This window comes from Ptychodera flava, chromosome 16, assembly GCF_041260155.1.
Source record: "Ptychodera flava strain L36383 chromosome 16, AS_Pfla_20210202, whole genome shotgun sequence".
In the NCBI taxonomy this organism is placed as follows: domain Eukaryota; kingdom Metazoa; phylum Hemichordata; class Enteropneusta; family Ptychoderidae; genus Ptychodera; species Ptychodera flava.
This window is the reverse complement of record NC_091943.1, coordinates 29,837,052-29,967,344: the sequence shown is the minus strand read 5'-3', so window position 1 is coordinate 29,967,344 and position 130,293 is coordinate 29,837,052. Positions and strand designations below refer to the sequence as shown.

Below are 130,293 nucleotides of genomic sequence, written 5' to 3'. Positions count from 1 at the left end.
TTGCACCTGGCCCATGAAACGCCCTGGGCTGGTCATTTGGGAGTAAGGAAAACTTATCATAAAATTCTCAGTCACTTTTATTGGCCTAATCTCAGGCAGGATGTAACACATTTCTGTAAAACTTGTCACACATGTCAAATGGTAGGAAAGTCAAATCAGACCATTCCAAAGGCCCCTTTACAGCCAATTCCTGCATTTCAAGAACCATTTAGTAGGATCCTAATAGACTGTGTTGGGCCCCTACCAAAAACAAGATCAGGAAATGAGTACATGTTGACAATTATATGTACATCAACTCGGTTCCCAGAAGCCATACCACTGAGAAACATAAAGACAAAGACTATAGTGAGAGCTTTAGTCAAATTTTTCACTTTATTCGGCCTCCCTAAATGTGTCCAGTCCGATCAAGGCTCCAACTTTATGTCTGGTATTTTTCAACAAGTAATGGATCAGCTAGGCATTAAACAGTATAGGTCCTCCGCCTATCATCCAGAAAGTCAGGGTGCTCTTGAGCGATTTCATCAAACTTTGAAAACATGATTAGGACCTACTGTTTTGACACAGAGAAGCAGTGGGATGAAGGAATTCATTTTCTGCTCTTTGCTGTTAGAGAGTCAATTCAGGAGTCTCTTGGTTTTAGCCCATTTGAGCTTGTATTTGGACATACAGTCCGTGGCCCACTTAAGCTCGTTAAAGAGAAATTCCTATCAGACGATGATGATTGTCTGAATATTTTGCAATATGTGTCAGATTTTCGTACGAAACTCTCTAAAGCATGTGAATTAGCCAGAGAAAATCTTGAGTCATCTCAGCAGTCAATGAAAACCAAATATGATAAAAGCACCTCAAAACGGAAGTTTGAACCAGGTCAAAAAGTTCTTGTTCTACTTCCAATTCCTGGCAACCACTCCATGCTCGTTACTTTGGGCCATACCTAATTGATAAGAAATTGAGTGATTTAAATTACATCATAACAACACCTGACAGCGAAAACAAAAACAGCTATGTCACATAATATGCTTAAGCCATATTTTGATAGGGATAATCCTACTATAACTCAGCCTGTCAGTACCGTCAGTTCTGGCCATTATGAAGATAGTGATACTGAAACTGACTTGAGTGAAAATACTCTAAACTCAAAGCTGGGCTCGGTCAAGCTTCAGAACTCAGAAATCCTGGAGAAGCTGGAGTCTACAAAGTTGGCACACCTCCAGCCAGAACAACAACAACAGGTGAAAGAACTGCTCCACGAATATAAACACCTGTTTCAAGATATTCCAACGAGGACAAACATCACCTATCACAACGAAGATGTCTGCGACAGTAATCCAGTGGAACAACATCCAGACGGACTCAATCATGCAAAAGCGGAATATCTCCAAGAGGAAGCCAAGTATTTGCCGAACAATGACTTTATTGAACTCAATAAAAATAACTGGACTTTGCCATGCATACTTTATGCCAAGTTCAGTGCCATTTCAAGTTTTCCAATACCAAATTGCAAGAGGATAGTCATGGTGTAGATCATCCTGTTTGCTATTTTTCACACAAATTTAACAAATCCCAGAGAAACTACTCTACAATTGAAAAAGAGTGTTTATCTTTGATATTAGCTTTACAGCATTTTGAAGTTTATGTTACTTCTTCAAATCAGCCAATAGTGGTTTATATTGATCACAACCCTCTTGTTTTTCTGCAGAAATTTAAAGGCAAAAATCAGAGATTGCTAAGATGGAGTTTAATGTTACAGGAGTTTAATCTTGATATTAGACATATCAAAGGCAGAGACAATTTAATTGCAGACTGTCTCTCTCGTATTTAGAGTTTATTGTTGTTCACTTTCAAGAAGTTTTACTTTAAAAAAAAAAAATTTGAGTACTTAAATCTTTTTCAAGATTACATTTGCAAAAGAAAGATTTTTCTTTGAAAAATTTTCTTTTTTTTTTGAAGAGGGGGTGTGTCATGTAGGTCATTTCCCCCACACTCATCATGACCTGAGTTCAATTAGTCTAGAACATTCTCAAGGTCACTGCCCTTGATGACCTAACAACCTTGAATTCAATTAGTCATGTTTGGAATGTTCTGGAAAGTTGATTAGTTGTGTAAGGGAGATAATTTTAGAACAGTAATTAGCATGTCAATAAAAGTTCTAGATTGTTCTTATATGCCTTTATAAAAGGGACGTGCACAGCTTCCAGTCAGACTTTTGGGATCGTGTCTCTTGTGTGTTACTATAAACTCCAGCAGTAGTCATTCTCAGACTTTTCAAGACCTTCTCTGCCAACGCTGGATTTATACTGTGGACTTTGTGCAACTTCAAGCCTGCAAGCCAAAGGACTGTTCATTCATCCAACTGACTGTTACAACTCTGAGACTGGAGCTTTGCCGTCCCAGCTGAGATAAGTAGTCTGTACACTTTTAAAGCTTGTACTCTATCCCTGACTTAGCAATTAGTTTTATTTTCGTAATAAATTTGTTTAAACGTTAACTGCTGAGTTCACCCTTTTGTTCGTTTTCTCTGCACGTAACAGTAGACAGTGAGCTAGAAGTAGTTTTCCCCATCGGACCTAAGTACGGTTCGGGAGGAGATCCTGCTACATGCGATGAAATGTGTGTCAGTTGGCAACCGAGTCTTCAAAAGTTTACCGATTTAATAATATTCCGTACCCTAGGTGAAAGTTTCGATGCATCTACTGCTAAAAGTTATGCTGCAAGCCTGGCCGCTCACTCCAAGAATACTATCGGAACCGTCACCGAAGGGAATCCTATCGGAACGACCTGCAGATTTTACAATCCATCTAAAGTGTATCAGAAGCGAGGGAGCGAGGCACAGCCAGTGGCGTATTTTAAATTTCGGTTTAAAAGAGGGAGAAATCACGATTTCGCTACATGTATTGATATGGTTCAAGAAATTGACTGTGCTTTTAAAACAGTGAGCCCATTGCCAGCCAGAGAAAATCCTGCTATTGTACCTCGTAATATCCGGAAAGGTAGTAAGATAGAATTCTTAGCATTTAAACCGCGCTTAAGTAAGCGTGCTCTTTCTTTCACTGTTGAGAGGTTATTTTGTGCTGCGCCTAATAAACCAGAAATTCAAGATGCGGAAGAACTAGTCGACTTAGAAAGATTAGGTGAGATATATAAACAAATAAATGCTGACAAAAATATTATAGTGGATTTTTGATGACCTATCATAGAATAATTATTTTTTCATTTTAAAAATTTTTAGGATAGTATATATCATAAAGATGGCCCGTCGATTACATACAGCATTCAAGGGAGCATTTTTTACGAAAAGAATTTCCTGAAGTCAAGCGAGTCAAGGATATCGGGGAGCTGGTGGATATTGAAGGTATGGCCAAAGGGGGAAAGATGTACTCTGTTTATACTGAAATGGAAGTCAAATTATCGGATCCGAAAACTGGTAATACACAAAATCGTACATTGCATGTTAAATTAAAAGATACATACACAAAAGATGTAAGAGGGGCGGATGTGGGGCAACAATTAATAGATCGCTACGACCTTATGCTTGAAACAATTGAAAATGTTGAGGGTTCTGGCCTCGTTCTCGAGGAGATACTTAATTTTGAAGTAATTCTAGTAGAAGTTTTACTCGGGGCTGGCGCAGTCAAACTTCCCGGATGGTTAAAAAATAAGCATTGTGTTAGCGATCTTATTCTACCGCCGGGGGTCGAGAATTGTTTTCAGTATGCCGTCGTAGCAAGTATAAAGTTGAGCGATCCCGAGTTTCGTGAAAAGAGGGGTGGTCAGGTAAGGAGAAAATGGAATACGTACGCCCCATTTATGGCTGACTACTGTTGGGAAGGTATTCCCTTTCCTACGCCCGCCGATCTGACTGTATTCAGGCGCTTCGAGCAGCAAAATCCGGGAGTCCAACTTCAAGTGTTTCAGATCTATGAGTCCGATCCCGACCCATCAGACATAACTGTGTTATATAGCGGAGCCGAGGGGGGAGCGGATCGGGTAGCAAATATATTACTGATAGTTGGTGGGGAGGGAAGAACCCGGGGTCACTTCGTGCCAATTACTTCGTTAAATCGTCTTCTTAATTCTCATACTAATCGTAAGAATAAGCACAGAAGGAAGTGTATTTGCCTGGTTTGTAAAAGAGGTTTTAAGTCAACAGAAGAATTAGAAGAACATCAGGTATACTGTGGAACAGACGACGCCCAGCCAGGTTTTCCTAAGGAAGTATGTCAATTCGAAGGACATCGGAAGAAGGTCCCCGCCCCCTACGTCGTCTATGCAGATACTGAGGCAATTATTGAGAAGGGGACCGGTCGACATATTCCAATTTGTCTTTCGTATGTTATGGTGGAACGGTGGGGCGCCTTCGGAACGAGGCCAAAAGTTTATGGTAAAAGAACATTCACAGGTCTCTCCTGTGTTACAGAATTTCTAAAGGATATGAAAGAACGGGCCGAGTATTATTCGAAATCGTATTATTGGAAAATAATACCGATGAAAGATAGATCTAATTACAATGATCCAGTCTGTATTGCATGTGGAGAGCCCGCCGGATATCGAGTAGTGAAGGATGAGGCGACTTTTTATTGCGAGGGATGCCGGCCGTCGAGAACCATTCCTATCTACTTTCACAACCTCAAGGGATACGATGGTTCTTTTATTTTGAAAGAATTACATGAAATAGATGATGGGGGTACCGGACCAGAGCCTAAAATCATAGCTAAGACGAGCAATGGAGGAATTATGGGTCTCTCGAAAACATTTATTTTTAGTGCCTCAATTGTTGTTGATGGGAAGAGGGAGATAAAGAAACGTTTCTTTTCTATAAAGTTTATGGACAGTGCTCAGTTGATGATGGGGTCATTGGCGAAGTTGGCAACGACTGTGCCGGAGGATGGGTGGACGGTACCACTTTCGTACCCGAACATTCAAAGGGCGAAAGGTTTCTTCCCCTACGAATATTTAGACTCTGTTGACAGACTGGGAGAGGAGGAGCTCCCGGAGAGGGGGGAATTTTATAGCGAATTGACGGAAGAGGGGATTTCAGAGGTCGATTACGAACATGCTTTGCGAGTATGGGATGAAGTTGGATGTAAGACGATTCGTGATTATATGGAATTCTATTGTGAGACTGACGTTCTACTTCTTGCAAATATATTCGAAAATTTCCGCGACACATGTTTAAGGGCATATAAGTTAGATCCGGCCCATTACATGTCAGCGCCCGGCTTGACATGGGATGCTATGTTACTTTACACAGGTAATAAATTTGGGCTCATTCAAGATGCTGAGCAGATGACTTTCATTCAAAGGGGAATTAGAGGCGGTATCAGCCAGTGTAATATTCATTATTTACAGACAAATCATCCAGCTTATGCAACAGATGAGCCTGATGGGGCCGCTGGTGGGAACTGGGATCCAGAGAAGCCGGTGACCGAAATAAAATATCTCGATGCTAATAATCTTTACGGATGGGCAATGAGTCAGGCAATGCCTACGGGCGGACTTCATTGGATGACGAGGGAAGAGTGGGACGAATGGGAAGAAGGGGGCGGAGCCGGCGGAGCCGGCGGAGCGTGGGGACCTGGCGCCACCTTTCCACCAAGTTTTCTAGAAGTAGACTTAGAATATCCCCCCGAATTACATAATGAACACAGCGATTTGCCATTAGCACCGCATCACTATGAATTTCCTGATAGGCAGGGCACTCGACTGATTACAAGTGTGTTGGACAGAGAGAGATACATCTTACACTACAAGTTGCTTGAATTCTATCTTCGGATGGGAATGAGATTAAAAAAGATTTATCGGGTGCTTGCTTTCGATGAAGCTCCATGTCTCAAACAATATATTGACTTTAACACTGAAATGAGGACAAAGGGGACGACAGATTTTGAAAAGAATTTCTATAAGCTGATGAATAACGCGATGTTCGGTAAGACGATAGAGGATGTTCGAAAGTACAGAGACTTTAAATTTGTTTCGGACCGGAACGGTACGGATAGTGGTCGTAAAAAGATTGAGAAGTATAATCCAAAGACGAAACATACAACTTTCATAACTTCCAAAAAGGATGGAGATTCCTGCGACAGTGTCCTACTGGAACTGAAAACGGATGAGCATAGATATGTAAAACCAGTTTTCATCGGCGCCGCAGTACTGGAACTTTCTAAGCTGCTTATGTATGAGACGCATTACAATTACTTTCGAAAGCGGTTCCCTGGAATACGATTAGCCTACATGGATACTGACAGTTTTGTTTACAGTGTGCCCCTCCCGGACCCGGACATAACTTTCAATGATATAGTTCGGGAAGATGTGGAAAAGAATGGTAAGGAGTCGATCTACGATACTAGTGGGATGAGTGGGCCCAACTTTCCGAAGATTAATAAAAAAGTGATAGGTAAATTTAAAGATGAGTTGAATGGTGTACCTATTCTTGATTTTGTCGGCATACGTTCGAAAGTGTATGCTTTTCGAACTCCAACTTCCGAGACGAAAAAAATAAAGGGATAAAAGATGTTTGTGTTAGAAAACATTGAACTTTGAAGATTATAAAGATCTGTTTGAAACTGGGAAGAAGCCGGAGCCGGCACAATTTGTACAGTTTGTACGGAAAAGGCTGGAGAAATCCGTAGTGAAAAGCGTAGTAAAATCATGATGGCGCCAAATGATATCAAGCGTGTGCAGTTATGCGATCTGGACACGGGCGAATGGTTGGCAGAAACAGATCCGATAGGAATGACCTACGTTACGGTTTAATATTGTAAAGACTTTAATCTACTATTTTCAACAGATACCTGGGCATCACTGATAACATAAACGTGGGCAAATATATTATCATTGTGAGCGTCATCGCCACCCCACGAGGCATCTTTCTTCAGGATCTCAAGCTGTATTCCGTCCTTTGTGTTCATTACTCTAAGACCATTTCCATGAAATTCAATATCTTTAAAACTACGCAGATCGATAAACAGACAGAATTTATTCTTCAAATAATCGACCTCATCTATATCAATTTCACACCAATCTTTATCTTCAGCAAAATACCGTCGTGTTTCTTTCCAAAATTGTCTTGGTATCATCTTCTGAGCGTACACTTTATTTGCAATGCCTTCGATTGATACAGACACAGATTCATGGAGGGGTTAAAGAAAAGTTCACTGTTCAGTTCTGTCTGATTCTGATTTTTAGTGAAGAGTAATAAGATACCTCTAATGCTACGTCGTGGCACATTTATATTTTCATTGATAACCGTGTCCGATTCTTTGAATGGTATTATTCTAGAATAATGTATATGCTCGTAGAGAAAACTTTTCCCACTGTTGTAATAACCAGCAGTTGACCTAGCGAGTTCGGGGTCCGAAATTGTTTCGTATTCCATTTGAATGTTTTTTAATTTATAATTGGCTGTAACAACCTGATTACTAACAAGTAATTGGGAGGCGGGTGCCAACGTAATTTCCCATTCAATATGACTCCCTAACGCTTTTGGATATGCAACTCCATGACCTGTTATTAGGGGGTGAGTGAGACGAATAGCATATTTTGTTTTATATGTGTCGAAAAGTAACTTATCGTTCACGGCGGCGGCATCTGCATCGGTCGCACCGCTTCTTAATTTTCTTAGATTTTCGTTCTGAATTCCGTACAGTGTCATGTTCGTTCTCTCCTTTTATGTTTGAAGAGATCGCGATAACATTCAATGAGGTTATATTTGTTCAAATTGAAAAGTGGCTGACGCTCAAATTTGAGAACCATACGCGCCACCAAATTTTTTGCAACATTTTGAACTACTCGGTTATATTCATCTCCCATTACTTCGAGATCAAAAACCAGGTCGAAAGTATCTGGAACTAGTACTACTCCGCTTTCTAACTTTGGACATCGTATGTTAAGTGTCTGGCCTGGATCTGCCACAGTTGGATTATGAGCAATCACATGATGAGTTCTTTCTGACTTCGTTCCCTTCGGTATTCGGTTGCTGAAAGTCGGTAATAATGATCTATCGTACCCCATTTTCGTGTAATGTATATAGTAGAAGAAAAAAAGAAAATTAAGTTTCACTTCGTGTATATAATGACTTAGAAGAAAAAATCACATCTTTACGTAAATATTTCCGTCTGCCTGAAAGATAAATCGATTGCCTGTGTCGCGAATCAATCGAAGAACCCAATATTCTTGGAGATGTTGGACTTCCATTTCATCATTGTCAATCTCCTGAAAGACGTTTATGAATTCTAGTCGCTTAAAGAAGTTAGTCTTTTGACATTCCTTCACGAAAGCTAAAATGTTATGATATAGATTATCATCTTTGAGTCGGACACCTGGATTTGCTCGAAGGATATGGCGATTTACCCGCCGAAGTTTGCACCATTCCAATTCGACAGAGAAACCAAACAGGTCTTTATTTTTAGAAAGAAACTTTGCAATATTCTTTTCACCAAACATGTCGATTCCGTAGGGGGGCCATATATTAATACATAATTTTATTTATAATGACTAATGTTAATCCAGTTAAAAATATCCATAGCTGTTCTCCAACAAATCCAACCACCGATCCTGCTGTTTTTAATAGAAAACTGACAAGGGAGCCGATTAAACCTGGTATTGCAGCAGCACTTTTTGCAGCCAATGTTTTTAACCATTCGCCAAATTGCTTTACAATTTCTTTCGCTTTTGTATATACTTTGGGCGGACCTGAACCCCCTGTGTTTGCGCCAGTTCCTGCTCCCGCTCCTCCTCCTCCTCCTACTTTAGTCACAGCCAGGGCAATTGTTGGTATTGCCATTCAAGGGCAGTCAGTATTGCAGCTATTGTAATACCATTTTGTTTAAATAACTCTGTCAGCTTCAGCCTGAGTGACAATTCTGGATCGGAAATTACATCACGAAGAGACCTAGTAGTAGCCAGACTTTCACGTGCCCCGCTAATCTTACCATTTTCGTATTCAATTCGATTGTCAATTTTAGCTTCTCTTGTTATGAGTTCAGCTAGTAGTTTCTCGGCTTTTTCTTTTGCTTGGGTGTGTTCTACAGGAATTTCCTTTAATTGTTTTTCAACTTCTCTTTTCTCTAGCCTTATTTTAACTTTTTCATTGTTAAGGTCGCTAATACGCATATTCGCAATCTTTAATTCATCATTAATAGCTCTATATTCTGGGTTTAGATTGTTCCATTGTTCGATTTTATTTTCAAAAGCTTGTATTTTGTCTGCATTACCAGACGCATCTTGTCGTAAGAATGTCAGTTCATCTTTGTATACACCCATGTCTTCTGGCGTCATCTTCTCAGCCGGTATTTTATCATTTTTCACATCTTCAGAATACAATGTACGACTCACATATTCGGGCTCTGCGCTAGAGTGATATTCGACTCCACTCAAACTGTATACTTTATTTACAAATTCAGAACCTCCTTTTAACTTTTTTAATGTGGATTTCTCTAAAAATCTACTTCCTTTATCTGTTGTAACTCTGATTTCTTTATAATACAGATCATTACCAATAATCTTAGCATTTATAATCAATTCGTTTCGTGCATACGGATTAGTAATATTATATTTGTCTAAGAGTCGTTCAGCCATTTGCTTTGTAATTTCTACTCTCTGTTTAGTCGCACGATCTACATACGGACTATCTCGTGAGCTAGCCTGGAAAGGATCAGCTTCTGCAAGGGCATTATCATCTTCTATAAAGAATGTTCCAGCAGTAGCGTCATCATCATCATTTAAATTTGCATCATCGAAATCCTGGAGTGGTATATCTTCTCCTCCTTCTGCCATATTGTATTTCTATATTACTACAATTATTTTTTATCATCCCTTACATATACAGTAAAAATGCACATCTCAGTTGTTGAAAGCGTTGAACAATTGGCCGACTATATCGAAAGAACTAGCGCCGCATATCGACGAAGTTATAAATTAATGGGTCGAATTGATATGGCTCTTAATATTACTAAAGGAATTCTTGTAAGTTCTGCTGTAATAGCAGCAATTCCGACAGTTCCAGTTCTTTTAGCTCTAACTCCTATACCAGGTGTTATTATTGATGTGGTACAAGGAAAAACGGGTGTAGCAAAGAGACGAGAGAAGTATAAACATTATTACGTTCAATATAAACAGCTGCTTACACAAATACAAGAAAAAGGTGCAACAACAGAAAACGGGTCAGAACTTATTCAGGACATATTTCATCAGGCGCTAGAAATTCAAAAACAAGAAGGATTTAGTCCACCTCTGGAAAGATACCTAAGACATTATGGATTGAATGGATATGAAAGTTAGATTCAGAAAAAATTCTGTAGAAAATGTTTCTGAAAACTGTAGACTTTCAGACCTCTGAAACCACGTGACAAGTTGCTAAGCAACTGGAAGGGTATTGCGAAAGTTCCCTACCGGAAAGTCCCTGCTGAAAACGTCCCGATAGGGGTATTGCGCAACAGTGTTCAAGATCGGAACGGTTACTGTATGGGAGGGGAGTAAAATCTCGCTCCGATAGGCGTAGGAAACACATAGTAAATTCACACAACTAGAAAACGAGTATATACTTACATCCAGAAGACAAAAATCAGCACTGGAACGGGCACTGGAATCCTTAAGGAGCTGTACAGAGCTGCAGCACAGTCGGAATCTATCTAACAAATGATCCGACAGATGTACTGATAGTGAGTCATAGCTACTGTATTGCGCAAGTCCAGGACCTGACTCAGCAGGGAATTTCCCCGCTTAGTTCAGGACAATGCACTGCTGCGCGTGAGTTCGTATATAGGTCAGGGTCATACTTTAGTTACATGGATGGTTAATTTTTCCTTCGCTCCCTTTAGATAAATGAATAAAATGGTGTAAAAAATTCTTATTCGTCACAGAAGGGAATAATATTTTACTTTTTGTGTGAACGATCATTTTTTTGCATAGAATAGGCAATCTTGTATTACCCCTAATTGTAACAATCAACCCTATTTGTAACAAAAGTTAACCCCATATAGGGTTAGTATGACTTCTGTCAGAAAACAAGATTTTTTGACATTTTTGACCGAAATTGGTGAAAATTGACACGAAACAAACTTTTGGCAGGTATCTGCAGGACTTGATCTTATATCTTATCAGTAGGCCTCTTATCCCTATATGAACTGCACAACAAAATTTAATCTGACAAGCAGTTTCAGAAAAAATGAATTTCGACAAGGAAAAAAAAGAAATCGTTTCCAAACACACAAATATGCATATTTCATCAAGATTTCAACAAATACGGCCAAATTTTTTTTGAAAATTAGATTTTGTTACAAATAGGGTTGATTGTTACAAGTAGGGTTGAATTGTCAACCGTATTTGTAACAATCAACCCAATTTGTAACAAAAGCAGTTGCAAAAAAAAATGAGTTTCGACAAGGAAAAAAAAAAGAAAATTGCCCCAAACATACAAATATGCATATTTCATGAAGATTTCAACAAATACTGCAAATTTTTTTTGAAAATTAGGTTTTGTTACAAATAGGGTTGATTGTTACAAATAGGGGTAATACAAGTCTTAGCACTTAGATAGAGAACTTTTAAGAGGCAGTCAATCCAAAATTTACAGCACGGTGAAAAGGAGGTCTGTGCACTACTTGCAGACATAGTTAATTTTGAGGTTGAAGCATAACCATTCACAAATCACATCTTCCTCGCCAACGATCTGCACCAAGCAGACAACGATATCGCCGATCTAAATCCAACTCTTTTCTTCTCTGCATACACTTGGTCACCGAAGAGAAATTGCAACTTTTAGAATAGAAGCTGAATTGGGTCGTAAGTATTAAAGGGCAATACTGAAGCTGTTCATTCTTTCAAGAACAAAGAACAGAGTACTGGATATCGAAGCAACAATTGGTGCGACGAAGAGATCAGATTACTTATTGCAGTATGGTCGGTCAAAAGTGACCAACAAATGCTGAACGGAACCTGTATTGACAATCATGTGTACAAAATATTGCTGAAAGGTGTATCATACTAATGAGCTAAGGGAGTGTTCAGTTATTATGGCCGGGGGTGGGCCGGCAAAATCTAGGGGGGGGGGGGTTCACCTCAAATTTGAAAACTGCAAAGGGGGGTGTCATGTATTTTTCAAACAGCTCAGAGGGGGGGGGGGTCACTTAATTTTCATAAGTATACGTCCCGACAAAAAGCAGTTTCAGTATTCAGAAATATTCTGGGAGATAAAAATGATTCGTTGCATGATTTCATTCTCTGAAGTTATTCACCTGTATATCTGAACAAATGTATAATTATCTGTCACATGAACATCTTGACTTGACAACTCTGAGGCTTGTTTTATTGTAAATCAAGCTTACTGCACCGAGGGCAATGACCAATTCCTATTACTTACATATTAGAGATATAGTAAGTTTTGTCAAGGAAATTATTTAGCAGTTACCTGTACTGAGACTAGTAGTACCATGAAAAGTTAAATAATACTTTTAGGTGAAATTCCAATATCATAATTGTTGTCCACATCTGAACTTTTAATACCCTATTTGAATCAAGTACATTTGTATCAATTATCAAACACCTATAAAAGCACAAATTAATTTAGTTTAGCATTGTAAATCAATTATTCTTAGTTTTCTCATAGACTCCAATGTATAGTGAATCAACATTTCGGTGAAATTCCAAAATCCAATTTCTTGCGTACATATCAACCTATAACCATCCTAGGCTAACTAAGTACTTTAAAATGAATTATCAAATGTCTATAAATACACAGATTTTGATAGTTTTGTATTGGAAAAAAATTATCCATTTTCCTCATAGACTCCCATGTACAGTGAATCTATAATTTGGTATAATTCCAAAATCCAATTTCTGGCGAACACATCCATTTGTTACCACCCTAATCTAATCAAGTACATTGATATCAATAATCGAGAGTTCATAAATACATTGGTTTACCTATTTTTGTATCGAAAAAAATTATTCATACTTTCCTCATAGACTCCCATGTATAGTGGATGAACATTTTCAGTGAAGTTCCATAATCAGATTTCTTGTATACATAATATGCACCTTTAACCATCATATTCTAATCAAGTAAAATTATGTTAATTATTGAACATCTGTATATGCACAAGTATACCAAGTTTTTCATTGGAAAAAAAATATTCACAATTTTATCATTGACTCCCATGTATAGTGGATGAACATTTTTGGTGAAATTCGTAGGTCAACTTTTTGTCCACATGCCAGTTGTAACAACCCTATTTCATTTAAGTACATTTATGTAAATTATCAAATATCTATAAATGCACAGATATAGTTTTGCATTGAAAATGTATCGCATAGATTTCTCATACATGTATGAGATAATATATGTATACCATGTATGGTGAATCAACACTATTAACAGCTGATTTTTAATTAAATCCAAATATCAAAATTTTGTACACGCACGCTTGCGCAAAAATATTGCGATCCACCTGTAATTTCTCTCCAAACCCTTTGAGGGGTAATTTCAAAATTATAGAAAGTCAGAAGGGAAAATCTGAGCATTAACACCTTTTGAGTTTGTAAGGAAGGTCATTTGAAAATATCTAAGCTCTTTTTGGGGGGATTCTATTGCTCCATACCCCCAAGGTGTTTGTGTGTGCAGCTTTACTCAAGTGGGGGGGGGGGTCCATGAAATTTTTGTCATCTTGAAAGGGGGGTCATAAATGTTTTGGTACAATGGGTAGGGGAGGTTCACTTATTTTGACTGATGCGCAGGAAGAATTTGCCGGCCCACCCCCGGCCATAATAACTGAACACTCCCTAAATCGCTAAACGATTGCATTCGGTCTGCACTCATGTTGTAAAGGCGATGACGACTAAGTCTTCACATTGAACGCATATGCAGCGGGCAAAAAATTGAAGACTGGCCACATTCACGTCTATCATCTTGTTACAATGGTATGCCTTGCCATATCCACCTTTTTAACTCAAGAGGGCACAGTAAGCCGACTTAAACACCAAAACAATGACTTAACTTTGTGTGTATGGACACAAGTGGACTCAAACTAGTAATCCTCCGTGTTTGCAAATCCCAAATAGTGTCGCTGAAACATTTCCAAATTTACCCAATGTGAATACAGTAATAGTCCGACGTATTAAAAAAAATAAACAATAGCAACAAAAATCCTGTGCTGAGACCAAGATACCCCACCCCAGCCCCCAGCACTGGAGACGGATTTGTACACTATCCCCTATGGTGATGGTAAGTCAGTCCATTTGTACTTTTGTCAACTTGAAAAAACAACCCTTTTCGGAATTTTACATTTTTGTTAGATATTTATTACTGTAAGAAGTTCAGATTATTGACTATTAAAGGTTGAGTTTGAAGGATGATAGTATCTACTGGTCTAAATATATGTGCCTACAAAAGAACGAGGTTTAAATCGTAAAGGTAGTTTTCACTGAACATACACAACGTCCACAAGTTTAGGCGGTGCTTTCCACATCACAAGGTCAGCACAAAACATGAGTAAACATCTTTTATAAACAGTTAACCAAAGTCAGAGAAGTAATATCACAAATATAGATACCAAGGCTCGATCAGTTACATTTCATAATTATTCGAATCAGTGTCTTCTATAGTTTTGAAAAGTTGATTTAAAATACGATAGATAATGAAAACAAAAAGTGATAAGTATATAAACTTCCATAATCATTTGCAGCCCTAGCTGAGAAAGTTTGTCATTTTATGATAATAGTTTAATAGGATTTTGAGTCATTCAGTGTCCCCATAGCACAGTCCTTAAAGCCACATTCCTCAATGTCAGGGTTTGGTTGACATTGACAATTGACACGGCATTAGTCGTTTAATTGTAATTGCAAGCTTTATAAAGTCAATTGATTTGTATTTGAGATAAAGTGATAAACAACTTAAAGACACACGTATGTAATAATGAAACGCTAATAATACTGGTAATGCTCCTGGATGAAACTGATCATGCCATGAAGCTGCCAGACTGAACTTTCGTGTAATTGAAGGGTACCTTTTCAGGAACTTCCCAAAAAGTTGTCTAAAAATGCATTCTGAATATGTTTGTAGAAAGCATGGTCGACTTGGTAGCTGTCTGATTCTTTATTGACTTCGGTTTCATCAAGCTCCTGTAGAAGTGACAGTAGCTCTATTAAGCTGACAGCATTAAGGTCTTCTGAGTCGTCAGACAGCTCTTCGTCATCAATGGATGTAATTAAGGCTGTATTAGCAAGAAACCTAGCTGCAAGTTCACTGCCAATGCCATCAGAAGCTCCATCGGTTTTGTCCGCGGTTGCAGCAGTGTCTGAAGGGGAATCACTTTTGTCAGTTGATGATGACGAGTCATTGTCATCATCCTGCAAGAGAGTCCTAGCATCGGGATCTACAGCATCATCTGGAGGATGATTCATACAGCTTTCATGTGATTGCTGAGTATCAGGGGTTGTACTGCCCTCTTCCTGTGTGCTAGTTTGAGAAGTAGCTTCCATAGCTACCGTATTTCCACCGTCATTCCTTCCACGTTCAGCAGGGTTACTGGTAGATTGTGATCCGTCTGTTGAGTCTGCATTTTGAAGCGATGAAGGTGATGTACTGCTTCTTGTGTCCAAGTCGCAGTAAACCCTACTCATTTCACAAATCTGTAAAGTCAGATCATCTTCATAGTTTTCATCTTTCCCTTGTTCTTGACTGCCGTTTATCTTAACAGGTAAAGCATGTTCTGGAGCAAGGGCTTGAATATTGAGAACCTGTTCATTACGGTGTAATGTCACATTCACCTTACTGTTTTGGACTGCTCCTTGGGGAGAAACCTTTGAACCTTGGCTTGAATCAGTGCTTTCATCCAAAGTGTCTCCAGACTTAGGGAGAATTTCGGCACTGGCATAGTAGTCCATGTCGTCAACTTTATATTCAGATTGGATGATATGATCTACATTCCCTTCGTCATCACTATGTTCCTGTGGATACTGGTTACCAAAGTTGGATAAGGTGACATCTCCTCGATTACTCAGTTTAGGAATGTGTACGTCAAATGTGCTAATCAAATGCTTCTCATGCTCCTTTTCCATTTCCATTGCCCTGAGATCATTGAAGACATGGAATATAATCGTCAGTGAACGACATGCTGCGACAAGAACTGCGAGGAAACTTGTTCTGTTCTTTGCAAGAGCTACTAGTTTATCCATTGGTGACAAGTTATCCATCAGAAAGGCTTGATAGTCCTCAACGTCATTTGGAAAGACATACTGAAGAATGCATTTCTTCACTGAAATCAAATAAAAGAGAATCTATAACACATATTACCAACCAATGCAAGATATTCAGAGGTACAATTATTAAATGCATTGATTTTCCTAAAGGAACGATTAGGCGTCCCTGATGCCAATAGGCTAAGGAAATGAGAAAGAAGTAGAGTCTGGTTCATCCATTCGAGCAACAGCCCCGGGCCATAGCAATCTAACTTCTTATTTCTTAAAACACCTCTGTAGGTAGATGGCAACTGTTGAAGTATATCATGACTGAATTGAGTGATGTCGTATGCCTTCCATAACACTTTCATCCTCCCTTACTCTCATTCTTTAAATCTCTAAACTTGTTTACCAGGTTACAAGATAAGGGCACCTTTGCCTTTTTGCATACAATTGATGTCAAATATCAACTTCTGTCTTTCACTCTTTATTACCTACCTAGAGCAATTGTGTGTCTCCTGAGATCTGATGCATCATCTCCAAGGTTTTCCTCGATAAAATCAGATACAAATTTCCCAAACCGAACTAATGCCACTTCGGGTGTATATCTGATTCGCCCAGCTTCATCACTGGTGCTGGACGCGGCATAGACTTTCCATCTTGCCTGCCAGGAAGTAACACGCAACTTTGTGGTCGTATGCAGGCGAGTACTCCAAGCCTCGAGGTTCACTATTTCAGGGTTTTGGTACCACATCTTAGGTTTCATAATGACTCGTACCAACTGTTGCTGGGTGAAGAGTATTTCTCCATTACTCAGTCCCTGGAATAAGTTGTTTTCAGGTATGAAGTAATGAGGACAGTATTTTAGAGTCAGGCACCAATTGAGTCTCTGCAGTAAATCGGTCACACGCTGAGGTAAAAGACAGTTTGTCCATTCACTGCATGGAATCTCTTCAAGCATCCAGAGAAATATGTTTTTCAGATGGTAGGACTGTACTCCTTTCTCAGATGGATGCTTCAGGTACTTTTTGTAGATGAGTTTAACCATGATGTAGATGGACTTTTGCATTATTGTGACATCTTTGGCCAATCTTCGCTCAGCCAGACTAAATGATAGGCGCCACTCAAGAGAGGTTTTGCTATTTTCTGGCGATTTGGGTACAACGGCACACCCAATTTTGACTACTTCATTCACAAGTTGAACTGATGGCCACCCACTCATACGAAACCGAGATAACCATGGAGTAGCAAGTGATGGCCACTTCTGACATGGAAATGCAATCGCCATGTCGTAGATGAAGTGATTACCGTTATCTGCCAGAGCTGTCAAATGTACAGCAGGACCTTCAGAACCAACTTGGAAGAGATAATTACCCTCTGGATCTTTTTCATACATCTGGGCACCGACATAAAGCACCCAATTCTGAAGGGTGATTTTATGTTCAATCATTCTGTACAGATCTCCAACGACCAGTTTTGGACTGAGGTATACCAAGGTTGTATCTTGAAAAGCACCTAACATGATCACACTGACGCCTAGGAGTTTTTGAAGTGAGGCCTGTTGGCTGACTGTTAGTAAGACGTATCCCGGATGATCCTTGCAAAATTGCAGCTCAACAACACATTCCTCATCACCACCCTTATCTGATACACACATGTCATCCTTCATTTCAAGCACTGACAGCTGGTGGTACATCAAGTTAATGTCATACTCCTCTCCCTCTGAGCTGCCTGAAGACTCTGTAAGTGAAAACCCTTCAGTGTTACTACCGACTGGCTCAATTCTCATCTCGGACAATTTGAAGGTGAAGTTGATTGGAAGCATTTCGGAGTCGACCCATGGGTCATTTATCAGGAAGTTCTCAAACGTTTGTCGAATATCATCAATTTCATCATCAATCTCGTCATCCAGAGCTTCAAGGTGCTTTTTGTGTTTGTGTTCTTTGAACCCCAAGAATGCATTGTACCGTCTTGGTAACTGACTGCAGCAGCTCATAGGTATCATGTTGAATCTTGATGACGTAAATTTGCCTATAAATTGATGAAAAGTAGATTCAAATGATGAAAAGTAGATTCAAAACATGCATTGGTGAGGCATCGTGAAATACAATATCCTAGTGCATTCCCCTTGAACTTGAACACTATTCACGTTTATCATTTACAGCATTGAAACTGTGTACCTCACTATGAAGTCACCATTAAATTGATATCTTTGAACTCCAGAATATTGCTCGCAGGTTCTGAACAAGGGCATTGTATTATGGAATTTAATGTTATGAAGCGCGATTATCCTTTTTCCAAGCACTGTGTCGATACATAGAGGATCATATAGTTTCGTACTATTGGCTGTGATGCATATCCCTTCTATAGGAGATAATTTAGAGGATCATAAAGCAAAATTTCTTGCACAGAACACTGGTCTACAGCTTAAGCAAATATAGGCATACCTGATAAATAATAACTGAATCCTTTTAAGCCTATTATGATGTCATATCTGCCTATTGTTTATGAAAATTCAGTTTTGCACAGGGAATGATCATCATCTAAATTATGTCAAAGATACAGCCATGGAATACCTCTTCGTTATCTGTTTTCCTGTAGTATATCGCGCGACAGACAAAGGGCAAAAAGGCTGGTAAATCCCCGGCCCCTATCGGCATTAAAGGATAAGTGTTTAGGGCTTACGAATTCATCCCCGTGTTTAAACAATTCTAAGTGGCCTATCGATTCAGGTATTTTATCTAAAATTTGAAAAAACCTCAACAATTATACCTGTACCAAAGAGTATCTCCACCATAAAGCGTCTGTTTATCACTCAATATGATCAATTATAAACACAATCCTGACAGTTGTCTTTCTCACGTTGTAGCACACACGTTTTGACAATGTTCGCTCTAAAAGTCCATGTTAGAAACTTTATTTTCTACCATAAAATAACTGAAGTGATTCATGATACATTTTCTCGATATCATTTTTAAAGGGACATTAGCTGTAACTGTTGACTAATTTTTCACTACTCTGTTTCAATGTATCAACTACAGAATTTTACTATAATCCGATCATCATGACCAATGCCCGGTGTCTTGCTTGCCAACACAGCCTGTATATGTGAAATGACCGATGTTATTGTTGATAAATGTATAGTCCGGACCTGAATACAAAATTCAAACAATAAAAATGCAGATTATACTCATATAGGGTATATTTATGAGCTAAATATTAGGAATTTCTTCATGGTTCAGGGATTCACACCAGAAACTGCAGGTGATACACAAAAACAAACAAAATAAAAAAATGACCAAAGTTACAGCTAAAGGATCTTTAAGTGGTTTAAAACTCTCAGAAAATAGTGAAACTTTGGAATGAAGTTAACTATAGTGCACTCTGCCTTAAAATCAAGTCTGAAAACAACTTCAGTAGCTGTTCTGGTGATTTTTAACAAAGCGTAATGTATTTGATTAAAATCCAGAAAAATCACCCAAAGACAGATAGAGGTTTCGTCGTCATTCGACCTTCTCCAAATAAAGCAATCTCTTGGAACCTACACATAGTTGAACAGCTTTGATGCCCTTCTGAGAAAGCACAATGGTTTTAAGGTCCGAAATTCAATGATGAGATTGTTTGCTTTTTTATCTACAATGTATAGTATGGATTGACGCTCTTTCTGCTTCAGCAGTCTCACAGGTGCAATAATAATATCAACTTGAGAATGGTAGAGATTTCTTAATACACTTCGAAATGGTGTGAAACAAAACAAATATAACAACTCCGAAAGTAATCACGCTTATGAAAGAAAACGGCGTTTATTTAAAAAATAAGAATATTGACTCTATATTTATGTATGCAAATTTCGTCATTATTTCCAACATAATAACTTTACCAGCCATCTACTAAAAAGAATTCCGACAAAGTAACACTTTGGTCAAAAATTAAAAAATAACATTTTACAGAGACCAAAAATGAAGAAGTTAAATATGAACAATCTAATTAAACAAACATAAGCTGGAAATTATATTATAATTGTGATTTCACAACTTCCATCGCGTCCAGGACAGACATTAACTATATAATCGCAAATTTCTGAAATCAGTAAAATATGCAAATAATAATATAAATAACGCCAACTTTGCCGATTAATGTAGTATGCACTTCGAAATCAAAAGACTTAAGCTTCTGCTAAAACTTTCCCTTGCGAAACTGTCAACCATTCTCTTTCAAAATCCACGAAGAATATTGGAGATCACCTTGCCGCTTTTTGTAATATGGAAACGAAGAACCTAATACATTAAAGGTAACGATTTTTAAAGTTGAAAATGGCCGCCACCCTTGTGTTGACACTACGGGGAAAATTTAAGTTCGATTTTCACAAACATAAGTCGATGAAAACTATATATACTGTATATAAACAAAAAACAGGATGGTTGGACGGTCTCACATACATTACGTTTACTTTTTTTGTATATGGCACACAAGTTTTGTAGATAACATTGTAGATAAAAAGAACCAACTCATTTGAGTGTCTGGATAGAACACAAAAGGAAATTGCTAAATTACTTACCAAGTTGACCATAGAGACATAAGTTAATTAGGACAGCACTCTGGCTAAACAAACCATAATGCAATGTATACCTATTGATACCAATCTGTTTTTATAGACACACAAGGATAAACAGTGGAGTGGAGAGTTATATGATTAGTATTTCACTCAAATGAGTTGGTTCTTTTTATCTACAATGTTATCTACAAACTTGTGTGGGACGTACAAAAAAGTAATTTTATTAATATTATATATTTTATTAATATTATATAATAACTGTGCAAACAGAAATCTTGCGGACAGCTTTTGAGACATACAGTGAGCAGTGCCCAGAGCACGGCTGTGGCCGCTCGGCAGTCTTGTACACATTATACCCATGGCTGTGGCCGTCAAAGTTGCCAAATTTTTTACCCCATTTTGAGTGCGTAGGAGTCGGACTGCTATCGCAGTAAGCGGACGTCGTATTTGGAATGTGATTATAGGGGCTGAATTAGTGAATATTGATATTTTGAAACTTCAAACACTCGATTTTCAATTTCGATGTGTTTAGAAAACTGTATGTAAATATTTGGTGATAAATTAGTTAAGTTTAATCCATGGACGACGCAACTATATTTCGACGTGTATAGCGCTTACATATTGGACATGGGCTGTCTCTCTGTGTTGCGTTCGACACCTTGTGTGGTACGATGTGTTAACTTCGCCAAGTTTGTAGCGCCCGAAATAGCTTCTACCGAAAAAAACTATCCAAAACGGGACAGCAGCGTCACCTGACTTAATATGCTGTCACATGACTTGTAAAACGCTATCAATAAAGAGCGAAGTGAGTACAACGAACAGCGTGTCATGGTCCGAAAACTGAGGTCGTCCCATCGTCGTAAACCAAACACCCTCTTTACGGCAACAGTTTAGCGCTACCCGAAGCGAAGCTACTTCGAGCAGAAGGTCTATGGTGTCCAATCCATGCCAAAATTACTACTTTGATTTTACAACTTGACATGCAACTCCGTTTTCTATTTCACTACTCAACATGCTATTCCACTACTCCGTATCCTATTCCACAACTGTGTATGCTATTCCATTTTCTATTTCACAATTCAACATGCTCTTTCGAATTTCATTTCACAACACAACATGCCATTGCAAATCCTATTTCACAAGTCAACATGCTCTTTCGAATTTCATTTCACAACACAACATGCCATTGCAAATCCTATTTCACTACTCAACATGCTATTCCACTACTCCGTATCCTATTCCACAACTGTGTATGCTATTCCATTTTCTATTTCACAATTCAACATGCTCTTTCGAATTTCATTTCACAACACAACATGCCATTGCAAATCCTATTTCACAACTCAACATGCCATTGCAAATTCTATTTCACTACTCAACATGCTATTCCACTACTCCGTATCCTATTCCACAACTGTGTATGCTATTCCATTTTCTATTTCACAATTCAACATGCTCTTTCGAATGTCATTTCACAACACAACATGCCATTGCAAATCCTATTTCACAACTCAACATGCTCTTTCGAATTTCATTTGACAACACATCATGCCGTTCCAAATCCTATTTCACAATCCCATTCTAAACCTAGCTCTGCGGAGCAGGGCATTGTTACTGGCTATCGAACAAGATTCAAAATGGCGGACGCGAAATGGTCCCCTCGCACAGAGAGAGAAATGCGAACTTTGCACAAGTTTAAAAACGCAGCTTAGCACATTGTGTATCTAAACAAGATGAGCGTGCTCGAAAACTAGGATCGATCACGATTTTAAATTAAAAATTGGCTGTTTTTGGAAAAGAAACTGCGCGCTGCAATCAGCAGTTTTGTCTATGATGCACCGTGCGTGGGAGGCTGATCGTGAAAGACCGAGATTTAGGGGAGAACAATTTGATTTCTGGGGGGGGGGGGTGGTATGGAGGAAGTGGGTATGGGAGCAAATTTTTTTTTCCTGTCAGAGTGACAGCAATTTCTTTTTTCTACTGTCAGACCTGCATCAATTTTTTTTTCAAATGGAGTAGCAGTGCAATTTTATTTTTATTGGTCATCAAGTTTGTGATGCGTTGTATATAAGGGAGCTGTCATTATTTACGGCCTGAAACTCCGAAATTTCGAGTGACCCCCCCTCGCCAACCATGATGAATTTGAGTAACCTCCCTCTCTAACTCTGAAATTTTGACTGATCCCCCACTTAGAAAAGTTAAATACGAATACACGAAATTGTAAAATTTACAAATACAGCAACAATAAAGTCTTTTTTTTAAGACCTTTCAAATCCTGATGTACCCTGCTAGACTATCATCAGTTATCTCATGATGGTTCAAAAAGGTGAACACATCAAAATGAAATTCAAAGTCACAATAAAATAAAGATATAAAAGATCACGCAGTATCTAATCATATAGTATATTGTTTAATTTGGATGGATATTATGACAGGGTTTCACTAGGATATCTGACCGGGCAGAATTTGAAAGTACCGTACACGGGGAGAACATGAAAGAGGCTTAGGGGGCCCGGGGAAAGTGTCACAGGGGCTTTCCCCTATCTTGCATGGAAATTTTTAAGATATTGATGTGTGCAATGGTGCAGTCTGGTGCAATCTGAGAGGTGTTTTTTTAATTTTTTACTAAGTGAAACTGTTAGAATACCCCAAGGGGCAGAGCACGAGAGGGGGTTTCCCCTCTCGTATTGGAAATTTGAGAAATTGATGTGTTTAATAGTGCAATCTGAGAGGAGTTTCAGTTTATTTTGCACTCGTTTATTTTGCACTCAGTAAAACTGTTTGAAAATGACATTGAACACTGCAATATTTTTTTACATTTTATGCATGATCAGTTTTTGAGTCACAATATTCAACAACCAAGCAATGACAATACAATTTGTGAAAAACAGTTCTGTTTGCCAGAGACTGAAGACAAATGAATATACAGGAACAGAAAATCTGTGATCTCCTTTTGTCATTTCTCCAGCTGCCAGCTTCTAATGAAAACCTGAATATGGTATGTTTGCGATCCGGTGTTTGTGGTCAGAAAAACAAGGCTCACACATTGTATTTCATTATATTTTGTTGTTCCTCAATTTTTTATTGTCAAGGTACATCTTTCTGACAAATTTATATTGAGAAAATAATATATTGGTTTTAACACTTAGTTTATTGACTCCTGTCTTTTGTTTTAAATTTTCACATTTACGGAAGTCAAATAGTCCCCTTATAGTGCCTATGCCATTGAGATATTGCAACAGAAATCCTGAAATATGATTTCTTGGGTTAGAAAAGGGAAGGAAAACATTGAGTGTACTGAGGTGTAAAGTAGACCTATGTAGTGCATGCTTATATCATAAGTGCTGGGAAAAGGAAACATAAGAATTGCTTGTGGTAAAACATTTGCGCCGCCTATGGCGGCGCGCCGGCAAAGAATACATGAGAATAAGGTTTCCAAATTTTGCTTATTTCTGGTGCATTGTGACAATTTTTTTTCTCTTCTGTCTGTTATGACAATTTTTTTTTCTCAGGCCATGACAGGATCAATTTTTTTCTTCTCTCTCACCTGGTGACAATTTTTTTTTTTCTCAAAATCCTCCATATCCCCCTAGAAATCAAATGGTTCTCCCCTTACTATATGGCGTCTGATACGGATATGGTCCCATCGCATAGAGAGATGAAAGTGGGCTTTGTGTAAGTTCAAAAGCACTGCTTAGCTCATCGTGCATCTAGACAAGTTGAGCGTGCTCAAAATAGGAGATCGATCACGATTTTGGGTGAAAAAAAAACCGATTGTTTTCGGTGGAGAAACTGCGCGTTGCAACCAGTGGTTGGTTTTGCCTATGGCGGTCAGCAGGGCTGTGGTGGGAAACTGATTGTTTGTCATATGGTTGGTGAATATTTCCCATTTTATGTACCGATGCAAGCTGCCTAAATTGATGAATTCTTGTGAATTAATCATAGTGTAAAGACCCACAATACAGTTGTTAACAATCGATATCACAGATATGATTTTTATATTATCTTATATCTCGAATTACTTTACGATGCCAAACTTCAGTGAAAGAAAAAATATGATAAACAGAACAAAAAGTTATAAAATAAAAAAGTTACTTCATTTACTGGCCACGATTATACCCTTCAGATCTCCCCTCCCCCCCCTCTTGGCCAAAGAATCATAGTATATCTGATGCAGACTAAAATAAAAATGTGTTTCAGAAAGTAACTTTTGACGGATTTTTTTTCCTTTTACCTGAGTGCGTCATCTGTTTTTCTCAAGTTTCTCTGGCTTATTTTTTTTATTGAAATTTGTGGGGAATTTTTTTTTCGAAAATTGTCCACTCCCCAATGGTCCACCCCTTGCCGGCTAAAGGCCTCCCACCACAGCCCTGCTGACCGCATAGGCAAAACCAACCACTGGTTGCAACGCGCAGTTTCTCCACCGAAAACAATCGGTTTTTTTCAACCAAAATCGTGATCGATCTCCTATTTTGAGCACGCTCAACTTGTCTAGATGCACGATGAGCTAGGCTGTGCTTTTGAACTTACACAAAGCCCACTTTCATCTCTACGATGGGACCATATCCGTATCAGACGCCATATAGTAAATCTCGGTCTTTCACGATAAGCCTCCCACGCACGCGCACGGTGCACCATAGACAAAACTGCTGATTGCAGCGCGCAGTTTCTTTTCCAAAAACAGCCAATTTTTAATTTAAAATCGTGATCGAGCCTAGTTTTCGAGCACGCTCATCTTGTTTACATACACAATTTGTTAAGCTGCGTTTTTAGACTTGTGCAAAGTTCGCATTTCTCTCTCTGTGCGAGGGGACCATTTCGCGTCCGCCATTTTGAATCTTGTTCGATAGCCAGTAACAATGCCCTGCTCCGCAGAGCTAGGTTTAGAATGGGATTGTGAAATAGGATTTGGAACGGCATGATGTGTTGTCAAATGAAATTCGAAAGAGCATGTTGAGTTGTGAAATAGGATTTGCAATGGCATGTTGTGTTGTGAAATGAAATTCGAAAGAGCATGTTGAATTGTGAAATAGAAAATGGACTAGCATACACAGTTGTGGAATAGGATACGGAGTAGTGGAATAGCATGTTGAGTAGTGAAATAGGATTTGCAATGGCATGTTGTGTTGTGTTGTGAAATGAAATTCGAAAGAGCATGTTGAATTGTGAAATAGAAAATGGAATAGCATACACAGTTGTGGAATAGGATACGGAGTAGTGGAATAGCATGTTGAGTAGTGAAATAGGATTTGCAATGGCATGTTGTGTTGTGAAATGAAATTCGAAAGAGCATGTTGACTTGTGAAATAGGATTTGCAATGGCATGTTGTGTTGTGAAATGAAATTCGAAAGAGCATGTTGAATTGTGAAATAGAAAATGGAATAGCATACACAGTTGTGGAATAGGATACGGAGTAGTGGAATAGCATGTTGAGTAGTGAAATAGAAAACGGAGTTGCATGTCAAGTTGTAAAATCAAAGTAGTAATTTTGGCATGGATTGAACACCATAGAGGCGAAGGTCAGCGGAGCGGAAACTATTGCTCTGGCTCGCGAGAATGAGATCGTCCGAAAACTGTCACACTGAGTGTAACAATTCACTTGAATCTGGTCAGTGGACCATGAGAAAATTTTTCAAAAGAGGGACAGACAAAAACAAACAGCCAGCCAGCCAGCCAGCCAGACAAACAAACAGACAGACAGACAGACAGACAGACAGATAGACAGATAGATAGATAGATAGATAGATAGATAGATAGATAGACAGATAGATAGATAGATAGATAGATAGATAGATAGATAGATAGATAGATAGATAGATAACAGTACAATATCAATATACATACAGAAGCAAAAATGAAAGAGATTGCAACGTAACTTCCTCGAACGAACTAGTCTGGCACAGTAGCTGCCATTGGTTGACCTACTTGACCCTTGTGAGAAATTAAGTAGGCGTTACTTGACCCAAACACTGTTGTGTATGCATGTATTGTTTTCTATGACCCCACAGGGCGTTGTCTACATGTCCGTCCCCAGGGGTGGGTAGGTGTTTCGTTGTATCGCTAATAAAGATATATTCTACCAACCTTTGGTGTTTTGGTCTTAAACTTAGCACTGCCCTTGACAATCTTGCGTTAACGTTTTATATAACGTTTATTTATTGAGTGCCTAATTGGCCAAAGTAAGCAAGTGTAAATTACTAAGCTGTGGACGCTGTCACCAGATTATCACCGGATTAAATTTGACAAAGTCAACAACGAACGCGCCAGTAAGGTATACCTTACTGGCACTCAAACTCATCAGATAATAGATACAGCATGTTGATAAAACGTTAACGCAAGATTGTCAAGGGCAGTGCTAAGTTTAAGACCAAAACACCAAAGGTTGGTAGAAACAACGAAACACCTACCCAACCCTGGGGACGGACATGTAGACAACGCCCTGTGATGACCCCTGATAGAACGTTATGACCGCAACACACTTTCTCACTGCACCTGATTCAGGCTGAAGTTAAGTATTAGTTTCAAGCAGGAACGGTAAAGTCGCCTGGGTAATACTACAAATAGGCAATATGCAGGCTGTCTAGATTAAATTTCAACCCCAGTGGTGGAGTTCACAGGTAGCACCTTGCGTAATCCTGGTTAACACATTCGTTACCTATCTACCTACAGCGTTGTAATGTGGTGGTGAAATTTCAAAATTTTATTTCTTAACTTCTAAGTGCTGCATTTGCCAGCTTTCTTGCACCTCGCACATTTTCTCCCACCCTGCAAATGAGCAGTTTCTGTTCCTTGTTACCAGTACTCTAAGCCTTTGTGTTTCTTTTTCGCTGGCATATTTTGTGTGTAATTTATTGCTTGTTTACTTTCCAATCGAAGCTAAGGGACTGGTCAGTTTCTTCGGCATGGGGGGGGGGGCGGTGGATTATTTTTTGCTGGCGTCAAAAAGTGGCTGACCCCCCTATTCCAAATTGTGAAAACAGGGTGACCCCCCACTATTCCAAATTTCGAAAACAGGGTGACCCCCCCCGGGCGCGACATAGGTAAAACAAAAGGTGGACATAAATTATATATATATATATATATATATATATATATATATATATATATATATATATATTATATATATATATACACGTATGTATATTATATTTTACATTTTACATATATTTATATTTTAAATAGTCATTCTATGTTTTGATGAAATTGTTGACATGTCAGTTGTAAGATAGGAATTTCAAAGTGTCAATCTTAAAGTTTGAATACAGTACATTTTGAATGAGCTGTATTTTGAATGAGCTGTGAATGGATTTCACACTTTCTATGCTCTTTAACCAGATGTCCTGAACTGTTGTACAGAAATGGATGTCAATCATTAATATCAAAGAGGAAAAAGCAGTGAATCAAAAACTTTGATGGGTGTTAAGACTTGCCAACCATCAAATTAAATCTCCTGAGGAGCCATAGAGAGCTTTTTTAGCCAAATCTGATGTGTACAGTGTCTGAGAGGACCTTTTCTTGTAACATTGAAACCATAAAAGCACAGCTAATAATGACAAAAACTGCCTTTTTAACTGTTATTTTGTTCACAAAAAAGCATCTTTCTACAGAAAACCTGGGACACAAAGGAAATTAATTGCATCAATGAGAAGGAATGATATCTTGTCATTTTTCTATCTCTAAAATAGCTCATTACTTTAATATATCAGACATTTTTCAGCACGCCCTTCAGGTGCATGACTTTAATATATAAAGCATATACATCAGAGATATCAGGATGTTTCATATTTTTCAGCGCGCCCTTCGGGCGCCATACTTTAATAAATCAGAGATATATGCCAGAGATATCATGATGTTTGCTAAGTGAAAGTGTACCATTATGAAATCTGCATTTCATATGAAAAGCATGACAAATTCGTGATACTTTTCTGTTCTCTCTATGAGAATTCAGTATGAGAAAGCAACATGCACTATTATTTCACAATATATATTGATACATTAAAGTAATGAGCTTGAAGAGCACACTGAAAAATATTGAACATACAGATTTCTCTGATATATGTATGCTTGATATGTTAAAGTTGGGCGTGCTGAAAAATATGACTGATTATTAAAGTTACGCGCCCGAAGGGCGCGCCGAAAAATACAACTGAATGATGAAATTTGTGGCTGACACTAGCATTTTAGGCAATGATGAGCCTGTGTCAAAATTCAAAAACACACTGACCCCCCCTATTGGGCATTTCAAAAACATGGTGACCCCCCCCCCCCTATCACCAAAGTCAAAAACAGGGTGAACCCCCCCCCCATGAATCCACCGCCCCCCCCCAAGGCTGAAAAAACTGACTAGTCCCTAAGGTGCCTGTACTTTAGAACCAATATTGCACCCGGTCACATTCTTTCACTTGTACTGTTTCATGTTTTTATATTTCATGTGTATTTGCTTCCTGACTTCACCAACTATTGTATTTCTTTTTCTTACGCTGTTTTCACCCATTAGGCCGCATTTATTTCCATATTGGGGACTTAGTGTAGTTTGAGTACATGTTGTCTTCAGTGTAGTTATCTTTATACTTGTAGTGTCAGTGACCTCCCTAGGCAGTCACAACTCCGTAATTTCACCGATTGCTTGCATTAATGGGGTTGGACTTAGCATTCTTCAGAATATAGATGTTTGGCTAGTAATAAATCAGCCCTTATTGATCAAACCGTAGTGTATGCAGTGCATGTGATGTTTTCTACTACCGGAGATTGCACCTTATGACCGCAACACACATTCTTGCCTGTTTAGTATTGAAAAGAACTCACTTTGGTAAGGTTCACCGGGATAACTCGACAGGATCCACTTTCGCCGACCTCTTATCCAATGTAGAAAGTTATGACAAAAGGCTATATCGTGATGTCGTATCGTTTTGGCCCTTTTGACAACGAAGAAGTCGGTGGTTAGAACTGTTCGGCTGCAGCGCCACGTCTAAACCTCGTGATCAAATATGGCGCTTGTACGATGTACTGAAATGAGACCACAGTTTGCTGGCAAGTTTCCAAGCCCGAGTCTATTGACACCAAGCTAGGACTGTTCTTTGCTACTGGCACTGTGGTGTCGATAGCCACCAGCCCATGTATTTGGCTATTGAAACTTCTTCCGTTTTTTTTTCGTTTGCTTTAAGATTCACCCACATTTAGTTCAGATATTCATAACAACGTATCTTCTTGTTTTTTAGAAATCAGCTTTTATTGAACTCTGCAGGCTATATATTGCTGCAGCACCATGACTGTACTCACGACAAAAACGTGAGTTCTAAGCTTACAGTAAAGAAAATAGAAATCGATTTGCTTGGACACATCGGGACGGTCGTGTCATAGTCGTATAAGGCGGCTCTTGGTTATTGACACCCGGATGTCGATAGGTAATCCGCCCCTCCCGACCAAGTACCCTCAACGTACACAATACAATTATGGTTAAATTACTACTACAGTGTGATATTGCTGTTTACTTTGCAGACTGCAAAACAACTCCTACAATAGTAGTACAACCACAGGGAAATGCACGAAATTCATATATCATGATCATATATTATATGTGATATTTCCAATAAAGTACTTTATTTTAAACAAACGGTCACGTGTACCTAGCTTCAACACTTTAAAGGGCTAGGTATGATCAGCTTTATTTCTGAGCAAACTGTGCAAAAATTTCAAAGGAGATCAAAGGACCAAAATCAAATAGTCAATGTCAACAACCATTAATCCGCGTTCAAAAAAGTGGTGAGGGGGGGGGGGCTGGAGGAATTCAGGGGGGATTTGAAAATTTTTGGGGTAGTTGAGGGGGGACTTGAAAGTTTTGCTCTGCCTATAGGGGGGGGGGGACCTGAAAATATTTTGACTCCCAACATTTTGATGTCGTCCAATGGTTCTAATGTTAGTAATAATTAAACAAAATCTAGAACCGTTTTGTCAAATTTTATGTCTTTAATCTCGAAAAAGTCTACAAATGTATTAATGCCATTAAATTTTCGTAGAACAAGTTGGCCTTGTAATGGGGCAGGAGCTACAACTGTTGATAATTTTTCAATATTTCTATGCTATATATCAAACACAGTTTCTTGGTGTCTCTCTACAGCATGCTGCTGAAAAACACAATATTCAGTTTGTCAACAAAGCCAGTTTGTTTAAATATTGGTGATAATTAAATGATGCAAATGCACGGTACACGTAGGCTGTGTTGGCAAGCTGAGTACTGGATAGCTCAACATTCTGTAGGGAGTAGAACAAGAACACAATTGTATAAACTGAACAAAAATATTGTCAAAATAAAAAGTTAATACAACTACTGCCCTGCTACTACATACTGGCAGTGACAGTGATACATGTAGCTCTGACTCTGATGTAGTTTAAGAAGAGTTTTGGTCATAGGACACTCAATTGACAGTGACACACACATCTACTTGTACACATAGAAGACTAGGGGACTAACAGTTACCATGGATTTTTGAATTCTGGCATATGAGAACAATCAAATATTAGAGAAAAAAGATGGGGTCACCATATTTGATCTTATACAAATGTACAATGAAAAGTCAGTTTTTCTAAAATCACTTAAAATCAATATATAATACCATTCATTTCAAGTTCATGCAGTGAATGAAATTTTCACATCTCATTGTACCAATAACACAAAAGTAAAACTTTGAACAGTAAAGACTCTAATTTAAATGGAAAAATGTGTGACTAAATGGAATCTTTTATTTTTTATCAAATTTGCCATTATTACACCCAAAATTTCTGAGATTAAAACATTAATTTCATGGAATATTTTAACCTTCCAGTATTGTCAATTTTGTAAAACTTTTTATAAGTGGCATCTAAGTTGTATATGTCTTGTACTTTTGAAAAAAAAAATTTTGGTAGGCCACTGTGCTCATTTTTTCACAATTTGGTTAAACGTAGCTAGGAATACACAATTTTCATACTCTCTCATGATTGTCATTTTGTGTGCTTTTCAGCTGGTGCCATTGAACTGGCCAGAGTTGGATAAACTCAAGTCTGCTTAGACTGAGAAATCCAAAAAGTTCACTGATGCATTTAAAAATAAATCAATTTAAGAACTTGCCCTAGGTATATGGCTCTACAACCTGCTGATTAGAGATAGTGTTGAACATTTGCGTGCAGAACGACACATTACATGTTTTTTTTTACTCTGTGTGCATTCCTAATAAATATGTGGCTATATGGTAATTTTTTTGGGGGGGGACTTGAAAATTTTTGAGGGTATTGAGGGGGGGACTTGAAAATTTTTGAGGGTATTGAGGGGGGGATCTGAAAAAAAATAAGATTTCAATCGCGATTCCTCCAGCCCCCCCCCCCTAACCATTTTTTTTGAACGCAACCATTAATATGTGTTACATTAACAGCAACCTTTGATATATTTTCCATCATCCATTTTATGTTGTAAAACATATTTGTCTATTCCACTCAAGATTTGTATCACATGCCTTGAGTTCAATTTTGCAAGATAGCCTTAATAAATCACAGAGGTCATTCACTTTGACGTCGATTCTGTCCAAAGGTCAATAATCAGGTTCAGACTTGTTAATTATGTGCGATGGCGATACGTACTGTGAGAAATCTACCAATGGCAACCTCGTCATAAGTGTCTCACCCTGATGACGTATTTGACCTTTATGCAGAATTGACGTCAAGGTGAATGACCTCTGTAGCAGTATGAAATGTCCAATGTTATCGTTATGAAGTGAATTATTCTTGTCCACCAATAAAACACACATTGTACACAGTGGCTAATACTCTGTATTTCAACTCATTTCTGGGAGAAGAATACGAACATGTTTATGCAATTTGTAGGAAGAACATTATCAGCTATTGTCCTCTGCATGTGACAATGTCCGTGAGTAACGTATTCCGTATACTATGTCGTTTTTCTGGCAAAAGTTTTGCATTATTTGATACTTATGTAATGATAATCAGATGTGCATGAATAATCTGAATATCATCCATCTCATAATTCTTAGATTATGTCTTTAAGATAAAAATGCAGTGAAGTATGCACCTTGACATGAGCGCAGCGTTTCGCCCTCCCCTTGTGGTAATCAAGCGTACTTTGTTGTATTTTCATGAGAACTTCACATGACTTCATGACAGATGATCATAACTGTAGAGTAAGGTCGTTGAATATGCATGATTTATCTAGTTCGATGTACAAAGTGCCAACCATTGTTACCAAGAATTGTTTTAGAGTCAAAGTACATGCAATTATACAACAAAGTGTTCGATGAATTGTTCTCAGTACAGGCAAATATTAAAGGGACGGGATCGTCGGAAATGCGCCTGTGGGTTTTTCTTGTTTACAAACAATGTATTTCATGCGCGATATCAAGATGCATCGCGTCAACATAGCTGCAACATTTAACTTTCATAATGTTCATTATAACATGTTATAACATTCATCAATCGCCATCATACCCTGGATACGGACTTTACATTGGTCGGATGGGTTCCATACGACCCTTCCCTTTAAGGCAATACACGCTTCGAAAATGAAAGGCTTGAACTTTGCTCAAAATTAACCCAGGAAAACATTGTACTATTCTGTTTTAAAACCCAGTCTTAAAGAGAGGCAGCAGCCACTGTGTATAGAGAAACAAATTACCTAGACTTCAGAAGAATTTGAAATATAATGGCAGCCATCCGTGTATTAGTTGTATGGAGAGATTAAAATTTTTCCATTTTCAAACAAAAACGATTATGAAAAACGCACTTAGTCCACATTCATCAGAATGAGTTCACACGAGCAGTAGGCTAGCAAAAATTGTAGACATTTATGAGACCGAAAATCTGTCTCCAAGGCACAATCTTCCTCAGGCTACAGCACAGACATTCTCCTTGTCTGTGACTACAGAGACTGTTAGAATGTTCTATAATAAGAATTAATATTATGCAGCTATTAGTTATTAGCAATCTTATACCATTAGCCAGAAATTAGTCTCAAACTGCTTATAGTGGTTTCTAGCTATCAACTGTACGTTCAAGGATAATTTCATTCATATATAATATTGGCATTCACTCTTCTCCATATACGCTGATATAATCTGCATCCGATTCCTTCAAGAAGTCTACTGGCCATCACCACTTTTTAAAACTGGCAGCCGTGGTAATATCATTGCAAACGTGTTCTACATACTTGTAAAAGGCATAGTCGAATTGATATGAATCTGATTCTGAATCATCCATCTCTCCCATCAAGAGCAAAAGTGACGATACATCACTCAGACTATCATCATCCTCCGATTCACCCGAGTCGCCAGGAACAGCGGACTGATCGTGAAGAGCTTTCCTGGAGAGAAATCGTAGTGCAAGGTCACTGAAAATCGCCTCGTTTGTTCTATCACTAGAGGAGGCACAGGCTGCAGTGTTATCTTCACTGTTTACTGTTTGAGTTTTATCTTCCTCACGAGATGCTATATCTTCGGGAGATGAGCCAAGTACACGAGTGCCTTCACGTTGCGACTGAGTTGTGTGACCCGTTCCGTGTTCCTGTAGAGACGTTTCAAAAAGCGATAACAGTTTACTTACTACAGCATCTGTTGCAGCCGTGTCATTGTCATGTGGAGTGACGTCTTCACTAGAGGGGAAAGCAAAATGGCCAGGCGGAGGTGTAGATGTGTCCTTCGTGATAGGAGGGGTGGTGGGGGAGACATCGTCCAGGTAATTTGCGCCGCTGCCAGCTGGAAACTTTCCATTTTTCCAGGCAGCAGCTTCAAAGGAGGATTTGTCATCCTTCAGGGTTGTAGAAGTGGCGAGGACCTGTGCAACTTGAGGGACCAGGCCGTCGTCGGTGGTGGCAGGACTCGCAGCATCTCCTGAAGAAGCCATAGCTGCAGGGCTAGTGGAGAGTGATTCATCTTGCAAGGCAGCTGCGATTTCTTCATCAGTCATTTCAAGTGCAGCAGCATATGCAGACTCAGCAAATGTACGATCCGAACCATCAGCCCTTCTGGATGACGGGGAAACATTGGGTATGACGCCATCTTCATATGCTTCAGCAATGGCGGAGGCAATCATGAAAAGTTCATTTTCATAATTTTCATCTGTTAAAAACAGACCTTCGAAAAGCCTAGCGGCTTCGTCTGGGTCATTTTCGTCGTCGTTGCCGTCTTCGTCTTTGTCGGCATCATCATCATCATCATCATCATCATCATCATCATCTTCAACAACATTACTACCACTACCACCACCACCACTACCACCTCCACCATCATCAAGAGATCCTTCACTTTCAAAATAATCTCTATCATCATTTCTACAAGTGTTATATTTGTCCTTGGGTTCCTCGACAACATGAGCATTCTGCTTGTCAACTACTTTACCTACGCCACCTGCACTCTTGGCATCCGAGATATTAGGTTCTTCCTCGTCGGGAGTTGCTGGACGGGCTACAGCCCCACGGGCATGATCGTTGTCCTGTGTTTCGGGTAAACATATCTTCTTTGCATCATGAGGGCGATGAAAGTTCAACCACTCAACAAAAGTAGAAGCAGTAAGGCCGGAATCACTGTTGACATCGCCTGAACCACTGCTGATATCTGGCTCCTGTTCACGCACTCTCTCCATTTCCATCGCCTTAAGATCCTCGAAAACCTTAAATAACATTGTCAATGAGCGACTCGCGGCCACCAGAACTGCATACAAACCAATCGTACCGTTCATGAATTGAGATACTTTATCCTCCAGCGATAGTCTACCCATTAGGAAGGCTTCGTAGTTCTTGTAATCAGTTGGAAACACAACCTGAAGTATGCACCTCTTCACTGTAGCAAAGGAAATCAAAATCAAAGTGTGTTAAAATGCTGCTGAGCAGTTTTTCAACAGAGAGAGAGAGAGAGAGAGAGAGAGATTCCAAATACCCGTTTACACATACCTAGAGCAAATGCCTTTTGCCTCAGTGTTGATGCCTCTGGTCCTAGGCCTTCTTTTATATATTTAGACATCAACTTTCCAAATTTACGTATGACCATTTTTGGCGTGTTTATTATCCGTCCCGTATGATCACACGTGCATGAATCCACGTGGACCTCCCACCTTGCTTTCCAAGACATCTTTCGTAGCTCCGCAGAAGTCTGTAAACGTGAGCTCCACATGTCTACCTGAGCAATTTTTTCCATTTCGTACCACATCTCTGGCTTCATGATGACCTTTATCACCTGTTCGCGTGTGAGCACTATTGCCTCGTCACTGAGCGCCCTGAACAAGTTGTTTCCAGGGACGAAATAATGAGGGCAGTATTTAAGAGTCAGACACCAGTTTAATCTCTGCAGCAAGTCAGTCACACGGTGAGGTACAAGTGTGTTAGTCCATTCAGTACGTGGGATTTCTTCAAGCATCCAGAGAAATATGTTTTTCAGATGGTAAGATTGGATTCCTTTACCTTTTCCTGCTGCCAGCTTTAGGTACTTCTTGTAGATTAATTTCAACTGCACGTAGATGTATTTCTGTATCTTTGTAATGTCCTTAGCGAGCGTTCGCTCCGCCAGACTGAATGAAAGTCGCCATTCAAGAGAAGTTGAACTTTCCTCCGGTGATTTGGGAACGACAATGCATCCCATTCGGCGCACTTCGCTCACAACGCTCGCAGAGGGCCAGCCGCTCCGACGAGGCCGGGACAACCAGGCGGTAGCGATGGATGGCCATTCTTGACAGGGGAAAGCCACAGCCATATCGAAGATGAAGTGGTTTCCACTCTCTGCTTGTGCTATAAGATGTACTGCAGGGCCTTCCATTCCGAGTTGAAAGAGATACTCATCATCTCGATCGTCGTCACGTATCATTGATGCCACATAAAACCCCCAGTTTTGGAATGTGATTTTGAACTCCAACATATTGTACAAGTCATCTATCACCATCTTTGGCCTGAAGTAGACCTTTGTCTTGTCTGGGGAAGTGCCACACGCGATAACGCACGAGTGTAACCACTTTTCCAACGTGGTCTTATCAGTAACTTCCAAATAAACATAACCAGGATGATCATCGCTGTAAAGCATTTCTACAACGCATTTCTGATCGGATAAAGTGACAGCTTCCACATTGTCAGACACGTCATCAAGGCTTTGGCTACGCTCTCGGACTGTCAGATTTTGATAAATCAAGTTGATGTCATATTCTTCACCAAATACCAAATTGCTTGTGACCTCTCCGTAAGAAAGCCCCTCCGCGTTGCTGCCAACGGGTTCGCGTGTTGTTTCCGATAGTTCATAGTTGAACTTTATCGGAAGCATCATGGAGTACAACCATGGATCATGGATCAGAAAGTTGTCAAAATTCTCACGAATCTGCGATATTTCCTTCTCGAACTCTTCATCTGGCCTTTCTTCGTCGGTTTCTCGTTTAGGTTCAGTGAACCCTGGGAAGAATGTGTACCGTCTTGGCATCACATCGCAACAGTTGATAATTGAATTCCACATCTATAAAAATAAAAATTAATAATAATAATAATAATAATAATAATAATAATAATAATAATAATAATATTCATCGTCATCATCATCATCATCTTCAAGTAATTTAATCTATTTTCGGTCACTGTTAAGTAACCAGCTGTATTAGACTGGACACTTTCACTTTAATAATTTCTTTTCTGAGTATTGTCCTTTAAACCGTTTATTATCGATCATCGAAAAGGTAAGACGCCCAAAACTTATCTGTCCATGGATGATAAAATCGTAGGTAAGCAAGACGCGCTGCCAACTTCGTGGCAGCGCGTGTTTTTATTTCTGTCCTGTTACCCTCGGCCTCAAATAATAATCACGTAGATCTCCATTGAAGCCTTCATGTGCAATACTCTTTCACGCTATAGTTTGAAGTCAATGCGTGCCATTGCGTTTGCACAGTAAAATCTTCAGCTCAGATTGAGATTGTAATTCAATCCGCAACAAAAGGAAACATGTAGTTACCATGGGAACGGACGATACCAGTCAGCACAACATACCGTGCCTTTCACGGGCAAGTTTGCGGGATAATTAGCGATGAGATCCTCTTTTTGTTTCAGTTGTTTAGTTCGTAGTCAAGAGCATGGGGTATACTCATTGGACATCAAGATTATTCTGTTCGTTCAAAATTTAGTTTCACTTTCAGGTGAGTTCCTCACAGGCATTTCATCAAGTTGTAATAGTTTACATAGACCCTTAGGTGGACCATGAACTTGTAGCTATCAATATCGATGACCATGTAGCAGTCCCAAAAATGTACATTTTAAGTAATTGTGGTGGCCCTGTCTTAAATATTATTCGTGACCTTTTTTATGAGTGTACTACTGCAGAAATGGGAACTATACTGGGACTACAAAAGCCACACCTGTCACCTCTGAACTGTTTCTATAAATTTACGCATACGCGTTTCTTTTGTGTCACATCTCGACTCGGCCTGAAAGAAATGGTTAAATCGTTGGAGCTCGAATTGAGGCGAATACTGCAATGTATACATCAACAGGACAACGTTGTAAATATGCACAAGGCGACATTAATGACGGACGAGACGACACAGCTTTACGTGCACAAGACAAACATGGCTGAACAGTAAAATACGTTGTGCTCTGCCAGTGGACAACATATATACTCAGCGCAACATGTCAGTTCCCCTTGACGACAGTCCCAGCTTTCAATATACAAACGCCGCCAATCTCTCATCATATGTCGTTCTGTAGAGTACGTTAGATTAAAATGGGATACTCGCCTTCCTCCAAAACTGCAAGTTATTTCTCGCATTAATTGAAGCGCGAGAAGACGACGCAGGCGGTGTTATGTTCGTTCTTATTTTGATCACGGAACGAAACTGCCGTGTTGTATTCGTGACGTCATGGTATGTGTGTATAGACTGGGGTCAACGTATTAATTCTCAATGGGGCATAGTACTATAAGTTACCCACAAGTACCTCCGATTTGTACTGTCGCAGACAAGCTTCTCTATAACTTTTCTGTTTTCGACCTTGATGTAAAGTTTAAGATAAAAATTTTGTTACTAAAGTACGTTCAGAAATTGAGATAAAGGCATCGAACTTGCAAGCAAGTAAATGGCTATAAAATTCAGGTTTTACAGGTACTCCAAGTGTCATATCCTTGAGACGCAAGTAATGATTAACTGAGGGGATAATCGTCTATCAAATAATTACAGTACCATTACACAAAATTTAACATGTTGCCCTGTTTTCCTTCGCACTATTTTCTATGGCAACGGCGTATGGTAAACAATAGTTAGAAAGTGGATAATAGTGCTTTTTCTCCCAATGAAGCATGATTTTCCAAACAATTCAAAATGAGAAAAGAGAAAAACGCGCCGTTCTTAGATTTACGATTTTAGGATTAGCAAGCGTAGAAATTTCATGGGAGACATGCTCAGCTTTAATTTATTCAACCTTATTAATGAGTCTCTTGGGGTACGAATCAGAGTGAATTATGGGACATTGGTGTAAACAACACAAGACGGTCGCTATGGTGACGTCTATGAATAACGATTAGGTTGTTTCTTGTAGAACATAGACCCATTCTTTAAAATCCATAAACTAAAAGCAACTCTTCCACCTTGTTTAGCCATAGACATTTTATTCCTTTACTCGCTTTTTGCTGACACTTCACTAACCGATTGGTTGCACATAAAACTGTGTAGGTATGTAGCTCATTCATAATGATCTCAGTTCCATGGTAAAAGGCGTGTAATCGCCACCATGCTTTAATTGTGAAATAAACATTTTGCTTATCTGTTCACAAATGAATTGATTAAAATTGCTTTTTCATGTATTAAATATTAATATTTACATTGGTAAGGGGCGTGCAAGAGTTCGCATGCTGGCGTGCATGGGTGTATGTGTTGAGGGACGGAGAGGTAGAACGCAAATGGTAATGATTTTATTATGTTCGGATGAAATTTTCACACTGTGGAAAAAATACCAGTCTACAGAAATAGGGATATCCTAAAATTTGTGCTTTGATGTTTCGTAGATGATGGGATTTAGTATTAATGCAGTGTAAGTTTTTACACATGTATGGTCCTACATCATGTTACGTGCAGATAACGTGTAACTTCAATACGTTGTAGGATTGAAACAGACTTTGCACGCAACAGCGCCACCTATAACGGGGGACCGGGGAACTTGGTTGTCGCATATCGCAGGAAACTCACTGTGGCTACACGTCATTCTTGTCCAAAACATCTGCGTGTATATTCAACAGAAAAGAACAGTCTATTTTATAGCTGCTAATTGTTTGACATTGACAATGAAGAAACAGTCGAGAAAGCTTCTTAGGCTATCATTGGTGATTATCGATTCGGAAATGCACTACGAAGAAAGCTGTTGGCTGGTCTAATGTTCGGAAAACTCGAATTTTCAAGAGTAAGAAACAAATTGTATGCAAAGTCTAATCATGCCTAAACAACTGTCCTAATTTAGTTTTGGGTGCAGCGAAAGGTTATCAGCCCATGATCTTTAACAAGACGCAAACTACATGCGTATTTAACATGTGGCATGGTATAGATTAGTCACGTCGCAGAAGGGTCATGGTCGTAGATCCCTTATGTCCATGGGATATTTACCTCGCTGTGAGTTGTGTGGAGGGTCAACGATGATACTGTGAGTCGTTCATGGTAACATTTCATTGGTATACAGACAAAGAGGATCTGTATTCGAACAAGGGAAAGTTCACAAGACCGATATCTGGAGATCAAACCCCGTCTTTACGGGTTCAACACACTTCTCACGGACCTAGTATACCACCATTTCCTGTTGTATGTCCGAAGATTTGGCTTGTGTTAGGCCTACTGTTGAGTACTGCCGTCGATGCCCTATAGTTTTGCATGCGGACTTTATAATGAACGACTGTAGCTGGACATGGTATTCGACAAACAGACATGTCCAGCACAATATTGGACTAGAGCTGCTTGCTATGGTACAAAAAGATGACTGGAAAGAAGACGATATTATTTTGGACATCGGATGTGGTACAGGGGAGATAACAAGAATGATGGCAGAACGAGACAACGTCAAAGAAATTGTCGGTGAGTTACACAAATGCTGCTATTGGTACGGTCATTCACCTATAAAGGAGGCATGATGGTGCTTTACATGCCGAAAACAAGGTCTAGGAAGTAGGAAATTTCAGCAGGTAAATTCTTCAGCTTTCAAACATGGAAACATTGACATGTAAACTGCGCGTGACCTTTTAGTACAATTCAAATTATTTAGAGGCTTGGTTAAATCGTATATTTTTTCTTCATGCAAGGTTGGGGTCCCCTCAGGCCTGGATGATGTCTATGAACAATTGACAGAGCTTAAGTTTCCCCTTCTGAGGAATCCTAGGTTTTCAGATTAAGTTAATGGCACGTAGAAAGGACGTAGGAGTGAATGCTATATAGGTCAGCGTTCGGCATATGGCACATCGTGCAGTTCCAGGTCAACTTTTATTCTGGACCAAACTAGTGCGCCCTCTGTGTGTTTGAAAACAGTAATGTTGATGATCAGCCGCATTTCATAAATTCTCAAGTAATTGAGTCCTGCACATTCTGTTGTACGCGCCTTAATCTTCCATAATGTATATAGGATCTAATCAGAACACCAAAAACGAAGAAAGAAATATAGAGTATCATGATAAGATTCTGACTCTTATGGGCTTAGTTTTGACTTTGGCACACTCGAGAAGTTTAACATGTTTAAAGAAGCAGTCGCGGAAAAATAAGCCGATGACTAATTTGAAGTACGCTCGTATAAACTTGATTGCTATTAGGAATAAAACTTAGATGTCATCACAATGATCTGGAGTCCATCTGTGTGTTCTCTGTATGCATACGGTTACCGAAGAGATAGTTTACAGCATTTAGTATAGAAACGTTTACTGAAATATCATGTAAGTGTTAACATGGAACTCTGGATCACTCCATTATCGCAGGAATTGACATCTCTTCCAAGGCCATCGAATTTGCTCGACTGAACAACTCCATTGAAGGAAAGACAAGATACCTTGTCGCAGATTTCAGGAAGATAAAAGATATTCACAGCGAATTTCAAAATGCCTTCACCAAGGTGTACAGTAACATGTCTCTTCACTGGATGGAAAACACGGAGAAAATATTCCAGTATATTTTCTGGTGTTTGAAAGAAGACGGTGTCGCTGTTTGTAATCTGGACAAGTTTTCGACCCTTCTTACCATTTATGACAATTATCCCAACCTGAAACAGTGGACAAAATACGTGCAGGTAAATTTGTATGTAGAGCTTTCTATATCTTTTGAACTACACACAAAATTACTATCAAATTACTCTAGACATCCAGAAATTTATCTGGCATTATTTTATTTTGGGTATGACTTTGTAGTGACTGAAATCTCTGCCTAGGCATAAAAATTTCAATATTTATCCAAAGTAACGTTTGCGAGCAAGAGTTACTCGAATGTTAACTCTAGAAATACAGCAGTTTCATCTTTAGATCGTTTCCCATAGACTTGAAGATTTTAATTGCTGACTCCATGTTACCCTGTACCATCAATGACATTCTTCTTTCATTACTTGCTTTCCGATCGTAGGTAAGCTCATAAAGCTTTCCAGAGGTAGCAAACTGAATGAATATATATATATATATATATATATATATATATATATATATATATATATATATATATATATATATATATATATATATATATATATAGTGTCACACACGCTCAGGCTCAGCTGTCAATCTTTATGTTTTGAAATGACACAGGATTTCGATTCGGGTGCAAACTTCTTCAGCGGCAGCCTACAGGACATGAGCGATATTGTTTCTAGGTGCGGTTTCAAAATCAGTCCACGAGTTATCAAACCGTCGTCGACGCAGTATACCTTCGAAACAAGAGAAAAAGTCAAAGGTAAATTTCCTTTACTTCTATCAATTAAGGGCTTATTCAAATCACACAAACAAGGAATGAATCCATGAGGACTGGGGAAGGAGAGGGCGCCATCATTAATTTTGGTGAAATGTGCCGCCCCTGGGACAGGAATCATCGCTGTTTCTGCACTAAAATTTTAGACAGTGCCTTCAACGCGCTTCTATGATCGTGCGAAAACCAGACTCACTCTAGCAAAGCAACTAAAACAATGTGAGTCGCTTTACACTCGAACCTCTGCTCTCATAATATATGCTATTACACAGAATTCAAAACGGGGTCCGGCTGAGTAGCACGTATAGCTGTTGTACCGCAGACGACAAACCGTAGTCGTCTTGGTCTCCTATGGATGAATTCCCCCTTGGTTACATTAGTAGTACCTGCATTAGTAGTACCTGTAGCACCTGTACATGTAGTATTGACCTCTCCTAAAATGCCGCCAGCCAAAGCTATAGATACTGTTAGTATAAAATAAAAACATAGGGCCAAAGTCCCTGAAGCTACTATAGACATGGATACAAAATTAAGTATTTCCTGACTGTATGAAATTATCTCACTAAGGTCATCCTAGGGACCTGTAAACCAAATATTAAAGCTGTCTGACCAGCGGTTTTGAAAAAACAAGCGACTCAACAGTTGACAGAGCTCTGCTGTGTTATGTAGAGAATAACCTTTGTGACACATGTATTGATTAAGAAGGTGGATATCTTTAATAGCTCATTTCAGGATGGCCTGACCAAAAATGGAAAAAAAAATTCCGTAAAAATACCGATTTGCATATTTCATCACAATTTTAACAAATCTAAGTTGGGTTATCCCTAGGGACCTGTATACCAAATAACAAAGCTGTCTGACCAGTGGTTATGAAGAAGATTTTTTACCAAAAACGCCTTTTTTTGGTGCTAATTTGCATATTTTCAACAATATCAAAAATTAATAAAAGAGTTTCTCAAAATCATATATTTTATCCACACAACAAATATCAAATCAGTAGGTACTGCAGTTCTCAAGATATTTGAGTGGACGGACGCCTCACAAACGGACATACATACATACATACATACATACATACATACATACATATTGACAGTGCACGCCGGATGGATACCCATCCCAATAGCTTCTATAGACTATATTAGTCTATAGTAGCTAATAAACGAGAGTTAATTACATTCTTATTAAAGTAAACAAGCCTTGCTTAAATCAAGATTTTCGTCATAAACAAGTCATCGTTGATGACACAGTCCCCACTTGTTAATGGGCACTTTGATTACAGGTCCTCAGAGAGGATAGAGTAGTCTTCATTAGGTCTGTGATAAAAATTCTTTGATACAGATGGTACTCAATGGCCAAGAATGAGTTCCATGGTGATGAAAACATAAAACCAATGTAGGCCACTATCCTAAAGGTCATTAAATGAGTCAACTGGGAATTAGTTGACAGGATGTTGCAAAACATTTTTTCATACTATCCTAACACGTCATGTCTGAGTTATGGCTCAGTACATGAGAAAATCTTAACAGAATCACACCATGCAGCAATTTATGATCTTACTGTTTAAAATATCAACAAGTATATGTATGACATAAGTCAATGTCCAGGTACAAACTTTGAATAAAATCAGTTGAGACTTGCTAGAGTTATGGCTCTCGACATGAAAAAAACCATAACAAAATTGCCACCATGTGGCCATATTGGACCATACCGAGAAACAAATCGACGTACATATGTATACTATAAGTCAATGTCTTTGTACCAACTTTGAATAAATTTGCTTGATACATGTCTGAGTTATGGTTTAGGACATGGAAAATCGTGGCCACATCGCGGCCATATTGGATCGTATCACAAAACAAATCAATGTGCATATGTATGACATAGGTCAATGTTCTTGTACCAACTTTGAATAAGATCAGATGAGATATGCCTGAATTATGGCTCTGTACACGAAAAAACCGTAACAAAATGGCCGCACAGCAGCCATATTGGATCATATCACAAAACAAATTGACGTGAATATGTATAACATTGGTCAATGTCCTTGTACCAACTTTGAATAAAATCGGTTCAAACATGTCTGAGTTATGGCGCTGTACATGAAAAAATTGTAATAAAATGGTTATCTGGCGGCCATATTGGATTGTATCATAAAATAAATCAATATGCATATATATGACATAGATCAATGTCCTTGTACCAAGTTTGAATAAAATCGGTTGAAACATGCCTGAGTTATGGCTCTGTATATGAAAAAAATCAAAATAAAATGGCCGCCTGGCGGCCATATTGAATTGTATCACAAAACAAATGAAGTTCGATATGCATGACATAGGTCAATGTCCTTATATAAAGTTTGAATAAAATCGGTTGAGATATGCCTGAGTTATGGCTCTGTACATGAAAAAATCGTAACAAAATGGCCGCCTGGCGGCCATATTGAATCGTATCACAAAACAAATTGACGTGCATATCTATGACATTGGTCAAAGTCCTTGTACCAACTTTGAATAAAATCGGTTGAAACATGTCTGAGTTATGGCTCTGTACATAAAAAAATCGTAATAAAATGGCCGCCTGGCGGCCATATTGGATCGTATCAGAAAACAAATTGATGTGCATCTGTATGACATATGAAGTAATCCTTGTACCAAGTTTGAATGAAATCGCTCCAGGCATCTCTGAGATATCTGCGTGAACGGACGCATGCACGCACGGACATGACCAAACCTATAAGTCCCCCCGGACGGTGTCCGTGGGGACTAAAAAACAGCATATCTCTCAGGTTAAAAGAATCTTAAGCTGGTTATCTTTTTATCAGTATTTTCATCCTATTAACCAAGCACATTTTAATTTTCAAATTAACATTGTAAGTAAGTTCTGTTGAATAAGTTGAGACTGTGCGTACTTAGAGAAAGCACACTGAAGAGACAAATGTTTGAAACTTAAGAAGTTCAAGGTCATCAAAAGCATCATGTTAGGCTTTCATTGCACTGTTTACACAGATTGCATAATTGCTATAAATAGCACATGAGGAATCTTACAGCCAAGCTTTACCATAAAAACCCTATCACTTTGACCACTCTTTTAATTGACCACTCTATTTTTTTCCTCAAAAAGTAATTTTATTTTATCCTTACCAAGTCAACCATAAATGGAAATTAGAACTTTCTCTATCTCTATTTATTTGACCACCCTATCATGACAAACTATTTTGAGCAATTTCTTTTAGATAACATACAGGGCACAATAAATGACGGTTCAGAATATGTCAAAGTTGGGATTCAGGAAAGTTGCCTTTACATGTTTTAATCCTCCAAGATGGTAAGCATTTCACTATGAACTGTCAAAAAAGTTGAACTTTCTGATAATTCTACACTAAAATTATTTTGGCTTTGATGATTTCCTAATTAATTCAATTATTTAAAATCATATTAATTATTTTTTTCTGGGTGAATTGATAGGGTTTATACAGTACAAGAATTACATACAATGTAAGTCAAATTTTGATCAAAAATGACAAAAAAATTCCTTAAAAATACAGATTTGCATATTTCATCACAATTTGAACAAATCCAAGTTGCGTTGTCCCTAGGGACCTCTATACCAAATAACAAAGCTATCTGACCAGCGGTTATGAAGAAGAAGATTTTTTACCAAAAATGCCTTTTTAGGCATTAATTTGCCTATTTTCAATAATATCAAAAATTAAAAAAAATAGTTTCTCAAAATCATATTTTTCATCTACACAACAAATATCAAATCAGTAAGTACTGCGGTTCTCAAGATATTTGAGTGGACGGACGCCTCACAAACGGACATATATACATACATACATACAGACTGACGACGGACGCCGGACGGATACCCATCCCAATAGCTTCTATAGACTATAGTCTATAGTAGCTAAAAATGAGTCTGTGAGTAATGTTTGGCTTCATGTCGAGCATCATGTCATCATCATGCCGTGTTAACTTTTACTCTTGCCGGGAGACTTAATGCGCATGATAGCATGAATAAATCGTTGCACTTGGATTGTTATCTTGAAAGAATTTAAGTGCACTTGTACTTCGATGAAAGGTTCTATGATATTCAAGTTTTCTGCAAAGTAGCTTTAAGTTCTGATCGGTACGTCCAATCATAATCCAATCGTTGCGAAATCAATGCTGTATTGCATTGAGTACGGAGAATTGCAAGGTTTTCGCTATATTCATACGTCTGCAGATGATAACTTGCCTTTCTTATCATCTAACAGCACATCTCAAGCCTCTTATGGGACCGCTTGAATCGATACCAACCAGCTTACAGGATGACTTTCTTGAAGACTGCTGTGATTTGTTCTATGACGTGGCATCAAAGACAGAAGATGGGCAATGCCTATGGCAATTTTCTTGCCTAAACCTAATATTGAAGAAATAACGCCCCGATGGGATGCTTCATAAAACATCGTGATACAAATATGCAGCCTTCGTCTGTATGTATGTATGTATGTATGTATGTATGTATGTATGTATGTATGTATGTATGTATGTATGTATGTATGTATGTATGTATGTATGTATGTATGTATGTATGTATGTATGCATGTAGGCCTATGTATGTATGTATGTATGTATGTATGTATGTATGTATGTATGTATGTATGTATGTATGTATGTATGTATGTATGTATATATGAATGTATGTATGTATGTGGATGGATGGATGGATGGATGGATGGATGGATCGATCGATGGATCGATGGACGGATGAGCCGATGGACTGACTGACGGACGTACCCCTTCTGCTTAAAGGTGAACACAAATCCGGGCATGCCTTCTCCTGTAAGCTTATATGGCATTGAGACAAGATTGATATCTTGGTGTATGTACTTTCGTCATGACCCGACATTTGAGCTGGTCTAATTAGCATTTAAGAAACTGAACGCTGATGAGGATCGAAGCGAAAAGAACGATTTTTGAACTGCAAGTTTGAACCAGCCATACTTTTGATACAAAAGCTACGATAAATACACAGCTGCTTGTGTCTAATAGTTACTATACTAACATTCCTGAACATGGTTTTTGAGAGTATTTGCAAGCCGACGCTAATGTTCGTGTTTTATGGTTTTCAAAGTCCCGCAGAGCGGCAGTCTTTCACCACGTGTTTCTTGTACAGTTGCAAGCTGTACCTTTTCGACGAAAAAGTCAGTGGGTGTCTTGTGTACGGTCACGACTTGCGACTTCAAAACTGCGACCTTAGTGGCCTTTTTCGAAAATGTCAGCCACACACTAGCTGTGGTCGCAGGTATTTGATTTGATTTGATTTGATTTGATTTGATTTGATTTGATTTATTTAACACTTTAAAAAACATACAATACGAACAAAATAAATGACAATCACGAAAAAGCTGGGATAACACAGAACAGTTTAAAACTTTTTTACACTGTGGTCCCACGAAAAATAAATTCACAAGCAAGTAGGCACGACGACAATTACAGTGGTTTGCTTTGAAGCATTTGCATTACGCGAAGTAGACATATTGTCTAAATTGAGGTCTTGCCAACACTGTCAGGTGTAATTATCAGCTGAGCAGTAATTTCAGTCGACCACAGAGAAATCAACTATGCCAAAGTTGAAACATTGTCTTGCAGCAGGTCAGATTTAGTCAAAACAACTACACCTCAAAGCAAGTGATAAGACTTGTACAGTGCTTGGACATGCGTGTTGGTGTTGTTTAGACTACGTCTGATCGTCTACTAGATAGTGTTTCAACTTTTGCAGAGTTGATTTTTATCGATTCATGTTATCGCTTAGCTGTTTATTGCACCCGACAGTGTTGGCAACACCTAGATTTAGACAATGTCTAGTTCGTCTAATGCCAATGCTTCAAAGCAAACCACTGTAATAATGAAAAACAATCATTTTTCTCTCGATTCATTTCTTCATTAAAATACTTCTTTTAAAAGAGAATTTGAAGTAATACTCTGTATATTTCTTGGAACTTCATTTCATTCAACACTAGCTGTATATGCAAAACTGTTCTGATAAAATCGAGCCCCACCTGGAATGAAAATAGAATAGGGTCCGGATCTCGTACTATGTACATGACTGTTAAAAACAAAATTATCTGACAAATACTTCGGTGCTAATCTTAATCTAACTCTATGAATATGATTGAGTTTTATATATGCGACTCCGTGATCAACAACTGGCCATTCTATGTGTTTGAAGTGAGCAGGTTCAAGGTGTGCTCTCGCTGACATACCAAGGACAAACTGTCAAACCGTATGACTTTATTTTGGGAAGTTTGAAGTTTATATTTGCTTTTTAGAGTCAAGGCACTGTACCAGCAAGAGCTTGCACAATCAAAATGGCAATGTGTCAAACAGCTAGCTAACAAGTTTCTCGTATGAAAATCTAAAAACTTCTTATTTCGGTATAAAAGTCTGACATGAGAGAATGTCTTTTTAGTAACCTTAGTTTCACGTGACAAGGATTGATCCAAGTCAGTACCAATATATTGTACATACTGCTTTGTAGCGATGTTGACATCCCACACACAACCTGCATTTCCGAACACTGTTTTAATTTTCGACTTGAACTAAACAAAATGGATTCTGTTTTACAGATGTGAAGCGATAATTTATTATCAATTAACCATTCATTGAGATACCCACATTCCTTACCAGGTTTTGTTTGAATATGTTCAACATCTCTGCCAGACACAAGAAGAGCTGAATCCTCAGCATATAGGAGCAATTTACATGACACTGCTGATTGCACATCGTTTACATATATTGAAAAAAGTAAAGGCCCAGCATAGAGCCTTGCGGGACCCAACAATCGATTGAGTTATTATTGGAAAGAGTACCGTTCACGTTCACGGCCTGAGTTCTACCAGACAGATATGACTTGAACCATTGCACTGACTCATTATTCATGCCACCATGCATCAAGCTTTTCCAACAGTATTGCATGGTCAACCGTATCAAAAGCTTTCTGAAGATCTATCAAAACCATGCCTGTCAGTTCCCCTTAATCCATATTTGATCTAATATAGTCAGTAAGGTGGATCAGGCAGGTGTCCGTAGAAAACCCAGCCCGAAAACCGGATTGAAGTCCATACAAAATGTCAAACGTATGAAGATATTGTTCAGATTCATTGTAAACTACTCTTTCTAAAACTTTTGAGACCACACTCAAAATTGAGATTGGACGATAAATTCCTTAAAAGTCCTATCTCCCTTTTTGTACAGAGGTATGACTCTGGCACGCTTAAGTTCAGATGGCGCTTCTCCATGGTGAATAGACAGCTTTATAATGTGTGAAAGTGGAGCACTGATTTGTTGAGCTCCATCGATTTTAAATCTAGCGGGAATGCCGTCTAAACCAGCTGCTTTGCTCTTACACATTTTACCGAAAATATCTGTTCTAACAGTCCCATCGACTACAGATAACCCGAAAGAATTCTTAGAAACTGTTTGTTTAGAGTAAAAATCTTGGACATGTTTGTGACAAAAACGGTCTTTGCTTACAGAGGCAACTGATGTAAAGAAGTCATTAAACTTTGTGCTACCTTTGAACTATCAAGGCTTATGGCATTGCCAAAGGCCAAACCAATATCGGAATTCGACGTGCCTGCCTTTTTGATAGAGTACCTATAAGTATTCGTATGTCGCGAGCGGATTTCCATGTGTTTCCAATTGGTTCACTCTCTTTACACACAGTAAAAGCGAAGGTCATTGTCAAAACATTTTATCAGACATAACCTTGTTGCTCAGAAATTTGAGGTCACTTTAAATCTGGAGATCACGTTTTGTCGCACACACAAGGATTTTTCAATGAACGACTGCAGCTGGGCATCGTATTCGACAAACAGACTTGTCCAACACGAAATTGGTCTAGAGTTGCTTTCTATGGTACAAGAAAGTGACTGGAAAGAAGATGATGTTATTCTCGACATTGGATGTGGTACAGGGGAGATAACAAGAATGATGGCAGAACGAGACAACGTCAAGGAAATTATCGGTAAGTTACAACAGACACTGATGATGATGCCATTCTTCATCTGGTAAGCAGGGGAAGAGGTTGGAAGGTACACATAATTGAGTTAATCAAGTCCACAGACATCGGAACCTGCAGCCTGTTCTTTCAATTTTATGATAAATCTCGCTATCAGTACAAAAGTATGAAAGAAGAGGCTTATACATGACAGAGGTGGGAAAGTTGTTTTGGTCAAGAATGGGGAACTTTAAATTTACTTCATACCTAAATACTAACAAGTAAATAAGATTTCTAAGAGGAAACCCGCCTTCTCCCTGATGCTGCCAGTCACGAGTGGGCGCTGCAAGGCCGCTGTTGCTGGAATTTTGGGTACGGTGAACATCGGCAACCCTGCCACGTACAACCAACCATGGCGGTACTTTACGCAGTACTTACACCCATGAACCAACGCTGAATACAAGTACTGATACCAGCTAAATCCCCTAGAAGCGAACAGTAAAGCCTACAATAAGTGTAAATACTTACAGCTCAGCTACTAGAAAGTACAAGACTCGCGTGAAAGACAAAATAAATGTAAATAAAGTTTCATAGCAGGGTTGGAGCGTATAGATGGGAGCAAAAAAATTTGTTACTGCTACGGCAGCATGAAGTGAATGACCTCCGATTGAAATTGATCCGTCTGGCTCAGCCTGTCTTCTGTTTGTTCACTACTTTTACTGATGATAGTCGTATAATGTCTGAAGAACACAGATCATTGGGTGAAAGCATTCTTTGAAATTACCCATCTTGCTGCTGCTATCCCTGATTTTAAACTTGTGTAAGAATTACCTTTGCCTTTATCTTCACAAAGATATTTTTGCGAATACGCTTACGATGATAACGTACGGGCTTTCATCTCTGAATTTCAAGGGTGTGTATCATACATTTCTCTGACTTCTGTTTTCCTTGTACAAAGATTGTGTCTCGAAAATGAAAGAGTTAAATTTTAACCTGAACTTTCCGTAAGGAAACGTTAGTCATTCGTTTTTAAAACCGGGAGTAAAGATGGGGGGTCATAGTGCAAAATTTGGTACTGTAAAAAACATTATTATGAATTAACCGACATTTGAAATTCAAACTGCCCACAATCCTTGTGTTAATTCTATAGAGAGAAATAAACGTTTCTATTTTCACAAATATAATGGCGGATCAAAAATTATTGTAAAAAATTGAGAGTCCGAGTATCTGTTCCCGAGACACGGGGACAGATATTTGGACTTTCTGATTTTCATGATTCTCTTCTAATCTACCACCAACGGGGAATCATTTTAACAATCTTTGTTTCGAAAATCGAAAATTTTATTTTTCCCCTTAACACAGTTAACACAGGGATGGCGGCCACTTTGAATTTCGGTTATCATAAGGTAACTTGTCTGTCAGGTACATGACTTTGTGTGATAACCGCTAATGTTAATCTTGATTTGGTAAAAATATGGTTTAAAATTTTTACTGAGAAAAGATGGAGTAAAAGAAGTTTTTCAATTGCGATGTGCGTTCCACCTGAACAGATATACTCAGTAATAAGATTTTATGTAATCATTTCATTTGACAGTGTTGGTTTTTTTATTTATTTGCAATACGTATGGCGTGCTTGGCTTATTTGATGCCACAGGACATCAGCCTATTTAGCCTCCTGGTACGTGAAGCACGAATTTGGGATCAGGTATCCATTCATTAAACAAATTATACAGTATCTGTGGATGGATGAAGAAACTAAAAGAAAGTTTATGAGCTTATGTTTACCTAAGCAGTGTCTGCGCCTGCTTGATTATGAGAAATCTTCACAAGCGCCCCAGCCCGAACACTTTTTCTCTCCGAACTCCCTGCAGTATACGTGATGGCCTCCCCTATTCAGAGCTATAGAGTCGATTAATTGTGTGTACATTTCAATATAGAGTGCTACCTTTGATAGACCCTAGTTTTTCTTGAAGGTCTATGCTTTGTAATGACAAAGAATACATGGTCGTTTGATGCTGAGTAGGTTTATAAAGAAACAGGACACTTTAACCATTTTATTGAGTGATTTATGTATTTAGAGACTGTAAATATCAAGTAGCCGAAGAAAAAGTACTTGGATGGGAATGTTCTGTAAATTTTAAAACAAACTTTAAACCTGTTAAACCGGGTCATTTTTTTCAGGAATTGACATCTCGTCCAAGGCCATCGAATTTGCCCGACTGAACAACTCCATTGAAGGAAAGACAAGATACCTCGTCGCAGATTTCAGGAAGATAAAAGATATTCACAGCGAATTTCAAAATGCCTTCACCAAGGTGTACAGTAACATGTCTCTTCACTGGATGGAAAACACGGAGAAAATATTCCAGTATATTTTCTGGTGTTTGAAAGAAGACGGTGTCGCTGTTTGTAACTTGGGCCAGTCTTCAACCCTTCTTACTATTTATGACAATTATCCCAAACTGAAACGATGGACAAAATACGTGCAGGTCATTTTTTCGTTTTTTCCCCTTCTATTATTATTTTACACCATTTTTTTTTAAAATATCGTTTGACAAATAAGGCGACGTAGTATATGAATCGATTGCGCATGATTCTCGGAACGAGTGAAAAAGTTGATAACTATTGAAACTCGGCGTCTTACTTAGAAGTTTACAATATTGCAGTAATGTGATACTATTTTTTGATATATTAAAAAGTGTATAACGCCTCCGAGTGTTTAGCTACTAGTCAGAATGCTACCTTTATATTTTGGAATCACACAGGATTTCGACCCGGGAATACATGTGTTCAGCGGCAACCAACAGGACATGTGGGATATTGCTACATGGTGCGGTTTCAAAACCAGTCCAAGGGTTATCAAATCATCGTCGAAGCAATATATCTTAGAAACAAGGGAAAGGGTCAAAGGTAAACTCTATATAGATTCAACACTTGTCAGGAAATGTCATATCTATCTATCTGGTTTCTAGAATTCCATCTCTGTTTACAAAATGCAGACAATGAGAAGAGAAAATTACATTTAGATCATATGAAATCTGCCAGTTGAACAACACCTGTTCCAAAGTTACCTTTATGAAGACAGTTTGCCTGTACTGTAAAGGCACGTTACACCAAAATCAGCTTATTTCCAAATCTTATCTGAACGGAAGCAATTTTGTCTGCCTTTTATATTTGATATTGCGATAATTTTAAAACTACACAGGTTCTTTCAGTCGTGATCCCGCTTAGCCGATATTGTACGAGGCATACCTTATAGTATTAATATTGTCTTATAGTGAAGTGTTTGAACAACATCATTCTGCACTATAATAGGACATCTCAAACCCCTCATGGGACCGCTCGAATCGATACCAACCAGCTTACAGGACGATTTTCTTGAAGACTGCTGTGATTTGTTCTATGATGTGGCATCGAAGACAGAAGATAGGCGATATTTGTGGCGACACTTGCTGCTGAGGCTAATGTTAAAGAAATAAATGTTTAAAACGAAGGGACTCCGAATCATCGAATTTTCGTAATGTTCAAGTGTGTGCGGACGGACGAATTGATGCGTGGGATGCATTGATGTGTTTGTGTGTATGAACGGATGGTTAGTTATATAAGGCAAAGAAAAATAAAAAGTTTGTTTCTCATCCTAGACATATTGCAAAAATGATGCGGCGACGCGGCTTTCTTATTCTTCTCATTTTTTTAATTCTTCAACCAACAAGAACGCGCAGAAACAGCAATACACGCAGAGATAAAGGCACAACAGCGGTGCTTTACTATTTTTGTATAGGAACAGTTCTGTGGCTTGACTTTTAATGCAGCAATGCACAGTTTTGACAGCTTAATATAACAGTGACATAGTGTACAGTTCTGAATGGAGTGTTAGTGTCAGTTACATATTTTGTTTACAGCTCTGCATTATACAGCTGTGTTATGCACTGTCGTCGTGTATTTTTGCGGGTTTTTTCCCCATTTTATTTTCTCATGAGCAGAAAAAAAGGTCGACGCGGCGGGTCTGAATTTACGCCCGAGGATGAGAAACAAACTTTTTATTTTCCTGGGCCAAATGGCGGTTTTGATAAATGACAAATGGAAGAGCGACCGGACGTATGGGTACTGAGGACTGATAGTCACGTGCGATACATAGATAAATGGGTTGGATCATGTGTGGATAAATGCTTGTCTGTATGTAATGTTTGTCTGTGTTAATATTGTGTTCTGTGTTTTTAATTTCGGAAAGAACAACTTAGTCAAAAACAATTATGAGAAATTGTGCTATTTACGTGAATATGACTTTTATTTGATAATGATGATATCATAAATGGAAAGTGTGTACGGGTTCTATCGTTCGATGTCACCACACAGGTACATTTTTACATATTGTGGTAACATTTGAAAAGACATACGGCAGTCTTAGAAAGAAGACAAATAACCATGCACGTCTGAAAACTGTGGTAAATGAAGGAAATCAAACCACATCGAGTGAAGTTGAAATGTTTACATCGGAATTTCGCCCATATTTGGACAGGGACTAGTGGCGTAATTCAGTCTAATTGAATCTTGGATAAAATCATATCGTGTTCGACGCTTAGAATTCTATAATTCGACCAATTAGTAGTTTCGTCTTATCTAGGCAGAAAATGTTCATTGTATACTCAGTAAGTACTCGGAAGAACCAAACTTGCTTCGAATTCGTCGAAAGAAGTGCTAAGTTGAGTCTGACGTTTGACAACAAATGTGAACCACATCCTATTTAAAATGGATGAGCAAGCGGATTAAATGACGTAATCTCCAGATGTGGATCCATTAATAGGTGTGGTTTCGGGAATTTATGACAAATGAAAACCTAACGGGTATCGAACTCAACTACAAAACAGAGGTGTAAAATAATCAAAATGTTAATGCAATATACTGAACATTTTCCAGTGTAGACAAGGCGTAGCAAATAGCAACTGAGATTGGTCTGTGATGCACCTGAATTTACGTGAAATGTGTAAATTACATTAGGTCCCACTACAATGCCGTATAGTGTGCGAATGGTCTTTCTCTTGTTAAATGCAGTTCGTTCCACAGTCGTTGAAAGTGATATAACGCTTTTATTTTCGATTTAAAACTAATGCAGAAGCTACCGTCACCGTGGATATCACACAACAGAAGGTCACAGACAATAGAAGTACATCTGCCATGTTAGGCATTGAACGATAGGGTTTTTACCAGTAACATTCTGTGAATTGTAACAATCAACAACAAATTGCTTCGGTTCTCAGCTATAAATGACTTAGTGGGGCTGGTTTCAATTTATCCATTACCAATTTCTCGATGAGTGTGGTATAAAAGGCACAAATGGCTAGAAAAAAGGTAAACTTTACAACCGAACTTGTCTGCCCTTCGATGCTTAATTATTCGTAAGACGAATTTTCGCGCACAGGAAAATTTTTCAAACGCATGTCGTTCCATGACTCACAGCGGAAACGTGACACGACGGAAATATACATGCATATATCGACGCCATCTGTTTAGGAGAACGTCACATTTTGCTAGAAACCCATTCGTCGCTTAATATTTTATTCATATTTTAACGAAATGTACACATCCCTATGTTGGATCGCCGAGTCAAAAACCTTATTTTATGTGGTGTTGGGATATGACATTAATTAATATTTTGGAAATTGTTAAGATACAAAAATGATATTTATTTCAAATAAAATTAGATGACCTCTAATATTTACTACATTATAATTACATATTTAATATCAAATAATCTATGATCTGAATTATCTCTATAGGAATTTTCTTATTACCGAACCAAATGCTACGTTCAGGCAAAGTCCCTCTATGGACAAAGTTCTCAGCATGATTAATTCCCGGTATTTACTGTGAAGAATCGCCAATGATTTGCAAATGATTTGCAATGATTTGCAAATGACGTGACTGTTCCAATGAATCATCGGTAGCAGTCGTCATAACCGATTTTATTTCATAAAAGATAGATTGGTGGGAGGGGGGGAGGCGTCGATGCAAGCTGTTTCGTAGGCCACGTGTTTTATTATCTCGTAAGGACACAATGCTCGGTAAAGATCCATACGACATACACACACCTCTCGTGGTATTCTCAATTTGTCGAGGGGGAGCAAAACAACAACAACAACAACAAAAAACTTGAATCGAATTATTTAATACTCCACCACCCTCTATACAATGACCTACTAACTCCATGTTGAGACATGGCACGACTCGAACCAGCTTGCGAATACATTTGTTTAATAGCGCCACACTTGTGCAAAAGAGTAAAATTTACGTCACCCCTTCCTGTCATTGCGCACTCTCTGATGTAAAATGTTAATTAATGGGTCGTCGAAGTAAAACCACTTATCGTCGAATATAATAACCTGTATTCATTACATTCCTCTCTGCAACCAACTGGCTATAGTAAATGACAGGGGAACATGTCAACATTTTAATTTCGTTGTCGAGACGAAAATAGGTTATGTTTGTCTTGTGCTATCCGTTAAAATATTAATACAATAATTTTTCATTTCATAGCAGACGACCCAAACCTTACGCTGCATTTAAAAGATAAACAGTCATTATTTACCAACTTAAGCATGATAGTTACCTGAGAGCTAGTTAATAAATAAATAAATTCTGGTCGACTTGTAGACTTGTCAAAGGAAAGACACTTACCAGTATACGAGACAGTGTCATCAAGGAAAGTAATATGAGAGAGAGAGAGAGAGAGAGAGAGAGAGAGAGAGAGAGAGAGAGAGAGAGAGTGTTCCACAATCCACTTTCAATTGCTGTTCCTGTTCAAATTTTAATGATATGGTTATTGTAATTGTAGTACGCATTGTTAAAAAGGGTTCTTCAATACGGCTTATTGCTGATGACGTCACGGTTATATCATTAATGTGAAAAAATAATTAACTGTTGCTTTCAATTACCGATGAGACTGTTTGGACATTATACCGAGAGAAAGGTGAAATTGATATTTTGTCACCTCCGATGTTATGATTCACTGTCAGGGGAACTGACAAGATGAAGTATTAAACTCCAGTCCCCATGGTAAAAAATAGAAGCAAAAATATTATTCCATTTCCGTCGATAGCAGCCATTGTTACGTGCGATGTGCTATTTATTACTATGTCTTATAAGCGCTATTTCTCTACTGGTATATCATCAGTGACCTTTGTCTCAGTATTTCAGACTCGCATTCATTACTCATCAGGTCTCTGCGGGATGCTGGATACTATTGTTATTCAGGATTTTGAAATCCTATCACAATTACTGCCAAATTATCGAGATTCGGTTTAGTGTTTGAGAATAAATATATTTTGTATTTCTCGTTATCGTCCCATTTGTTGCTGTGAAACGCACTGTAATCCCAAACATTTTTTCATGTTTTTTTTTTTCTCGTCGAAACCAATTCATTATGTTAGGGGGTCCATAGCTCTTCGGTGTTGAGGTATGTTTTGAAACTGTCCTATTCTTTCCTCTTCAAGTTGGAAAATAGCAGTGTTATTCACAGAATAGTATTTGAATGTATTTCATTTTATTCTTTAATTTTACCGGCTGTTCGCCTAGTTACAGAACAAAGTGTGCGGGGTAGCAAGTCGTAAGTTTTTCACGAGTAAAATCAAATATGGTCAGCAGTATAATATTTCAGCCATGCTGAGTACACTAGACATAGAAGCGAATATACAGATCTATCATTTGTCATTGACATTTCAAGGGACAATTTTTGCTGTTCCTGTCCCTGACTGACCCTCCACCAATACTGGCCTCCCCTCCGAGCAAATGTAACTAGTTCAGACATGTAGAAATACGCCAAATAATTTCACCCAATCATATTGATATGCAAATTTGCAAAAAAGGCGGGTGCCACTACTTTCACTGCTGACGCGATCCGGTCATATAGCTCGTTTCTGGTGTATCGACAAAAGGTGTTTGTGAATCGCTCGCCATCAAGGTAAGTAAAAACCCGCCGACCAGTTTGATTAATATTTTAGTAAATGTGAAAAGCAATCGCATATAAGTTTTATCAGTGAAGTTTGAAATACATTGTGTACATCGACATATTTTGTTTAATAGTAAGTGCGTGTCTCTATGCTCCCGTTTACTGAGTTGATTTTATCGTCCTTGAAAAAAGGTAAATGTTGCGCATGCGTCTGCAAATTAATATCCGATACTAAGATCACTAATTTACGTTAAACATCATCCGTGACTGTCATTTTTGCATTTTAATGAAATTATGATGCGGTCAAATGACGACATTATATTTGGTTTCATCAAGTAAGTAGTGTACGGTTGATGAGACACGAAAATTGAATTCATCAAAACCAAATTTTATGATGAATCACACGTTCCACGTCACAAAACACTGACAACAGCTGTTTCATCTGCTGATTGTTTTGTATCATCAATCATACGTACTGCTGTTTCATTGGCTTTACATTTGTTATGAAAAGATGAAAATGTCGCCTGCATCTAGTTAAATCCTGTATTATATTTTACCATGAGCCTCTTGTAATCAGCATTTATGACATTACTATCATGTGAAGCTCAGTACCGTATATGTATGTATGTATGTATGTATGTATGTATGTATGTATATATATATATATATATATATATATATATATATATATATATATATATATATATATATATTTTCCGGGCGTGCCCGCTCCTATATATATGGCACTGAGACACGTGCAACGAGTTCAATCCATACCGACATGAAGCCATGACACTGTGCGGCTAAAACAAAACAATACATAAAAAAGCGATTGTATGCAATGCCAGATCATCCAACCAGCACATTTTTGTCAATGTTTGCATGTGCGCAGCTATATAACTTTTGACCGCCTACGCATTAAATTAAAGGTGAAGCAATAAATACACACACAACCTTGTTACCACCTGTGTATGTGTAACTATCTATCTATCTATCTATCTATCTATCTATCTATCTATCTATCTGTCTGTCTGTCTGTCTGTCTGTCTCTCTCTCTCTCTCTCTCTCTCTCTCTCTCTCTCTCTCTCTCTCTCCGATCTCTCCGATCTCTATTGATTATTCCTTCTTACACTCTATTTTACAGAATCATCATGTCGAAATTTGTGATCTTGCTCGCCCTTGTCTGCCTGGCTGTTGTTAGCGTGTATGGACAAAACGGTAGGTTAAAGAACATATGGAGGTGTTGTCGATACGGGCAACAAAGACCAACAGTGTGATTCGGCCGTCAAGATCTATAAAATAGAACTTGTCTAATAGCGGAGACAATACCGCAAGAAGATTGTATAGCCATTTAGGCAGTGCACGCACGCACAAAAAAGGAAAAAAAAAAGAAAACATACTTATCACCCGCATTACTTCAAGGCCTGCATGCAATTAATTCCTTACCATCATAAATTTACTACCTGTCATGATGCCCGAATAAATGGCTGACGCACGACCTATAAGTGATTTATATGATATTATCAAAATCAATAAATTCCATGTGTGAGCTGCCTTCCCTTTATACCCTTAAAATGCTAAAAAGGAAGAAAAAAGTAGTCAGTAGAAACAACAGATGTCGCGGACAAATCACACATAGCGGTTACAAAATAATTTAAAAATAGTGGACTCTGCTAACCAAGACAAGAAATACTGAATCTCCTCATCCATGTTTGGTGTCCCAGGAGTAATTTTTACTGGCTCATTCAAGACTGAAATTCAGTTAAAACGGAAGATATTACAGATAGACCTAATTCTTAACAATTATCCATATTTTGAATTCAATAGTAGAAGTATCCATAGAATACTGTGTTTTCATCGATCAGAATCTGACAAAGATGACTGTTACTATGCAAAAACGAATTTTAAGTGAAACTGAAATTCATGTTTGAGTGCGAGCTTGGCCATAAAGGTCCCTTAAGGTAGAACGCACCTCGGGGACAGACATTCGGACTCTCAAACTTTTACAATTCTCTTCTGATATACCACATGTTGGGGTTCATTTTAAGGCTCTGGGTGAAAGAAAACTTTTCACCGGCTTAGTTTTTCAAAATTCGAAAATTTTTATTTTTCTCCGTAGAGTTAACACAGGGATGGCGGCCATTTTGAATTTCTAATATCGGTAAATCTTGGGTAATTTGTTTCTCTTGTACCAAAATTTGCACGGTGACCCCCTATTTTTATTCTTGATTTTGAAAAAGAATGATTGAAAGATTTCTTGGGGAAATTTAGAGCAAAGGTTTAAGTCTTTCACTTTCGAGGTGCATACTACCTTAACAACTTAGGCTGGTCCAAAGTGTATGGGAGTAACCCCGTCCGTGTTCACAGGGAAGTTGACTCATTAAAAGGAAACAGTCGTTAAAAGGAAACAGGCCTTGTGCGAGTTTCTTGTTTACAAACAATGCATTTCGTGCACGATATCTAGATGCACCTCATCATCATAGCTGCGACATTTAAATTATATGATGTAGATAACGACAGACATGTTTTAACTTCCATCAATCACCGTAGTACCTTGGATACAGTGTTTGCTTTGGTCATATGAGTCGCATACAACCTTTGAGCGGAGTTCTGACGACTGTATCCCTTTAAGCTATTTTGTAACACGTTTGAAAAAGAGAGCGCTTTTTTGTATTGATTTCAAAGTGAAATGTATCCACAAACTCTCTTGGAAGACGATCAGATAACGATGAATAATCAAACGGAACTGAGAGCAGTTTTTGAAAGCGGACGGGGTAGGCGTGGATTGAAAGCTTTTAGCTTCCATAACTGTTGAGGTCAATTCCCAGTAACTGTTAACCGAACGAAAACCATATGCCTTATGTCTGAAAGGATTCATCATTTTAAGTCTTGCGTTTTATTATTGAAAACGCAACATCTGCAGTTGACAACTGAGAATGATGAATGTATCGATTTACATACAGAAACTCCAACAAGATGAAACAAACTAAACATGACCCGCCTCAAACAGCCTTTCTGTGACAATTTCGGTTGATTGATTGCCTGTGTAAACTTACATTGTCGTGAGGATGTAAATAGAATAATGGAATTTCAATACAGCGGAATTCACTTTCTACAAATATTGAACTCAAACCAACAACCGTTAAATTGTATATGTGATGGGTTTTTCCCCGTTATATATGCCTTGCAGTCGCAGAGTGGTGCCCGGGCAAATGATAAGGTTCAGATGATCGTAGAAACTATAGCATATAAAGGGCCTAAACTTCAACAAGGGAAATTATACTGTCTCACTCATGATCGAGATCTTATAGAAGCGCCATAATGTAGAAGGCAGAAAGTTCTAGGGGTAGCCAACTTAAGCTGTTTGCGAAAAACAATTTGCAAGCGGTCTCTTTTCGGTTGTAAGGGAGCCGTTTGTGACGTGTCAGCGGATTGGGAGAGCCCATGCGGGAAATGTTTTCTCATCAGCAGGCGAACGGTTTTATTCTTTTGCTTAGCGGGAAATCTGGAAAGGGTCCCGGCCGGACGACTGGTAGTAACACTGACAAAGAGAATTTTTTTCTCCTTGTCTGTGGTAATTAGTATAGAGTCGACTTGGGGAAGGCGGAGGGGTTAGGAGAATGGTAAGCATTGGGTGGGAGTAGAGGGGGAAATTTCGTGTAATGTAAGCCTTAGACATAAACATCGCTGGTAACAATTTCCCGAAATCGTCTTTACTTTTGCCTCCGATGAAATAAGGTTCAACTCACCTTTCGATTGGTTTTACCTTCACACAGATACCACACCAGAACCGGCGGCTGGAAACGGCACTGAAGCCCCAGATGCTCCAATGACTACAGCGGAGAGTGCAGGTGTCCATCACGCGATCTCCATAGCAACACTTCTGGTCGCCTTGTCGCCAGCGTTCCTGTTGCTGTTCGTTCACTGATGAGTCTGACGCAGCCTCCCAGGTTCAAAAGTCACCATGACGTATGATTTCCGAAACTAACACCACGTCAGCTTTTCGGTCTGAGCACTCACCTGTGGGACTTTTTACTGTTGCTTTTCACATCGCGAGTTTCCAGCGAGTATCACTCAATCGATGTTTTCAAGATAATGAAGACCTCTTTTAGCGGGGGTCTGACATTGGTGCTGATACTGATAAACTCATCACAAACGAGTGAACTATATCCTCGTTTCTAAAATTTCAGAGAGGGAAAATGGACAAAATAAATCGTATTTTAATATACGTGTACCGTCTCTGAAGGATGAGTAAATGGCTTCCATTCGAAAGCAATAAACGAGACTTCAAATATGAAGAAATCCCTTGCCTGTGGTTAGAAATACATACAATCATCGAGTTTACATATCAACTAAGAGCTATTATAGGTTCCAATGACAACCACAGTTGCGGCCTGATTTGAAAGTCACGTGACGTTTGCATTAATTTAGCCATATCTGTAAAATGTTAAAACGGGTTTAGTATGGAATAAAGTCTTTAATAATTTTTTTTCAAACGACAATGTGTAATGGTGAATCGAGTCTTTCATCTTTTGATTTACTTAGGGTCCGTCGATCAAGGAAGCTGACGTGAAAGAAACGTAATTCATTCGTTGCCGACCCCCTTGGCTCTCCCCTCAAAACGAAACTCCTTACGCCAAAGTGGTTTCGGAAAACGTGTACAAGTTCCCTTATTGTAATTAACGTGTACAAGTTCCCTTATTGAGGTCTGACCTCCTCCCCCCCCTCTTTACCAAGAAATTACGTTTCTCATACCTCAGCTTTTATGATCGATGGTTCTTTAACTTCATAAAGAGATGCTGAAAAATAATTTGAATTCGCATATATCCATGTATGGTAAAAGAGGCGTGTAAGCCATATTTTAATACAGGTAGAATGTCATTAACAGCACAACGCATTTTGGCGGCGCTCTTTATTGCATGGGATCCATCCACTACTTTCCCAAACAACAAGTCGAGCTAACAACAGGACACACTGCCTGTTTTTTTTCCATGAGATAAACATGTAGGTAAAAATGTTGTTGTTTTAAACGGTAATATTGACTAACAAAATGCAAAGTAATTTTCCGGCTTACGATCAACCTTGAACCCAAATTGTAAATATGTCTGATTTAATTAGAGTCTTTTATGTTTAAGCTCATACATTCCTAACTGTAGAGGACAAGGAAAGACTGAGTCTGTAACAGTTCCCGAAGCGCAGTGGTTGTAAATCATATTTATTGGTGGGCAACTATCGATAAGAGACCGCTTGTCGCTTGTCGTGACATGTCAGTGGAAACACCGGGATGTAGCGAGCATGTTAATCAGTCTAATCCTTTCTAGCGGACCCCACATTTTCTCCCTGTCCGAACGACTGGTGGCGGTTGGCAATGCAGCGTGCGTGCAGAAGTGCTCTGAAGAGGCTTCAATCGCGTAAATGATGATCATGATGATACAAAGTTGGTACTTCTGGGTGTCGTCCAATGTTCAACCACACGGTCACAAGGCATTACAATATTTCTATCATCTAAGTATACACTTGCATAAACACACACTGCTGCACTGGAATTCTGCATGATGTGATAATTTTCTTAATATTTAAAACGCTGCAGAGTATAGAAAGAGTGATTGACACATACATGAATGCTTACTCTTCGTGGCAAAGGGGGGCATGCTTTATTTCACATGTAGAATTGTATTAGAAACTGTTTAAAAGTATTATATATTGACTACATGTATGCTTACAAACAAATAAATAAAAAGACAAACAAACACCGTTCTTTATTGACAAATATGAAAACAAATACAACTCTTTATTGGTTCTTTATTGTATATGGAAATAACCATACGTAACAAATAAACAAACACTCATAAACAAACAAATAAGGAGCCAGAGTCCCCGTGCTTACACGATTTATTATAGTTGAAACTCAGCTGAATTCGGTATATCATCAGTTGACACATCAAACGAACGGTGTTTATACATGTTACTGATACTGCCGACTTTGCAGGTTGTCGTGAATTTCTTTAATAAGCTGTTACAACATGGCAGTTTGCCAGAAATCCTTCTGTGACTCGGTGGGTGAAGTTGAACGAATTCTGGATCAGAGACTCGTCAAACAACACTGTAACGTGTCAGACTGGTTTTAGACACAGGTTCAGCACTATACCTACAATACTTTCATGTCACGTGTTATGATTCAGATATATCTTTGTTGATCAAAATAATATGCATTTATTGACTTCGTCAAAGCTTCATTTTATTGCTCGGTCTGCAGACTGGGCGTTGATGTTTTGAGGTAAAATAGTGTTCAGTTCGACATAGGAAGAGCTCACGTTACGATCAATGTATGAAGATCTCTGGTTAAATCATGTACATCAAATTTCAGCAAGGAAGAACTGACTTTTAAGACGATTGGCGTACTGAACTCAATGCTCAAAATCGGCTATTGGTTTCCACTGCCCCTGGTCGTCCCGACCTAAAGAAGGCAACGAGACTTCAAATATGAAGAAATCCCTCGCATGTGGTTAGAAATACATACAATCATCGAGTTTACATGGCAAATAACAGTTATTATAGGTTCCAATGACAACCACAGTTTCCCCAGTTATTGAAGTAAATTTGCCACTATAACCTTTCACTGGAAATGGATTTCGCGCGTCTTTCATGGTCGTCCAAAGAAAAGGAGTGGAACTCATCTAAATTGTCTCCTAAGATGCACAATATTCACTCTGTAATATTAGTCAGAGTTGTAAAATGAGTAGCAGTTTTCTTTCCAGCGTATGGTAAAATATTCATACATGCAATTATCTCGGTAATATGGAGGAGGCATTTCTGCATCGTAAAGTGGATGATGCGGGCAAAGATCATTAAGGTGATTACAAAATCTAGAGAGAATAATTAAAATGGTTACCCGTATATTTCTTTGGAAAAATGATTTGGCCCTAAAATGTATGCAGTGGCATTCGAAGCTCATATCCAAGACTTGCAAGTAATATCACATGCTGCACATGCCATGATCGCATTCCATTTGATTCTAATAGTGACTCTTGTAAGAAACCATCGCTATTTGTTTAACACAGATGATCGCAGACAAATAATAATAAAGTTTTTAAAAAGTTATTTTTAATGATGAGGTGTATGATGTGCAGGAGCTCATTGGTGATTTTTTGAATTGATCCACTCAGAAACCACCAAAAATTCACTACACAATTAATCATTCGACAGTGTTTTGGTTCAAAACTCGGCCTTCGGGATCTGGAATGCATAATAGGATCACCGGAGGTGACAATGTCAAAAACGAAGAATTATGTAAATATCAACACTCAATAAATTTGCAATTTGTGCTTTGGATTTGACGAAGAATCTACTGTTGGGGTAGACTAGAAATAATAGTCCAGTTTTACACCAAGGACAGAAACGGATACCAGTATACAGGAACATACCAGCGCCCGCATGCGACAAGCAGGCTAATAAACGATAGTATTTCTACACAGGGAGACGAGGGCGTCGCATATTTGATGCACAAACTGCAGAGGCCTATATCACATGAAGCGTGGTCAAAACTCCCATTGAAGGAATTGAATGTGGCTAGGATAAAACCCTGGGAAACATTTCATATTTCCTATACAATTTCATTTGCAATTAGATTTGACTCCCCTAAAAATGCTCAAGATGTTGAAGGGCCAAGCATTACCCTTACGAACATGAAACCAATCCGTTGAAACACTGTGTGGACAGAGGCATGACTGGTAGCTATTTTTGATGTACTGTGCTACATTTTATAAAGTGACTTTATTGATAAAGTGGATAGGGTGATACAATGGTTTTCATTCCACACTGCGGGCAGTTCAGTTGGTCCTACAGTATTGAAAATCCAATAATGCACACGATCATTGCTTTCTCTTGAACTACAGTGATACGAACTGTGCTTACAGTAATGAGATATTCATTTATTTCAAACGCAGTTCATGATCACGTTTATGCATAAATGTATAACATACAACACAAAAGGGACTCTGCTGCTGCCTTCTTGAACTTTAGCCTGTTCACCCCATCTCCAGTAAACAGGCCCATTCTCACCATTAATAACAATGAGTTTGGGCTAAACCATGGTCGTGAAAGGGTTAAGGCAAAATACAACAGGGAAAAACCGCACAAAAATATAAAACAGGGTAACAATGTCACCATTTTACAAAATATTTTATTACAATGTTCCACACACAAGAAAGATGAATCAAATTGTACATGTGAATTTTCCAATATGTGATATCTAAGTGTAAGAGATAAATGTCACGAAATCCAAACTTTCATGTACACAGTCCTTTAATCACCTGATAACCTTCATTTTTGTACTTGAAAAAATAGTCAAAGATGAATACATGCCTGGTCACAACTGGTAAACAACAACAAATCTTATCCATCTGCATCGGTTATCCTGTTTGTTTTTTTTTAATCACAGATTTCATATTCACAGCTTGGAGAAATGTTTATACTATATACATACATATCAATGGAATTCGGTCTATCTTGAATTTTTTTGTAATATTGAACTCCTGACATGGTCTTGAGGGATGTTAATTTTGTTTCCTCTCTATGTTCACATCATTTAAATTTATTTTTTACAAATACAATAATCGTTCAGAATATTAACTCAACCGATCCCACTGGTAAAGAGGGTCCTGCCAACAATGTCAAGAGTCCCTGTGATGGTTTGAGAAGTGGACAGGAATAACATCATGAGGGGAAATTCTAAGAGTATAGACTTCAAGGGGGCAAGGGAACTATAGTTGCGTGATTGACCACACTTACTGTAGTCGATAGTACATAATCCTTTGACGGTTGATTCATGCATTGGTAGACATTTTCAACACCCTAACAACAGATGCTGCCTTCACATGCACAAGCTTTTATTCAATGCCTACTGTTTTGTGTTTTTAACCTGACATGAAATGTGTACCCAGGTCATACTAAATCTCTGGACGGAAATCTTCAACCCTGCTAGGAAAGGGATGTTCAGATCATACTAAATCTACACTTGACTGAACTCTTTTCTACATCTCAACCGAGAAAAAAAATGCACTTTTCAAATACAGTCAGCAATATCTGTGATAGATGTGACACAACTCTTGCTTCTCAGCTTCCTTGTAAATAATATAATACAAAATATAGTTTTGATGTGTATTTCTGTCCACGGGTAATCAGCTCCTATATGTTCACTGCAGTGTCATGCAGACCTTGCATGCATTTTAGGACTTAGCTTTCTTCTTGCGGGAACGGACCTTGTGTTTTTTAGTCTTGGAATCCACCATCTGTTGTGCTTGTCTCTTGAGTTGGACCCTGGTGATGACGTCTTCATCGTCACCACTGTCATCGTCATCTGAAGCAAACATGATGCATTGCTTAGTACTTGTAAGATTCGACAAGTGTGAGACAAAGCTTTGGAATATGTAGAATTTCTCGATGTTTGGACACAGTTTGCTTAATGAAGACTAAATTCTAGCACAGAAACTGACCGAGGCTGAACATTCACATCTTGATTTATGGGAAAGAGCTTCATAAATATTGAATACATTGTACTCATACTTTTTATCATAATACTTGTATTTGAAATCAATACCCTTATATCACTTCAACATTTCGCCTCTCAAAACTAATCAACAAATCAGGACATTTTCACTGTCAATTTTCTCCCTGACATAAACACATGACAAAGAGTTTTTATTTGTTTATACAGTACAATACCATTTCAAAATACATTGTCACATTACTCACCATCATACGCCAGGTCTTTCTGTGTGGTTGGTAGTTTGACACGAGTATTGTACTGTGGCAGGTTGCCTTCAATACCGGCATGGAACTGAAAGAACAACAAAACATTTAATTAATCAAGTGGGAGTAGTTCCATAGGCTATGCAATGGATAGCTCTGACTAGTAGTTTTTTACAACATTCATAAGTGAAATAGCAAGGCTTTATAAAGAAGAATAATTGTATCTACAGTTTGTAGGAATATGCAAAAGTTCAGTGAATTGAAGAACTGGTTGTACAGCCCATTCATATACTGGTACCATCAGAGATGCTTCTACTGACTATAGTATCATAAAGTCCAGAATTATGTTGTTTTTGCATCACCTGTACTTGAAAACACTGCAGTGACATATGTCTATGGAAAATACTGCATTGGTTCACAGTAGACTTTGTCCATACAAAAACTAAGCTTTTGCAGTTGGTATATTCACAAGCAAAATAATTTCATAGGCATAGAAAATATTTCAGAAAGTTCAAAACACAAATATATGTGTCCTTTCATTTTTTCTTTTGTAATTTCCCTAACTTTCAAAAATTGTGGTTTGTCCCGATAATGGTGACAATGTACAGACATATTACTGTAATTGGAGCTAATACTTGATGGCATATACGAAATGTACCCACCTCTTCTTCTTCCATGGCTTTCAGAGTCTCATCTAAATCTTTGTCATCTAACTCTTCCATTAGTTTCAGTAACTTCTCCTCACACTGTGATAGTAAATCTAGCACATACTCATCAGATGACGGTGATAGCTGGGCCTGAGGTACATGGCCTTTGCTCTGAAAAAAATCAGAAAGTTCAAGAGAAAAGTGATTAATATGCTGTAAATGATATCAACGATAGGAAATTTGATCTTAGCCTACGATCATCAAAGTCTGATCATATGGATGCGGTCACTGTGACATCATCATTCCATGTGACTGCAGACACTGTGACATCATCATTCTTTGACTACTAATATGACTGATGTCATGCTAATTAGTAGAAGACTTTTATGACCAACATATTCTGAGATCCATGTATCAGAAAAGACTGAAATTGTATAAATGGAAACACGATAATGAAAGCCAAATTTATTGTTTTTACAGATTTAAAAGCATAAGAATGGAAAACTTTTTCAAATACTCTGAACAATGTACAACTGCAAATTACTGTTTTTTGATGTGTACTTTTCCTTTCACTATGACAAAGCATAGGCTTAAAATAATGCCAGTTAAAATATGGGCAACGAACTAGAGTGCAATACAGAGACAGCATAAATAAATGAAATGGGAATATACTCACAGCCTTCAAGTGTTGCAATTTATCAGACAGATGTTCAACTCCAGATTTGACACTGACTAATAGTTTGCTGGATCTGTCCAATTTATCAAAAGCTTCATCACGGCGATCTTCCTCCTTGTCCAGATGGGCCTGGAATTCTTCCAACATGCGCTGGCCGCTGTTAGAGAAATAAAATTAAAATTGCAGATTAAAATGGTGAATCTAAGTCGCAAAGGCTTTATATCCAGCATCATGTTCCAATGTTTATCCATACATAACTCCATATTGTCCATTCATACAAAGCCATGTCCGTGGTTCAACCTGCTCCCAGTTACTGTTTGGAATAAACCTATTATATCCACAAAGTCAGCTGATCCTACTCACAAGAACTTGGGAGTAACAGGGTTGAAGTTGGCATACCAACCACTTTTCTTGTTCCTAATATCATAATCATTGATGGGATCATAGGTACAGAAAGCCCAAAGTCTGAGCTATTCACACTTACCTAGACAGCTTAGCTTCACCAGAGTATTTCATCTCCTCAAACTCCTTCTGCAGTTTTTCCTTCTCCTCTCTGAGGCGAGCCAGCTGCTTCTCGCTATCTTTCTTCAGCTCTTCCAAGTGCTTGGTGGTGTCCTCCTGGGACTCAAACCTGGCCACCACTTCGGCAAGGTCTGAGACGCCAGTGGCCTCCTTGATTGCGTTGAAGGCCTCTTCATATGTGCCTATCTTTCTTTCCTGCTCCTCGCCACTCAAGGCCTGCTTCTGCTCAGGAGTGAGGTCTTCATGCTGGATAGATGCTCTCTGTAACTGCAATGTGAAAGGAAAAAAAAATTCGTTTCACCGTGGAGTGATGTATTCTCCCATTTGCTTCCACTGTTTTCACATTTCTGATTCACTATGTCAATATAAAAGTATTACTTGATTAAAGTAATATGCGCCTCAGGGAAAGATATTCGGACTCTCGACGGTGACTTCCATGTTAAATTTTTAATAGGCAGACATGTTACTTACCCTCCTCTCGACTCTCTCAGCATGTTGCTTCTTCTCCTCGGCTTGTTTCTTCAAGTCGTTCAAAGCCTCTTCACGCTTCTTTCTCTCAGCATACACAGTCTCTTCATGCCTAGAAAGCTCAGACTGTGAAGAGAGAATCACATGTTGTGCATTATTATCTCCTAAACACCACTCTTATGAAATAGTATTCAACAGAAGTGTTATTGTGGACAGCTTTGTTTTACATTGTCAATGAATAGAAATATGTTGATACAGTTGTGTCCAGGCACAGGTATTCTAGTGCTCTAGGGGTAGTAGCCAGTCTGGACATTCACCCAACAGACACTCATTCTAAACCAAGGCAAGCTTGAGGGTGGGGAATGTCAGAGGTAAAATGTCAAGGGGAGGTTACTGTCCTGATACCAATTTCAGTGACCCTATTCGGCCTATTTAATGATACCATGAAAAGCAATGATTCATTATTCATGTACGAAAATCTTGAAATAACATTGGAAATGGAGAAAATATTGTGAGTTTGCTGTTACAATTTGTTAAATTCTTGGTAAGATTCACATTCAAAGTGTATGACATCAAGTCACCTAGTTGAGACATCACACAAAATTGTTGAGATACATTAGCATCACTTTGCCCTCTAAGATAAAGTGATATGTATGCTACTGACTAAAACAAATTCTTCTTCAAGCATGATATGTATTGCATGCAAAAATTACCTTGGCAGCATCTCTGGATATTTGGGCATCTTTGTTCATTTCTTTGAGCTCCTTCAGTTCTTCCTTCTGTCGTTCGATTTCCTTCTCCAGATCATCCAGATTGTTTCCAAATCCCAAAGCATCACCCAACATTTGTCCTTTGATACTGTCGTATGTTCTGTTGATGTGTTCGGCTTCATGCAGTTTCAGGTTGGCCTTATCGAGTCTGTTCTCCAGTGCCCGTAATCTCTGCACAACAAAGATGAGTTATCAGTGTGTGCCGTAACAGTGAAGTGGTACATTTTAATCATCAGCAAGAAAATAAACAATATATTGTTCAGAGGAGAGAGTGAGGTTTACCTGTGCTTCATCTGAAGTCCCCTCATCCATAGCATCGGCATCTGAGGCATCTTTGGTCATCTGCTTATGCTGGGTCAGCAGTTCCGCATACTTCCTCTCTTTCTTTTCAGTCATGGCTTTGAGAGCATTAAGTTTCTTTATTGCTTCACACACTTTCTGGTCCATGACGCCGATTGCTTGCTGCAAGATGGCAAGAGCACGGAGGCGTGCACATGGTTAAGAACACGACAGAGCAGAACTGAACTCCATGTTGTGAAACACTTTCATTCACCCATTTACAACAAACATTTTCTGCTTACATATATACTTCATCAGTTTACCGGTAACAAAATTCCATTTACGAATACTGTAATGTCAGATGCGAGCTTCTAAAATTACATTTTCAATGACATGACAAATATTTGGCTAACAAACTTACCCTGCCAGATTTGCCTCGCATGGCTGCTCTCTCGATGTTGCGTTCTGCAAATGCAGAGTTGATTACTCTCTCATCTCCAGCTTTGCTGTCTGCCAGTGTTTTGTGCAAAGATTTGTTCTCTTTGCGCATCTTGGCAATGGTTTCTCTGTTTTTCTTCATAGTCCATTGTGAGCTTTCATAGTAGGCTTTCCGATCACCGTCTGTTCAAATGCAAGACACAGTCACAGACTTAGGTACATGTATAAAGGACAACACAACAAGTCGCACTAAACTTAGCTATAAATGAATTTGAAATGATCACTTTGTATGCAAAATACAAATTATCCTTGAAAGTTAATTTAATTAACAACAAAACCATTTTGTATTTTCCCTATTACCATATCATACTGTTTTCTCATTATCCCAGACTAGCCAACTAGTCACTTGGCATTTGTCTATTCTTTGCTCAGGCCTACGCAGTAGTTACTAGTTCTCTATAAATGCGATAGTCTTACTTCAATGATATTAATAAGACCATAGATTTGGGGCAAGGCTATTGTCACCCTTGATTTCGGTGGAAATGCACATGTACACCCACAATTTTTGCACATAGTAAATGTATCCCTAACATTACAGTACACTGTAATAAAAGTGAACAAGTGTGTAATTTATTCACGATTTTCATCAGAGAACGAATATTAAATGTTGTCATCACTAAGAAATGAGGGAATATCAATAAGACGAAAAATCTAAATGGTCAATTTTAATGGTAAAGTGTAATTATTGTAGATGTTTGTGCTGCCTTTCATGAGCAAGCTTGGTAACAGCTGCCACAGTTCTTGGATAAAAAAAGATCAATTTACTAAAACTAATGAAATAAAATATGATATTCTGACATTTGTTATTACTACAATGTAAAATGTTTTCAGTTTTTTTTCAATTTGATTCATGAACTCACTGTAGGGATTGCGGATAGTTACAATAAGCAGGGAAATGTTTTGCATTGTCACCTTGTCAACACTGCTTTGGAGAGGCAAGTTCTTCCAGATTTTTTCAAGAACATAGTCTTATTATTGTGCTAATTGTGGTAGGTAGATTTAATTTAATTTCATGTACATGTTACGCATGTCTTATATGTTGAAATTAAACGTCAGGACATAGGCTTTTTACAAGGCGATAGGCTGTACAGAAAATTGCTAAATACAGTTTCGCGATAAAGTGTGTGCAATGACCCCAACTCGTCTGTGCACAAAAGACGTGAAAATACGAGGAAAACACTTTGTCATTCATTTCTAGGGTAGTGTTTAGCAACAGATTGATTTTGTGGAGTCATATTTAATATCATCTCATGACAACTCTGCCGGCATGATCATCAGTATGACGCGTCCAGAGAACACACTGGGTGTAGAGCGCAGCAATAATACACCCGACGTCCATGGGTGATGGGCGCACCAAATTTCGCTTTGTGGAAAGGAAAATCGTGTACGGAAACAGGCGTAGACAAACAATTTGAACATTCTGTTCCATTGATTTATGAAATAGTGTCTCATTCGCCCAATTCAACCTTCCAAAGCTCTAAAAGACGTTCTCGAATTGTTAATTTATTTACAAGAAACATACTGCTGTCTCAATGAAAATGTTCCAAATTCCAATGCAAGTTCGAAACGGAGCAGAACCATAGGACTCACCTAGTAATGCAATTTTCCGCTGAAGCTCGCTAATTTGCTCCGTAATCGGAGCTTTGTTGTTACCATGGCCGGCACCCGGCATGATTGGGCGAATAAATTGTCGAAATCCAGTAAAAATGTTACTCCGACGAGACGGGAAATTTCTTGCCTGGTTGTCAGAGCCTGGGCCGACTGAATAATATGGAGTCGGTGTTTATCTGTTGGACGTCACTATGGATACTTTGTTGATTCTTTCCTCCAGTAATGAACTCTTAACGAAAGAGCCGGCTGTTAATCTGTTGATGCTGTAACTATCCAACACTTCCGAATTGTAGGTTTGACACCTATCAAATCACCTGAAAAGTTTCAATAAATATTTTAACTACCATTTTTTCATTAATTTATCTCTGGAAGATATTTACTTTTGTTAACGGCATGAATGTCAGCATGCGCGAAACACTTTGTCCCGTCTCACTGTCGCAAGAGGGCGCTGTTCAGCCCAGCAGACGGTTCTTGTACATACTGTGAGATTACTGAAAGGTTTCAGTTATTTTTTATGAAAGGTAAACGTTTTTGCTTATACAAGTAATTGCCCTTTTACAGGCACATCATATATTTGATACACTGTAGACTACTGTCAAGTCTAGTCTGACCCGTTCAGTCATTTTCTAATTATTGCAGTGCGGACAAGACAAATCCTGATATGATCAGTGACAGACCGCGGAATGATTTGTATCATAAATAATATACACATTAAAAAAATGTGAAATGAAAGTATTTTTTACACAACTAATTAAGACGAATATGCCAAACGGATCTATGAAAAGCTTCCAGTAGCGACCAACGCTATCGATAACCAATTTACTTTGCAAGTGAGCAAGTGTTTTCTTTTTCATTGTTTCAAATCCACGAGGCAATTATACGTCACCAGAAGAAATATACCTCTCTTGAAAGAAAAATATATTATAGAGCTGATATAAACTACTGGGGTTAACAGCATAGTGTGTTGGAAGGAAAATATTTGAGAAAAAATATAGTTGAGCATCATTATTAATAAATGAGCAAGTTCTTTCCCCAAAGTCACTATATATTTTGAGCTGTAATTATTCAACTCAAACTTTTAGTTTTTAAATAACCCGAATTACGTAAGTGGGACAAACCTTTGACAGTACCACTGTTCATTTCGACAATTTAGGAAATCCGATCACCCTGTGTAAAAGATATATAAATAACTAAATAAATATATAAATAAATTACAAGTTGACAGATAAATGAATCGGCTTTAAACGTTTCCTCGCTGTACTATTAAAGCTTACTCCTATATAAACAGTTTTCCACTTGCATAATTTTGATCCTGTTTGATCTCGTGCCCCGTTATCGCGCTATAGGTCGAAGAAGGACGTCATTTTCTGCTCCAGGTTATCAAAAATTTCAGGAATATGAAAGTATATAAATTTAGTGAGATAAAGGTTCTGAAATTTGACTAAAATAGACAGCTAAATGGTTGAAAAATGATTCTCATTCATCAGCCATGTTCATTTTTAATAAACTCGATGACCAGAAATCATGATTTTACAAAAAGATGGAGTCAACTCATCGTTTCCCATTTACACAGGGTCACTACTAAAAAGTAATCCTTTTGTCTACAACGTTGGGATTTCAAAAACGGAAGATTTATTCGGATTTAGGCTCTCTATGACATAGCGCAGCCAACGGTGACGAGGGGCAAGATATTTCGTGATGCATCATGGGATGGTGATCGAAGTTACGCATGCGCAAAGCGGTTATTTCAAATTGAAAATATTTGAAAACGGAGATGGTCAATTTGAAGTTTGTATTTTCCTAGTGTATTTTGCCCTCGAAACTACATATATTCTTAAACTGTAATGGAGGGAGGTAACGAGCAGTGGGAACTATGCAAGGAAAATGTCCAACCGATTCGACAAGGCCGGAAAATGACAGATCTCACGGCAGCGCTACAACCGGTCCAGAGCGAAAATCAAACAAACGTCGCTATTCAACAACATATCCAGTAAGTTCATCGCAGTAGTCATTTATGATTTGGCATTACTTTGTCCGAAGTCAAAGCAACGAGCACGAAGATGAATTTTAGTGTGGGACTGTGACAGTACCGTCGAAGTGGGCCAGTAAATGAGGCCCTTTTCGAAACTAGATTTGTTACAATGTAACATGTAACATCGATCATGGAGGTACATCTCCTTTATTCTTGAATCTTTATTCTGCACATTGTCACTCAGGTCTCTCCCTTTGACATGGAGTAATGCGGCAGTCATTGTCAACCCCCCCCCCCACCTCGGGGCATAGTGGGGATTGGGAAATTAGTCTTATGAAATTTGTCAAATGCCCCACCCCCTGGGGCAAGACAATCTGGAAACCTCCACCTACTAAAGGGTCCATTGGTGCAGGGTGGGGCATTCATAAATTCTGCGCTTATCCGTGAAAGTGACTAGGGGGATCAATATGAGGCAATTGCCCCACCCCCTCGGGTATAGTTTCATGGCAAACACGGTCTAATCCCCCACATTTGTCCCGTATCACCCGAAGTGGGGTCCCTCGGCGATTACATTGCCTGCTGCATTACCCAATGCCTGGGAGTACAGCACAACCATGGAGGTGCAACAAAGGGAGTGCACTGTTAGGGCTATGTGTAAACTTATAGAAGAGAGTCTTCCTTCAGAATTTAAAGCACTGTAAAAAGTTGCTGCATTTCCGAAGCCCACAACTCTCCCAGACTATTTTCTATCACAGTGCCATAAAATTGTTGGCAAAAGTTGTGGGCCACGGAACTCGACCTAGTAGCAATTGAAGCCTGTCTTCAAATAAGATATTGCTTTCGAAATTGTTGTCAAAATAAACTTGAGTGAGACTTTACATACAGCACACACATTTCTCTATCTCCTGGGATGGCAGAAATCATTCTTCAGTTCAAGACTATGGACACTCTTGCCCTATTAACTCCAGTGGGGAGGCGTCAGACATTTTATCTTTAAAAAATGTTGCTCTTTGATGTTTCTGTATTGTCTATGGATGAACTTACTGTAGTACATATTTCTGGATACCTGAGCTGGTAAGGTAGAATGCACATGGGACAGGTATTCAGACTCAAATTTTCTTTTTTAATCTACCACTTGTGGGCTCACTTTATAGCACTTGGAGTAAGAAAATTTTCATGTCTTATTTTATCGAAAAAAGAAACTTATTTTTCGTCAAAGAGTCAACACAGGGATTGTGGCCATTTTGAATTTCAAATGTTGTTGAATGTTATGTATTAATTATTTTTTCCTAGTGCCAAACTTTGCAAAGTGACCCCAGATTTTTATTCTTGATTGGCAATGGGTAAGAGAATAGTTGAAAGTTTCATTGAGGAAAGTTAGACAAGAGTTAGAGTTTAAGTCTTTCACTTTTGAGGCACATACTAAATTAAAAAGAAACCTACCCAGGATGGTGTGTACAGGCCGTTGGGTGAGAAATTTGAGGTGGTAATATCAATTTATACCTTCATTTAGAGTGACAAAATCATTCAATGTATCACCAGTCGAAATAAATTTGAAATAACCAATGTATGCTTGATGAAAGATAACATGTAGCCAATAGCACAGCATGTACAGTCGCGGCAAAGCCAGTGCATAGGTAACTGATTGTAATACAAACACTAATAGTAATTACAGTTATGCTCAACGGAAAGTAGACGATGAGATTAATGATACCTTACTCAATTACCAATTTACATCAGACACTTTATTTCTAAAACTACACTAGTACCTCACAATATTGCTTGCGAGCGCGGCAAGTTCTCAAAGACAAGAATAACAAATACCAGACCTAAATGATTCCTTAACATAACAGTCGCTTGCCTGCTTCTCTGCCGACATGAGTGCCTTATCTCTTTCCACTGGTTTATTGCCGTAATCTTATACCACGATACTAATTACACAGCGACAAAAAGACAACTGTAAGTTGGCTGAAGCATGAAGTAACATACGTGCCTCTCAAAGAGATATATAAAAGGCAAATAATGAAACATCTTCATCATTTCATGAATCAAACGTTTTGTCTGAAAAGCTCTTGCAAAGATATCTTGAGACAGACAATAATTATATGGTTTCTCTGGTTTGGCGAGTAAATCTTGTAGAGGATTATACAAATCTGTAATTGACCCTCATCAATTTTGAGCCATTGAATAACAGATAGACAAAGTCTCATTTGATTGGATATAATAAACACAAAACGTTAAACATCCCAATCAAATGTACTTGGAAGAGTATGCATGAGAATAGTTGCACCACTGTTTGACTGCTAGAAGAGATACACAGAACAGTGGACACATAGACAGTATTTCACATTAATCATCAGTAGCTTAGGTAATTGTAAAGTTGGCGATATGGTACATAGCTAGAGACCCCCATGCGTGATAACATTGCCAAATTAAGTCAGTTTTATCCAAATGTTTTTGTCCACACTTATATTTACTCTAGCACAAATTACAGAGTGGCAGTTGATTGTAACATTTTCACCACCATGGTTTGGCAAAATACCCATTGTTATCAATCGTAAGTGTGGACCTGTTTTACAAAGAATTAGGGGGGTTAGGTCGAGGCATTTTCATACAAAGAATTAGGGGTAATCTGTTTTAAGGCATTTTAGTGTCAAAGAAAATGAAATTGCAATCTACTTGACACTTACTGAGCAGTGTCTCAACAATGTCGGCCGTCTACCCCGGCGATGACGTTCATTTCAGCAAGAACTACAGTTGTCTTTTTGTCGCTGTGTAATTAGTTCGTGGTATAAGATTACGGCAATAAACCAGTGGAAAGAGATAAGGCACTCATGTCGGCAGAGAAGCAGGCAAGCGACTGTTATGTTAAGGAATCATTTAGGTCTGGTATTTGTTATTCTTGTCTTTGAGAACTTGCCGCTCGCAAGCAATATTGTGAGGTACTAGTGTAGTTTTAGAAATAAAGTGTCTGATGTAAATTAGTAATTGAGTAAGGTATCATTTAATCTCATCGTCTACTTTCCGTAATATGTAGTCTAACTGCGCCTACATGTTTATCTATACTTTGTCGCTGTCAGTAAGAAATCTCAGTAGGGTGGCGTTAAATGGTACAGTCTTCAGGAAGTCCATGCCAAGTTGATTTCTTATATTTATGTTTGGCAAGGAGACTTCTCATATCTAAACCAAGCACCCCGTGGTTTATTAGCTCTTTATCAGTAAAATAAAGGTGCCGCTTCTATACTTTAAGGTTTTCCAGTACTTGTTGCTATTATAGTTTCTGTTTGTATTACAATCAGTTATCGATGCACTGGCTTTGCCGGGTTGTATTTCTGACAACAAAGTTCAAACTAAACAACAGTTCACTTCCACTCTTGTTGTCAATGTTCAAAGTCAGGGGTGAGGACATTATAGGCTAATAGTCGGCAAAACAAATTGCTAGGACATCCTCAGTTTCCACTGGCAGTAGTCACTTTACAATAATTCAGTAAACACCTGAATAATTCAGTCGTAGACAGTCTGTCAGAGTTGTAGAAGCAAACGACTGCCAGCCCAGTCATAACCACTACTGGCCTATGAGCATTTGCCGGTTGATTTGCTCACCCTTCACAAGTCACAGAATTTATACTTGGCTACCTACAACGATTAAATTTTTCTTGCTGTTGATTTTTTGGCAGACATTTTGAAACCGAGATACGTATGTACCAAGGTGATGATCCATTCAGCGTGTGGTACGAGTACATTAAGTGGACTGAACAAAACTTTCCTAAGGGTGGAAAAGACAGCAATCTGCCAATTCTCCTCGAAAGATGTCTGACAAATTTCAAGGGATACCAGCAATACCAGAATGACCCAAGATATGTCGATACATGGCTAAAATTTGTGAGTACTTTGATTACACTGGTCAGTATTTGATGCTTCCTGAAATGACAAGGGAAAGATCCTTGTAGTTACACATGTATGTCAAACCATAGGCCCTTTTCTCGAGGGTCTATGGTCAAACTATCATTCGTAACTGTGACCCTCTGATTATTTAAATCAGTCTAAGCTGTATGGAGAAATTTCTGCAAAATCTTTTTTGAAAATTGCCTACATTGTAAATACTTTATCATTCTTATCATAGTAAATATGAAACACTTCTTATATTGTGAATATTTATCAGTGTTTTTGCTAAGGCTGGGGAACATTGGTAAATGATTTGGGAACCCCGGTAACATTTCTACTGTCCCTTAATCTGATTGCATTGATATACCAAGGGGAACCCCGGTAAAATGACTGGGAACCCCGGTAACATTTACCGTGGTACCGGCCTTATATAACAAAAACACTGTTTATCTCATGGCAGCTTGTTTTGAGTGATATTTATACAACCCTTCGAGTGCTGTAATTTTTCCCATCAAAATGTTAATGTGAAACATTTTCCCTAATTTTTATGAATTTTTCTGTAATTTTTTGATAATTTTGGACCAAATGCACAAAACTTTTCAATGACTATAATTTTGGACCAAAATGTGGGGGAAAGTCTGAAAAAATGTCCAGATCTAAAAAAAATGGCTTTAAAGGCAACAAAAGTTGACTTGGCACTGAAACGGTTAAAGGAATAAACCAAGCGCCAGTGTACCAGGAGATTTTGACCACTTCACAACATGTACGATAAGTATGAATGATAAAATATGCACTTGCTATCACCCCTGCATATATGGAGTGAATTGGTCAAAATTGAATTGAGTCGTATACCCGTTGCTGCCGTGGTTTATTGCAATTATATCATAACAGTATATTGAAATTCTGATGTGAAACATTGAAAAAGGAAACATTCTCTAGTCAAGAGCTCAAGCATATAGCAACTGTGCTATATTGCAAATAGAGCTCGGCAATTTTCACGTCTCGACCAATCACATCAAGGTATTTGTGCTGTCAATATACTGGTATGAAATAATATCAAACTTGTCATGGTATACAATTTACTATATTGTACATATGCAAATAATTTTGAAGAGTTGAGTGATATGAAGGCTGTGATGACACTCATATGCAAAAATAAATGTAATGTGTAAGTTTGAAAAAAAAATGACATGGGACTATAGTATGACTACTCAAAGTGCTAGTTGTTCAATATCAGGTGATTAATTGAACAGTTGGCCGTTTATCAGATGTAGAAATGCATGTCTGATTTATGTCATATGATGAGAAATTAAAAAACCCTTTCAGATAATCTGTAGAAAAATTATTCCCTTTGGAGTTTTCCTGAATGTAAAGATTGTAATTATAGGCTTTTCATGTCTCTCTCACTACAGATAAATTATTGTACAGATCCCTTAGAAATTTTCCAGTTTTTAAACAACCGAGGCATTGGCTGGAAATGCGCAGCACTCTATGAAGCTTGGGCAACTGAGTTGGAGAACCTTGGCAACGCCAAGAAAGCTGATGCAGTGTACTTAGATGGCATTGCAAAGAATGCAGAGCCAAAGGAGAAACTCCAACGACTTCACAGGTACAATTTGACTTCAAATGAAAAGGAATGTTTACTTAGAATTCCAAAATAACATCTCTGTTCACTTTTGCCCTGTTTTTTTTTTTTGGAAAGGGGGCAAACTCTCCTGATTACTGCCCTCTCTCCATTTTGCATTAACACTGCTTTCACTGTCGCTTGTAACGTTCTTAAATTACGAAAAAAAATGAAAATTTACGAAAAAAAATAAATGCCCGATCGGCCATTTACGAATAATTTTCTTATTTTTGAAGACTGATTTTTGGTTAAGATTATGAATTCCGGGGAAATACTGTCATATCTCGTCTTTCAAAAACTGCTCTGCCCCTATCATCAGCGCATCGACACATGGTGATAGCTTTGGACTTTGACCTGTGCTAATATGAGCATGCGCGAAAAGGTTTCAAGATCCCCGGGTCATGTACTCTGATACTGGAGTGCCATGCATTACGGTAGTTTCGAAACACCCAAACACTCACACACTGTCAACTTTCCGAATGGACGGTTGAAGCGGATTGACAGAAGTGGGCAGTTACAATGCTTTAGATGGATAGTATCCTCAGCTGGGAAATGAAGTTAGGGATGCTCTGATGCTCCAGAGACAATGCTGTGCACAGTAGACAAAAAAAAGTGACGATCATCTGCAGTGTTTTAAAAATATGACTGTCTCTGTGAAAACATTAGCAGGATCACCAGTTTCAGTTTGCGCACTAAAATTTGCAGTTATAAAGAGACAAAATTTGTGCGAAACCACAGATTGCCAAATGTTCTGATCAGTGGTTGTCTTAAAAGAATTTTAGAGCTGAACATGGCATAATGACTGCAGGTATAGAGGCACCACCTAGTACCCTTGGATGACATGCATACTTTCAAGGTAACAGAGCTTTCCAAATATGGAAAACAGGCGACAGATTTTCTAGCATCTAAAACTTATGCAAACACTGATAATATTAATGACCACTTAATATATTAATGTATATAATCATCAACCACTGAGAAATAAAATAATAAAGATCGATTAATTGAATAACATTCATGGGACAGTTGACCAAAATGACACACTTTATTGAGACAAGGAAGAAATTTCATGTTACAAGCATTTATCAGGGTTCGCGCTAACGTTCGCCACAGTCGCAAATTGCGAACAAATGTCCGATGTGACGCCACGTGTGGCGAAAGCTCATGATCGGGTGCCGTGTTGGGATCATTGACCCTAGACGTCTTCGAAAGTCACGTCAGTCCTGCCATCCCAGACCGACTGTTTTCCCGAAGGACCAAGAATTTCGACATGCGAATCTTCATTGTGATCGATCCAAATATGTACTGGATTATTTATGTAGCCAACTATTCTAACAACTAGTCGTTTTTCTAAATAAGTTTACGTTATTTTCCGCAATCCAAATTTTCCAGCATGAACGCTGCAAGCATCGTGCGAAACATTTGACCATGTACGTCGCGTCAGGGTGCAAGCATGAAGGGTAATTTGAGTTCACGCCGGCCAGCATAGCAGCCACAACGTATTCCAAACAGCGTGCACCATCATTAAACACGCCGGTTCTGTCACTTTGAACGTATCAAAATAACCCTTAGATCGGTCAGATTGTCAAAATATTGAGTCATTTAAATATCTAGCCGTTGGAAAAAAATATTTCGTTGCTCTGTCATACGTCAACCGATGATCCTGATGATGATGATCCTGATGATCCGGCAGAGTTCCTGAGCATGCACCTGACAGACTGAAGTGACGGCGTTGTAGTTTGACCAGAGCTAAAATGAGCATGCGCGAAAAAGTTTCAAGATCCCCAGTTTGTATACTCCGTTCCATGTACTGTTTGGGTAGTTTCGAGACACCCAAACAATGCAAATACGTTACGAATGCAGGGTACGATGCGGCTTGCGGGTGGCGACAAAATAGTTTATTGTTCTCAGCTGGGAAAGAAACTAAGTTTAAAATAACGTCTAATTTAAAAAAATAAAATAAAATAAGCAAACCACCGAGAAGGGAACAAAGACAGATGAACCATGGTTTAACCCTTTCACCCCCAGTTCCCTGTATACAGGTCCAACTTTACCATAGAAAACAATGGATTTGGGACAAACCATGGTGGTGAAAGGGCTAGACCATGGTTGAACTAATTACAGCAAGGTTTTTGTCTGTGCCTGGAAGTGTAAAATGTGAGACTGCAGATGAGTCAGTTGATCCTAGATTTGTCATATTGACGAACTGCTCTTTTGATTTTTCACTGAGTTTGCCAATTTAATTAATTTTCAAAACCTTAGCAATTTTTTAATACCAATTGTTTTCTTTGATACTTTATGGACAATGCTTTGCATAGTCAGGCAATCACTGTAATTTTATCCAGATCACCAAATATTGGTATATACAGCAGTTTTTAAATCATATAAAAAAATAAAAGAAAGGAACAGTCATGGCCAATGATTAGACTTTGATGATTTTTTTCATGACATGTTGTGCAAGTTTTGTTCCAAGAACTCTCTTTGTTGTTTGTGTCATAATAAAAGTTAAAAATAAACAGAAGTTTGTTTGTCCCTGTCTATGAAGAGAGCGGTCAATTTATTCACCAGCACTCATGAAATATCGATCTGAACGGAGTTAAGACCAATTTTTGTTTAATACATATTTTTTAATTGAAGGACTGACAACTTTCACAAAGGACCTGGAGCTTTACTGTGCTCCTGGTCCTTATTATCTGCTGCTATAAAATTAGCAGAAAATGTGCTCAGCAGTTTATCTGTTGAGGAATCCTTAAAGTATGTACAACAGCCCTGGCCCAACATGTGGATAATAACGTATAAACGTTATTGAAAATAGGGTTTGTGCAATTTGTATGTGAAATTGATTTGTTGGGTGTGGCTAATAAAAATTGCTTGTGGCTAAAAAAATTTTGATCATTTTAGCCACACTACAGACTGTGGCTACAATGAAAAAATTCCTAGCGCCAACACTGTTTATGACCCATGATGTAATGTGTTATGCGATGGATCTTTTGAAAATGTATATCAAAATATTAGTTTTAATTGTCAAAAAAAGCTAAAAAGGAATTTTTCGTTTGCCTTTGTCTATAGTGAAATCATTCATCATTTCTATCCCCGTAAAATAATTCATTGAGTGCCAGAAGTGCTCGTTGAAAATTGGCAGGGTCATCATTACATAATTTGTGCTTACTAATATTTTTTGAACCAAATTCGTAAATTTACTGACAATTTTGAAAGGCAAGGGAGAGCACAGTAACACCCTTTCATCTAAAAGTTGTAGGTTTTAATGTTTTTGTGTTGCAAGGAAAATCTGGGAATTTACTTTGGGCTTGGGAAAAGTAAGGTTTTGTCTCTCTTTTGAAAGGTTATACTAACTGACTTACATGTGTACATGCATTATGATATGTAGTCTTGTTCCATTGACTTACTTGCTTTTTACCAACATCTATTGACTACCAGTACACAAACAACAGCAAGGGCTGTTTGAATAAAAATTATAAATACTTTGGGAATCCACTGTGGTAACATTTCTGTTGTTCCCTTAAATGATCACATTGATATACTGAGGGGAACCAAGGTGACATGACTTGGAAATCCTGGAAGAATTTACAGGGTTACTGCCCTTGACAAAAACACCATCCAACTCTGTTACATAAGTTGAATAGGTCTGTTGTTGGCACCATGAAGAATAGGAAAAATATTACATTTGTTTCTGGTGATGATTGAGTATGTCACTGCAAGATCTGCAGGGATAAGTGTGTACATGTAGTTACTTGCATTTTCCAACTGAATCATTTTTCACATTTTCACGGTTGTTAATCTAAATCTAATAATACCCTTGTAATTAGTTTTGGAAGTTGTTATGAATGTACATCACTGATACGTGATTATGTGCGTAACTTTAAGCCAGCTCTTTCTGCTGCGTCTATTCAATGTTTAACATGTTAAGGTTTTTTGGTGGTACTTGTAGGGAGTTTCAGTGTAGAATAGCTCGCCAGACAGTCGATGAGGACGAGCAAGATGAAGCCATGTCGTCACATGATCAGAGGACAGCACTTGGGGCTCTGAGGACTATTGGTAAGAAAGTGAAGAAGGCGCCCAATGTCAGAGTGGGAGCAAATGTACACAGTAAGTGTAGACAACGTTACATTTGGAATCTTATACTGCTTGATATGGGCTTCCATGTTGCAGATATATTTTGACTGATATGCCTATGGACTTCCCCCCCCCCCCCCCCCCCCCCCCCCCCCCCCCCCCCCCCCCCCCCCCCCCCCCCCCCCCCCCCCCCCCCCAGACTTTGCCAATACTGTGTTAGTGTACATGTAGTGGAGGATTTTTTGGAAGTCCAGATGATCTGTCATCTGTACCCATCACTTGATTTGCAACTTGGAAGCTTTGTTAAAATGTACATTATTAAACCCTTTCCTCACAAAGTGTCCGTAGAACCCATGATGATTTCTACTGCGGAGCTGGACCAGTATCCATGGAAAAGGAGCTCGCAGGATTCAGGAAGACTGCTTTGAAATTGAAAGAGTGATGTATAGTCAGGAAGACTGATTAGAAAGACTGGTTATGGTTTTCAAAGTTATAATAAAAATTTGCACTTTGTTAAGAGCACCTGTCTTGTGCAGTCTATTTTAAGACACATACATGTACACATGATCATGTGTGTCTGTGACAACCAGAGAGCACAGTTGCTTATTTCCAAATCCTTCATACTGTTCTCTTTCTTTCTTGATGACAGCAAAACCTAAAGGTCTGGGGCCATCCAGCTCCCTGCCGCTTGAACACAGCAACACTGCTATCACAGTGTTCGATGAAAATGCGAGTGCCAGTTCCAGTGACTCCGTGGTACCAGCAGCCACAGGGGAATGGAATCAACTTGCACCTAGGAACGAAGCACGGAAAGAAAACGCACAGAATCCCAGCAAATGGAATACTCATAGGGTAAGAATTTAACCCTTTGAGCACAAAAGCCAATTTTTGTCACCTTTTTAAAATATACTTGTATTACTACAGTCCATTTTTTTCTGATTTTCGCCAAAATTTTGATAAAAAACTATAGCCGATGAAATGTGATATCCATTTGGTTCAAAATTATGAAAAATCTTACAGAAAAGTTCACAAAAATTGGTAAAATATGGCATTAAAATTTTGGTAGGAAAAATTACAGCAGTCAAAGAGTTAAGGAAAATTGCCATTCAAAAAAGACTACAAAAAGACAGCCAAGCAAGGAAACTGGTGCAAGTAAGAGTAAAGATAAGTGGACTTAGACAGTCTTTGGAATAAATCACTAGGGAGTTATTAGCGCTGATATCTGGATAAAGTATGTAGCTTGAGATGCCGAGGAAAACCCTTTTAGATCTTATCCAAAGGCTTGCTTCCTCTGATCTTCACTTACCCAACCATGCATTCTCAAATATTTGTTTATTTTGATAAAACTTTTGATAAAACTTCCTAATAAGTAGTTTGCATTCTCCCATGTGTGAGAATGAAATGTACAATACATAAACATACGATACTTACATAAAATGCAAGCTAATCTAATACTACTAGCAATAGTTACGCCATTGCCATCATGTAAAGCCTTCATTTCAGTAGACAAAAAGGTTTGATATAAGTTGCCAACATCCACAAATATCTGTGACAGGCTGTTGGAAATTGAAGGCTGTGTGTGCCATGTCAACAGGTTATTTTTGGTCTTCCTATACCTGTAAAAGTTTGACACTTTGCGTGTTAATGTGTTTCAGGTTCCTCAACGCAGGGGTTATGGTGTTTCTGAGGCAGATTATTTCAATCATCCGGGGTTTGCCATTCATGAAGATGAAGGTGCAGCTGTGTACTCGTAAGGAAATCTGAATTTTCATTAAAGAGAAAAGAAAAGACTGAATAAAAGAGAATGCAAAACAATTCCCCAAGAAGTTTTTTCAAATTGTTTACTCTTGTTTCAAACAAAAGTGATTTATTGAAGTTACACCTACCTACAAAGAATGTACCTGTAATTTCATTTTTCTTCAGTTTGAAAAGCTCAGCATTTATAACAAAGTCAACATTGCTTGAAGGGACAAAGTCGACCATTTTTCATGAATTTTGTTTGATACAAGATATTACTTACTAGTATATTGTTTGACAGGTTGAAAGATACTGAATGGATGGGTGACCACGCATGTATTTGGCCCCCAGTTTTGGACAAATTAAATGAAACAATCGCAAAAATGAACAAATGGTCATGACCATTACCTTAGTTCATTTTCGCGATGGTTTCATGTATTATGTCTAAAACCAGGGTCGAATATATGAATTGTCACCCATTCATTCAGTATCTTTCAACATGTCAAACAATATAAGTAGTATCTCGTATAAAACAAAATTCATAAAAAATGAGCGACTTTGTCCCTTTAATTCCGATATATTAGATAAACCTCACATTCACATAATAATAATGACACCCATCTCAACCTATTCTCGCAAGTAAAAAGGATGGTACTGAGCAGCTATGAACAACTTCCAGTCTCCTTCATTTCATTTTACAAAAAATCATTGGACTGAAAGATCATGGCCCTGTCACACAGAAAGTGTATCAGGTATAGAAAACACTATAGTTTAAAGTATTTGTGTCATGTTCATTAAAAAAGAAATCTTCTCTGTTGCTTATGTAGGACTCCTCATAAGATGCCGGAGATGGGTAACCAAGTGTTGAGTGCTAGGAAACCTGAGAAGCCAACCAACCCACTGCAGCATCTCTCTACGGTAGGTACTCTGTACTCACGTTTCCTGTAGGTGGGGAATGACTTGACCGTTCCTGACTGGCACACATTAATGGTGTGAATTTAGTAAAATTGATCATATTTATAACCAATACTGAAACTGTAAGTTATTGATTTTTTCATTAGTTTTGTTTTACATATTAACTGCAGGCTCTTGTTCAACTCCCAAAAACATGTTGAAACACCTGCTGTTCAGTTTGTGAACACAGCATGTGTACATGTAAAGTACTGCTATTCAGTTTGTGAATATAGCATGCCCACATGTAAAGTACACGGTTATTGTTTACATTTGAATTCTAGTCTGGACCTGAATTCACTTGTGAACAATGACAATGCAGTCAGTACATGTACAGTCCAAGTTTGACATTACTAAATACTGTGTATTTCAACATGCTTAGGGGAATATAATAACAAACTGCTTGAAAATAGTGAAAAATTTCTCCAGAAGTTACAGCCAATTGCTCTTTCAAGTTTTAATCTTCTTCCATGAAATCCAAACTATCTGCCAATATCTGGAAAGACACATTTATGTTTACAACTGGAATACTGTTTGTTGTCAATGCCCGATATATTCCATCTTTCTCAAAGTTTGATAAATCAGTTCAGAATTCTGTATAGTCACTGCATCTTTTGCAGTGAATCCAACCTCAAACAAAATAAGTCGGCGTTTTATTACAGTCTTGTAGGATAGTTGTGATAGAAAACCACAATCGAAGGGTCCCATTGTGCAATTTATCTCATTTCCACTATAGACAACCGTGGAAGGTGGTCAGAAGTTTGAAGTGATGTACTGCAAACATCTTGTCTATGCTGGTGTCCGGGAGATGTCCCTGGAAGAGTTGCGGGCCGTGAAGTACAGAGAGAAAGCAGCACAGAAAGCAATCAAAGGTAAATAAACAGCTTGTTAGGCTGTGTAATCAGATCTCAGAATCTCAAGTCTCTGCCATTTCCATCAGAGTCTGCTATCTGTTTGCTGTCTGGATATTTGCTTCTCACAAATAGCAATGTATATGAATGATATCCTTCGTCTCCATTACAAGTGAAGATCAGGTTTCTTTGGAAAATGAACATTCCATCTTGAATTCTGAGGATGATTCTAGGTTATCTGGCCATGGCCTGTGTTTCATATTACATGTAGGCCAGAGTAATTACATTCTTTGTTTTAATTCTACTCAAAATTCTGAAAGGTAAGTGGGAATTAAGCAGTTAAAACAGGCACGCAAACAAATCTACACACTCACAAGTTTCATATATACAGTGTAGTTGGTTGTTTACATATGGTGCCCACTCAAGAATCAAAAGCAGAACTTTTTTAACCTCCACAATTTACACTACAGATAGTGTGACATTTGCAAGTATTCAGGCATTTTCAGGACATTTCAACAAATTTGTAAACAAAAATTTGTAGGCAGAAAAGCTACAAAGTAAAGTCGAATTCAAATGCACTGTGTATGTTGTTCATGAAAAACTCAGAAAACCTACGCGCACAGGGGTGCAAAACAAAGAGGTTATTTACTGCCCTCAGTAATTACTGCTCGTTGACTGCTTGCAGAGCAACAAGAAATGCTTAGACAACAGCAAGAACAGCTTGCCCAGCAGCAAGAACAGCTTGTGCTGCAACAGAAGCAGTTTCAAGAGGAGCAAAGACGACTGATGGAAGAGAGCCGTAGATTCTTTGAGCAGCAAAAGTCACAGATGGAGGCTGAGAGGAACAGAGCTGTGGCAGAACAGAGAAATACGTTTGAAACAAAGTGGGTATTCTCATTAAAAATGTGAGACAAAAATGCCATGCAGAATTTGATGTTCCCATGTGTTTTGATCGTTTTAAAAATACATGATGTGCGGTCTTCACCAGTATCAGATTGACATTTTGAATTAAGTATAAAGATCTAAAATACATTTATCATAAGTTTCACTACAGTTTATGCATGAATGTTGATCTGAACACATTGTTTTATGTACCGGTAACCATTTGGATAGGAGTTCTCTGTTCAATGAGACTGACATATTCATCAGCTCTTCCAAGAGAGTGCATATCATTAAGAACACTCTCAGCTTGTAATCTTTCAGTTTACATGTAACCCAGTTCAAAACTCTGTTGACTTTGTTACCAATAATCTGCCAGCAAAGGACAGATTTTCAAAGAGATTGTTAATATATAAATAATTCAAATATGAATTTCATGTTATGAAAGTGAGTGAACACTGCACTGCCATAGAAATGTACACTGATGTAAATACAAGTGCACAGAAACAATATCAGAGAAATAGAAGTGCAGTGATGTACCTGGTAGGAGAGAATATTTTGTGTAATTACTTGTTTTTGAATTTCAGGGCACAGATGGAGCCTGTGCATAGACAACCAGAACCTGTGAAGAGACAGCTTGCTATTGGACAGACTGTGGAACCTCAGATCAATCAGAGAGCATTATTCCAACAGCAAGGACCTTATGGAGTTGTAAGGCGTTCTGATCCTTCACATCAACTTGAGTCGCCAATGGATGGTGTTGCCTACCAGTCACAGCAGCCAATGGCAGTGGGCAGGTCGTTTAGCATAGCTTGTGATAGTGACCCTTCCTATCAACAGTCAGCCCCAAGGGTCAACATAGCAGAACAGTCACAAGGGATGAGTAAACCGTTTGGTGACATGAACCCTTCTCATCAACTGCAACAACCCGTGGAAAGTATGTCAGTACAGCCCAAGGAACAGGAGAGGCAATTCGGTATCACACGTGATTTTGATCTTTCCCACAAGCAGCGTCAGCCAATGGACGGGGTTTCATTTCAGCCAAATGAACTACCAAGACAGCAGTTTGCCCGCAGTGCTGAAAGTAACCCACCCCATCATATGTCTCAGCCAGTGGACAGTAACCTACCCCAAACACAGGAACAACAAAGGAGACCATTCACGATAGCCTCTGATCCTGCACCTGCAGAGAAAGCAACATCTCAGATTGCAAACTCTGTGACCAGTAGAATCTCTCTTCCATTGCTTGACAAGTCTTCAGAGAAAGAGCAGTAAGTGCTGATCAAGTACAGGCAGACTTTTTCACTCATTAACCCTTTTCATGCCAGACAGTATCACTTCCCCATCGGCAAAGTCAGTATAAGCAGTATTGAGCCAAAATCGTACACTTGACTTGGTCTGTTATAGCAGCTTTAGTCCATAAAAATATTGTTTACAGTATCTCTGTTTTCAGAGGCCTTCAAATGCTCACTTTTTTGGTAAAATGCTCTGTATGGGACATCTTGTGCTTCACTGGTTTAAACCTTTGAGCGCCAGAGTCAATTTTCGTCGCCTATATCAAAATTGTCCAAAAAATTACAGAAAAATTCACAAAATTGGTAAAATAATGCACACAAAACTTTGGTGGGAAAAATTGCAGTGTTCAAAGCGTTAACCAACTTGACCTAATGGTGAAATATGAATTTGGCCGTACCGTCAGTCTTAAAATATAGCAATCAAATTCATTGTCATCTTTCTTTGTAACTTAGGGATTTTACAGTCACACAGAAGTTGACCTTTGAAGACACCACGACTTCCTCCACTGGTAAGAACTCAGAGACTATTTCTTGAGGCACATCTGTTTATCTAATTATCACACTTTTGAAATAACAATCATATGTGTTCCATGTAAATGATTGCATAATTTGTTTCCATTGGCTTACAGGCAGAATTCCGAATCAAAACTGAATGCTCACAAACATCAGAAATCAAGTGATTTATGTCCACCCAGCATGGTAGAATATGTATCATTACAGGGCAGACACAGAACCACAAATATTTCTGTTTGCAGAGTTATTTTGAAATAATAAAAATTATCAATCAATAAAAAATATTTGCAGTTTGCCAAAATCAATAGATGTTATTCATAGAGGCAGGATGAAATCAGTGTACATCTAGTAATGCCATTTTTACATTTGTTTGCCTTGGCGAACAAATGTAAAATGTTAAAAATGTAAAGTGCCTTAGTTTGATATTGTTATTACTACTGCAACTTTGTTCTCAAATACTGACTCGCGTGTCACTGATCCCGTAGGTTCTCTGAGTGGCAGAATAATGGCACCCCAGTCAAATGCCTACAACATTCCTACCTCAACCCCGTCTACGACTGTGCAGACAGTGCCTAAAATGCCGGCCCAAGTGAAAACTCCAAGCGGTATCTTCACTGACATTATCCCATCTCAGAAGAAGACTCCGATAGAAAACATCCAGAATATATCAAGTGACAATCCGACCCCCATGGGTACACCAGGTCACCCCATAACATTGCCCTCACCAACTGTTCATACCAAGGAGGCCCTGGGAGTTATTGAAGCCATGTTCAATGATCCATTTCGGTATGATCTTGACGACAGTATCAGAAGAGGCACTGTCTTAGCAGAGAAAGATGCAGGGTTTGGAAGTCAATTTGTTTCTACTGGTAAGATTTCAGCCTACATGATGTATCTATCCATCAGATATCAATATTGTAGCGGAAGTAAAGTTGTGGTATATTTGAGCAATAAAGCGCACACAGCGATGGTATACCACGAGATTTTGACCAGATCACGACATATATGCACCAGCAGTAGCGAGTGCATATATGGAGTGCAGTGGTCAAAATCGAGTGGTATACCGTCGCTGGGTGTGATTTATTGCTATTATATCATAACAGTATATTGAAATTCTGGCGTGGAACGTCATAAACAGATTTTTGCTCAAGCTGAGAGCTCGCACGTATGCCAGCCGTGGTATATCGCCAATATACCACGGCTTGAGGCTTACACTTGCGTATTTTCGAAGCTATACCACAAAGGCGGAGCCTCCCTTTAAAAGGGCGCCAACCTATGGCGGCGTTCATTGTGTAAGTGGACACCAAACAGGCAACATGAGGGCACACGCTCCAGAAAATGCCACTTTTTAGTTTTTTCCGACTGCAAAAACGCTGACAGACTGCCAAGCAGTCAGCACGAAGCTGCTGCCGATCGAACTCTGTGGTTATATTCAAATTCTAACGTGACTGGAAGACGTTTTTTAAGGAAATTCGAGTGTGGTGCTGGGGAATAAATGACCATTGGCAATTTGAACCGACCGTCAATCAAACGGTTTTATAAGCTCTATTTGCAGGATTAGCAAAAGGTGACAAAAGATTGAAATCAGTTTGTGTAATTAATGAAATAGAAATCAAACATCGTACTGGCCATGTGTTTGACTGGGAGGAGAACTCCACTAATGCGAGAAACTGGGATTGAAAAGTGCGGCTTTAAAACACTGCACTTGATATCAAAATTTACTTAACTGTATTCCGTCTGAGCTCTGATTGGCGGCAGATACAGTTACATGATACATGATGTCCTATCTCTGTTGTGAGACCGTCACCCCTAGCTCACTGATTTTGTTTTCTGCTTGTAGCAGGAAATTCTGACAAGTTTCAGCATGCTTCCAGCTCAGCATTCAACGTTGTCAGTGCGCCGCCCAGCAACACTTTTCAACAGGCTGCTTTTACCATCTTTGATGAGAATGCCAGCAGCAAGGAAAACCAGGAGAACAGGTACATGATGCAGTTTTCCACCAAATTTAATTCCATGGAAAGTTTCATCAGAGCTCTCCCTAAATAAAAGTAATTGAAGGTCTAACCCTTTGAGCGCTGTAATTTTTTTCCCACCAAAATTTTAGTGCAACATTTTACCAATTTTTATTAATTTTTCTGTACTTTTTTATAATTTTGAATCAAATGGGCATCACATTTCATTTGCTACATTCTTTTCTCTCAAAATTTTAGCAAAAATCTGAGAAAAATTGACTGCAGTTTATTTTATAAAGGGGACAAAAATAGACTTTGGCGCTCAAAGGGTTAAGGGGCCAGTAGCCATGACTTGGATAATTTTTTTCACTGCTTTGGTATTGTGTGTCAACAACAGGTTCAGCCTTACTCTGCCAAGGGCGTTTACATGTAAAGACCCACTATTCAGCTTGTCAACACAGTCGTATACTTGTAAAGTGCGCTGTTATTGTTTACGTTTGAATTCCGGAGCAGGATCCACTTATCAACAATAACTATGCAGAGGCAGAGTTCACAAGCTGAACACTGTGCATCTCAACAAGCTGTTGGAAGCAGTGAAAGTAAAGTTGATATAATAAACATACAAGACAAACAAAACAACAATAGTGAAAAAAATCACCCCAAGTTACTCCTTACTGGCCCTTTTATGCTACCAACACCCTTTGTAATCTTGACATTTCAAACACAAAAACCAGTATGTAGACTGTTGAATGAACAGATGATATGTGAAGCCAAAAGGAACTTTGGGGAGACTGTTTGATCTGCAAGTTCATCAGAAAACAAAATATACTTTCAGCCAATTTCAGTCTGGTCTCATTTTGTGAGCTGTTACCTCTCAGAGGGACAGGATGAACTTCTACAAGCAGGTATTGTACTGTATTCTGATCTGAGTAATATTTGAGTCGCGTAGCTTGTACTGTAAATGTTGTTCACAAAAATTATGTTCTTAATTATTCCTTCACAAAACTCAATAAAGCTCAAAGTTTTTGCTTCCCTCAGATATTTTGCTAATTTTTTCAAATTTAAGTACACGACTACTGAGGGACCATGGTAACTGGCAAACAAACTTAAAATCCCTCTATTTTTGACCTCACACCCTTCCGTCTACTAGAAACATAGTTTAAAAGTGTTTAAATTTTATGATGAAATGAAATTTGAGCCCCGGCCAAAACAAAACAATACAAAAAACAAACAAGCGAAAATCACTATGATTTGCTAGATACATTGTTGGCATTTAAAGGTATACAGTCACCTGTAATCTAAATATGCCCATATATGGTCAAAGGGGCGTTCCTTGGTATTCAAAATACCCATGTGAGGGCGCTGTTTTTAAATAGCGGCCACCCACTTAAAATCTGTGATTGGTTAAATTTTCTCTTTCCATGGTAACTGCGGCAAAATTGGAACAGGTGACAGTATACTGTACCTTTAATCTGCTGACATGTTTTTGAACAGTGAACATTTCAAAACAAAATCTGAACAGTAATTTAGCATCATATGTGGATACATAACATGATTTCTATATAGAAACCACAACCACACAGATAGTGTGAATTTATGCACGACAATCAAATAAGGGCTAATTTTCTCTCACCAAATGAGCTTTGTTTATCATGAGGGTGTTTTGACTACCAATTGACTCAAGCAATAACTGTCAATTGAAACCAGAGTCTGCTGGTCAGAGGATTGATGGTTATTGAACTTATAACTTCTCATATCAAATTGAACTTGAAGGGAGAGAGCTTGCAATATGCATGTTCGTCTTAAATTTGGCTCACTTTCACCCGACTTTAGAATTCCAAGTATGAACTTTAACCCTTGGGAGTAAGGGATTGAAATTGTTAACATGAAATTTCTATCATGTCCCTTGACACGTCAATCATAGACTACCATAAAAGCATGCTTTGTAATCACATTTATCTTAAAGCCACAGTCTTCTATCCAAGGTTCTCGTATTAGTGTTTTTTTCACCCTGTTTACCCATGTCTAAAAAATCTCCCAATATTTGTGTCTTACCCAGACCTCCAATGGGTGTCAAGTCATCGGTCTCAGAGGAACGTCGGCCATTGACAGGTGTGTTGCAGAGTTCAAAGGGTCTTGCAGTCAGGACATTGGAAGACCAAGAAAACCAGGTGTATGCTGATACCAAAGAAAACAAGCATAATGAGGTAGGAAGAACCCCAGCTAATTTGTAGTAATTCAGTTTTTCTCTTTGCAACACACACACACACACACACACACACACACACACACACAATGCGCATCAGCCAGTATGTTGGTGTACCTGGTGTATAGAGGTATCTACCACCAGAGATTATAATTTTCACCGGTAAGATGAAAACTACACATCATCTGTTATTTTCATTTTGTAAATTCAGATACCCAGAGCTCCAAAGTGCCATATTCACTTGGTTGCATTTTACTTCTAAATTTGCCTAAGTTTTTTTCAATGTGCAACACAATACTGAAATGGTGTGACCAAAATCAAGAGAAAAATTTGTATCTTTATTTTACCTTGTTTGTGTTTATTCTTAATCAGTCGTCAAGTTGTCATTTGTCTATTTTAATGTTCAACATCTACATTGGGAGATTATGATAAAACAAATTTGAGTCAAAAAAATGATTCAACCTATATAATTAAGGCACAATTACGGTATGTACAATTTGTTGCCCATGCTACTAAAATGATCTTAACTTTGAGCCTGTTACTATTTGTAAATTGGCAATTCAGTTACCAATATCGGCAGACATTGTGGGCAGTCCATGTAATGTAGGCATGAAAATACCATGGTGAATTATATGCAACAATCAAAAGATAGTGTGTTGTCAGAAATCCATGTGTAAAATTGTTTTCATTCACCTACATATGTACTTGTGTTTGCTAAGATTTGTCAAATTGAAAATCAGATTGTCTACAGTTGTCGTTTCCTGTTCATGTAGAAAAGTCAATTAGAATGTTTCAGTGCAGTATTGACATATGTCAATTTCCTACATCTTGTCACAAACCTGATGTCTGTTTCCTTTTTTTTTATTTTCTTCAGGAAAACGACATGCTAGAAGGAATTGATATGCTAAACATTCATGACAAAATTGACACGACTACGTATGAGATGAGCCATACCTCACACCACGACAACAAAGAGTTCCAGACTGCGGCACGCATGGCCTCCACACCATTCAACCCCTCCGCCTGCCCTCCCTCCCCACCCTGCAGCACCATCCGACAACAGGCAGACGACCGTAACAACAGGAGGGTCAGTCTCGGGGAGAGTCTGCATGTCACCGTGGGTGGGGTGATGTCTGATATCACCATGGATGAGGGAAACAACAGGGAAGGGAGAAATAACATGGGGAATGAGGATGTCAAGATGAGTCTGGGAAACCGATTATCTGTGGAAAGTGAGAATGGGAACGTAACGGCAGTTCAAGCACAGAGGATTGTGAAAAACGGCACTGAAGACAGCTTTGAAGCAACAATTAATAACCCTCCCCCAGCAACACCTCTCAGGTATGTTTGTGATTGGATTGTATACATCTGTAAACCTTTCATTCCTACAGTGTGTAGATCCAACCACTCTTGTCAAAACCGTGTGGTTTGACCAAATTATTGGACAGGTGAGGTCAAAAGAGTTACAGATGTAACTGAAAAGGAATGGCCTCTTTGACAGTCAGGGGGAGTTTCATTCAAGAAAGAGGGGACACTTGTGATTCAGCTGCTGGTAGCATTAATAACAAACAGGAAATGAGTCGGTGGACTCACTGGTTCCAACCTCAGCAATCGTTGTCTTGTTAGTTATTGAATCATCCATACTGAATGACACACCAACTGGCCGACTGTTGCATTGATTGGCCGTCCTGTATACTGTTGTGTATCATTGGTAGAGGACATTTTATCTGAAAAATTAAATGCAATGCTTGATTAAAAAAATGAAATAATGTACATGTAGAGAGTTGGTTGCTTGATAAGGATTTCCAATATTGGCAGAAAATACATTGGATTCCTCCGAACTGGTCTTGCAGAAAAATGAGTGTGTACCATGTAATATCAAGTGTGTAATGTCAAGTATCTTGCACACTTTGTTTGAATTTAGGCAATAGCTATTACATGAGACTGATTAACGGGCACAAAAATCTTAAGCAAGACTGCTTCCATATCACTTTTGTTACACACCTGTACTAGTACATAAATTAGTGTCTTCCAGAGTCTAAATATTGTAAGATAAAATATCATCTGAGCTCTCAGTTTTGGTGTTGATTGAACCCCACCAGTAGTTAACACATCCGTTCTCTTTGTCCAATCACAGTCCTATTCTAGAAACCAGTGCTGAGGATGCCCAGTCATCCAAGTCCAGCGCAGGAAGCAGCGGCATAGCCTCACATCTCTCAGTTCACCAGCAGTCAAATATGACCCACCCATCTATGCACCATGTGGAGGATGTTTCCATGGCGTCGCCAGCGGCAACCAAGAGCCAGGCATCGATAAGCCACTCCCTGCATCCTGTTGAGGAAGTAGTGGAGATGTCGCAGCCCGGGCATAATTCACAGTGTGGAGTTAGTTCATCCACTGGGTTCTCACATACACCAAGGTCTGCTGCTCTTGGCAGCATGGAGGACATAGTCATGCAGTCTCCTCAACAGGACGTGGAAAACGCATGCCGGGACCGATCCATGAATGTGTCGTCAGCACAGATTCCCCAGACCATGGTTGGAGCAACACCTCAGGACAAATCACTAAACTTTTCACTAATACATTCTGAGAACAGAAACAAAGCATTACCAACACCTTCCTCAGTGAGACGCAGTCTTGACTCTACTGCTAATAATCATGAGGTTCTTCATGGCAAGGAAGATGAACCAATGACAGTAGAAGTTACACCATGGCAACAATCTCTCAACCAATCAGCAATGCAGTCATTCCACAACAGCCGATCCCCTGCTGCCATTGAAGGGCCTGATCCATTTGATAAAGGGTTCATCGCATCCATACTGGCTAAAATTCCCAGATCTTTGGAATCCTACCCTGGATACCTGGGATTTGATTCACCGATGCCAGATATTTATCCTCAGCTTGCCCTTGACCTTGGTAAGTAGTGTGGCACTTTCCCTGAATGTACTAGATAAAGTTTATTCAATTAATATGCTTATAGGGTAATTCATGCCTTGAAACCTAAAGTGTTTACAGAGAACGCCACATTAACCTATCAAGCCATTTAACAAAATGCCTTGTAAAACAGAGAGTCATTTGGCCAGATAACAAGTAAATTGGCGGTCAACTTCAGTGGTCTGGTACAGCGATTGTAATAAAAAAGTCAGCAGGAAGCCCAACTCTGGCCATAAAATTGATACTGATACTACAGGCTGCGTAAACATCGCATAGTGGTACAAACCATTTCTCTCATGGTGTATCTTAGAAAATAAACTGAATCGAATGAAGAATAATTCACAATCGACACCGATTGAGATTACTCACTGATGTTAGTGTTTCCAATTGCTGTACCCAACCAGTGAAGTTGATCGCCAATTTATTTGTTATCTGGCCAAATGACTCCCTGTCTCACTAGGCATTTTGCTAAATGTGATCTTACAAACACTGACTGATTCCAAGAGTATTGCTGTCACGTTGCAGTGAGAGAGCCTTTTGAATATTTAATGAGTGATAATAGACACACACACTTTGCACCCAGAGTCGAAAGACTGTTTGACTCAATGCCACTTTTTTACTGATTCAGTAGATGGGAAAGTGATACCGTCTGGCATGATATATTTTGATACAAGCATGTCAAGAATGCTCAAAACTTGATTTTCTACTTTCTCATTTCAGACTCTGACCTCATAAAGGTTGAAAAATTGATTGGAAAGGGAGCCTTTGCCAAGATCTACCGAGCCGAGAAGTTAGACGCCAATGACTTTGCGTCGCTGGACTGCAATGATAAAATCATACTGAAAGTTCAACAGCCGGCATGGCCCTGGGAGTTCTATATGATCAGTGAAGTTCATGAGAGACTGGCACAATTAAATGAACCAGTGGATGTGGTAAGGGTTTTACTCTATGTACAAGACAGTCTTCTGAAAATCATTAGGGAACCAGTTTCAAATGTTTTTCAAACAGCATAATGCTTTCTCTAAGGTACATAAATTTTTTTTAAGAGAAACAACTATCTTCTTGATGTGTATTTTTCCTATTTCCATTTTATAAGTATAACATGTAATCTGTAGGATCAATTGGCCTTTTGGTTAAATCTTGTCAGAAATATTATTCTTTAACCTTCTCACCCCAAATTTTCTGCAGACAAATTGAAAAACACTATTGACAATGACAGGTTTTTTGCCGGTTATGTTGGGAAAGGGTTAAAATAGCAGTCACATCAGGGGATAGGAGATGTCTTTCACTGGGTAGATATCTTTTGCTGGCCCTTGATAGCAAAGTATTCACGTTTTCAAACTATGGTAATACTGATGCTACCTTAACTCATACTTGATACACACATTTTCTGCCTCGTTGTACTGGTAGGAATTTCTAGAAATGTCTTTGCATCAACCCAGTACAAGTATATGTAATATGTAGTTACATGTATCTTCTTGTATTGGGGAGAACTTTCTTGAACTACATGTAGGCTCAAACTCTCAGAGGGCCTACTCTAGGGTATTTGATACAAACTGCATCTGCCAAGCTGAGCTGCTATTGTCTTCTTTCTCTACAGCAATCTGCTGTTGTTGGAATAGACAGGGCCTGTATCTACCCTGATGGCAGCATGTTGACTAGTAAACTGCACAGCTCAGTGACGCTGCTGGATCTGGTTAATCTCTACAAAGGAACTGCCCAGGACAAGGTGGCCAATTCCATGCCTCAACCAATCATACTCTTCTACACCATTGAGCTGCTGAACATTGTGGACCAGCTGCACAAGTGTGGTGTCATTCACGGCGACCTGAAACCGGATAATTTGATAGTTCGCAGCATGTAAGTATATTCGCAAAATAGTTTCCATTTTTGTAAGTTTTGTTAGCGTTTATATTGTGTTTTGCTTTTAGAGATGATTTCTTGCTTCAGAAAGTTAGCATACATGTAGGTCATAAGTGCATACGGTATTTGGAAATCCAGCTGGAGGGGTTCTCATACCCTGGTTCAAAACAGCCCGTGGCTATGACAGAGCAATGACAGGCAAAAGAGGCATTATATGTAAATTAGAGTAGAAACTAGCTCTTGATCCTTTTCAAGGTGAACATCAATGGCAGGTGTTACTAAATCTCTAGAAGAGCTTTTATAATCACTAAATCAGTCCTGTCTGCAGAAGTACTGTAAACAATGTCTGAGAACCCAATGTTTACTGGTACAAACCTATATTTTCAGACGGTTCAACAGTGGTCAGGTTTTTTAACTCTGCCAAGTTCAAGGATGTGAATGAGACATGAGACCTGACATGCTTTTTTCACCGTTAAATGTGTCAAACACATTTCTATGAAAGAGATATGTTTAATAAGTTCCATAACCTTGCAAAAATGAATTAATTGTGAGTCTAGTTTGAGTAAAGTGTAGTTTTGGTATTTTCCTCCATGAACTTCAGTGTCGATATCAGGGATCTGTAGGAGCATGTGCGTGTGTAAACACAGTCCCTCCCAGCAACTGTGGTTTAAGCAACACTATCATGCTGATGTCAATGATTTTCCCATTTCGCATATGAGCTTTCATTTAGGGGGATTGGGGGGGGGGGGGGGGGGGAGAGAAGGGGGTCCCATCTAAAATGAAGGAATTATGTTGGTCATGTGCCAACGTTTATTATCGACTGCCCCAATATATTTATTTTTGTATTCATTTTGTTAAAACAGTGATAGTGATATCAATATCAATGAACCCATGACTGAAGTTCAAGGTCTCCTGCTGATTGATTTTGGACAAGCCATCGACATGAAAATGTTACCAGAAGGGACAACCTTTGCATCTTCCTCTAACACTTCAGGGTTCATGTGCCACGAAATGCAACAAGGAAAACCTTGGACTTACCAGGTTGGTTCACAATCAATATCATGATTTGTTGATGTCAAGGTCTAAATAAAAAAATATCTGTGTCACCGATCACAGCCCTCGGATGGACATTGTAGGCAATCTCCGTACAGAGATTGTAGCGCCATGGAAAATTATAACCTAGCTAGGGAGTCTCAGCAGTAGCCACACTAATCTCTGCCACAGGCGACGGTTTTCACCAACTTTTTAGGTATTGCGCATTTTCCATGATATACATTTTCCGTCTTTTTTATATATAATACTTTGAACCAAAAAAAATTAGATAGATGAATAGTACACTACTTTCAATATCGATCCTCGATTCCGTGAACACTTGCAAAACATAGACCTTGCTCTAGGTTACAGGGATGTAAATTGATGATTTAAAATGAATTCCCCAACGGCTGTCAGCTTTGCAGACGCGATTGCCAAAGTTTTAGCAGATTATTTATTATTTTTATTAGCGTATAATGTATTATTTTTGCCAGTGTGCGGAAAATGCGATCTCTAGCTGGATTGCTCCTATCAGTTAGATATTTCCGCCACGCTTATTTAGCCAGTTGGGCGCGCGCAGGACTGAAAGAAGTCCGAGCTTGGAATATTTAAATTTTCCTGCAGCAGAGATTGGTAAGGGCACGCGGTCAACGACTCGGAGACCCTCTAGCTTGGTTCGAATTATCCACGCCGCACTGCTGCACCACTAGCACTGCGCTTCAATCTCTGTGTGGAGATTGCATTGTAGGGTCAGCTAGGGTATTCAAGACATGCTTTTATCTTGCTTAACCCTTTCACCACCATGGTCTGGCCCAAATCCATTGTTATCATTAGTAAGTGTGGACCTGTTTACACGGAACTGGGGTGAATGGGTTAATCTAGGCTGGCAAATTTGAATATGTAGAGTTTTGTTGGTTGAAGATGCTTTCTACTGTAATCAAACATACTGTTGATGTTTTCTTTTTCAGACCGATTATTTTGGCATTGCTGCCACCGTCTTCTGTATGATGTTTGGTGAGTACATGCGCACACACAGACAAGGGGACCAATGGAAGATCAGTCGGAAGCCGTACCGCTGGTTCAACACCCAGCTCTGGGAAGAGTTCTTCACCACCCTGCTGAATGTGCCAAATTGCCAGGAGCTGCCCTCGCTGTCGGCTCTCAGGGACAAGCTACAAGCTTATCTGCAGACTCTGCGCAACACTGAGTTCCAGATGCTGAAGAATCGACACGATGTTATGCTTTTTGAAGGACGTAGTAAATGAACACCCCTTTTGCCTGCAAACATTTTAACTTGACCCAATTGTCTGGCTCAGGGAGTTTTGTCCCATATGTTGGAACTGGGGAGAAAACGTGAAAAAATATGTGATATAAACAGATGAAACTGATAACCACCACTCCTGTGAATACGTCTTTCACTTAGCTGCTGTAAGGGGACTAAATAGAAACTAAAAAAAAAATTTCTCGCTATTATTAGCCTTAGGAGAATTATTCTCAAAATTTCACATAATCTTGTGGATAAAGAGTAGTTGTCCATAAAAATACTAATATTATAATTTTGTTGGTTGAAATTATTTCATAGCTGATTACTTATTCTTATATTGTATGGAAGAGTGTCAATTTTCACCACAGTAGTTGACACATCTGTATTTTTTCAAAGGAAATATTATGATAACTTGATATGCTAAAACTGGCACACTGTTGGGCTTAAGTTAATCATCCAGTGACTGACTTCCTTGAATGTGATCCTGTCTGTGTTAGGAGTCAGACGTCTGTGCATTTGGAAGAAGGGGAGTAGTCATTCTGGGGAATAATCGACCCTGTTGTATATGTTGTTGTAATTTGCTTGTTGCAATGAAATACAAGCAGTCCCCTCAGGATAATGCCGAATTGCAATATGGCTGCGTGTGACCAAAGTATTCTTTAGTTTTTTTGCCAAAGAAATTATAATGTCATTGTGATTGTTAATTGTAAATGAAGATAACTGAATATGAGGAAAGACATCCTGGTGCTTGAGCCCAGTATTGTTGAAGAAGGCAAGGATAAGAAAAGTCGGCATACAGTAATTGTTATGTAAATGCTCAATGTGAATGAACTAATAGTTGTTTGCATGTACTGCTAAAATTGAAGAAGGCATAGAACTTTGAAAAATTCTGTAAATTTTCATAACTGACCACACTTTTCTAACCAGTGCCCTCAACTATTCAGAAAAGGTGCTGTGAGCTCGGTGTAGGATAAATATTTGTATAAAGAAAAACACTGCCAAGTTTTTTAAGACAGGTCACTGTCTTGTACAAGATTATAAATGATGTTCACAGATTCAGAGAATTTACAAAGTGCCTAAATCTCTTGATTTTGTACTTCACACAAGTTTGCTACCACTGCCATATTGTAATAAGGAATACATAGAGACTTTTTCATGACTGTGAAAGTCAGTTTTTTTTATGAGGTTGTGTTTAGCTCATCTCAGAAGTAAATACTGTGGTCTTAAGGTAGTATGCGTCTTGAAAGTGAAAGACTTAAACTTTGCTCAGTCTTTCCTTAAGGAATCTTTCAACCATTCTCTTTCAAATTCAAGAATAAAAATTCGGGTCTCTGTGCAAATTTTGGTACTAGAGAAACAAATGACCCAAGATTTACCAATATTTAAAATTCAAAATGGCGCCATCTGTGTGTTAACTCTGTGGAGAAAAATAAAATTCTAGAATTTTGAAAAACTAAGCCACTGCAAAGTTTTCTCACACCAAGCACTTTAAAATGAACCCCCACAAGTGGTATATCAGAAAAGAATTGTAAAAGTTTGAGAGTTTGAATATCTGTCCCTGAGGCGCATTCTACCTTAAATTGACCAGTAATACACTGTCATGACGCCAAATCAAACGAAAATCCAACTGTAGTCAAAGCTTTGATAATATTCACATTTATATGTCTGTGCCATGAGTGTCATCTGTGATAAAACCTTTGCTTTGAAGGTTTGATTACTGTCTCCTTTATTCTCACTTATATTACAAGCAGCAAAGTTGATCATTTTCACCCTTTTTTCTGGTATTGATGTCTCCGTGAATTTCAAATGAAAGATACACACCTGAAATATAAAATATGTGTGTCACTTCATGATCTATTTTGCTTCTTTAGTGGTTTTCCGTATGTGTTGTAAAACAGTCTTTCCATTTTTCTTTTTCTACATATATCTGACGTACCCAAAAAAAAAGCATGTAACTAGAGCAAATCACAAAAACCTAAAACATGGCAATTTTGTACTCGGTAGTATTTGTCACATATTTTGTTTTGCACACACACATTTTTAGCCGACACATACCACTGCCCCTAAATCCTTCTATCTCCAATGTAATTGAATGTGAAGTCAATGTAATTCTCTGTGTAATGTCAAAGTTTACAGAGTGTAGCAGTCAGTGTTCAATAAATGGAAAATAAAGGTATGTCATTGTACAGAAATATTCACTTTATCAGTGACTTTTCATGTGGTTGTTGTCATTGACCAGTCATTTAGAGTGGAATGGGGTCCATATAATTGCAGCTACCAATTACCAATTTTCATATTGATGATCACTCTAGTGTCTGGCCAGTATTGGAAGATCAGAGAGCTGCTGGCGCTCTACGGACAAACATGGCTAATACCTCTGTTATCGTACATGGATACATGCAAATTTATGATGACCTCGTAACTTCTGTGTTCTGTGTATAAAAATAATATAACATAAGATTTTAAAAAATTAATGCTCCAAAGATTTGTTTTAGAAAAGTTACACTTTCTTGATCAAACCAGATTTTGATAGTGAACATATCCACAGGGAAAAGTACAAACTGGGTGGGGTATGACCATGAATGCTTTATTCATAACACTCTTCCTTTTCTAGACACCTTAAGGATGTACAATCTGAAAACCTGCCATTATTGTCACATTTTTCAATTAGGGACATATTTGGTCACTATGCTTGATTTTCAAAACTACGAATAAAAGTCACTTTTTCATGAAAATCACTCTAAATCAATATAACAAGTCATTCATTTTAAGTTGATGCAGTGAATGAAATGATCACATTCTTATAGTTCAACAGCATGAAATAAAATCTTTGAACAGTAAAAATTCTTAATTTGAAAAAAAGGTGTGAATAAATGAAATAATACTTACTAAATTTGCCATTATTGCACACAAAATTCCAGAGATTTAGTTTTATTTGATGGGATATTGTCTTCAAGTTTGTCAAACTTTAATAAATTTCATGTCTTGTACTTTGCAGAAACAATGCTATGGGTAGGCCACTTTTGATTTATTTTTCACTACTAGTATTTGTCACAAATGAATACTCAATATAGTCGTTAAGGGCGCTCTTCAGCTGAGTCCATCAACCCCGCCAGTTACGTATATACCGGTCACAGTCGCATGTGGTTCGATATACGGCTAAGAACCCTGTATAGAAACATTCAAAGTTGTCCAATCGATGTGTATCGAACCACAAGTGGCAGTGACCTCAGCGGTCTTTGGCGGACCATCAGATCTAAAAGTCCGCTAATAAATATTATGTATCTACAATCGGACAAACAGGGCGAAAACTCTATAGAAAATAAAACTTTAATTTGTTGGTCTTTACTGACGATTTACGACATTACAAACTTCAGACGACATCTTTATAACTATAGATGTAAAAATGTTGCGTCGAACATCTGCACTCAGAACTGCTCAATTTGTGTGTATTTTTGTATACCATGTTCAGTTCTTGATCACCTCTAATATATTACATTGCCTAATCACCTTGTGTTGACCTAACCACAGAATGAAATCGCTCGCTCAGCAGCGAAATTCACACTTTTCCCTTGATGTTGCACCACCACAACTAAAACCACAGACCCAGGGTCTATGCTGAAACCCAGAAAAAATACAAAAGTCGCTGATTTGCCGCAATACCCTCAGGCCTCACGCCTATTCATATGGCGAACGTCGCGTTGTAAACAAAGATTACGTAATGCACAGCTGCCGTTTCAATGACACTCGAGGTCAAAAGGCTGCAGCGGATCACGGAGCTTGTTGATGCAACAACAACGGGCTACGATTTGTACAAAGTGATTTATGTTGACAACCTACACCCAGCATTTCTTCACATTTTTTTTTCAAATCAGAATTACAATTATTTCCGTAGGGTTTCTATAGTTTTACAGGTACACGTACTTTTACAGTTAATCATCTTATGTGCGCATGGCAAATTTCTCTCTCTCTCTCTCTCTCTCTCTCTCTCTCTCTCTCTTATTAAGGTGCTGTCCTCTATCACTAGTTCTCGTTGACATTGGCTATTTACATAATTATGGTCTGTTGTTTTCGGTGGTGATTTTTATCAAGTTAGTTAAAATATATGCATTTTTTAGCATTAACCCAAGGAGAGAAGGGGTCGATGGGCTTTGGCAATCACACTTGATTTTTTTTTTTTTTTTTTTTTTGGTGTCTTTTGTTTTTGCAGAAGAAAGTGTTGACGTAGTCTACCTGCCTTGTAGTTGTACATGTTGTAAATTTAACCCTTCAACCTCCATTTCATCGTCTAGAATTCCAGCTTTACAATTGAAAACAATGGGTTTGGACCAAACCATGGAAGTGAAAGGGTTGCTCGTAAGAGACAAACCGCCGATGTATTTGTGTGTTTGTTCCGTATTGAATTAACTATGGTAGCGGCCAATAAGAGAAAGTGAACCTGATCTTCAACCAACCGTAATAATAAATCACCGGTAATCTTTCGAATACTTCAGTGATGATTCAAGTATTAGATCTTGGTAGAAAAAATCAGCTGAGAAAATAGAAAAAAAACTAATCAGTACAGCGTCCCCTCTCAAACCGATAAAAATGAATTTATTCGTTTATCTTGTTTGTTTGAGACTGACGTACTTTTGATCCGGAAATGGTTAAGAGAGACTGTGTGACTTTGGTTCAGGACTGAAATGCTTGCCCATTGTTGTTATTCTACAAATTAAAGATAATCTCGATAATGTCCGTAGTTTTGTTTACCATACCAAAACTACGGAGAATTTATAGACTAAGTAAAGAATGCTTTTTGATGTAAAGCTAGGATTGAGCTAGGAGTAACAATATGATACAAAAATTAAAGAGAAATAAATTTTCGTTTCCGCTCGTTAATTTTTGCGTATTTTAGATATAAAATTGCGCGGATGCACTCAGTGGAAATCGTCAACAAGCTACTAAAGTAATCATCATTCAACTCATACACCAGTAATCATTATTTGGGATCTAGGGTGAAGGATAGAATATATTATGTAAAAGCTGTTGATCGAAATTTCGGCAAATACGTGAATCAGTAAAAATAATTACTGTCAGTGACATAAATCGCAAAGGTGTTCTCAATATCGTTGTTAATTGGAATAATTTATTTGAAAAGATCTGCCACTGTATTAACAACCACCTTTCTCACGAACGAATATTTAATTCGACTCTTCAAATGGCAAACTATAACGCATTTGGTCTATTATTAGTAAACTCTATTGACCTTTGCGGTAAAAATATAGCGGTACATGGTCACTTCAAATCGGTCAACCTTGATGTCACCATATTTGCTGTCTATGATTACACGTTTGTAAAATAGCATATGTTCTCGTCTCCTTCACAAATATTGAATGGGAAATGGTGACCTTGCATCGACTGGTGGAATGTGGAAATATTAATTTGGAGCCAAATCGTGAAAATTTCCCCCTTTGCCCTCTCTATCACCGACGTTTTCAGGGGTTAGATACCTGATCATGGACCGCAGTTCCAGCGAGTGCCGTTTGGAGAAATTTCCTCAGATCTAATGCTTGTACGAAAAATGAACTACAATAAATTGGTTTATTCACAGTTGAGGCAGCCGATGAAGCCGTTTGTTTGAAAAGGTGTTCGTAAATGGTTCGATGGCTAGAGGGCTTTTATTTTATTCTATCAGTGGCCAGGGAAGAGGACGCCTCTTTAACGTCAGTGGCGGGAAATTTTTTTGTGATTTATTTTTACAGGTAGAGAACTTGAAAAAATCGAACATAGGGTCGACGTTGGATGCGGATATTTCTAAAAAAACAACACTGCATCAACGGTACGTTTAAGTTAGTAAAAAGTTAAACTTTCAGTTACAAAAATACATCAAAGTTGTTGTCTTTATTGTGCTTTATTTTGGCATTGGAAAACGAACGACGGCAAACATTTCATCGGATGCGGGTACGTAAAAAGATAAACATCACTTCATCAACTTGTTATCAGCTAGCAAAAACCTAACTTATAAAATAAGTCGTGAGTTTATTGTGAACGAGATTTTCGGGCCAAAGTAAAAAGAAGTCCTAACGAACCTGAAACATAGCACAGTTGAATTCGTGGGAAGGACAAAATTATGTGGACGGTGCACTGCGAAGTTGGAAGAAGAATAGCAACCGAGAGCTTCGGTTGTGGGGAAGGGACACGGAGAAATGCGGAGAGGGGAGGATTTTCAAATCGTAATATAAAGGAGGGTAGTCCAGAACAGCTTTTACGTTCCGTCAAAAATCTTACTGTGCCTATATTCTTTTTAAACACTGAAAACAACCTTTTGTCACAATTTCAGGAAATGAGCTGGTTAGCCGCCCCCGTCAATATCTTGAACAATCCAAAGGTGTCAATGCCCTGACATAGAACCAAAGTGTTGCAGTTACATGTAAATCTTGCCTTACGCTGTCACACGAGAAAACGGGATCTTCTCGGCGATCGATCGCGCTAACATAGAAACATAGAAAGCCAAACAGTGAGCTAAATCTCTTATCCATGTAATCTTGGTGAATATTCTTCAAATTAGGCAAAGAATTAAACAATGTTTAGTGTGTCGACAGAGGTTGTTTAATTTGGTCTTTTTTTACATGTAACTCTGTCGCATAATCAATCATACAGACGGCGAACACACTTCAAAATGATTAGAAAATACACAAAACGATACTGTACTACAGATACTATCTGGTGGTAATCGCCCCCAATTCGAAAGGTATGAATAGCCGTAAAGGTCAACTCAACTCAAAATGTCATCATCAAATTTGCCTTATATGTACCTCCCTACCTACCTGCCTTCCTATCTATCTATCTATCTATCTACCTATCTATCTATCTATCTATCTATCTATCTATCTATCTATCTATCTATCTCTCCACAGACTGTAGACGTACCATCTAATCGACCCATCTAACTGACTTACCTCGGTATATAACGGTATATAACAAGAAGCTTCCGGTGACAAACACACTCATCAACACCAACCTGTATAATCATTCAATTTTAACTGTCAAATATCAGTAACACACCATTGCCCGTAAATAAATTGTTCAACCATTAGCGCGTTTGTCAATTTTGATGTGTTTGACTTACACATTTACGTCTTGCTGCTAAATACAGGCCTTAGCGGCACCACACACAGTAGAGTCATATAGGAACATAAAGCTGCCGAGAAACAGATACAGACAGTTTGAGGGCGGTGGAACTTTTTTAGATAAAAACACAAAGACAAACGATAAAAATGATCTGAAGCACTGCCAGTCATCACTCGGATTGTCAAGGTGTTATATTTATCTGCATGTAACGTAAGTATATTGTTACAGCGCACAAGAACGACCCTCATCTCGCATTCATACCCTTTATTCGTCATATCTCTAGGCCAATGACCGTGACCGTATTGAGGTATTTTTGAATAGTTCATATGTTCCCGCACATGATCCATGTTGCAACATTGACAGTAGTCTGATATGTCCTTCAACTAACCAGCTGCACAGGTCACTACTAACTAACAAGTACAACAAATTACAACAAAAGACAGCAGGGAGAATATCGCACTAGACAAAATCAAATCACACAATTATAAAAAAAAATCCACAATGATGGCAAACAGATCATTAATGTGCCTGCAAATTCACTTAATAAAGAGCAAATATTTTCCTAGGCGCCATAAAAAATTGCCAGAGTTTTCAAAGTTTGAAAATGTTGTTCCGTCGCTTACCATTGTGAAGTCCGTTCTCGGAAGGTTGATATTCGGCTTGTCATTCGAGAGAACTAAAGGACTTACGAGTGTATGTTAGCTATTGAAGTGTGTTATTTTGTATAAGAAAGGTATATTAGTTGTCTCAGGTACTGAGAAAAAGTACCCATAATTAATACATTCTCGTGATGTACATATTGTCTTTAGAGTTTGTCGGGAAAATATGAACAAAAAGCTCTAACAAGCAGGAGATTTGGCCTTGGCAAAATAGCGCAGAACGTTAAGGGCGTCACTCACGGACTCTGACGAATCTATGGAAGACCGGTCACGACATGCGACATGCGACCTGCGACTTCAAAACTGCGACCTGCGTCCCGCGAGTTTGTAACATGCGACCTGCGACTTCGGCATTTAGACCTAGGTGTATAACCTGCGACTTCACAACAGCGACCTGCGTGTTTGTCAAACTGCGACCTGCGACTTCACAACTGCGACATGCGACAACAACACGTAACGTTTCATGGTGTTTTCCTCAGTATTGGATTGGAGGCGTCTTGCGTGAACTTTAATCCTTTGAGCGCCAAAGTCTATTTTTGTCCCCTTTATATAATAAACCCCTGTCAATTTTTCTCCAATTTTTGCAAAAAAAATTGGGAAAAACCTGTAGCCAATGAAATGTGATGTCGATTTGGTCCAAAATTACCAAAAAATTACAGAAAATTCATACAATTGGTAAAATTTTGCACTAAAAGTTTGGTGGGAGAAAATTACAGCGCTCAAAGGGTAAAACGTGGAAAGGAGATTTAACGTTCAACATCGATCAATTAATAAGCCATTGCTTTCGCTTTGGTAAATCGTTCACAAAGTCTGGCAAAACTCAATTCATGTACACACCAGTTCACTCATTTTCATCTGGAGAGATAATTTTATGACGGAAATGTTGACAGTACGTGTTAATGCATGGAAAATAATATGCTACGTGATCTAGGCATTTATATGTTTATATTATAATTTCAAATTATTTTAGATATTCTTCGTCTGCCTTACCTCGCTTCTTTCCTTATGTTATCAACAAACTTTTTGATTTTTAGAAATCTCTGTATTTATCCTCATTTCACTGTGGTATAACCATCTAGCTGTCTGTTTAATTCATCAGTTGTCCCCCCTGTATCATAACTGCGTCAGTGTCATTGCAAACATTAGAATTTTCAGTTATTGTCGTTCATTTTCTGACATTTCCAGTTTTGTTCCAATTCTCCAGTGATTGATCATCGGATGTTGCCATCTTTTCGTCTAATTTCATTTTTACTTTTCGTCAAAAAATCGAATTGATCCAACTTTTGTTCAGTTGGAAAAATAAAAATATTCTTACTGGTTAACTTCGGACTACATTTGTCTACACAAATAACATATGCAAAGTAAAGCAGTTAAAATAATACTGATATTGACAGAAGTGCAAACATATTTGCTAACCATGAATAGCCAGAGACCGACTCAAGTTCTTTATAGATAACGCGAGTTAAAACTGTAAAACAGGACATAATTAAACCCTCCTACAATCCTATTTTCAGTCTTTAAGCCTAATATGTACATACTATAATATGTACATATTATTTTTTGTGTGTATAAATTATTTTAGATCATGTAGGCAGAAAAGTTCCAGAAACTATTAAACACTGATGTAGACGTTTAAAACCCTATTGCTATTGCATTATTTCAGATCGGTTTGCCTTTCGTAAGAGGAAAATAAATTTGTGCTCTTCGTTTGTGGAATTCTCTACCGTCACAGCTTCATGCACTTCTATCGCTGGTTGAATTCTTTCGCTGGCCGATTTTTGCGTAGGCAGCGGTGCGAAAATAATGCTCTGGTCGCGAGAATGCGGTAAACCGGCTGTTTTAATATAGTGCAATGGTGTCCCTCGTGTTTTTCAGGCTCGTGTTCAGAGCAATGGTGCGAACAAATCAAGACTGATATCGCAGTTTGACAAACACGCAGGACGCAGGTCGCTGTTGTGAAGTCGCAGGTTAGGCCTACACCTTGGTCTAAAATGCCGAAGTCGCAGGTCGTATGTTTCAAACTCGCAGGACGCAGGTCGCAGTTTTGAAGTCGCAGGTCGCATGTCGCATGTCGTGACCGGTCTTCCATACGTTTCATAGTCCTCTACTTATTCATCCGGGCGTTTTTCTTCTGACAATATCCCAGTGACGTAATTCTGTGATATTTATTTGCATTACCCCATAAACATAGGACTGTAAGCTTACAGTAAGGGATAGCCTCGTAATGTACAGGAAGACGGGCCATGGGGAGACTGAATGGAGTTTTGAAGTGTGACTGCTCTGAAATTTGTCTATGGGTAAATCCCTGTCCAAAAATAAATGAAAAATCGAAATCCATTTTATGGTACCACCGCATCGGGGGCAATATTGATTAATGTTCCTTTCGTCGCGCGATCGGTTGCCTTCAACATTGACTTAATACGTTTGGATTTGCATGTATTTGATCTTCGATTTCAGAATGATACGTTTTCAATTATTATCAACATAACCTTGCAAACCGAAAGAGGCTGAGCATGCGAGATCAATTTCATCATCAGGATTATTTGGTCCATGGCCATGTTTTTTGATATACACCTCAAGGACAGTACTGACAATCGAGTCTACGGACAAACAGGCTTGTTTTGAATATCGAACTGTTTCGCCATTCATGTACAGCAGCTTTGCATACAATGGAAGAGTAACGTGCCGGATATGGCATTGGCTTTTCCTTTCCCAACAAACAAAGTACAATAAAATGTCAATTAGGGATAGTAGTTTGAGGGGGGTTTTTTGCGTAGGCGTGACCAATCGTGTTCGAAGGCGTGGCGTTTCGAATGAAAGTGATTGGACAGAGAGAATAACCACTCTACGCATGCGTCCTAGCCTTATTCTCAGAATGTAAACAATCGGTCAGCTGTCGAACAACAACATTAGACGGAACGACAGGCTAAAGCGCACTGACTCACTCACTCCGTTGAATTTTAATAGCGTCACAACAGCGAACATGGGTGCTCATCCCGTCTTATCGTTACTCTTAATTTTAACACTAGTACAAAATGGGAAGTCATATAACCCATTTCCCGTTTATTCGGACGAATTTTTAGATATTTTACCTGAACAACCGAAACTGGAGCAGCTGGCCGAAAGCGACGATCCGCTTGAGTTCCATGAAGGACCAATTTATTTTCCTGACGAAAACGGAGGTTTTATTTTGTTTACAACCCAGCCAGTTGGGAATTACGCAGACCCCAAAGCGAACCCGTTGAATTCAATCAGACGATACGATATCGACAGCGGCAACGTGACGACATTTCGATCTTCCACGAACGCAAACATGCCAAATGGACAGTTTCGAGACCCGCAGGGTCGTCTGTTGACGTGCGAACAGGGATTCAAGCACGGGTCACCGGGACGAATCACTAGAACCGATGTAGAAAGCGGGGAGATTGAAATACTGATAAATGGCACCTTTGGAATGGAACTGAACTCGCCGAACGACATCGTCGTAAAAAGTGACGGAACTGTCTGGTTTACGGACCCTTCCTACGGATATCTGCAGTCGTTCCGTCCGGAGCCTCAGGTAGGCGATTTCGTTTATCGCTTTGACGCAGACGCAAGAGGACCACAAGTGACCATCGTTGCGGATTTTTTCAGCAAACCGAACGGACTCGCGTTTTCCCCCGACGAACATTTTCTGTACCTGACCGATTCCGGGGCGATTCAAGGACCGGGCAGCTGGCACCCAAATTTACCCCATCATATCATCCGGTATGACGTCATCGACGGGAAACATTTGCGCAACCGACAGCTTTTCGCGGTCGTTGAGAACAACGTCACGGGAAGCGAAAATCCCGGAATTCCCGACGGCATAAAGCTTGACCAGTGCGGAAACGTATTCGTCGGTGCTGGCGATGGAGTGCAAGTATTCAATGAAGATGGGGATCTTGTAGGAAAAATTCTGACGCCAACTTTTGTCTCGAATCTTGAATTTGGCGGGCAACAGGGCAACGATTTGTTCCTCATGGCAAATTCTGCTTTATACAAGGTGACACTGAACGCTTTTGGCGCTGGATTTCCTAGGATTCAGGACTGTAAAAACAAACCACATGTATTCGCTGCTCTGGATAACAGCAATTTGATGAATGGAGGAGTTTCTCTCATTTTGTTGTTTACGCTAATGTTCATGTATCTGACAAAAGAAAAGCGCAACGATGATGAGCGCAAAGCTGAAAAGAAATCAGAGTAAAACTTGCTGAACGAACTAAAGTAGGGCCTACTATTTACCGTGCTTGCGAATACCCTATGTATAGTTTGAGTTCGATATGAATTCGACTTGAACAGCGCCCTCCTTAGGAACACATTTGATTGTTCTCACGCAACAACAATCGGTTTAAAAATGATTTCATACACGAACTTAGCTAAAGAAGAACATAGACCCCGGGGAAGCTTTAGCAACCATTATTTTTACTGTAATTGTGTCCCTTTTATACACAAAATGTTATTGCTACTGAAATAAACAAGCAACAATGCAAGGAAGCGAATAAAAATGCGTTATTGTGTTCTGTTATATTTCTCGTCGTGTACATGTCTATTCAAAATGGGCCGAAACTAGGTGCAGTAATTCTCCCTCTATTGTCAACCTTTCTCATGGCTACTTTTAAGTCCGACATCCCCTAAACTGTACAGCCTGTTGGTAGAGATTAACTGAACATACGGTTGTATCACTTAACCAGCGTTCTGAATACGGAAGCAGCGATACGTAACAGCTGCCCCGTTTCGGTAGACTACAAGTCTTGATATGGTGTAAGTTCTATTCCCTTTGTTCTCACGTGATGAACGAAATATGACAGTAAAGACGAGGACAGAATTGTACTTTAAAGTCGGACTGAACCTATGATTTCGCAAGAGAAATTCGGAAGTCTAGTGCCATTGCAATTATTTTCAGCTGCTCTTCTCTTGGGCAAAGTGCACACTTCTTTCTGTGAGAAGTCGCATTATTTTTTTAATGTAAATACTATAATATGTAAATATATAGAACGGTTGAAATCGGAAAGGAAGATGCATAGATGAGCCTGAATATTGACGTGAGTTTCAAGTCCTGACAACCCGATCGTTTCGGCCTTCAGAATTGGAAGCTAACACGTAGGTTCTAGACGTCCGGTGAAAGATCTTCGGCTACACGTTTTCCATACTTGCAAAGATACCCTTTGGTAAAAACCCTTTGAGCGCCAAAGTCATTTTTGTCGTCCCTATAAAATATAGCTCAGTCAATTTTTGTCAGTTTTTTGCCAAAATTTTGATTAAAAATTGTGGCTGATGAAAAATTGTGTTCATTTGGTCCAAAATAATCAGAAAAGTGACAGAAAATTTCATAAAAATTGGTAAAATGTTGTACTAAAATTTTGGTAGGATAAAAATACAGCACTTTAAGGGTTAAAGTTATGAAGTGATATCGAAAATTGTCTCTGTAGACTTGGCAATATGTTTAATCGTAAATCTCATAATGAGTTTCTGCAGTGAGGTTATACCCATTCTATACACCTAGTATGATCTAGGCAAGTTCAGCTCCTTTTCACACACAGCAAGGAGGGCCTCTAGTCTCTCAAGAGGTTGAAGCGATGGATATTTCCGACTTGCGATGGTTCGCATGGCTTCAACGAAGGCTCCAAAGCAGAGACCGGTGGTGGCGCTGCCTGAGTTGACTCCGCTCCACTTGTTGGCCGTGTTGATGAATAGAATATCACTATCTGCAGTTGTGAACTTACTGGAACATATTTTGCACACCCTGTGACGCAATGACAGGAGTCAAAGGTTAGAGCTGCAGCTGCAATATGAAATATCCCGTTTCCCGGTGTCATTTAGGTAGTATGCGCCTCAAAAGTCAAAGACTTAAACTTTTGCTCACACTTTCAATGAATATTTCAGGCAATACGGTGTTAAAATCAAGATTAAAAATTTGGGTCACCGTGCAAATTTTGGTACTTGAGAAACAAATTACCCAAGATTTAACGATATTTGAAATTCAAAATGGCCGCCATCCCTTTGTTAACTCAATGGAGAAAAATACCATTTTCGATTTTCGATAACCTAAGACGGGGAAAGTTTTTCTTACACCAAGAGCTTTGAAATGGGGCCCCACAAGAGGTAGATCGGAAAAGAGTTGTAAAAGTTTGAGAGTCCGAATATCTGTCCCCGAGACGCATTCTACCTTAAAGGAACAGTAGCTGTTACCTTTGGTGATTTTTTTACAACTTTTGTATTGTATGTCAACTGCAGTTTCACGTTGTTGTTGTTCCATTGAACTCGAAGTTCAGCAAGGACTAAAATTCACTTGTCATAAATAAAAGTTCAGTCCCAACATGTAAAAGCTTAGTTGACAAGCTGAATTCTGTGTATCTCAATATGCTTTGGGGAATATACAAGATATTGTGGTTGCCATTACAAATTGAGCGAAAAAAATACCAAAGGTTACAGCTACTGGCCCTTTAATAAATACTTATGGTATTTGACAGAATTCAAACACACATATCCGTTACAGCCCCGTTAGCTGTGTCTTTTTTGCACTTTGCTTAAATAATACAATCAAATCTTTGAAGATGTGTTTTGGATTCCAGTTATTGAGCAATGCTGTCTGTGAAAATGCCACTATTTCAATCCTTGACAATGGATTCGATCGAGTGTTGACAGTTTTTGAGTAGTCTCTCGCGGCGGCTATATACGACTTGCAAGTTGAAAATTATTGAGTAGTTAAAATGTATGTTGTACATTCGTCGCCAATGTTTGAGAAGAGTTCTGTCGTCCATTTCGGTAAGCATTTTACCTAAGTTGCTTCAGATTTCAACAACCTCATCGAAAAAAGGCAATGAGATACAGCTAACTGGGTTTCGGGTCTGACATAATATTCACAGCATTCTGTCACAACAGTTCAAATTTGAGTAACATCGTATGAATACAGTTCCTTTGTTCAGAACATTATGACAAAAACATTTAGGCGGTATTTTAATAGACTGAAAGAGCCGTCGCTGAGGGCGCTCTTTACACTCCCAGTAAGAGGGAGGGGACAGAGCCATTGAGCAGCGGATCTTTCAGTCTATATTTTGAATAGAATATAAAAAATTAATTATTTTGATGAAGGTCACTCTTTATGAAGATTATTGACTGAAACGTTTGTTGGGAGCATATATCGGAACTGACCTCGTTAACTTGCGAAAGGCAGAAGCACTGATTGTATAACCGCCACGAACTCCCAGCAAGTGAATGAACACTGCCGAAACACGTTCGTATATTCTGAGTTGTTGATGCTCTCCGCTTAAACACATTTTCTTAAGACAGGACTCTTTGTCATTGTCGCTTGATACTGGATGGTCGTTGAAGGAATCATCGAGAGATAGGCTGGAGACCGCTCCGTTGAGGATGTCTTTCTTGGACTGGCTTGCCATGGGCGCTCTCGATTTCCTGTCGAGGTGAAAGTTTTAACAATAAAAATGGTCATCACTGATGAAAGATAGTCAGAAGATACTGGACTGGGTGAGTGACTGCTTCATCGAATCTTACTTCCACCCTCGAAACCTTCCTGAAAGTTCGCATTTGACAAGTTTCGTATAGACGGATGTATGTAGTTTGGATTTTTTTTTGTTTTTTGTTTTTTCTTTTTTCCACAAATACAAAGCAAACAGGCTTCCAGAATATCCTGACTCGTATACATGAGATCGAAGTTTTACAATTTTCCTTAAGGCGCTGAAAGGATCAGCTGCACGGCACATGCAACATTATAGAAGCGGTGTATCTCTCTCTCTCTCTCTCTCTCTCTCTCTCTCTCTCTCTCACAAACATATCCTCCCTACCTTTTGGTTGACCTTGGGCAAACCAACTTCAAGGTTTCGATCACGAGTGGCAGTTTGATTGATTCATCTATTGGACTCGGTACAACCTCTACTTTTCCAGGCATTATCGCAGATTCGTGGAAGACGTAGAGACTTGGAGCGGCGTTACATTCGAGAAGGTACGGTTTCATATCAGATGCTACGAGAACATCCAACCCAAGTATCTGGAACGGAGAAATAAAAAAGCGAAATTATGATGGAAGAGAGTAAGTCTGTGAAGCAATAGAAGATGCAGTCATGGGCGTTGCAGGTATCGTGAGTTTTTTGAAAACATGGAACGACCGCCGCAAAAACTCTCTTGCAAGTATTGCTGTGAAGCTTTTGTAATTTCTTACAACCCTCTCCGAAAGTTGTCATGGTAACGATCGATTCCTAGCCATCCTTTACACCAATCCTTTTTCTGCGTCATGGTGCACGTGGCTGATATGAACTCACATTCTGCTTTGCGCAATAGTGAAGCCAATCAAGGCATGAACTTTCTGACAGTCTTGTGACACTCAGACGTACTGTCATACATCTTCTTGCACTTCTTGAAGTTTGCATTCTAAAACAGACGTTTTCATTTCTAACCATCCTCATTCTTAATCACCCTTGCACTGATCGGTTCCTTACCATCCGTTGCACAAAGCCCGTTTCGCAACGCGGTCGCTGCGATGATTGGAACTCGCATGCTAATATCAACGCAATAGTCGAAAGACAACCAATCTTGCAAGCTTTGCTCTCAAGATTTTAAGATTTCTAACCACCCTCTCCTAAGGATACAACGATCGCTTCCTGACCATAATTTGCACAAATTCGTTTTTGCAACATGGTGGCAGGCATGAGCCCGCATTCTGATCCACGCTATGGTGAAGACAATCGACCCATGATCTTCAGTAGAAGCGACCGTAGTACTTAACATTTCTCGCTGTAACTTTTGAAGTGCCGTGGTGCATTCTGGACGCGCGCACGTTTGCGGTCAGGATACAAGTATAGATAATTTCATGCTCTACAAAGTTCCTTACCTGAAAACAAGACAAATCACTCTTTGTCAATCCTATTTCCACGTGGTGGTGTAATTTCAATTGCGGAGTGATCGCTATTACAGTCTTGCAGACAATGTCTTCAATATCAGCTGCAAGCGCATCGACATCGTGTCCTTCCGCGCGCAGATCTTCAAACACGCTCGTCATGGTTCGCTTACTTCCAGTGTTGACGTCATCGGTGTGAACGTAGGAGTCGTTGGTCTTGTTCAACGAGTAATTGGTCAGATGCATGTACACGTGATGTAAATTTTTAAAAGTTGGCTGTTGGTACTCTTCTGTGCAAAATCTAGCCATGCCTTCCTTGCAGAAATAAAATTTGAGTGGGTCGATACTTGAAAGAACTGCATAGACTCGCAAATCGAACTTTTTATTCTCAACTAATGCTGGATCTGAAATGTATTCTTGTACAATCGCGGGTTTGGTGTATACCCTTAACTTCGATACGATTTCCTCGGGAGTTCTCAACAAATGGATACCATTACCTTCGGACGAATCTGCTGGTTTGAAAATGTAGCACTTTTTGTGTTTCGAAGACTTCTTCCTCTTGCATGCCGCCGTCGCTTCGGAGACGAAAGATTCGCACTGCTCTGGTAACGTCCACGATCTTGGATAGAAATCGTACTCATTCGGAAAGAGCGCCATCATGCGGTCTAGTGTGCAGCTCAAGGACGCCTTGTCAAGTATGTCTCTCATTCCTGAAATAGTGGATGCATCGATACTTAATGACGCGTCTAATACAATATTTCCAAAATAATGATATTCATGAACATTGTTTGATAATGCAAATCAACCAATAATGTGTCATTACAGATGGAAAATAGTAGCCTGAAATTGCATGTTCACTATCACTACCAAATTACCAGAGATTGACGACCAATAAAATGTAGTCTTGAAGAAAATCTGTAATCTTTGGACTCGGATCCACATGGACAAATTTTAAACATTCATTGGAATGAACACAAACCTGGCTCCGAACCCATCAGCCGAACTACTAAAGGTTTTGCGTTCTAGTTTCATGAAATAAATGTCAGGGCTAATGTGCAGCGTTGAATAAGCTGTTATCCAATTGGGTAGCTGAATCTTACCAATATAATGAAAACAATACAAATAGACTCCCTAGGTTGCTGTGAATAATGACAATGGACCAATCAGAGAAAGAGCTTATTCAACGCTGCACATCAGCAGAAACGTCATGGTCTCTTTTAAATGAAAGTTGTGTACTTAACCAGTAACCCAAATCCAGCAACGAATATACCACGATGATTTGACCAGTTAACGACATACATGCACGAGCGACAGTGAGTGCATGTATACCATGACTTGGCCAAAACCGAATGGTATACCAGTCGCTGAGATTGTTTATTGCTAGAATATCAAAACACTATATTGAAATTTAGGCGTGGAAAGTCAAAAAAGGAATTTTAATGTTCCAACCTTGCTATATCGAGAACATATCACGGTTACTGTCACGTCTCGTCCAATCAGATCGCTGTGTTTGCGCCATCAATATACTGATAATTATTGTTAACAATATGTCATTATCGAATCGTTGACCCATGTTTGAATAATAGTTCACTGTCAGACATGTTGAACAAGCAAGCATTGAAACTCAGGGTAGAGGGCGCAAATTCCCTTGATAGTAGCTTTTCATTACTGGCGGCACATCCATACTTGTATTTTACAATCAATGAATGTTTACCTGGAAACTTGTTGACTTTGCCTTTATTCGGAGGATCTTCACGATGCTCGCAAAAAGGCGCGCCACCATGGTACCAGTAAACGTCACATGAGTACTTAAGAAGTCTCGAGGGAACCTGAGAAAATACCAATGAAATTAGAAAGAGTACCTTAAAGGCGACCTCTTGCGATGTGATTGTAATACTTTGTTCTTATTTGACAGTTGTTTTAGTCACCGGCGATGATTACTTTTCAGAAATATAGCTGATATAAAACTCTGCCCTCAAACCTGAGAGAGAGAGAGAGAGAGAGAGAGAGAGAGAGAGAGAGAGAGAGAGAGAGAGAGAGAGAGAGAGAGAGAGAGAGAGAGAGAGAGAGAGAGAGAACTGTTTTAGACTGATATTATAACATGGTGCCGCGGCGATATTCTATGGTTCGGGTTTCTTTATCTTCTTATAGGGAAGTAGCTTTTCTCACAAGCTAACAACCTTTGCAGGGCACTGAATGTGTTTATTAGATGACGAAGACTTAAACGGATTGCTAATATGTATACATAGGCGAATCCAAGACAGCGATAGAGTGGTAGCCCTTGAAGCTTAGGAGTTGTTCCTGTGTCGAAGAAAAGTGTATTACGCTGTGAACTATACTCGATACTTTAACCAGTCGGCATTTGAAGCGTGCATATAGAACGACCCCAAGATTCGCGACTTGAAATGAGAGATCAACTTTGGAAATGACCGGCAGTATGTTTCATATTCGTCACTAGAGTATGGCTGTCATGATCCATAATCGAGACAAAACACAGAACTTGTGAGTATATCGTTAGACATACTACATGGTTGAAATTGGCGAGAACATAAACCAATATTATGACTGTTAGCAGATAATGCTAAGATTGTATTAGTCACCGATCATCTCCAGGCAGGGAAACACAAGCCTATCAACTTAAGACAGCTATTTGAAAGATGTGCCAGATTATGCATTTGTATCACAGTTGCTGCGTGACACTAGTAACCAGCTGAGCATTCTTTGAGGGTGAGTCTGTAACTTCGACAACACATAAGTTGTCCATGGCGAAATGATGTATTTTCCGCCTTGCGGGATATCCTCTTCGATGGTGCACGCGTTGAATAATGTGAGAGACCAAATAACATGAAAAATATGCAGATGTAAATTTGTAGGAGATGCTTTATTGTTGAACATTTATTGTTTCTGCGATGACGCACGGACACCAATTCGACACGTAATAGTCATGCTCAGCCTCCGGGACTGGATCCGTATCCACAAGTGCGTCATGCTCTGATAAAGATTGGTTGACTGCCAAGCATCATTTGAGACTGCCAAGCAAACTTCAAATGAGGATATGGAGAAGTTTGCGGCATACACCTTAGGCGATAGCCAGCTGTTCTTGCAAGATGTATGGGCATCGCGATATCAATTTTCATGATTTGCGGTTTGTGAACTGCCATCGATTTATCTTAAGTCATGCGTTAAAAGAGCACATGATCAGCGCCCCAGTTTCGTTGACACTTCCTTGTGTATTTTTGTGTCATTTGTGACGTCGGTGTTAGTTATACTTGGCAAAGGAACAAACCAGCTGTGTGGAGAAAAATGCAGGAGCCGCGTTAATGTAGTCGCGCCCCGAAAGTAAAAAGACTTACACTTTTGCTCAAATTTTCCTCATGGAAGATCTTAACCATTCACTCTCAAAATCAAGCATAGAAATCGGGGGTCACCGCAAATTTTAGTATTAGAGAGACAAATAACACAAGATTTACCAATATTTGAAATTCAAAATGCCGCCATCCCTGTTAACTCTATGGCGAAAAGTAAATTTTCGAATTTCGAAAACTAAGCCGTGGAAAAGTTTTCTTTCACCAAGAGCTTTAAAATGAACCCCCACATGTGGTATATCAGAAGAGAATAATTGTAAAAGTTTAAGAGTCCGAATGTCTGTCCCCGAGGTGCGTTCTACCCTAGTAATACAATTAGAGACACGTTAGTAATTGTACAGTAAGTATTTGAGACAAAAATGTACAACGTCATTCAGGAGGCTGGAGGTTGTGGGGTTTTCATCGTACAAACTGGTGGTTTCGTTTTTCTTATCTCTCAGAAAAAAAATCATTACGCCATTAGTCCTGCCAGAATATCTGTCCACAAATCAAGGTAATGCACCACCTCTCGAGACAGCACATGACTTTCCCCTCATCTATATCTGCGCAAGGATATGTATCGGGGCGAGGGGTTGAAGAATGTACCTCTTTATCACAGCTCCTCCATCCGTAGACGGTAGATTCGAGCAGCTCGGCATAATGTAGTTACTTTACAACATGAGAGAGCACGTCTTTCGGACCATGTAGAAGTCAGAAAAGCTTGATGATTAAAACGTCATGACATGCTTAATGAAACACAAAGTCCCTCCCCTTAACGCAAGTCTGAAGTGCGAAAATCCGACGATCGAATTAGACGATTTGCATTTCTAAAACGCTTCGAAAAATTGCCAGAATCGGCCTGAATGAATTATATACCGAATATAAACGGTTTATGGCAAAAAGCGTGGCTTATTATTGGTGCAACTTGGCGCAGAATAATCGAAATAACGTTAACCACCTAAATATGAGCCTCGTTTTTTTATGTCCGCGTTTTAATTATCCAAGGTCCCTTGCGTGACCCTTCCGAGTCCCTGAGTCACAAATCATTTACCTGTTACCGTTAATCTATACTCTTAAAATAACAGTACACGTCATAATACAATGTCTTGTAGCATGCAAGATTGCTCCATACTGCCACGTCAATACAACTGTTACATGTAATTTTTGTCTATTTTGTTTAATCTTGGGTCACGTCGGCTTCCGCTGAGTAGGTGAAGGCAACAGGTATAACGCTGTAAAATCCGAAATAAGTGCAAATAATGCCAATAGACGCAGTGGTGAGAACATATCATGCATGTCCCTGAATAATATGGATGATCGCATCAGCTTATTTTGAACGTATCGACAGTTGAACGATTATCTGTTGAACGGTCGACCGCATCTGTGAGGTAGCTCGAACTTTTGTAAGATGTACTCGTGTATTAGGGTAGATCATCGACTCATGGATGTAGATTGTGTCAGAAACACTACGAGCTACATCTTCGCTGCTTTGGAGTGACCAATGACTGTAGAGAGTTGATTGAAAATCATCTCCGACCCTTCGCCGTGTTTTTTCGTTTTTCTCGAAATTATTTTTGGACTTATTGCTCGAACGAATGGTGTGACAACGGGTCGCATTTATCCATAGACCCTCTATGATTTACCTAAATGACAACCGACATTATTAAGTATTACAATAATATTCTAGACTCTGACATACGGGGCGAACAGATCTACAACTTGCAATTGCAGCCTTTCTGGCCGGTTGAGCCACAGACCCTAGTTTTTCTTGAGGGTCTATGGTTGAACCCTGTAGCAGTTGCTAGGACCACAGGTGCTTGGGAGTGTCCAATGTGTGAAAAAGGGTGGATTTTTTCTACGCATATACCACGTACCCCATGCGCCTGTGGGAAGAACTAGCACAAACTGCCAAGGGTAAAAGGGCATTGTTGTATATTTAATAGTCTTGATAAAAAGCAAAACATTAGAAAAGAAGTGAAAAAAGTGTTTCGAGCAGTTTGTATTTTTCAGAATAATTTGTAGTAAATTGTACCTCTTTCCATCTTGATCCGAGTTGTTTTATGGCCATTCTGACTGCTTCCTGTGACGTATTGGCCCTTGACGTATCCACGGTGATTGGCCGTAATACCCGGCGTTTCCGTCTTTTCCCTTGCTCTGCCGACTTCGCCAGGTCATTCATTGAGGCAAATGTCACTGACCGACAACGTGCGGGGTAATCTGAGAGGAGCTCGGCGATCACTCGCTGAAATACTCGTTTGGTAATTGAAGCCTGGCGCTCACTATACCGTATACGATTTATAATAGTATAAGCCTGAGAACACGGAAGTAAGCCGTTGCAAATACACGGATACTGTTGTTTACGGTCTTTATCTCCTTGGCAACGGTATCTTATCCAAGGGCAAACCACAGGCAATCATCGGGTGAGTGAGTAAAATCACGAACGTCCCGAACAACGTATGATGATGTGTTGATTAACAGTGCAGACATCTTGCCAACATTAGTGTTGACATCGTTACAGCAACAGCGGTGAAACATTTGCAAAGGTCAAGGGTCACGATAACGGCAGTTACCTGTTGAGCTAGGTCTAGCATGGCATTAATACCAAGATTTATTCTGATCCTACTCTTCAAAAGAGCGCAATCTCCTTAATATTGAGCATAGCAAGTTTGCTAGGTTCAGGGAATCAGATAAGTGCTCTTTGAACGAACTGTTCGGCATGTACGTCACGGTCGGTCGTGACCTTTGGCAATCATGAACAGCGCCAGCTAGTGTCATTAAGCTTTGGTGAATGCTTGAGTGAGCCACGGTCCCTCGTGACTGAGCATATGTTACGGAAAGTTGAATTTATTCACGAATAAACCGTTAAGGGTGATTGTAGATCAGGCCTCCATCAAAGTAATAAGTATCTGCATGCAACCCATTAGCAGGCTTCACAGCACAGTCGCTTGTCGTTAGGTAGGCCTATATGGCGACCCCCACCCCGACCCAGAAAAAGAGAAGTCATGGAATTCTCACTGTAAGCTTATAAGTTATAGAGCCATGGTTGTTAATAGGAGAAGCCATTTTGGAGGCATTGGTGTGTTCATTACACATTCTATACGAGCTGGAGTCGAAATCCTACTAAAATAGCATGATTTTGCGGTCTGGCTGAAATTACAGCAAAAAACAGGATGGTTGGACAGTCTCATATACATTACGTTTACTTTTTTATAAGTGGCGCACAAGGTTTCTTGATAACATTGTAGATAAGAAGAACCGACTCATTTGAGTGTCTGGATACAACACACAACAAGAGAATTGCTAAAGTACTGAGCTACTGCAGTGAACTGCAATAAAACTGCTCACACTAATTAGTTTCAGCTGTTGCCAGCTGACAAAGTAGACAACATTGTATGTCCCATGCAGACAGTTTGTCTGGGGAAGTTGAAATAAACAAGATTTGTACATGGACCAGTGCATGGTAATGTTACACTGTATCTGAATCTTGAACACAGGGTGCCAATCTCAAACTCTCATTTACAACCCCAGACAGAGCTAGTTTTGCCTTTGGACAAGCAGAATTTTGTGTCTGTATCAAGTAACCTTGGTCAACCCTAAAGTGGCCACAGGTGAAACAGAAACTGCCCAGTTATAACACACTACACACCAATCTGCCAGCTGGATACAGCTGAAACTAATTAGTGTGAGCAGTTTTATTGCAGTTCACTGCAGTAGCTTAGTAATTTAGCAATTCCCTGTGTGTTCTATCCAGACACTCAAATGAGTCGGTTCTTCTTATCTACAATGTTATCTACAAAACTCGTGTGCCACGTACAAAAAAGTAAACGTAATGTATATGAGACTGTCCAACCATCCTGTTTTTTGCTGTAGATAAGAAGTTTTTCGATCTCAAGAATGACTTATTTATTTGTTTTGTATACTTTCGACCTGATAATTCAAGTTACATGTTAAGAATGAAAAAGTTAACCACGGATATGGATCCTTTTGAATTAATTGAAAGGGATTTGCAAACTTACCGCTCATCTGGTGAAGTTATTGTTCTTGGCGATTTTAACGATTTTAACGCACGTACTGGTTGGCTAGATGATTATATTTCAAATCATAACCCTGTTCATGCTCAATTTATGACGACTCTGTAAGTGCTATAAATAATAAGGATTGTGCTATTAATTCTTACGGAAGAAAATTTATTTCTACATGCACTGCAACTAGATTGTTAATTTTAAATGGTCGTATTAGTGGTGACCTTCTTGGAATGACAACTTGTCATCATACCAATGGTTGTAGTACAGTAGACTATGGTAGTAGCCATGATGCTTTACATCATTGTCAATACTTTCATGTTGATTATCCAAGTCATTTGTTAGATCATTGCCTGATTTCATTAGGCTTTAACATATACAGTAGAGGGGTAAGTTCTTCCCCCTCTACTGTCTATGCTTTAAGTTACCATGTTTTGTAGTTAGTACTGAGAGTAATTGTATTCAGAGTGAATTTTCCTATTGATATTTATGGTCAAATCCTGATCAATTTGTGCAGGGATTGAATAATCCAGTTGTAAAGAACTGTCTTACTTCTCTAATAAGCAGAAAATATGATACTGATATGTCTGGTATTGATATGTGGTCAATGACTTCACAAACATTATTCATTCTACATGCAAGATTCTCAAAAAGAGAAATCACAGAAAGAGGAATGTTAGCAAGCTATGGTATGACCATACATGTCACATATTAAACAGAGATATAAAGTCAGATAGAAAAGCAACTACACAAAACCCCAAATGACTCAATTTTTAGAGGCTTTTTCTTTCATTATAGGAATTGTACACTAAAACCTTAAGACATTGCAAGCGTTCATTCAGAGAGAATTTATTGTCTTTCATTGTTGATTCGGAAAAAGAGATCCAAAAAAAAATTTGGAAATTAGTTAATACTAGTACTTTGAAAAATAAAGACAAGTCAGCTAGTATTAGTGTCACTCCTGACGTTTGGTTTACTCATTTTAAATCACTTGCACAAAAAGGTATTCACTCTCAATATTTTGATGCTGAATTTGAAGCAAAAATTAAGAGGTGACTATTCAGTGGTTTTGTATTCTATAGTAATCTTCTTGATTCTGAAATTTCTGCCAGTGAAGTGTTAACTGCTACTACAGTAGATCCTTGAAATCGGGAAAATCCTGTGGCGATGATGAATTTAAAGGAAATGATTAAGAGTGGCTCGGTTATTTTAATGCCAGCTCTACTCAAGGTCTTCAATGCTGTTTTGAGTTGTGAGTTATTTCCAACTTTGTTGGCCAAAGGGTATATAGTGCCTATCCACAAATCTGGGCCAGAAGATGACCCTTCAAATTACAGAGGTATTACTATCAGCAGTTGTGTAGGGAAACTATTTGGGCCTAACCGTTATTCTGAATAACAGAGCTAACAGTTTTATTCAAAGTAAAAACTTGCTCAGTTGCGAACAAATTGGTTTTCCAAAAGGATGTCGTACATCCGACCATATTTTCGTTTTAAAGTCTTTAGTTAATTATTACAAGCGTCAAGCTAGTTCAAAAGTGTTCTTTACATGCTTTGTTTATAAATTTACAGAAAGCCTTGACAGTGTCTAGCATTTAGGGTCTTTTTATAAGTTATTAAAACAAGCCTTTAGTAGTAATTTTTTGATATTGTAAAGTGCATGTATGATAGTGTCAAGTCATGTATCAAGTTGTCATCTGCTTATACCAATTCATTTCGTTCATAAGTTGTACCAGGCAAGGTTGTAATCTTAGTCCCACTTTATTTGATTTATATTTAAATGCTTTGCCACCTTTACTGCATAACAAATGTATTGATGCTCCTGTTTTGCTTCATAGAAAACTGCCAATTCTTATGTTTGCAGATGATATTGTGTTACTATCAACCTCAGCCTGGTTTGCAGCACTCACTCAGGCTGCTTGAATAATTGACAGTTAGTCTCAAGAAAACAAAGATTATGATATTCAATGCAAACTTAATCCGCATGAATATAATTTTTACATTTAAGATAAGAGACTAGATATTGTTTCCTCATATACTTACCTAGGTATCATTTTTCCCATCTGCAAATTTTAAAACATAGGGCCAATGTCCCTGAAGCTACTATAGACATGCATATAAAATCAAGTATTTCCTGACTGTATGACATTATCTCACTAAGGCCATCCTAAGAGACCCTTAAACTACATATCAAAGCTGTCTGCAGTTTTTAAGAAACAAGCAACCTAAAAGCTCCACTTTGTTATGTAGAAAATAACTGTTTGTGACACGTGTCGATGAAGGTGAACACCTTTGATAACTCATTTCAGGATGGCCTGAACAAAATGGCATTATAAGCTGCAAAAATACAATATTGAAGAGATCATCATAATTTCAATATATCACATTAATATAAACCCTAGGAACCTGTATATCAAGTATCAAACCTATCAGATGAATAACTTTGAGAAACAAATATTTTTTCCAAAAATGGCAAAAATTGACCCAAAAATACAAAAGTGCAGATTTCATCACAATTTCAATACATCATACTAAGATAACCCCAAGGAACCTATACACTAAATATCAAAGGTGTCAGACAAGCAGTTTTGAGAAACAATTTTGTTTGACAAAATATGGTAAAAATTGACCCCCCAAGAAACAACAAAATTGCAGATTTCATCACAATTTCAATATGTTACATTAAGTTAATCTGTAGGAACCTGTACATCAAATATCAAAGCTACCAGACAAGTAGTTTTGATAAACAAATTTTTAACCAAAAATGGCAAAAACTGCCCCCAAAATACAAAATTGTTGATTTCATCACAATTTCAATACATCACATTTTAAGTTTCAAACCAAATATCAAAGCTATCAGACAAGTTGTTTTTGATGAACAAATTTTTTAGCTAAAAATTGCAAAAATTACCCCACAATACTAAATTGTAGATTTCATCATAATTTGAACGCATCGCATTTTGATAATCCCTATGAAGTTGTATACCAAATATCAAAGCTGTAAGACAAATGATTTTTGTGAAAAAAAAATCGACCAAAAATGACAAAAACTGCCTTAAAAATACAAATTTGCATATTTCATCACAATCTGAACAAATCTAACTTAGGTCATTCCAAGGAACCCGGATACCGAATATCAAAGCTATCTGACCAGCGGTTATGAAGAAGAAGATTTTTTACCAAAAACTGTTTTTTTGAGCTAATTTGCATATTTTCATCAATATCAAAAACCGGAAAAAATAGTTTTGTCGTTATCAAATTTTACATCTACTCATCAAATATCACGTCTGCAAGTACTGCGGTTCTCAATATATTTGATTGGACGGACATACATACATACATACATACATACATACATACATACATACATACATACATACATACATACATACATACATACATACATACATACATACATACATACATACATACATACAGACATACATACAGACATACATACAGACT

General features: G+C 38.6%; 7 protein-coding genes and 1 long non-coding RNA gene across 10 annotated transcripts; 4 read left to right on the top strand and 4 right to left on the bottom strand.

The window, feature by feature from the left end:
- Positions 1-14,263: 14,263 nt before the first annotated feature.
- On the bottom strand, positions 14,264-29,735 carry LOC139114521 (uncharacterized). The gene is made up of 3 exons (XM_070676306.1): positions 29,535-29,735; positions 16,672-18,204; positions 14,264-16,250 (listed from the first exon to the last, which is right to left on the bottom strand). The coding sequence occupies exons 2-3, from the start codon at positions 18,176-18,178 to the stop codon at positions 15,004-15,006; spliced, it is 2,754 nt and encodes a 917-aa protein (XP_070532407.1). The 5' UTR covers positions 18,179-18,204; positions 29,535-29,735; the 3' UTR covers positions 14,264-15,003.
- Positions 29,736-32,508: 2,773 nt separating this feature from the next.
- LOC139114520 (uncharacterized) lies at positions 32,509-38,577 on the bottom strand. The gene is made up of 3 exons (XM_070676305.1): positions 38,466-38,577; positions 35,659-37,198; positions 32,509-35,548 (listed from the first exon to the last, which is right to left on the bottom strand). The coding sequence occupies exons 2-3, from the start codon at positions 37,196-37,198 to the stop codon at positions 33,864-33,866; spliced, it is 3,225 nt and encodes a 1,074-aa protein (XP_070532406.1). The 5' UTR covers positions 38,466-38,577; the 3' UTR covers positions 32,509-33,863.
- Positions 38,578-40,008: 1,431 nt separating this feature from the next.
- LOC139114519 (juvenile hormone acid O-methyltransferase-like) lies at positions 40,009-54,117 on the top strand. 2 transcript variants are annotated; one of them, XR_011547884.1, is made up of 7 exons: positions 40,009-40,781; positions 41,669-41,976; positions 42,482-42,626; positions 46,897-50,651; positions 52,806-53,113; positions 53,390-53,534; positions 53,940-54,117. XR_011547884.1 is itself a non-coding variant. In XM_070676304.1 (4 exons), exons 1-4 carry the CDS (start codon positions 50,465-50,467, stop codon positions 54,101-54,103), a joined length of 804 nt encoding a protein of 267 aa, XP_070532405.1. In that variant the 5' UTR covers positions 50,140-50,464; the 3' UTR covers positions 54,104-54,117. The 2 variants fall into 2 exon arrangements, 1 of the variants encoding a protein (XP_070532405.1); XM_070676304.1 differs by lacking the exons at positions 40,009-40,781; positions 41,669-41,976; positions 42,482-42,626 and having other exon boundaries at positions 50,140-50,651.
- Positions 54,118-58,459: 4,342 nt separating this feature from the next.
- Positions 58,460-63,071, top strand: LOC139114518 (uncharacterized). Its single transcript, XR_011547883.1, has 3 exons — positions 58,460-58,581; positions 59,714-59,787; positions 62,346-63,071. It is a non-coding gene; the product is annotated as an uncharacterized lncRNA (long non-coding RNA).
- Positions 63,072-66,731: 3,660 nt separating this feature from the next.
- Positions 66,732-74,014, bottom strand: LOC139114517 (outer dynein arm-docking complex subunit 3-like). The gene is made up of 10 exons (XM_070676303.1): positions 73,770-74,014; positions 72,103-72,302; positions 71,685-71,864; positions 71,346-71,573; positions 70,636-70,758; positions 70,127-70,431; positions 69,643-69,799; positions 68,982-69,137; positions 68,323-68,407; positions 66,732-67,927 (listed from the first exon to the last, which is right to left on the bottom strand). Exons 1-10 carry the CDS (start codon positions 73,849-73,851, stop codon positions 67,797-67,799), a joined length of 1,647 nt encoding a protein of 548 aa, XP_070532404.1. The 5' UTR covers positions 73,852-74,014; the 3' UTR covers positions 66,732-67,796.
- Positions 74,015-75,519: 1,505 nt separating this feature from the next.
- LOC139114516 (mitotic checkpoint serine/threonine-protein kinase BUB1-like) lies at positions 75,520-105,025 on the top strand. Of its 2 annotated transcripts, none has more exons than XM_070676302.1 (20): positions 75,520-75,780; positions 79,440-79,644; positions 81,060-81,256; positions 85,221-85,378; positions 85,995-86,197; positions 87,001-87,095; positions 87,910-88,000; positions 88,770-88,905; positions 89,570-89,768; positions 90,351-91,034; positions 91,512-91,567; positions 92,057-92,440; positions 93,415-93,550; positions 95,583-95,730; positions 96,604-97,070; positions 97,867-98,645; positions 99,384-99,595; positions 100,264-100,523; positions 101,390-101,567; positions 102,527-105,025. In XM_070676302.1, the coding sequence occupies exons 1-20, from the start codon at positions 75,635-75,637 to the stop codon at positions 102,821-102,823; spliced, it is 5,031 nt and encodes a 1,676-aa protein (XP_070532403.1). In that variant the 5' UTR covers positions 75,520-75,634; the 3' UTR covers positions 102,824-105,025. The 2 variants fall into 2 exon arrangements, with proteins under 2 accessions (XP_070532403.1, XP_070532402.1); XM_070676301.1 differs by having other exon boundaries at positions 93,412-93,550.
- Positions 105,026-113,340: 8,315 nt separating this feature from the next.
- On the top strand, positions 113,341-115,117 carry LOC139114515 (gluconolactonase-like). Its single transcript, XM_070676300.1, has one exon. The coding sequence runs from the start codon at positions 113,575-113,577 to the stop codon at positions 114,814-114,816; it is 1,242 nt and encodes a 413-aa protein (XP_070532401.1). The 5' UTR covers positions 113,341-113,574; the 3' UTR covers positions 114,817-115,117.
- LOC139114514 (tubulin polyglutamylase TTLL11-like) lies at positions 115,116-125,508 on the bottom strand. The gene is made up of 6 exons (XM_070676298.1): positions 124,840-125,508; positions 121,178-121,292; positions 119,458-120,173; positions 118,415-118,617; positions 117,765-118,025; positions 115,116-116,355 (listed from the first exon to the last, which is right to left on the bottom strand). The coding sequence occupies exons 1-6, from the start codon at positions 124,984-124,986 to the stop codon at positions 116,112-116,114; spliced, it is 1,686 nt and encodes a 561-aa protein (XP_070532399.1). The 5' UTR covers positions 124,987-125,508; the 3' UTR covers positions 115,116-116,111.
- Between the last annotated feature and the right edge of the window lie 4,785 nt (positions 125,509-130,293).

Excerpts from the sequence above, each read along its gene's own strand:
- LOC139114521 (XM_070676306.1), bottom strand. The coding sequence starts at position 18,178 with ATGATACCTATGAGCTGCTGCAGTCAGTTACCAAGACGGTACAATGCA. Across the intron at positions 16,251-16,671 it reads GAGACACACAATTGCTCTAG|TGAAGAAATGCATTCTTCAG; the intron begins GTAGGTAATAAA and ends ATTTGATTTCAG.
- LOC139114520 (XM_070676305.1), bottom strand. The coding sequence starts at position 37,198 with ATGTGGAATTCAATTATCAACTGTTGCGATGTGATGCCAAGACGGTAC. Across the intron at positions 35,549-35,658 it reads GCAAAAGGCATTTGCTCTAG|TGAAGAGGTGCATACTTCAG; the intron begins GTATGTGTAAAC and ends CCTTTGCTACAG.
- LOC139114519 (XM_070676304.1), top strand. The coding sequence starts at position 50,465 with ATGAACGACTGCAGCTGGGCATCGTATTCGACAAACAGACTTGTCCAA. Across the intron at positions 50,652-52,805 it reads CAACGTCAAGGAAATTATCG|GAATTGACATCTCGTCCAAG; the intron begins GTAAGTTACAAC and ends CATTTTTTTCAG. Across the intron at positions 53,535-53,939 it reads AACAAGGGAAAGGGTCAAAG|GACATCTCAAACCCCTCATG; the intron begins GTAAACTCTATA and ends GCACTATAATAG.
- LOC139114517 (XM_070676303.1), bottom strand. The coding sequence starts at position 73,851 with ATGCCGGGTGCCGGCCATGGTAACAACAAAGCTCCGATTACGGAGCAA. Across the intron at positions 71,574-71,684 it reads GGACTTCAGATGAAGCACAG|AGATTACGGGCACTGGAGAA; the intron begins GTAAACCTCACT and ends TTTGTTGTGCAG. Across the intron at positions 70,759-71,345 it reads TATCCAGAGATGCTGCCAAG|TCTGAGCTTTCTAGGCATGA; the intron begins GTAATTTTTGCA and ends CTCTCTTCACAG.
- LOC139114516 (XM_070676301.1), top strand. The coding sequence starts at position 75,635 with ATGGAGGGAGGTAACGAGCAGTGGGAACTATGCAAGGAAAATGTCCAA. Across the intron at positions 75,781-79,439 it reads GCTATTCAACAACATATCCA|ACATTTTGAAACCGAGATAC; the intron begins GTAAGTTCATCG and ends ATTTTTTGGCAG. Across the intron at positions 86,198-87,000 it reads GCAAATGGAATACTCATAGG|GTTCCTCAACGCAGGGGTTA; the intron begins GTAAGAATTTAA and ends AATGTGTTTCAG.
- LOC139114515 (XM_070676300.1), top strand. The coding sequence starts at position 113,575 with ATGGGTGCTCATCCCGTCTTATCGTTACTCTTAATTTTAACACTAGTA.
- LOC139114514 (XM_070676298.1), bottom strand. The coding sequence starts at position 124,986 with ATGAATGACCTGGCGAAGTCGGCAGAGCAAGGGAAAAGACGGAAACGC. Across the intron at positions 121,293-124,839 it reads TCGGATCAAGATGGAAAGAG|GTTCCCTCGAGACTTCTTAA; the intron begins GTACAATTTACT and ends GTATTTTCTCAG. Across the intron at positions 118,618-119,457 it reads GTGATTTGTCTTGTTTTCAG|ATACTTGGGTTGGATGTTCT; the intron begins GTAAGGAACTTT and ends TCTCCGTTCCAG.